The following is a 125241-nucleotide window of genomic DNA, read 5'->3' on the forward strand; positions in this document are numbered from 1 at the left end:
ATAAGGGTGAGATTTTTAAGGCTGGGACTTGTCCTCAGGCATATATAGGTATCCAGTGCCTAGCACAGCCAGGGCTCTGTGCTGAGAAAAGCTTCTGTATCCTACCAAACTAGGCAAAACTGTGACAAAAATGTCAGTCCTTCCTCTTTACATGAGCCTATGTTAAAGGAATAAGCAAGTGTAGCCACATTTCTCTTCACAGAGAAACGCAAGGCACAATTCTTCCCAAGAATATTTCTGGGTTTCACATTCTCTGAACCTCAGAGAAAGGAAAAACAATTCTTATCTTATTTGCTGTGCCTGTGTTGTGCCAAAGTAGAATGCAATATGGAGATTGTTTACCCAAAGTGTTGGTGTTTTGTTTCCTTGGCCTGTCAGGGCCAGGTGTGTGTGAGTCGGGACTGTTGGCTGATTGTCACGAGTTTCAGAGCAGGTTGTGTGCAGAGTTGAGTGCTTGGCAGATTCAGTTTAGATGTAATGTAACATAGTGCCATATAATATAGAATAATACAGCATAATAAAGTAATTAATTAGCTTTCTGATAAGAGGGAGTCTTCCTCATCATTCTCTCCCCTTGTTAGGGCTGCCTGCAAACACTATAACCAAGTGCTTGGCCAAGAGAAGAATTTCTTCTTCCTTTGGAGTGGTGTCAGCCAGCAGAATTCACCACTCCAAAGAGCACCCGGACTGCTGTTGAATTTCAAAGAGGAGGCTTGAATGGTCTCGATCAGGCAGTGCTTGTGGCTGGTGCAGCTGTATGGAGACAAAAGGAAAAACTGAGAAGGACTGAAACTCGTATAGAATGACACGGATGATTTAACCCCCAGAATGAACAAGCTGAGCACTGGGAACTCACTCATGATGCAGATATTTCTGGGTTGTAAGAAAAGCAGGAAGAGAAGGAATGACCAAGTAAAATAAACAAACTAACTGTTACTGGAAATAACAGAATAGATAATCTGGAAAATTCCCTGGGAGGACTGAAGAGCTCTCAGATTCCAACTGTAAGACAGGGATACATGCCAGGAACGTACACAGCAGGCATTGATAGCCCACCTGATCTATCAGGAGTGTATTTCAAAGATTTGAGAACCCACAGAAATTGTAGATTTCTGGGATCTGAAGAAAATGTTGCATGTTTGTGACTGATTTTTCCTTGCACTTAAAACTTGGAGGGTGTATTTTTATTGTTTTGATGGAGGTGAGAAAAGTGAATTTCAGATGTCTGAAACATCCCTCCTCCTCCTCAGTCTGAGAACAAAAGCAAAGCAAACACAAATGGGATTTAGCACATACACCCACCAGAGAGGACTACAGCCAGCTTTGCATTCCTCTCTTATTGTCTGCCTCCAAATTCTACCCTCCCTTCTGGAGAATTAAATTGTTACTTACAGGAGAGTGAGACATGGTGAAGATTTATTTAGGTATAATTACAAAACACTCTGAGATCCCGAGATGACAAGTGTGATAAAACTGAATCCAAAGTCCTCTGAAGCCCAGAAGGATATCTCTAATTTATGGGACAATGGAGCAAGCCCATATATACTGCAAAATTACTACTGAACTTTACAGAGTAAATGGCTGTGGCAAAGGATAAGTCAGGGTGTGCACAGCACTGTGAAACCAGAATTAATTATCCTTTCATGTGCCTTTGCATTGTATTATTTCAAAGATATATTCCTGTTATCCCTGTCTAAGTTATGGGCTGTTAAATTATCAGCACTGAGACTGCAACAACTGAAAACAAACCAGGAACAATGCTTTGGGCTTCCCTGTCTGTGAGAGCAGGGCAAATGGCACAGGCTGTTTTTCAGTGCTGAGTTGAACATAACATATATAACATGTGACAGCAGCCCCAATCAAATCACTATAGCACTATAGAGACAATGCTCCCCCAGTGTCAGGCTCTCCGTGCTGAGAACAACTTTCCATTCATTTCCCTCATTTGTGAGCTAGATGCTAGAGCAGTTGTGAAGGAGTCCAAAAGCTTTGTGGTAAATGAAAAATTCTCTGGTGTGCTTCGTTTAACATGCTTCTCCCAGGAAGTACAGGCAGAGAAAGTTTGAGAGCGTTTTTCTTCAGGGGACAGACAGACAGACTGCTCCTCAGTGTTGTCAGCACTCTCCATTTACTCACAACTGAACGCACACAATAGATCAGGTTGTCCTAACAGGGACATGAGAATCTTCATTTCGAGAATTTTCATTTCAAGAATTTTCATTTCAACTCCATGTGCAGCTCCCCTGAGGAAGTACTGACCCAAAAAGGGGGAAGTTTTAAAGCAAAATGTTGTTATGAGTGAATTTTCTCTTTAATGGGGTTAACTCCCATTGGCCACTGACATGAGAGGCAATGGGCATGAGTGGAGGGAGCTTTCCTGTTTCAGGCAGATATGAACTTCTGCAGCTCAGACTGTGGACTCCTTCCTCCAGACAGCAGCTTGCTGATGGCCACTCATGGCTAAAGCTGAGATTTGATGGACTTGATTCTTGTTTACTCTGCTATAGATAGCAGTGTACTTTAATCTTTGCATTTACTTATTATTATACAGTCATTATTGATTATGCAGTGTATATTATTATTATTATTCTAGTAGCTATAATATAGCAGTTCTATTTTGTAGAAGCTATAATATAATTATAATATATAATATTATATATTATAATTATATATATATAACCTAAAATCCTAATAAAGAGCTCAGCAGTGTAAGAAATCAGGTCACAGAAATCTGGGGGAAATGAAAGGATTCATATCAATGTAAACTGTTTTGGACTTGGGTTTCACTGACTATTGCATCCATTTAACTGCAACCATCCAGCTTTTCTATCTATGGGAGTGTCACTGTCTTTTAGGGAATATAAAGGATCAATTGCATAGTATAGAATGATTTTCTGAATATGAATAAAATTCTTTTGCTGCCCAACACAGAAATATTGTTCAAAGTGTGTTTATTCTAGTGAAAAAAATACCCATATTTCTGAAAAACAGCTATAACAGAATGATAGTCTTTTTTAAGAGGAGACCTGTTCTTCAACAGGAAGGCTTTCCTCTTATCAACATCTTGTCATAAAGTTATATTTTCATATTAGGAAGATGTCACTGCTGCTATTAAACAAGGCTTTATGGGCTAAGGGTTGTAGTAAAGTAAGACAGAACTTGATTAACTGATAGAAAATTGAAGTTTTTGATGTGGATTTCACAATACATTGGAAATAAAAAGCTCACAGTCCCCTATCATCATTTGTCAGCAAGTGATTTCTTATATTTTTCATCCTTATTGATGTATTTCATTGAGTTTACAATGTTATATTGACCTTATCCTGGTTCTAGTCATCAATTTCTATCTTTAGGATATTTAAGGATAGTAAATCTTTAAAGTTATTGCAGTAGACCTTTCTCTTCAGAGGATTTATTATTCTCTGCTAGAGGAATGAGATTTTTAATGACCCACATTTTAAATTATTTCTCACTTATAGACAGTTCTAACCATATAGGAATAAAAATGAAGTACAGGTCTCCTCCTGGGTCCCACGAGGAGAGCAATAACACCTGACTATTTATAGCATTACTGCTTGCATTAACTTAAACTGTAGGAATATGCCAAAGAAATTGCATTTGATTTCTCATTAAGTTCCATAAACTTTAGTATGCCTTATTTCACCTTGTTGGGTGAAATTCTCAGGTTTGGTTTTGGTTTGTTTTATTTGCAGCTCTGTATTGATATTTGGGAATAGAAAAAGTTGGCTGTCAGATATGTTTTATGGGTCATAACAGGGGGTAAATTAGAATTGTCTTTTTTACCAATGAGACAACTTTTGGGCTCATATGAAAAGCTGCAGATACTTTCATTTTTTTATCAGCAGCCAACAGTTCATTAGCTCACCTCTTGAATTCTGTGGGTTCTAGGGCTGTGTTATCCCAGCTGCACTTATTACAAAAGGAGGTTTGTCACTTAGTTAGAGATATAAAGCAGAAAGGGATTTATTTAGCTTACAGAGTCATAAAGCCAGAAAGTGTCAGGCTTCCAAACTGAAATATAATCTGTACTTTTAGGGCACTATAAGCACAGAGCAGTGAAGCTGAGGAATTTGGACATTGAACAGTCCAGAGGATGCTCTCACAGGAGCTCAGCTGTTTTGGATTTTTCAAAGCTACCCTCTTCACCTCCAACACTATACAGATAATGTACAGCTGCTTTTATGGCCACTCTAGTGAGGCTTCTGAGGCTGCCTGTCATATCCATCTACATCAGCATTACAGCTCCTGGACAGGACATTTCTTTTCCAAACTCTTTAAGTGCTTTTTGGGCACCTTGCAAAGGGAGTTTAGAAGGAGAGCAGCACCTCTGCAGCAGAGTCCTGTCAGTGTCAGAAAGTTTTCCTGACTGCTCACACACTTCCCAGTGCAGCAGGGAGCCCTGAAAATATGATACAGAAGCAAGAAACATGGGCACTTACAAGCCAAGGTTTATTTTTTCATTTTAAAAATGATGGCAAATTTTACTCAGGGTGCTTTTTTCAGTTGGTTCAGTTGGTTCAATTTTAGGAGTATAAGAGGATCATGTGTATTAGCTATCAGTGGGTGTAAGTACATAGATAGTGCTCACTAGATCAGTCTCTTAAAGCTGTGAACACTTAAACCCAAGCTCACTCAAGACCAAAACCCAAACTTTAACTCCCACAGAACTCAGGGTGCAATAGCCAAAACACAAAAGCTTAACTAGTGAGTTCAGAACATTTGTGTTTTGCAATTGAATGGTACAATGCAGTTTCCAGGTAGTTCTGAACACCCACCAATACACACTTAACATTTGGATCCTACACCTGAGACAGGGGTAAAGAGCAAACTACTGTAGCTACAAAAGAAGGCTCTAAGACAAGCCACTCAAAATCCTACCACTCTCCTACAACTGTTACCACCACCTTCTAAGCAATTCTGGAACCACAGCTGTTCAGAGGAACAAATCCTTATGCAGCCCTCACTCATGGCCACTTTGGGATCTGTAAAGAGTTCCTCTGTGGGAAATGGAAAGATAGAAACTTCCCCAGACACAGGAAGGTTTGATTTGCAGCCGTAGAAGAAGCTTGGGTTGATGTAAAAATAAAGTACACAGACATTAGGCAGAAAAACTATTTCTATAGTTGTAAGTAAGAATACGCCTTAAATAAGTGAGAAACTGCATTGATAAGATGGTGAAGGGTTTATAATGTAGGGGTGTGGCTTTATAGAGTAAGCTAAGAGTTTAGAAGTTGTAACAGAAGCATCTGTGTGTATGTGTGATAGCAGCCCATTGGGTAAAAGTATACACATTGCAGCAGAAATAAGTAAAGGTGATAGGTTAGAAAAGCACAATAAACTTTGTGGCAACTGTTCATTGGATTAGAAAGTTTTATATTGTCTTGTAATGAAGAACTTGTGATCATTTAGAGCTATGACTGACTGTTTCCTCTCTTAAATCTCACAGCCTCTGAGACTGATGTTTATCTGAGCAATAAATCGTTTTTAGCCAGACTGTGGTCCCATCCCTTCATTAAAAGCAGCCATAATAATTCTGCTTATCAACTTCCTAGCCTAATGTGTCCCAGGCAGAGCTTCAGCTCCTGCTGAGGGCAGCAAAGGTGGAGAAGGGGCAGCTGAGGATGGGTTGGGGTAAGAGGGTGGGGGCCCCTTTGTAGGGCTTTAAAACACATAAGGGTTAAAAAGGAGACAGAGAAACAAACCAAAGACACAAACATTTGATGTTGGAGAGGAGCCTATTTGTTTTTAATACCCCAGAGAAATAGCTGAAGCATGGAACAGCCACGTGTCAAATATGAAGTTTGCTTGCAGAGCTGACCTTGGCAGCAAGGCAACAGAGGCCTGAGAGTCGATACCAGTCCTGCATCCGATTGCTGCGAGACTGAAAACAAAAGCAAAGCAATGTTACAAGAAAGCTGTCCTCTTCCTCCTCATTTGCAGAGGATTTGAAACAGCCCTCCTCTGAAATCAATCTGCAAATAAATATTCTTACCCACATTAGAAACATCACACATTTTTGCAACAGGATTTATCATCTTGGACTGTGCTGAGTGTGAACCAGAACAGACTCCAAAATAAAATTACTAGTTTGATCTATAGATGCTTTGGACCATACTATTTAAATAATTCAGTCTAAAAATTTCCTGGATCTCACAAAGAATATGAAACTTAATTTGGCCACATATTGAAACAATAAAATATGTTTTAAAACAACCAAAATAGCATAGATAGGTGAGGTGGGTCTGTTCCTTTGCCTAGACAAAAAATCAAATGTATTTGCAACAAATGTAGATTTAAAAAAATAAAACAATTCCATGTTGTCCTCATACAATATACCTTGTAGTGTCTTACAAATATAATTTAATTATATTTAAAACTATATTCATTGTAGAAATTAGAGAGACAGATAACACACTTCCCTAAGATACTTATTCCTGCTATAAAAACAAATGAAAATACCATATGCAAAATTCCTGTCTGGTGTGGTGTCTGTATTTCAGGTACTTGCTATGACAGATTTTGGGGTTAAATTCCCCTATTCATTTTATAACCTCCTTTGCCAAAACACAGCATGAATATCAATATATACTGCCACATTTTCCTCATTAATCATTCAACACAAGCAAGCTATTGATGAGGCACAGTGAGAACTTAACCCAACCTAGCACAAGCTGGTGGCTCCCAAGCACAGGATGTGACCTAGCTGGAACAGGCAGGGCCATTTGATACCAAATTCCAGGGAGATAACACTGACCCAGAAGCCTGAACACAAGAATGGTATTTTTAGTTGCAGACCAAGAAGCTGGAGGTTCAGAGTGACCTTGCAGCTCTCTCTGAGGCTGTGGCACAGGCAGCAGCTTCACCAGAACATCTTCTTCCAGCAGCTGGACCAAGCAGGCTGAGCCAAGGGGGAAGAAAATACAGGAGGGTGGACAATTGCCCAATGTTCAGGCACATTGGTACTGCTTTTGCTGTTCTTTTGAAATGTTATTTATTTTTCTGTATCAGTTTAGTATGAAATGTTCCAAAAAATTGATGTCCTTAATTTAACCACAAAACAGAAAGAGACTGAACACAGAGTCTGCCTGTGTTGGAGAGGGATTTCTCTTTCTATATGCATTGAGTAGTTGAGAAATCACCAGCTAGATGTGGTAACCCATCCTGCAGTATCACGAATTTGCACACTGGATAAGTCTCCTCTCCTCATCATTTAAAAGTTTTATCACTTTATTAATAACTTTATTCATTATATGCAGATACATGAATACATTTACAGGCTTCAAAATCAGGCTCCCCTTGTGATATAAACACTCAATATTCATTCTCACTCCTATTATTTTCCTTTGTCAAGTACTGTGCTACAAGGGCAGAGATGACACAAACTATAACAACCTGTTTATAGCCAAATAGAAGGAAATCTAAAGGATCCCATTTTACAGGTACTATCTGAAGTAGAGAGTGTGTAATTTGACAAATTACACAGAAAGCACAAGGAAAAGGTGTAAATAAATGGCAGTTCTGCTGAATTCTGGTTGTGTCTATGCAGCCTTCCCCAGCTGATAACAGCTGGGTTTGTACTGGCAGCTGGAGACAAAACCTCCTGCCCCCTAAGAAATTATCAGGAGTCATGAGTTGATTTCTTATCACAAATTCAATATGGATAAACCATTTGTTATTGCTAATGTTATTTGTGTCATCATGGCTCCCAGAGAACCCAACTCCCATGACACTGAGATCATGGGAAAGATTGAAAATAACTCCCTTCATCAGTGAATCACAAAACTGGAATCTGCAAAGTGTCTTTGAGGGGAGACCATTTCATATTTAAATTTTAAACAGTTCTCTCAGAAAAAAAATTGATATCTAGAACAGAATATTTGGCAAAATTGTTTATATATATATATATATATATATATATATATATGCACTATAATATATATATACTCTATAATTAATAGTTAAGTATATAATTTATTATTATATATAATATATATAATTTTTTACATTGTGTAAATATCACAAATTATGCAATCTAGCTAGAAAATAATGAATGAAGACATTTTTAGTTTTGCTGTAACTCTGAGCCCTTAAGGTGCACTTGGATTCATCTTTTTTTCCTCAGTGAGACCAAATGACTTTACAAAAGTGAAGATTGAGATTCTCCAGGGCCTGAAGTATCAAATAAAGCCATTAAATGCTGAAAGTTTGAAAATGCAGCTGCAGCAATTAGTGGTGCTGATTTCATTATTTCAATGTTTCTGGCCAAATAGGAGGGTGGCCATGAATGCAAGCACCACTGGGGCAAAGACAGCCTCTGCTTTCTCTCCTAAACAATCATAGAAATATCAACAGGCAAAGTTCTCCTGTTGGCCTACTCCAAGGCAGAAAAATAACTGCAAAATAAATGCAGCAATAGTTGTGGGGTCAGTATTTGATTGTTTTTGCTTAACATTTCCACTTTATTTATTCCTTCTCATTAAAAAAAAAAAAAAAAATGGGGCAAACTGGAGGCTGCTGTATGGATCAGATGATTTTCATGCTGGTACCTGACTCCCAGCATTGCCTCACCGCTTGGAACACTGCTGATTGCTTATAAAGGAAAAATAAATCTATTTTTCTGCAAGAGTCCCTTCACACAATGTAGGCACTCTACTGCAAATGTAAATCTTGCATCAAACACTTGCTTGAGCAATCTCAGCATGAATCACCAGCTGCAGGGGATTATCTCCATCAGAATATGTGCAAAGGAAGAAGAGGCCATTTCTTAAGGGAGCTGAATATGTAACATAAATCTTTGTCTGTAATGAAAAAATTACTTTATAATTCAAATCAACTTAGTTCTACTGGAAAAGAAGCTTTTCACAAGAAAGGTCTGCCGGTGTATCAAAACTCACTTAAATTGAGAACTAACTGCGTTTATTTCCATCATGTCAGTTAAAAGTATCTCAAAATAAGCAACATAATTTATTTTTTAATTATTGTGCAAGTACTTTTCAATGACACCTGGTTTGCTCATTCTGGATTGTAAATAAATCTGAGTAAGCTCACAGTTCTAAGTTTCTGATATTTAAAAAAAAAAAAAAAGAAAAATTGTAGCAGAAAGATGAGTGGAACATTCCACATGGAAAACAGGTAAGACTGGAAAGGAGACAAGGTTTTATGGTTCAGGACTGCTGAGTGTGTGACCTCCTTGAGGAGATTACCCAGCAGTGAAGCCCCTCTGCCAAAACCATCTGTCTTCAGCCTCAGTGTACTTTGTCCTGGATACTCTGAGCTGCTTTTCTGAGAGGATGCAGCTCTTTAGCTATAGTGCAGATAGTGATGCTTTGCCAATATTAAAGAGATTAAAACTTGCTGATGGCTTTGAAGATTAAGATCTGACCCTCAAATTGGCAGACAGAGTAGACCTGAAGCTAAAAAGATCAGACACAAAATAGCTGCAAATCTCAATCCCCCTGAAAATGAGACATTGCATTCTTTAGCAGTAAGCCCTGGTATTGTCTTCACCTTTGGACAACCAGGGTAACTGATGGGCTGCTGCAGTCAGGATCTCTTCTGGCAGGATACCAGGAAATGGGATAGAGATTAAGGATGAGCTTTGGCCATGCTGCTTCTGAACTTAATAAATTGGCTGATATTTCTGATCACATCAACATCTGGATGGAAGGAAGAAAATATATTCTAACTGCACAGATAGCTCTGGGAGGCAGCTACTGTTATTTTGGCACGGCACACCATTAATCTGAATAACTGGTTCTCCATTCAAGCATTAAATGCTGTGGGATTTTTGATGCTGAATCCTTCTGTGGAAAATTACATATCCAAACAATTATACTTGATGTATAGTTGGTATCACTCCATTTTCCCCAAGTGATATCATGTAACTACTGAAGCAGGATTTCAGTCCAGGGCAACTTGGCAGGAAAGGAATTCTTGCTCCTTACTGATCTCACAATGCTTTAGATATGGCATGCTGGTTTTGGCTGGGGTAGAGTTAATTTTCTTCCCAGTGGCTGGTGTGGGGCTGTGTTTTGGATTTGTGCTGGAAACAGTGTTGATAACAGAGAGATGTTTTTGTTATTGCTGAGCAGGGCTAGCACAGAGCCAAGGACTAGTGAGCGGCTGCGTGCTGCTTGGTGCCTGCCTGGGTTTGAACCATGATAGAAAAAGTGCCTGACTCCCATGTAGCACTGAGTGGCCAAATTGTTCATTAGCCTGTCCCACTTTGTGCTGTAAATGGGTTTTCTGCATCAGTGGTTAGAAATTCCATCAAAATTCCATCAAAAGTTTGAGTATTCACATACAGTTTCTATCCTGTGCCACAGGAAAGTCTTGCCCTTTCTTTGCATCGTTGCTCTCTTTGTCTTAATAATAGCCAGTTAATCCAGCAGCAGAAATATTTGCAAACCTTACTACTTCCTGAGAATGATTTTTGTCTAAAGACAGGAGGATGAAATAGTGTGATAAATGGGGAGGCTTCCAGTATACACTGTCATCTTTATGCTCCTATTGCTTCCATGAAATTCATGGTGGATTTATTCCTCTGAAGGAAGCTTGTGATTTCCATTGATAAATATGTGCTTCTTTGGCAGTCAGAAGCCACTCCAGCTAGTTTTGCAGATTGTCATGTTCTGGAGCCCAAATGTGACAGGTTTGTTGTATGTGTAAAAGTAATTCAGAGAGGTGGGGATCCCCTGTCCCTGGGAGTGGCAATATTTTCTGTGAAACAGGATACAGCAGTCAACCCACATATGACTGCTGGGCTTGGATTGCAGGAGGTTTGGTTCCTGCTTTTATTGCACCATCTTTTCTTCAATTAACTGACTTTTATGTGAATAAATCCATGTGATTTATGTGTATGAGGAAATAATTTATGTGTTTATGAGTAAATTTATGTGAGTAAATCTGAGTGTTTGAATCTACCTAATAAAGATTCTGGAAATAGAAGCAAGTGCCCAATCTACTTTCCCTAAGATATGACTTTACAAATGCCCAGTGGATTAACTGGAAACAAGTGGTAATTTCAGTTACCACTAGAAATAGACTTGATTTTTTTTAGTCACTGCTCAATAATCATATCCCAGACTCATATTTCTTTTATAAATTGTTTAAAAATCTGGAATGCCATATATTTTCAAAATTATTTGGAATTATTTTAATTAATTCAATTCTAATTTTAATTAGAAATCATTTAACTACCAGGAGCAGCTACGTGTCTATTGGGAAACACATAATGCACGTGGAATTTCTGTAGAAGGGATAATAGCATAGAAACTTTCTTCAATCCTGGATGGAGTATAATACAATTGGTAGAGTAATGTGTTTGTGATGAAATTACAAACATTGCTGTCAAATCTCCACTCAGAGGAGGTATCAGAGCAGCAAGAGCAGCACTGCAAGACCCCACATTTCCCCGCAGTGCCCCATGACTTTAGTCCTGTTTCTTTGCCTTTCTGTTTTAACTCTGAGCTGAGATTTCCCACAAAACACCCAGATAAAATGAGAGAGGCGAACAAAAAAAAGGCTCGCTGACTCACTGAATAAATGCCGCCCAATCAAAGAGGTCAGGTTGTGCAATCACTGCTAATGGCCCGTTCTTCTCAGTCCATTTGCTTCCTCCTTGGCGCTGATGGAAGAAGTTGTTGGAGGCTGCTTCAGAACCCTGAGCTTACAGACGCCTTTGGTCATTTCCAACTGGTACCTGTGAAATGCAAAACCGAGGAGAGGAGAGGAGAGGAGAGGAGAGGAGAGGAGAGGAGAGGAGAGGAGAGGAGAGGAGAGGAGAGGAGAGGAGAGGAGAGGAGAGGAGAGGAGAGGAGAGGAGAGGAGAGGAGAGGAGAGGAGAGGAGAGGAGAGGAGAGGAGAGGAGAGGAGAGGAGAGGAGAGGAGAGGAGAGGAGAGGAGAGGAGAGGAGAGGAGAGGAGAGGAGAGGAGAGGAGAGGAGAGGAGAGGAGAGGAGAGGAGAGGAGAGGAGAGGAGAGGAGAGGAGAGGAGAGGACAAAATTTGCATCCTGACGTTCCCGGTCTCTGCTCTCAGGAGTGTGGCTGTGTTGGTGGCTCAGGAAAAGCTGTTTAATGAGTAAGAGGGTAAGCAGGTCACAAACACAGTGATGAGAAAGCCACTGAATGACCGGAATAAATTTTCTTTCTATGATAATGCAGAAATGATGGAGAAAAGTAGGCAAAAGACATTTGAGATGACCCTCTATTTGAAAATATCAAAGGAACATCAGAAATGCCCATAGGACATACCAATAGATTGCATCATTTGTGCCAATACCAAGACCCAGCAATATATTGCATCATTTGTGCCACAGAAATTGAGCTCATCTTTTAAAGAAATGGAATTTTATTGCCTCCTTCTACTGACTGTAGTAACACTTGGATACCTGGTGGTGATACAAACCAGTCCAAATCTGAGCTAGGTCAGAGGGTATGGCAAAACCCAGGAAAAAATAGAATTCATATCTCATCCTCAGTCCAGTTGTTCTTTTTGCAGAGTACTAGAAAAGGGATCCACAAACTTTCTTCATCAGTCATAACAGTGGCTGCCAATGGCAGCGCCAGATCTCATTTCATTTTGCATTTCTACGCCACAAATGTATGTCCTACACTTCAGGAACTCTCACACTACACATGCAAAACATGGGCTGAAAAATCCCTTTCCCCATCCTCCCCCATAATAGTTAAAAAAATCTGCTGTTTAACCAGAAAAAAATTTCCACTACTGATTGATTCCTAGGTCTGTTTAGCTGATTATAATTCCCCAACCTACCCTTATGTGATTCACACCCATACATCTGCTCTAGCTTCAGCCTATAATTGTTATTCCATACAGACAGCCCAGTATTTATTCAAACAAGGGTGCTCTTGTGCATTTCTCCTTTTTTAGCTTCTCTAAAGAGAGTAAATCGGTCACGATACATTACATTGTATGTGTGTGTTTGTGTGTGGGAATAAAAAGTAATTTTATCATCCTCTCAAAGGCAGCAGTTGATTATCAAGAGAGAATAAATAAAAGAAGTATGTTAAATGGAGTACTGTACATTTACATGAGAGACAGGGCATTCCAGCTTTCTCTAAAATACTGTGGATCATGGTTTCTGTTATTTTGCTTTCTATATTATAAAACAAGTATCTGCTCTCTTGCAGATCTGTTGCTACAGCACAAAAAATCTAGGCCATGACTCTGTGACACTGCAAATCTTTGACTCCAATGTTATCATTTTGTTCTGGGAGAAGCAAAGAAGACGCTGGTGGAAAAAGCAACTTGGTACTGCTTGGATTATCTTCATAAAAGAAGCTGAAATGAATTTAAAAACATTTGTGCTCTGCCAGAGTCAGCTGATTTGGCTCTCAGGAGTTTGTATGAACTGTTGGTTCATGGGTTTTTTGGCTCGTGTCTGTGTTAGGACTTGGGAGAGTTCAATGAACCCAGATCTCAAAGCAAAAATATTTAACCTTCATTTTCTAGTGGAAATGGGGTTCAAAAGCTGACTTTAGTTTTCTGGAAAATATTTTAGAAGCAATCTTAGACTCATTTAACTCGTTTTGTGAAAACAGTCCAAATATAGACTTGAAGAGTTGGGAGTTTGGCTTTTGGCTTAATGCATTATAAAAGTAGGGATCAACATGTAAAACATTTTGCAACTACCAGCTTAATGCCAATCATGTGGTATCTGGATGTGGAATCTGAGCTACTTTCAGTAACACTCGTTAAGATAAAAGCACAGCACTGGGGGTTTCTTTGTAGAAGTATGAAGATTCTCAGCAAAGGAATTAATAGAGGTTTCATCTTGAAATCTTTGAGCTTCCTATCACTGTTTTCCACGGTACTTGCAGTAAGATCAAGAGCCTATGAAAGCATTATGTTTGTTTTTATCTACTCAATCTCATTATAGCTCTGAACAAACATCCAGTAACTGTGTTTCGCTTCAGACTCCCTTCCCATTGAGTACTCCGCGTTTCACAAATGGAATCAAACCAGCAGCTGCCACTCCTGAGACCAAGAGACTCGCAGGCAGGGAACTGAAAGCTTGCACAGAGAGACAAAACTCAGCTTCATCTGAGTCTTCTGCATTTTCATCAACGTCTGCGGGAGAAAAGGGGCGAAGGGAACACATGAATTTAGTTAGCAAAACATTTGCAAAGCAATAAGGATAAAGTCCAGCAAACCAGCTGCGGCTGTCACGGAGGAGCTGATAAGAGTCAGGAAAGACAGGCAACAGAAAGAGCCAAGGGAGGTATCAAAGCCTGGTTAGGGGCCCCGGGGCAAAAGCCTGAAGTCTCTGTAGAAGGTAGGGTTACTGCAGTTACTGCAGTGACCAAAATATTACACCTCCAGCCATCCACTCAGCTGCAGTCAGCAGTGCTGCAAGGGCTGGGGATCTGACAGATAACTTGTTGATCTGACAGCTGTTTATTGGAACGTGTACAATAAATCTATTTTTTTCAGTAAACGAAATGAATGTACTAATACATAACTTCAGAACTTTCTTCCAATCTATTTTAACTCTCACAAGAAGAAGGAAGGTTGTGCAGAGGATGAGATTCAATTGCGTCTGTGATGCTGTCACAGGAGGGCTTTGATAAAATAACTGATAGCAGGTTTTGGTCCTTCAAGTTGGCACATATTTGTCTAATGATCTACAGATGGAAATCTCTGTAGCTCTTGCCAGCTGTAGTAATAGCCCATTTCCAGGTGCTGGGCAGATTTTTAATGGACATTTTCTATTTTTGACTGTTACATTACAATGTAATATGCAGTTAAATTACTCATATCGTTTCGGTAGGTTACCAGCCATTACTTTCCCAACTCTGCTCCCATTTGCCACTTCACATATGATTGCTTGTTCAGTGCCTCGAATAAGTGAGATACTAGAAGCATATTTTTGATTATAGCGTTATATTCACATTAATTATTTTAGGCATATTATTTATATAAAAAATATAAAGCTGAAATTCCCAGATATGCTACTGTGATAACAGAGCTTTGCCTGCAACCTGTTTGCAGCTGTCAACTCTTACACAGTGGTGTAAGTGGTGTCACAGTGTTCAAGGGATTTGCAGGAGCTGCAGAGTGTTACTGGCTCTGCAAAATGACTTTTTTTCTTTGCCAGAAAAATTCCTTCCCAAAAGCCTGCGCTTGATAAAATTCCCACATAGGTTCTCTTTACTTTAGAAAATCAAGAGTGCCCCAACTATCTCAGGGAACGTCTCAGAGACGCCGGAATACACTGCTTCCTTTGGATTTACTGTCCCCACAAAGATGGAAATCACGAGGACCAAAACCGAGGTAAAGGATTAGTTGTAAAACCGGGGTGGGGAAAGAGACGATAAGACGACAAGCAGAACTAGAGAATGTTATCCCGGCTGACACAGAACTGGATATCTCTGCTCCAATACTCTCACAATGAATTCCTAGGATATGCTCCGGTGTTCAGAGCCAAGTACTCAGTTTCCATAGAAATGCAGCACTTTGCGATAAGGCCTAAGATTAACTGCTTAATGACTTTTCCTTACACAGCCCGATACTTATGCCCTTAGAGTCACGCTTTGTTGTTAAACTTCAAAGGCTCTTGATGGGTCTGAAGTTGCCTTGGGAACTTGTTGATTTCTCCCTGCTTCATGCTCAGCCAGCTGATGAACCTCTAACCATAAGCAAAGACGGTATTTTCCCCTAGAATCAAGCAGTAGGGGTGTCCGCAGATTATTTCTTTTTTCTATTTTTACCCGGTCTGAGAGCCAGCCACTTCTAGCCCAAACCCAAACTGCTCTGTCATATGAAGCTATTTATATACCTATATCACATGTTCTATAAAACCTGAGTCACAGCGACATTCACATGCAAATAAGGTCCTTTTTTTTAGCATCCGAAATGGCAGGTCACCCATTACTATTATAGACTGGATTGGGCATGGCTGTGAGATGAACCAAAGCCTCCTTCCACCTTGCCGAGTTGTTCCTGTGTTATCATCAAGAAACAAAAGGAAAGAAACATGAAATAGATTTTTGGAAATCCTAGTCTGTATGTTACAAATCACAGCAACACGGATGCGCTGCACCAAATGGGAAAGAGTCACAGAAACCCAACTGGCAAACAACGTCATAGCACTATGAATTCCTCAAATATTTGTATAAGCATCATGAGTAAAGTTCTATTCAAGACTAATGTGGGCACTGCTTATCTTTTTGACTCACTGAACCATTCAATATTTTCATTTCCTTGAAGGTATATAATTGTTATGCATCTTGGGACAATCATCTTTGTTCCCCAAAATCTCAGTAATAATAAGAAAACCCCTTTGCAAATCTTTATCTTCTGTCTCCTATGTGTAAAAGCATGGCCATCATCTTCTACCATCAGTGCTATTAGTTTCTTTCAAAGTTTGATCCTGGCAAAAGACCAAAACCCTACAACTGTAGTTACTCCAAGCATAATACCATGAGCCAAATTAATCCATGATCTAATAGTGATGACATTGGTGGATTCAGTCCAGGGACAAATGTAGCTTAAAGTTGTTTTGAAATGGAACATATTTTCAAATCTCAGAAGAGCAACAATATTTCTTTAAAAGCTGAGATTTTTATGGCCCGAGGATGGAGAGAATAATATGAATTGCTGTTTATGCAAAGAAAATTTATAGAATCTAGTATTTTTTCCAAATAACACAAATATATGTCACATATGAGTAGCCTTTCTTACCTTTTTCTTGCTATCCTCTATTTTCAAGCTTACCTATTTTTCTGGTGTGCCCTATAAGGGTCACACAGTCTAGTACCTAGTAATTTCCATCATAAAAAAAAAAAAGTTTCTATTTTTTCAAAACTAAATTATTGTGCAAGTAGTAGCAGAAAAACATTATTGTGTCTCTGCAGTGCCAGACTTGCTTTTATAAACCAGCAAATATCACATTAGCTTGTTAAGAGAGGCTCACAGTTACAAACTAAGTGTTATTTATCAGAAATTAGAGTATTTTACACCACTAATATTATTGGTACAAAAACTGTACTTGCAAGTGACTGCTAAAAAAACAGAATTTGAAGAAAATCTGCAGGCTTGGTCACAAAGTGATTAGAAAAGGTTTATCAACAAGCCTGACTGATGTTACCTGGATCAGCTTCTGTCTTTTCAGCAAAGCTCTTACCCCTGAAAACAAGGAAAAATCCCAATGTCCTTTCTATGTCAGAGCAGTTCAAGTGCTCCTGGGATAGCAGGATTGTCTGCTATGGCTGATTTTCAGAGCCTGATGTTTGAATTAGTGTTTTTGAACAGCAGCATAAACATCTTGCACTGTGAAAAACACCTTCCAAGTGAAAACATCAAAGCAGCCTACAGTTATGAACCAGCTCAGCTAAAGCTTGTTCCTGTAAATTTGTCTCGCTGTTTCTTAAAGTGCAGTAAGCTCACAGAAAGGTATTATTGTTGTGATGATCCTTAGAGAATAAGAATTTTGCTAAGCTGTTTCCTGGAAAGCATGTAAACCGACAGGCAACTTTAATTCCCCTTGAGCAGAGCTTTACAATTGGATTTGGTTTTATTATGAATTGAAATTCTTTTTGCAGAGGTAAATGTTTATTTAGCTAGCCTGAGATATCAAGTGGGTCCAATATGAGGCTGGAAAAGAAGCAGCAAAATAATATAATGTATGTTTTTACTTTACATTCCTTTACTTCCTTTAGCAACACTATGTTCTGAAGACAATTGGATAGAAACTGGGGAATCATTTCCTTTTCATCTCTCCTCTCAATCTGGCCAAAACTACCAACTGTTAGTTCTCAAAAGACAGAAAGGGACCTGAAGGTTGAGGAATAGAGAAGCTATTATGGTAGAGATAAAACAATTTAAAATATCCCTTATTGGTTTTACCATTCTCTGGTTGGTGCATGCTCTGAATGTGCTGGATCCATGCCCTCCAGACAGATGGAAAGGCTCCTGACAATGTTAGGAACAATGTTCTCCTCATAAGAGCAAATTTTGAGATCCTGGCACTAACATGGTGGTTAAAGAAGTGATCTTATATGTGACCTCACCAGAAGAGACAGGAAACAAGGTACAAATGTAACTGTGAGGTACACAATTGATAAATCTCCCATTTCCCCTCACGTCCATCTTCCATTTCTTCTGCTAAACCACTTCTCCTCCTTGCTGCTGCCTCAAACTCCTCTTCACACTCTTCCCTATTCCTCTACATCCCATTTCCCTGTCTAATCCCCTTGGCCTCTCTCACACATATAAACTGTACTACCAAACTTGCGCTAGCCAAGAAAAGGAAATGGATCCCCAGTTTCTACCCAAATGTTCTCAGGATGCACTGCAGTAGACTGCCCTACCACAGACACCCACCAGAAGAGTGTCTGTGGTCCAGCACTCACATTCTCTAGATGAATGGTAAAAGAAGCTGCAGGACACTAGGAAAAAATATTCCATGCTGTGAAAAGCTGATATAGAAAGGACGCTTTGACTAGAGGCACACTGATGTATTATTTGTGAAATATGATTACATCTGCCTTTTATCTTTCATCTTGTTACTCAGTGATAATTGACTGCTCAAGGCTGGCACTCATTTTTAATTATCCCCCTGGTGGAAACCCAGCAACAGGCTCTGCAATTGCTCTCACATATCTGCATGCAGCATCTGTAACACATCATCCTTCCGCTAACAGCAAGTCCTCTTCTTTTTCTTTACTTATTTTTTTCCCCTCTAAATTAGCTGTACAGATTAGTGCAGAGCATTTCTCAAAAAAAAAAAAAAAATAGGTAGAGAACATCAGTGTGCCCACAGACTACACTGAATGTTTCACTATTCATTAAAATAATTCATATTTGAGGTCTACTAACAAAGGGTCTGCCCTGCTGCTGTGCCTTGGAGATTTCCAGTTACCTCCATAGCTCATTAATTTTAGAGAATTAAGCATTTAGTAACTTCTTGAGTGCTGTGTCCACACAGCTGCCAGGCACAAGCTGAAATAACCATCCCTAGGTCACCTCACAGTAGGAACTCTGTCCGAGCTTCACTGTACCAATAAATACGTAAGGAGCTCCACTCAGTGGCAAGACAATGTATTTCCAACTCTGATATATGCAAGAGAAGAAAGGAGTCTTTGGAAATGTAAATATGTATAATTAACACATTTAATTGACTCTCTGCATTCATTGTAATCATAGCACTAGAATCATAACTTTTCACTAGGACAGCTTTATTTATTGTCAGCCACATTTCTGAGAGAATTGAATTCCTGGAACATGATACATAGTTGCCCTTTTTAAAACAATAAAACTCAGTAATACCTCATTTTTTTTATTATTTTACTTTAAGCTTGCTTAACTTCCATTTGTAAGTAATAACTTATTTTCATATTCCCTTTTTTTTTCTTGTACCATGTCTAGACCTTCTTGAAAATCTGAAGCCTATTTCACAGTTCCTAAAAAACTGAAAGCCTATTTCACCATTCCTCCTCTAAAAAAATCCTGTATTAAGCAAAGCAGCTACAGAGGATTGTGCCCTCTGAGAATTTGTTTTATTTTTAAAGAATTTTATTTTTAAAGCAAACATTTTCAGACTGTGGAGAATAAACTACTTAAGTGAAGGTGCTACCAGGGAGAAAGTCAGACTGCTGCTAACAAAACAGTCTGACTGAATCCTGAGTTAGGCTTAGCACCAGCTTTGGAGACTTTAAGAAAAAATGTAGACAGGTTTATTTTCAGAATTAATTCCATGTTTTTAGTCATATTTTCCATACCCTGTACTTCTGCTTGGCCTAGTGGGGTGTCTAGATTTTATAGGTTTCCCATGTCCATCATTTTTCTCCTTTTCTGGTTTTCAGCTACTTACTGGCAAATTTGAGATACTTTTGCTTTTCTCTGTCTGTTATGGATTTTGTGCCTTCCTAAGTGGATGTCATAAGCTTTGTGCAGGTGGAAAATCATGCTCCATTTAAGAGAAGACAAAATCAATCCAAGCTATGAAATCATTAAAAGTAAACTTCCCCAGACACAATCTTCCTATTCTTTCTGTTTCTCAACCTTGAATTCTAAGCAGATAATTTAAACTTGATACAAAGTTTTTCTTTATACTATCCCTTAGGATCATTTTTTTTTCCACTGAAAATGTTGACAACATCAGTTACCAGAAGAGTTTTAAAAAATGCAAACAGCATTTCAAGCAAGGAGACATAGCCCTATGCTTAGATAAGATTTTGTAAAATGTAAATGTAGAAGCAATAAAATTTTGTTTGGAAAAAATCCAGAAAAATCTTAAAGACACTGGAAAGGTCCATGTGGCAACCTGTGCCTCCGAATGGAAAAACTGTTGATCTATGATACAGTGTCAGTATGCCTGAAAATGAGTCATAAAGTTACAAAATCTTTAGGAGCTACTTCTGAGAACCCTGAAGTCAGAAATAAAATGCTAGAAGAACATGAAACATGGTGCCTGTCTTTTAAATAGAAAGCCGTGGAAGTCTGCAGTTGGCTCCAGCTTCAATTTTCATTTATGATTTAAATACTTTTCCTAGTTGTAAGGCTTAAGAGAAAAATATGATTAACTGCCAATCATTCTGATTCCAGATTAAAAGAAACACCACTCCCCTCATCTCTGAGTAAGGGCAGTGACACATTTCCAAGCACCATCCTTAGACACTTCTGAGGGCAAGTCCAGACAGCACCATCAGCTTGTCTCTGGTATAAAAATGCCCAAACAGGAGGTTGCTGCTATCCCTGAAATCCCCACATCCTTTAGGGCTTTCCCATCACCTTCCTGGCTGGAAAGGCTGATCAGTGAGGGGAGCTGGGCCGGCAGAAAGGGCTGGGCTGCCTTTTGGCAGGAGTCACTTGCTGCTGGCTTAGGAGCGAGCAGGGCACTGAGAGACCTTGGTCACAGACCTGGGGCCGCCTGTGGATGGATGGAATGGTGAGGATGTCACTGTGACCTCAGGGAATGGGAGGAGGGGCCAGTTCTGTTCACTATTTTTGTTGATGACATGGACGAGGGGATTGAGTCTTTCATTAGTAAATTTGCGGATGACACTAAGCCGGGATAGTGACTCAATCTGTTGGAGGGCAGGAGGGCTCTGCAGAGAGACTTGGAATGGTTCAAAGGATGGGCATCTGGAGTGCTGTGCCCAGCTCTGGCCCCTCAGCTTGGGAAGGATGTTGAGATCCTTGAGTCCATCCAGAGGGGGCAGCGAGGCTGGAGAGGGGCTGGGAACACAAACCCTGAGAGGAGCCACTGAGGGAGCTGGGGGTGCTCAGCCTGCAGAAAAGGAGACTCAGGGCTGCCCTCATCACTCTCTGCAGCTCCTGAAAGGTGGTAGGGGTCAGGTGGGGTTCATCTCTTTCTCCAGGCAGCACTGACACAACCAGAGGACACAGCCTCAAGCTGCACCAAGGGAAATATAGGTTGGATATCAGGCCAAATTTTTTACAGAAAGAGTGATAAAGTTCTGGAATGTTCAGCCCGGGGAGGTGGTGGAGTCCCCATCCCTGGGTGTGTTTGACAAAGCCTGGATGTGGCACTGGGTGCCATGGTCTAGTTGAGGTGTTAGGGCTGGGTTGGACTCAATGATCTTTAAGGTCTCTTTCAACCTGGTCATTCTGTGAATTCCATGAATTCTGTGGAAGGAAAGAGGAGGTATGTTTACAAACAAACTGCAGGCCTGATGGTAGACAAGGCCAGATTCTGAAAGGTGAAAGAAGCAATGGAGGGGGAAACATAAATTTCACCATTTGCCACAGACCGTTCCTCACTCAAGCGTGTGCTAAACCTCTGGATTTAGAGAAAAAGAACACAAGGAAAAAAGAAAAGGGTAGGCTATACATTAGAAAGGGGTGTATATGAAGCGATTCAGGAATTCTGTACATCTCAAATACCTCAGCCAAGGACAGAAGAGAGAGGGAAAGACAGCCTGGAAATTAGGATAAAAAGGAGGCTGCATCCTTTAACAATTTGGGAGACCCCATTAGACTTTATTAGAATAAAGTTACAGAATAAAGTTACAGTCCTCTGTCTGCTCTTTGGACATAAACCTCTGGTGTATGTGGATTAATTTTCCTAACAGGACGAATGGGATGGCGATGAGATCACTGTTCCCTCGGGAAGAGGGATGGTGGGTGAACAGGATGGGGATGAGGGATGAGCCCTGAAGGGGCTGAGGGATGAGGGGATTAACGGGACAGCTCGCAGCTCGCTATTCCGTTATGGAGAGAGATGGTGACTGAATGGGACGGGGAAGTCACCGCTGTTCTTTCAAGGAGCGGGATGAGGGATCGAAGAGGACGGCGAGGAGCTCGCTGTTCCCTCACGGAGCGGGATGAGGGATGAACGGCACGGCGAAGAGCTCCCTCACGGAACGGGATGAAGGATGAACGGCACGGCGAGCAGTTCCCTCACGGAGCGGGAAGAAGCATGAACGGCACGGCGAAGAGCTCCCTCACGGAGCGGGATGAAGGATGAACGGCACGGCGAGCAGCTCCCTCACGGAGCAGACGAGAGGGGCAGAGCGGGCCCGTCCCCCTGGCGGGGAAGCGCCGCGGCGGCCGCGCCCCCGCTCGTGACGCGCGTCCGCCGGGAAGCGCTTCCTGCCCGTCACTTCCCCCGCTGCCGCCGCCGCCGCTCCCGCCGGGCCGCCGGACTCGTGCCCCTGCCCAGGCCCCTACCGCCGCCGCCATGGCCATGAGGCAGACCCCGCTCACCTGCTCCGGCCACACGCGGCCCGTGGTGGACCTGGCCTTCAGCGGCGTCACCCCCTACGGATATTTCCTCATCAGCGCCTGCAAGGGTGAGCGGGACGGGCCGCTTTGTTCGGGATCCCCCGCCCCGGGGGTGGGCGTGGGGCAGCCCCGCCGCTCGTAGGCCGCGCATCGCCGTGCCCAGGGGTGGCGGTGGGGCGGGAGGGGGTTCGGGGGTGTCCTGGCCACTCGGGGTGGTGACACCGCCTCGGTGTGCTCTGGAATGACGAAGGGAGCGGACAGCCGGCTTTCTCTCCGGGTGCTTCATGGCCGGGTTAGCCGGGGGGGTGTCGGAGCCCGCATGCGCCCGGTGGGGATCCCGGCTGCCGAGGGGGTGGGAGGTCTCCAGAATGGTTTGTTTGTCAAAGTTCCTGTTTCCATCGCCTTTGCACACGGGCTGTGGATTTAAAGCGAGCTCCGGTTTGACCAGGGCAGCTGCCTTGCCCTGCTGGACACGGCATGATGAGCTCTTTGCTCACTGTGGGAAGAGCGTTTTATCTTCGTGCATGTATATTTTAATCTTTTGCATGCATAAGTTTTTAAAGGGCATTCCTTTTCTGCCTTGAAGTGCTTCCAGTTCAGCTCTACATCTTGTGTGAACAACTCTTTGATAGCCTTCCAGAAAAAGCTGGTGATAGGAAAGGCTTTCTATTACTGCTTCATTTTTGTATTGCTGTATGTTTTAATTATATCTCCCTGCAACCATGAGATTTGTTTCTACATACTGACGACTTCATAATATTGCTCCAAAGTAAGAAAGAAAAAAAGAGCAAACAAAATCTGTCTTAGCTGAAGAAAACTTTAGTAAAAATAAAACCTAAACGAAATGTTCCTTTGTACCTTCTATCTTAAGACAATGTTACAGACTTTTGCCAGGAAACTTTTATCTCATTTGCAGTAGCATTTGAATGTTGGTACAGTTTAGATGCACGTAGCAAGTACAGCTGCACAAATAAACTCCTCTAAACTGCTGAACCCCTCTGCAAAGAGTGGCTTTGTAAGGTATGGGGTAATTCCACGTGCTGGTCCAAGAGAATATTTTTTCTTCTAAAAAGCTGCTGCCTTCTTTTACTGTGTTACCTGACTGCTGGTTTTGTTTCTGTGAAGATGGCAAGCCTATGCTGCGCCAGGGGGACACGGGAGACTGGATTGGCACATTTCTGGGTCACAAAGGGGCTGTTTGGGGTGCCACCCTGAACACGGATGCCACTAAAGCAGCTACAGCAGCAGCAGATTTCACAGCGTAAGTGATGGACTGTCATCATGCTCTGTGTTTTGATTTTGATCTGTAGCTCTTTGGTGACAACAATCTGTACTAAATTACTGATTCATTTGTTTTTCTTTAGTAACTTTTTAGCTTATTTTTGGCTAGCCAAATTAAAACCTAGATTTTTACCTTCTTGAAAGTAGCTGCAGTTAATTGTGTCATGATGAACAACTATGATTGCTTCTTGATGTGCTTAATTATACTGGTTTATTCAGCTTTACTGTGCAGCTCTAATCTCTGGCACTGTAGTTATAGCAGAGTTGAGACTGGGATTTTTATTTTTCATCTAACAGTTAGCCTCTTTTCATTACATGAATCTTCTAGTGAATTGGTTCTTCCTTGCTTTTTGTTGATTGTGATGTTTACAGTATTAATGAATATTTTGCAAGATGAATCTTGTTAGTAGAGGGCAAATTCTATTAATGAAGTTTCAGAGAGGAGCCACTTTTGTCTTCAAACTGAAATGTTAATTGGTTTGCGTGGTCCTGAAGAAGATCATAAAGAATAGTGGTGGGATAGTCCAAAAAAAGCTCTAGTAAAAATATATAAAACATTCTCATTGACTAAGTTACAACTTATAAGAATGCAGCACTTAGGATAAACTGATGAGATGGCATCAGGAAAGATTGCTTACAAATTCATCTGACTGTCCAGGTTGATTTGTGCTGGTGCTTCTAAAATATGAATATTTCCTCTTGCTGTTTAGCAAAGTGTGGGATGCTGTGTCAGGCGATGAACTAATCACACTGGCTCACAAACACATTGTCAAAAGTGTGGATTTTACACAGGTATGAGAAACCTTTATATATTATTCACCAGGGAAATAAGCTCTTGAGTTTGTTTTGCTATTATTTACTTTTTTGCTTTTTTGTTGTAAATCTCAACAGGTAAATAATCTAAAATACTGCTGCTCGTTTTTAGGATTGTAGGGTTAATGTAACAAGTGTGTTAGAGGCTGTCTGAGAGAAAAAGCTGTGATTTTAACTCACAGACAAAGGCTGTATTTTGATTCAAAGTAGAGTTGACTCTCTATAACTTCTGTTTCAGGATAGCAATTATCTGTTAACAGGTGGACAAGATAAGCTCTTGCGTATCTACGACCTGAGCAAGCCAGAAGCAGGTGAGTCTGCTTTTAATGCTGACTCTTGGGGGCTTTTTTGAGTTACATAAAACTTCTGAAATTAAGGGTCTGCTTTCTGTTACGAATCACTAAGAACAACGTTGGGGGTTGTTTTACAAATGTAATGTCTATGAGCTTTTGGTATGTAAGGGTCCCAGAATTGCTTGGGTTGGAGATCACCTGGTCCCAAACCCTCTTCTATGGACTGATGAAAGCCCCATCCAACCTGCTCTTGCACGCTTCCAGGAATGAGACAGCAAGCAGAGCATGTTGCAGTTCAGTGTAGACAGCTAGAAATTGGACTAATTAATTAAAATTTAGTCATCTGAGAGAAAAAGCAGCTCCACATATTTGTGTTTAAATTCATGTTGATACTGACCTGTTGATGGTTGATAGGAAGCCAGAGAACATTGATGTTCACCTAGTGAAGTTTTTGAGAGCTAGGCAATCAGATACCCAGTTTGCATTTATCCTGTTCCTGGAATAAGACCTGCAAATAAAGTCCTAAGTAATTCTAAATCCTTGAAGTAATTCTGCAGTCTCTAGTAGAGAGAAATCTGTGTAGCTTAAGGAAGCCCCCAAACTGCTGCATAACATTATTTTATTTTATTACATGTATTAAAATATTTGGCTTTCTTTTAAGAACCTGATGTTGTCAGTGGACATACTTCTGGCATTAAAAAGGCCTTGTGGAGCAGTGATGACAAACAGATCCTTTCAGCTGATGATAAAACTGTCCGGTAAGAGAAGTAACTTTTGAGTTTTCTGTATTGTCATGCTCTGTGTGAGGATGAAGTTATGTTCTTTTGGTAAAGGATATGAGTAATACAAGTTACCTGACTCTAGATTATTGTAGCTGCATGCCTGATACAGCTCTGTTCTGCTGTCAGAGATCATTTTGGTAATAGTTCTAATTTCCCCATAAATGTGTGCTCCTCATAGATGTGCTCTCCCTGATAAGAAGAGGTGGTCTTTGAGAGCTGCATAGAATAAATTTATCCCTTTTGTAATTCTGAAGATGAATTTATAGATAAGGTCTCTTGCATACACACTGTCCTGAGCTATTGCTGCTTTGTCTTCTTCAGTTTCCAAGTGTTAAAGATAGGCAAGAGCCTAGTCCTGTTTATTTTCCTCCAAATTGTTGGAATACAAATGTAGCAGTCAGCTAATGAATAAAGATTTTTATTTGTCATAGCAGATTTCTAAGCAGAATTTAATTTCTGCTTAGATACTTCTCACACTGCTACATATAAAACTTTATATCCTCAATGAACCTCTGTAAATTTGGATTAGTACCTCTTTGTGTTTTGAAGTAAAAAGACAGAATAGTATCTTCAAGCCTTGCTTCAAGGTCTATTGCTTAGAAGACTTAAATCAAGATTTTTAATCTCCAGGAGAATCACTGAGTAATTAAATGGTGGGTATATACCATTGAATGTTGTGGCATTAAGCTGCAAAGATAAAAGTATTTTAAAAAATGGAATGTGTCTTAAGCCTGGCCTAGGTGAGATAAAGCCACTGAGAATCTGAAGTACCTGTGGAATCAAACCACATTTCTTGATGGGTGCCTGTTTTGATGCAGGTCTTGCCATGGATGTGAGGTGGAAATTGTTTGATTTGCAGAAGTCTGAGAATCTTTTTTTTCCCGTTTTGTTTCTTTTTAAGCCTTTGGGATCGGAGTACCATGACTGAGGTGAAGTCACTAAATGTGGCAATGTCAGTGAGCAGCATGGAGTATGTTCCAGAAGGACAGATACTGGTGATAACCTATGGGAAGACTATTGCTTTTCATAGTGCAGAAACGTGAGTCCACAACTCCCAATTTTCACAGGTGCAGTCATGGGCTTCTTGTGGGTAAAAACTGGCTGTAAAAGGCCAGAGTCACCAAGTTGTCAAAACTGGCATCTCTATGACTTTTCAGGAAAGGAGGTTACACGCTTAAACATATTCCAGAAAGTAGTTCTCTATGTGTGAGCTTTTGTTTTGCTTACTCTAAACTCATTTCTAACTTGACAAGCATGATTTGCAAGTATCAAAACTTGTTTCAGAAACTCTGTGGGGTTGTATTTTATTTCTGGGAAAAGCAGTTGAAATTAGTAGAATCCAGTTTCTTTTCTGTCAGGATTTTTTTTTTTTTAATAGAACTTTGTTAACAAACTTTTCTCCCTCAGTCTAGAGCAGATTAAATCATTTGAAGCACCTGCTACAATCAATTCTGCATCTCTTCACCCTGCGAAAGAATGTTTGGTTGCAGGTGGTGAAGATTTTAAACTCTATAAATATGACTATAATACAGGAGAAGAATTAGGTATGTTTGTCTCCTATAATCATAAAGGAGTTCTGAAATAGGTATTAATAAAATAATGACCAGTAAATGAAACTGTTGCACTCAAATGAGGTCTTACTATAGTATGCTGTGCAAGAGGATGAAAAGGTGTAATCAGTTAAACATTTTTTGCCATTTCAGTATACCTAATATTCTAGAACTAATTAAAACATCTATTCAAAAATTCTGCCCCTATTTAAAAAAAATTCTCATTTTGTATTGCTATAATAGCTCTATGCCAAATTGTCATACGGTTCATTAGATATGTCAGTTACAAGATTTTATGAAAAATACGCTGTGTTGGCCAAATTTGTTTTGAAAAAAGCATATTTTCTTACTGATCCAGTCCACATTTAAAATTGTTTGTTTGTGGAAGGAGTGGTTGAAGGAACAGAGCATTTGTACCCCGTGCTGCTGGCTTGCTTTGCAGTTTTGTCTAGAATAACTAAGCACCTTTTTCCTTGCAGTTAATGAATCATTAATATCTTAATTATTAAATGCCTAAAGTAGCCATTGCTGGCACACCCATTCATGGAAACTCTGTTTTGTATCAGAAACTGATTGGTTTGTACTTAAATTTCAGTTGTTGGCTGAAATTTGCAATTGACGGTGTTGACATGTTCCCTTCAGAATCTTACAAAGGGCACTTTGGTCCCATTCACTGCGTGAGATTTAGCCCCGATGGAGAGTTATATGCAAGTGGCTCTGAGGATGGTACACTAAGGCTGTGGCAGACAACAGTAGGGAAAACCTATGGCCTTTGGAAGTGTGTAGTTCCTGGTAAGTGTTTGCTGGGTCCTGGGGAAACTTGGCAACTCTGTGTGCACTTTTGAAGTGATGTCTGTCATTACTGGTGAAGAGTCTCACACAGTAACTCCTGTCTTATGAGGGTTTCTGATCTACTCATATCTGTTTGTAGCTGTTGTGTAAGCAGTTAACATCACACCCATAAGCTTTTTGAATATAGACACTTTGTGGGTATTTAAGCCAAGAGCCTGATGTATTTTTACATTAAGGAGTGAGAAATATGTGATACCACTTCTATAATTCTGAAAGAGAGACTCTAGAAGTGTGGATGGCAATTTTATTTTGTATTGTACTCTGGTTCTTTCAGCTTGGGGAGAGGGAGGCAATAACAACATGTGGATATTCATTCATAGAATTGCTTGCTCAAGTGTTTCTCCTCAACACTGAATTACATGGAAATTACCTTTTTTCTTTTTTTTTAATTAAGGTGGGTGGGTGGAACTGAAGATATTGACTGTTTTTCTACTCTTTCTGTACAGAAGAGGAGAATGCAGAAGCAGCAAAAGCAAGGACTACCCTTCCAGGAACTGCAGAGGAGGAAATAGGTAATGAACTGAATGTCAGCTTCAACTGCCTCAGTGTTAAAAGATAGTCAAGATGATAGCACCTTCCTTGGTACGGAAGAAGTACTTTCCCTCAAGTGATTTCTGGTATTTTTCACTCTTTTCAAAAGATCTTTGAATGCATTTGCCTGACATTGATTATGTGGTAAGTGTCAGACTGGTGACTGGAGCTGTGCAGGCAGAACAGATGGGGTAGAACAGCTGGCTCAGATTGAATGGGCAAACAAACTGAACTGGTCTCTTTAAGCAATCCCTGCAACATTTCGTTGGTTTCTATATCTAAAGTGAAATTAAATAACACTCTTTTTATTTAGTTGCAGAAGAGATTGCCTCTGAAAACTCAGATACAGTGTACAGCTCAACTCCTGAAGTGAAAGCCTGATTACTGCAGCTGTTATGTGACACGTGGACATGCGAGACTAAATCAAGTGAGCAGTGACAGACAGCAGCCTTCCAGAGTGCGCTCCCTCCGTGGGGCAAAGATGGGCAGTAATTGATGAGAATGCAGTGGAACTGGCTAGGTGTTGTCTGTAAGAGAACTGAGCATCCAAATAAAAACCCAAAAGACAAGTAGTAGAGTTCTGCTGGCTTTTTGGCATAACTGCCTACTGTCTTTTCAAAGAAGTGTGCAAGCCAAGATCCAGTCTCTCCAATCTCAATTAGACTCATTGTAGTGTGTTTTCATTATTACAAAGAAGAGATACAATGGCTTTTACCTTTTTTTTTTTTCTTGAAAGTTGGAAAAATTGGCTCTAGTTGAAAAGAAGGGATTATGTACTTAAAAGTATTTGGTTCGGGTTTTGTTTCATTGTATGCTGCTTCTGAATGTTTAACTGTTTTCAGTTGTCTAAATAAAAAGCCTCTCCAAACTCGTACATTACTTTTGAGCGTGGGGTTCATGAAATGGAAAAGCAACTGCATTAATCACGTAATCCTTGACATCTTGGGTTTGTACTATACAGAGAGAAAGCAAAAGAATGTTTTAGTGTTGGTACAGAGGGTGGCAAGTTCTTTGATCTGTAAGCTTTGTATCTTTTTTATTCTTCAAAGTTTGAATGTAAACATGAGTCTCTAAAAAGAAAAACAGTGAAAATTCCTAAATTAAACGTGCTGCCTGAAGTATTTGGTTGTACATGAAAATATCAGAGGCTGGCTGCAAATCTGTGTAAAGCTTGGGTTTAGTCCTCCAGACTGGATAAAAAAGTTACTCTTTCAAGGTTACAAATCATATTTTCTTCATTAAAGAAAATAATTGCCATTCTTCCACTTGTCATTTCCTTTAATGTTATGCTGAAAGCTTTACATAATGCATTCTGTGTGGTAAGGAGAAAGAGGTATATTTATTCACACACCTTTTTATTTTTTCATATTCATACTTGTCCTTACTGTCCTGTTTTTGCAGACTATACCTATTTGCAATTACCTGTTTGAATTTTATTCTAAAAACAAGCAACTCTCATTTACAGCTAAATGGTTCAGTCTTGCTAATTCCACTAAGGCTTTTGAGGACTCCATATCTAGTACTTGAGCATAATTTTATTTTAGATATTGGATGTGTTTAAAATGAGGAACTTTGAACACCTTTCCCCATGGTGAAATTTCTTCTGTGCTGTGGGCTTTATTCCATATTTGCAGTAGGTTCTATAGCATTTCATAGAGAGGTCTGGAATAGAATCTCAAAATAGTTCAGCTGGGGAAAAAGAACCTTTAACATCAAGTTTAACTGTTAACCTAGTTGTTGCCAAATTCACCAGAAAACCATATTCCTCATTCTGCATTTACAGCTTGCTCTGGGATGCATAAAAATGAAACATAATAGTCACAGAAACCTAATAGTAATGGCTACCAAACTACTGGAAAAAATGACAAAAACCTGACAAAACTAAAGTACTGTTATGAACAAGTGTTTGAAAAATGACCAGTAAGGGTATCAGCCAAACCCAGATTTAATATTAATCAACAGGACAACAAAGTTCGTTGGCAAGATTCACTCTACTACTTACTGGACAGTTAAGGCATGCCAAGGAAAAACAGCAACAACAAAACCAAACAAAATCCCGGCAATCAAAACAGAAATTAACCGAGTACTGTTTAGAGAGATGTGTATGTGTGCTTAGGTGGCAGAAGGATAGTGAGGGTGAGGATAAAAAGAAATAAGTTTTTAGGATTTATCAGTACTCAACCTTAACAGTAATGTTAACTTCTACCTTAAACCTAACAGGTTAACAGGAACAGCACTTAACTTATGCCTAGCTTAAAAATTTACTGTAACAATTTAACAGAGGAATAGCACTTAACAGCATTTAACCTAATTTAGGATTTAACCTTACTTACAAGCCTAACTTACTTAGATATCTAAGGTAACAGTGCTTCATCCCAGATACAGCTAGGGTGTGCACTTAGTTTGAAAGTGTGGGAACAGGGACGTTGTGCTGTTCAGGCAAGAAAAATAATTTTCAAGGCTGTTCCTAAAGAAAACAAGAGCTCTCTAGACAGCAGCAATTCCTGGAAGCAGACAGCGTTTCTGATGAGCTAAGAGGAGCTGAGCCCAGTGCTGTTTGTCAAGGCTAAGGCAACACAAGTATTAGATGACAGTGTGGCCTGGGGGCAGAGGAAAGGGGAGGAGGAGGAGGAGGATACACCACCACCAGTACTTGAAAACTTGTAATTTTTGTACTGCTTAAGTACACAGTGCAGATGGTATCTATACTTCTAGAGTGACTGCTGTCTTTCAAACCATTACTTCTCAAACACATGCAGTTTTGGTATGAGAAAAGCAAAAAAGAAAAGTGCCCTCAGGTTTCAGAGCTATGGCTCTTTCCTGCTTTACCCGATTCCATTGTGAGTTTGAGGTTTCTTGAAGTTGCAAACTGCTTCATCTAAACGTCAGTATTAAAATGTAAAGGCCATGAAGTTTTCAGTGGCTTTGTTACCAGAACTTCATTCTGCAGGTACCACTAGAAGTTTTACAGGTTGGCAGGTTAACCCCGTGTGTACGTGTGGCACCAGCTCCTCCTTGAATCAACACGAAGACACTGGACAGTGCCTTGACTCATCCCCAACAGCAGGTTCAGCCTTTCCAAAGGAAGAAATATCCCTGCAGCTGCTGAGGAAAGGAACATCCCCGCAGCAGGGCCGAGGTGCGGCCGAGCCCGGCCCGGCGCGGTCCCCACGTGGCGGCGGCGCTCCGCGCCCGGCCCGGCCCCGCCGCTTCCTGCCCGAGCGGGGCGGGCCCGGAGCCTGCCCGCAGCTCCGCCCGGCCGGGCGGCGGCGGACAGCGGGGCCATGGCCGGCCGGAACCCGGGCACCGAGCTGGGTAAGGGTTCGGCGGGGCCGGGGATCCCCGGTGGGCGCTGCGGGGCCGCGGGACGGGCGGGGAGGAGCGCGGCTGTGCCGGCCCCCGGCTCCCCGCGCCCGGCCGAGCCTCCTCCAGGCGGCCGCGGGACCGCGTTCATCGGAAAAGCCGAAATGGGAACTGCACTGGGGTTCTGTGCGTGTTCTGACATACATCCCGTAATGGGGAACAGGGAGGAGGCTTCGGGACTGCGGGTTAAACACGAGTTTCTGTATCACACATGGCTTTGGCTTGAGAGTTCCGAGCAGGGTCAGAGGCTGTAGGACAGCCCCGGTCCTGCCACAAAGCTGGACCTGCAGGGTCAGAGGCTGTAGGACACCTCTGCAGTCCTGGTCCTGTCACAAAGCTGGACCTGCAGGGTTAGAGGCTGTAGGACAGTCCTGATCCTGCCACAAACCCGGACCTGCAGGGTCAGAGGTTGAATGATAGCCCCGCAGCCCCGGTCCTGTCACAAACCCGGACCTGCAGGGTCAGAGGCTGTAGGACAGCCCCGCAGCTCCGGTCCTGTCACAAAGCTGGACCTGGTTCTCTCCTGCACACCATTCTGGTTCTCACAGCGTTCTTCCTCCCCTCTTTCTCACCAAGAGATTAAAACGATTTAATTTGGGCTCTGATTTGCAAACTCGAGACTCCACCTCTTCTGATAGTTCTTGTTGCTTGCTATCTGGGGAGTGGTAAGGATTTTCCAGGTGTTTGCAGCTGGTCTCTGGGTCTGAAAGGTGGCTGTGCCTGAGATGAGGCAGAAAAAGACTTCCTCTGCCTTTTCCTGGCTGGAGCTGCCTTTCTCCTCATTGCTAGGGAAGGGGAAAGTATTACAGCTTCCTCAGCAAAACCCAGTTGCAGCAGTGGGATGAATCAAAGCACTGAGACTTCCTGCAGTCTGCCTCCAAGGTGGGATAATTTGGTCATTATGAGAAGGTGGACAGTGAGGTGGAATAGACACAGGGGTGGCCTCATGGAAGAGGGGGAGCAAAGGCCAGCTGGTGTGGAACAGGCAGGTCTCATCTCAAAGCTGGCACGAGCAGAGTTCAGGAGATTGTGGTGTCACATGCCTGTCACGACAACAAGCACAGGCACGTTTAAATGATTAGCCTGTGGATGGACGAGTGAGAGCCGTGTTTCCATTCCCTGAAATTGTGGAAGTGTTGCAGCTTTCAAAGGTGAACTGTCTAATTGCTCTCTGATGTCCTCGTTCAGGGGCTGCTTGTAGGGACAGGTGAGTTTCAACTGCAGCCATCTGTAGAGCTGAAACAAACATCAGTAATGTAGTTGACAAAACATCACTTTTAGGAAAAACAGCTCGCACAAAAGCCTGCAAAAGCACTTCAGTTTCTTTAAACTAGAGGTGTGCCATGCTTTTTCTTAGTAAATTCAAGCTTAAAATTAGTTGATGTGTGGGGCATCCAGAAACTTGAAGTCAGCTCGGTTCTGATCCTTGTTGCCATCCCTTCCCAGGGATCTTTGTTGAAACCAGTTGTGGTCAAAACGAGCTGGGTTAGATGTTCAGGGAAGGGGTAGGAAAGGCGATGGTGTGGCTGTCACCATGTTTAAGTGGCAGCTTCTAGCATCTGCCTTATGCTGGCTGCTTTAAAGAGAGAACTGCACCTGCCTGCCATTTGCTCTCCCACTAAATACATATCTGAAATACAGCAGCATACTAAATGCAGCACTTAACATATCTTAGTGCTGTACCTTAGCTGGCAGCATTACTCAGAAAGAACAGGTAAACCCTTACCTTTATCTTGCACGGTTCCTAGCAATACTCACTGCTTCTGTCACTTAGGCACTTCAGCTTTTGAAGCTCTTACGAGCCCGTGCCAGCAGCTTTAACTCTAATTCAGGTGATTTGCCCTGTTTCCCACACAGCTTTGTGCAGAATTAGAGTTTTCTAACAGAGACATCTAGTGGTTAAATGTATTTTACTTAAAAATATATTGTTTGTGTCCTTTTCTGTGCCTGCTGTTTCTGTGCTTGCTACATAATGTCATTATCAAAGCAGGAGGTCTCTGATGTTGCCCTTACAGAGTATCTATTTGTTTTTCACTGACAAGCCAAACTCTTCACAAATTGTGGCATGTCGTGCTTTCCTGTGTGATTTAAAAAAAAAAAAAAAATTGTAAAATTCCTTGATTCTTCCCTCCTTATCTCCTTCCCTCATACCCATCACTGTGCCTTAGTAGAAGAAGGTTTTTCCTTGGAATAAAGAACAGGTGCCTGTTCCACAGATGAAAAGACCCTGATGTGCACAGTCAGGGGCTCACCAGCCTCATGCACTGATACATTTGCCATCCAAGAGTGGTGCAAGGAAGCTGGACAAAGAGTTTTACAAGTTTTCCATTCCACAAGGACTGTTTGCAGAGCTTCTGTGCTGGGGTTCACCAGATGCCTGCAGGGGTGGGAGTGAATCTGCCTCTCCTGCTCTGCTCTCCAGGGCCCTGGGTTGTTACAGCCCAGATGTTTAATGTTTTGTCATGCTTCAGAAGAGTATCAGATGCAATTTTTAACGTCACTTCACAATGAAATATTGGAACATATCAGTGAGTATCTGTTTAGGAAGGGCAAGCTGCTTTGGTTTAACTGTGGGGGTGCAGACATGTGGGGACACAGGGGCCATCCGCTCTGCCCAGCATTTGGAATGTACATGGAATATTGGGTCCAATTTCTCCTTCCTGTGGCATTCACATTCTCTAAAAAAATCCTTTCGCCCAGGATTTTTCTCCTGAGAAGCCTCAGAGAAAAGGAAAACAATTCTTATCTCATTTGCTTCTCCTGTGTTGTGCTCATAGGGAATGTGTTTGGAGATTGTTCACCCACAGGTGATTGTTCCACTGGACTCTGCTGTGAGTTGTTTTCACTCTTTGGCCACTCAGGGTCAAGCTGTGTCAGGACTCTGGAAAAAGTCAGGAGTTTTCATTATTATCTTTTTAGCCTTCTGTAAGTATCCTTGCTGTATTCTTTAGTATAGTATTCTTTAATATAATATTGTATTATAAAGTAATAAATCAGCCTTCTGAGGACATGGAGTCAGATGCATCATTCCTGCCTTCATTGAGGCATTCCCAACAATACATTTGTTTCCAATAGGAAAGAGAGATTGATAAAACTGTCACAGCTTCAACAGAGGCACAGCACAATGGGGCTGGGGCTGGAGTGCTTGCTCTGGGAGGAAAGGCTGAAAGAGTTGGGCTGGTTTAGCCCAACTGAGGCAGATGAGTTCATACTGGATAAGAGGGAAAATTTGGGGCAGAACAGTCTGTTGGTGCTGGGACAGGTTGGGCTCAGAGAGGCTGCGCAATCTCCATCCCTGGGGACTCAAAACCTACCTGAATAAAGCTCTCAACAGCCTGGTCTGACCTCAGAGCTGATGCTGCATTGCACAGGAGGTTGGACGTGATCTTCAAAGGTTTTTCGACCCAAATTATTCCATAATTATATGTTTTATTAACTCTGTGTGTCTATATATGTCTGAATATATATATACACACATATATGTATGTATTCTCAGCAATGAGTAATTAATTGCAGTTGTTTTGCAATGTTCTTGGATTCTTAAAAAACCCCATTATCTATCTGTGTTGCTCAAACCTTCTAGCTGAAGGGCCAAAAATACATTCATTATATTTCAATTTATATCTTTTTAATTATAGTTGGTATTTCTGAGCCATCTACGTGTGAGAGCTAGCCTGTTGGTAAGTGGCATTTAGATAATGAAGTGTTGCATCCCTTTTCAAAACAGCATAATTCTGTTCTAAGATATTAATAGCTGGTTTTAGCCTGTACTGTGCCTCTGGTTCTTCACTGTTCTAACACCTTTTGAATCTGGTGGGTAATTTTAATCAAATTTGAAGGACAAGTAGATGTCTTGGAAATAAGTTAGGCGCTGGGTGGAGTGACCAAATCAGTTCTTTTGTGGAGGGAGAGGCAGGTACAGATCAGCAATTACAAGAATTTGCATTGCAACTGTTTTATTTTGGCCTTTATACCAGTAAAGGAGTCCTGTTCTACTCATGGTTGTAAGGACCACAGCTGGGTTTTTGGGGTGAGGAGATGTCTCAAGAAGAGAGGGAACAACAGGAGACTTAGGCCTGCAGGAAGCCAGGTCCTGATGTTCTGCCTCTCACTTCCTGAGGAAAGGCTTGGTGGTGGTTCCCAAAGGAACCTTTGGAGGAGGACAGCATGATCCATTTTGTGTGATCCATGGACAGCACTGTGTGATTTCACTGGTGGCACAAGGCAGCAGAGCTGATTTCTAGATCAGGGCTCATGCTTTGTTGTACCTGGATGCTGATAACATTAAGGATCTCTTGGTCCATATCAAGTGTCTCTATGGAAAAATAACATTGACTTCTGTCTTGGCAAAGCTGAAAAACCCCCAAATCTCCAAACAGCCTACATGGTAAGACAGCTGTAACAAGACCTGATCCCAAAGCCTTTTCTCTCCTTTAGTGGCTTTGCTCAGCTCTGTGTGGCCAGCTGGGGTCAGCCTGTGTCCAGCCGAGCTCCTCCTTTCTCCAGGACACAGTTTGAGTCTCTTCTCCCGAAATAACAGCTTTCATCACTTCCCTTCCCCGCTTTATCCTGTACTCATGGTAAGAGCAGGAGCACACATGCTGTCTCTGGCACACAAAATGAAATAACCACTTGAGGGGGGCAGCTCCTTTTGGGAATAGTGCTGCCTTAAAACGCTTGTGAAACTATTGCCTCAGGCGTTCTTGAGCTTTCTGTTTCACCATCTGAAGGGATGCCATCAACACGTTTTTTTTTAAAGCTTCTGTAAAGCTTAGTCTGTTTTATGAGGAATGTGTTAGGAAGCTTAGATATTTATGTAATTATCCTAATGAAGTGGTTTTATTTATTGTTTTCTGAGGAAATGCTCGGTATTTTTGGATTCGTGCTCTTCACAGAGAGGAGATGAATTTCCTGTTAAGAAATTGAATATGATTTTTTCAGATGTCTTCAGAGAAAAAAGTAAACTAGAAGAGTGATTACAGAATATTGGCTAATTAGCTGTAGTGTAACTGCTTTAATTACTTTTATCCCTGAAGCCACATGACTGTGCAGATGACTAGCAGATGACTTATTTAAAAAAAAAAAAAAAGACATGTTCACACTGCAAGGTTAATGAGCCTAATTAAATATAGTTTTCCTTAGCCAGATACTAAATCATAGAGCTTGGGGGAGTGAGGGAGGGGGAGAATCCAAAGGCAGTCAGTTCTATCTCAAAAAATGGATTTATTCTGATATTTAATGAAAAAAAGAGAAGAGCTGGAATTGTGAGGGATTTTTCTGAATAAAGGCACTTAGATCTAAAGATTTGATGAGACCTCACATGGTAAACTTTGAAAGTCTATTTAGAGACAATTATGCTGAGACATATTTGTTTTCACTTACCCATTGCTTTAATTAATGCAGGAATGGGCTTGAATAAAAGGTCTGTGTTATATGGAAGTCTCCATCTGCTGCTGCACATTACCAGAACCTTTGTCCTTCCTTGCCGTGCCATTTTTATTGCACCATTTTATTTCCTGTAGTAAGAGCTGCATGATGTCTCACATTAACTTGTACAGAAAGGATGGAGTTCTGATTTTTTGTTAAATTATTCCTTTTTTTTTTTTTAAATTTTCTGCCTGTGCTGTGCACTGTGGTTTGAGTTCCCACACTCAAAAAAAAAATACTTGGAGATCCACATTCTGTGGTCTTCCAGGAACTCTTGCATCCCATGCACAAAAATGAGATATTAGACATTAATGAGTTGCCATGTGTACTTTTGTGACTAGCCTTGAGTCACTGAGAACAGAGGGGAAAATGTGCCAGACAGTAAAAAGGGCTTAAACCAATGGATTTTGTCCTATTTGCAAAAAAACATGCAGCCAGCTATTGCTGGCCAGTTGATATTGGGTGACTTGCACAGGTGACTTTGGGCAAAGCAAGAGTAGTAGCTTGTTTCCACTTCCACTCTCCTTCCACACCTTTTCTCCTTTTTTTTTTTCTTTTTTCTTCTTTCTCCAAATGACTTTATAGTTGTTTATTTCCTTTAAGCTGATCTAGTGTGCTGGGCTCTAACATCTTAAAAGTATTTCTTAGACCTGAGTCAGGATGCTCAAGAGTCAGGTTTGGTAGATACAACACAACAGCTTTTTTAGACTGAATCCTCTACCAACAATGGCAAATGAAGAATTAACCTACTCATGGGTGAATCTTGTGTACTCTCATTTAAATTTTCATCTCAAACTTGAATTTTCCTTAACTGACTGGACACTGTCTTCATATTCTCCCAAATAATTGGTTTCATAAATCGTTTATTAGTTGGTATTCTTGGTTGTTTCAAAAGTGTAGAAAGAATAGGTTGGAGCAGACCAGCTGAAAGGATCCTTATTAGAGAGAGAGAAGCTGAGTTCCTCATCTAAACTGCTTCCTTTGGTTTTATCACATTTTCCAAAGGGGCTGAAAGGTCACCATGCACCCAGGAAGGTTCAAAAGTTATTATAATAAATGGGATTATGATTAAACGATGCTACCTCAGCACTTGGCACAGGCAGCAGAAGAATCTTAACACAGAGTTTGTGTTTCCCTCCTCTATATACTGATTTATGTGTGTTTTCCTCCCCCGTGGATTTTGTCAAATATATCCTGATAGGCAAAAAAAGGAGGAAAGTTGTAGCCAAGGCTTTTTTAGCAATTTTTTCTCACCTGCTTTCTGCAAGTCAGCTGAGCTAAGCTCCTTGTTTTGGGGGCAGAATGGATAAACCTGTGGCTTTGAAATTGGGAAGAATAACAGGGGTTTGTTTTTTGACATGCAGTGTGTCTGATGCTAAAAAAAGATAATCCATACATCCAAGCTTAAAAAAAACCAAAAAAATTCTATAAATTCCTTAGGATCCCTTTGATTTATTTGTTCTGCTTTTAGCTAACACTTTGTGGGTGCCACTCACTAATAGCTTGAATGTGGTAATAGGGCAGTGGTAGCACAGTAGCTTACTTATGCTAAAACCAAGATTTTCTTTAGCTGTTTCATGTTGACCTGCATTTCCTCTGAGTCATCTTTACCCTAAATAGGGTTTTGTAAGTCTAGGAAAAGCTTTTATTTACACATCCTTTGCCTAGTATCTTAGTTTTCTACTTTTTTTTTTTGGCTATTAAAGCTATTCAGTAGGAAGAAAAAAATAAGTGTAAGATTTCATAATACTTAATAAAAATTAAGTACAAAATTAGTGATTTTTTTTTGGTTTTTTTTAAGTTTTAACCCTATTTTTTAATCAATATGCCCAAGGGAAATGAAATTTACCACCGTAGTAAAGAAGATTCATAGAATGACATGCTCTTAAATAAATTCACTCACCCAGAATTAATATCTTCTAGTACCTGTCTATGCCCATGTCCATATTCTGCCCTTAACTGGGGATGATATTTGATGATTGATGGTGGTGATTTGCTGATGATTGGTGGTTGATGATTGTTGATGTTATTTTCAGAGTGTTTTCATGGGATGCTTGTAGATCGGTATTTAGAAGAATTATTTACGATTTGGGATGTGTGAGATTTTAAAGATTCTCCAGTTTCTGTTTCCTGTGTACTCTCATGAGCACTCTGTATGATAATATTAAAAATTACACTCTGGGTTTACCATACTAAGCAGAAATTTAAAGATTCAAGAGCCTGAACCCTCAGTTCTCCTTTTGCAGCCAGTTACCCTTTGTTAAGCAGTGGCCGATATTTGGTTCTTCTGGCTTTAGGCAGTTTCATTATTTCAGTACATGCTGTGCATCTGCTGCTCTTTGGGAATTCTGGAATCTAGAAATAAGCCATCAAGCAATGGCAGAAGGCTGTTTTGTAGGGGGTTTTGGTTTTTCTTTTTTCATGCTACATGTATAATAAACTTATATTTAAGTTTACAAGACAGTTTCTCATCAGCACTCAGTTAATTCACTTGTATTGGCACACAAAACGTGCTGTGTGAAATACCCAGTTCACACATCATCCCCTGACAGGAGCTGAGGTTATTTTGGACTGGGGATAAGTACACAAGAAGGACATGAAAGCACAACACTCTCTTCAGCGGCTCCAAACTTTCTCCAGCTTTCTTCTGAAGTACCACACCATATATTAAAAGAAGGCAGAAATAGATGAGCCTTTTTTTTTGTTGTTGTTTCTCTTCCCAGAACTTGGCTGGATCTCAAAAGTGCATGTGAATCGACCTGCAGTGGTGAGGCATGCAGAACAAATTAAAAAATGGAAAACTCTGAAAGGTAATTGGCAAGTAAGTGCTCTTCTTATGCATTCTGTTCCTGTAGTTTTAAAGCAGTCACTCTCCCTCTCCAGGCTGTAATATTGAATTTTTTTCAAGATACATGTAAACTTAAAGGATGTGCTTGTCCATGTCTTATTTTAGTAATTTGTATTTGATGATGATGGGATGGAATAAGGTGATTCATTTATCCAAACAAGTTAAAAACCATATAACTCATGACTGGCAAAACTGCAAATGGATTTCAGTCATCTTTATTCATGAGTGGATTAAATTGTGTATTACTATCCCTCCACATTTATTCTGTTTTCCAGACAGACTTCTCTGCATGCTGCCTTCTTATTTTTTAATTTTAAAGCTGTAAGATATGATCATGGTCCCTGTCAAATTTGACCTACCTGGATGATTTTTCTTTGCTTAAACATTCTCAACGTGTGTGATTTCATTGCTTAGCTAGTTTTTTTAGCTAAAATTCAAAAATCCTGACTGGCTGTGACATTTGGTGGGGGGAAGGAGCCCACTAATGTTAGGAAAACTGTCTTTTCAGCTGCTGAGATAAGGTAAATGGGTGGTTATTTTCCATCTTAGTATAAAAAGACAAACTTTTTCTCCATTCACCAAGCAGCTGTTCTGCAAACAATGCTTGGGATGCCTCCCCTCTGCACACTGAACAACTTGTTTATGTGCAACAGTAGCTGAAAACCTGGAAGATTGATGGAGATGATGATCAATCTTATGAGTGGAATGTAACAGAACAAAGCAAGAATCATTTAATTATACTCAATTCTTTAAAAGGTTGTTCCAAATAGTTGAAGGGTGTCAGAACCATCTCTCCTCTGTTTGAACATTGTCACAACAGGGCAGTCATTAGCTGTTTTCTTAACAGAGGTGATTTTGAACTTGTACATGTTTGAATGTGTGCAGCATTGTAGATTCAAAATTTGTAGCCTGTTTCCCAAAATACCCAATTGGAAAACCCTTTTAAAAAGCCTGAAATTTATACCAGTGCTTGAAACCCCCTGACTACATCTGTCTTGATGACTGGGATTCGTGTCGTAGGAGAGGAAACAAAAATTCCCTCAAACGGAGGACAAAAAAATCCAAATAAAAGTAACATAAAACTATTTCTATGGTAAACCCCTTTCAAATAATTATAGGATGAAAGGAGGAAACAGAAACAATCAGTCAGGCTTAGACTAACAAAGGCCAGTGATGGTTCATTACCCCTTTGCCATTGCAAACTGTCCCCCTGTACCAGTGCCCTGTAAGAGAAGTCAGCTTTGAGTGAAGCCATCACTGTAAATGAGCATTTTCTGGAAGACCTTCAACAGATAATTCAAAATAATATCTTAAGCTCAATTTTTGCTCAGCAAAAAAAAAAAAAAGCTCATAAAATTTTTAGTTATGCTTCTGTTCCATTCTTTGATTAATAGGTCTTTTAAAATTCTGAAGCATTTTCATCTAAAGACTGCTTTAACCTTGTCACTTACCTCTTGCTGGTGGTTTTTTTTTTTTTTTGCACCAAGATTACAGATGTTTTTTATTAGTGATTCACACAAAAATAAGTGGATCCTTTTGAGGTCCTTTTGAGGGAGTATCCTCTGTGCCATTAGATACTGCTGAAGACATGAACAAATATCTGCCAGCCTGTCTATCCTAAGCCATTATTTGCTTATGTGTTACATCCTATACATTTCCCCACTGTCCGAGTGAGAGCCAGGCTTCTGATTCCTGCACTTCTAAGGCAGTTTGGCCTTGGAAGTGCAAAGAGAAATGCTCCATTCCTTGCTTTGTTCCCTTTGCAGGCAGCCTGGCTGCTGAAAGCTGTCACCTGCATAGACCTCACCACTCTCTCAGGTGATGATACTCCTTCAAATGTTCAAAGGCTGTGTTTTAAAGCAAAGCACCCTATCAGAGAGGATCTGCTCAAAGCCTTGGACATGCATGATAAAGGTATGGTGGCTTTTGGGGTGTGTGTTTTCTAGAGGGAACATCTGTGTTTCTTTGTTATTTTCTCGCTTTTCGGAAAGGACCTCGGTCCCCTGCTTGGACCAAAGATTAGTCTTTTTCTAAAACTTGGATTTATGGACTCTTCAGACAGTTGAAGTATGAAATATGAGGTCAATTATCTGAGAGTTGGAGAGAAGAGCACTTTCACTAGAAATGCAGGAGGGCTGCATTAACATAAAGACTGCTCAGTTGCTGCTGGGCTCGGTCTGGCTCCACAAGTAAGAACAGAGCTTGGCAGTGCAGTTTCTCTTGCAGCAATTTGCTGATCAAGCATGACTGTGATCAAGCCTTAACTGTGAGCCTGTCAATAAAAACCTTGGAGTTTAACTCCTGCTAATGCAGACCTGCTCCCAGGGTCAGGTGAAGGAACGTGAGGGAGGAAACAGCGCGAGAATTACCTGGATCATTTGAGCAGCATAACAGACATCCCTGGTGTGCTGCTTGAGATCCTTGTGAGAATACAGGAGTGGGAGGTGAGGACAATGCACACATGCTCATAGAAAAGGTGGAATTCTCTGTATAAAAAGGGAACTGTGGCTTTTGCTTTTGCAGGTATCACTGCTGCAGCAGTTTGTGTGTATCCTGCAAGAGTCTCTGATGCTGTGAACACCCTCAAGGCTGCTGGTTGTAACATTCCAGTGGCTTCAGGTAAGCTTTATTTGAAAATAAACCATTAAATAATTTGATGTTGTAAAATGCATAGAGAAATCCAGAGGTTTGGACTTGCTTTTATGTCAGGGAATAAAGTGAAAAGGTGACAGGTGGAAGGAAGGGAATGGAAGGAGGATTTTCTTCTGGTATAATCTTTTATTGTCTTCCAACTTCAAGCTTCTCAGGAATGCCAAGTCTTTTTGCTGGAAGCTCTTCAAAGAGGTCTTTAAAATATATCAGTGTTTTTCTCACCTGGACAGAAGAAAATGAAATAGAGTGCTGGACAAGTACCAGTATTCACAAAGTAGATGATGATGATGATGATGATGATGTGAGTTTTAATAAAGGTTTTTTTTCCCTGTCATGTTTGGCTTCTAAGAGCAAGCCTGTGTCAAGGTTTAGCCCAAGGCAGCAACTGTGTGCCACACACCTGCTCATACAGCCACTTCCAGGATGGAGGGGAAAAGAGAATTGGAAGAGTAAAAGTGAGAAAATTTGTGGTTCCAGATAAGAGCTGCTTTTTTGTGCACTCCCAGCCCACTCACCAAGAAGAGGCCTTGACTCTGTGCTGGCACTCCTCTGCACTTACCAAACCATCCCTGGAGAGCCAAGGCTGCTTCCTGCACAAACCCAAACCAGCCCAGCTACAGGGAGGATAACCATCCCAGCCAAAAGCAGCACATCCTGCAGGCTGACTTCAAGGATGCTGTGAGCAGAGCCAGGGGTTGTTGCCTGCTGAGCAGCCAGAGGTTCAGGACTTTCACATCCAAAATCCAACAGGGTCAGCCCTTCTGCAGTCATCACACATGAGGGACAAGTCCTGAATGTGCAGGAAGCAAGAAGTACAATCAAAGAATTACTCAGGTTGGAAGGCAGCCCTGGATGTGATCTGGCCCAACCTCCTGCTCAAAGCAGGGGCTGACTTTGAAGTTAGATCAGGTGTTTAATGCTAAGATACATGTGAGTTTTTTGTTCTTGTTTCATTCTTGCGTAGGGGAAAAATACATACCAAATGCATTTATATGTCAGAGAGAAAGACAAATCTCTGACAAAGCCGTTATTTTTCTCATTTCCAAAGTTACCTTTGAGTTTTGTACTTAACCATCATAAACGTAATCTTAAATAGAACTCATTGAAAGCAATATTTGCTATATTGTGATTTAACCATTAAACAACATTATTAGGATTTAAGTCAAGATGCTGCTTAAAAGAATTGGAGAAAATTAAAAATGTATATATTGCTTCATACATTGAGCTCCTTGTTTGCTCAGTCTGCTGGAAGCAGTAGGAATTGTGCTTTTATCTAGGAGGTATTGTGCTTTTATCTAGGCTGTTCTGGAAAACATCAAGGCACGTGAAAGATCTTTTCACAAGATGCACTTACCTTGCTGGACATTGGTTTTTTGAGGCTAGAGCCACTATTTCTTATTGGTGAAGAGAGAGTAGGATGAAGTGCCTGTAGATTTTAAAATCATGGCAAGCATTAAACAAAAAGAATAACGATGAAACTTTTTGGTGTATTACTGGTATTTTCAATTTATAAAACTTTAACAGATTCATGAAACATTTCTTCCTTCTGCCTGCACCCTTTTCATGCTAGTGGCTGCTGGGTTTCCATCTGGACAAACTCCTCTGGAGACCAAACTGGCTGAAATAAGGCTGGCAGTGGAATATGGGGCCCGAGAGATTGACATTGTCATTAGCAGGAGTCTGGTGCTGACTGGCCAGTGGGAAGGTAAGTAAGCAAAAGTTCCTTTGGCAAGGAACCTAAACCTTTCTATATGGTCATGCAGAGCAAGTCTCTGTCTCTTCCCCAAATCTCTCCATCAATCCTTGAAGAATTTGGTCTTTCCCTTCAGAGTAATCTGGGGGTCTGAGCTAAATAAAAACTGTTTAATGAATTTATGACAAAGGGTTGCATTTTTTGAGAGGAATACTGTTGGAAGTTATGTCAGGCCGGGCAGGCAGAATGACTTTGTGGTTTGAAAATTCAGGTCTATTCCCTCCGTGCCTTTAGAGGATTTTGTGTACAGCATTAAAAAAAATAGCAAGTAAAAGCCTAATTATTTGGAGAGTTTTGTTAGAAAGCCCAAGGGTCTGCTAATGTAGATGATACCTTTTAAAATATACATGTTTCATTTCTTGACGAAAACACGTATCTTGGTTGTTTTCTTTTTGCTGAAAGTTGAGGGTACAAATTGACTGTTCATATTATTATTGATGTTCTGGCATCTGTAGACTACTACTAATTAGTAGGAACAATAATGCTGAAGATGGTTTTTGCTCTAATTGCATCCTTAATGTACTGTGAATGGCTCGCCTTAAGTGCTGACAGTGCTCCTATAACTAATCTCCATGTGAAGGTAGACACATCATTGTCTTGGAATGAATTTTCCATTTAGCTGTATAATGCAGTGCCAGAATATCCTGTTTGCTTGGGAGACTTTAGAATAAAGCCCTGGTACTTGACTTTATTTAAGAAAATAACAGAAATTATGGTAATAGATCATGTTTTCCGGTCTTCTTGCAATTAACAGTTAAAATTGAACCAAGAACCCCACATATTTCTGCACCTGTGTCTTCAGGACTGGTTTCCTTGCTGTAATATCTTGGCCTCTTTTGTAGTATTTGTAATCTCCATACTTTAGGTCTTAATTATTTAAGGATTAATATTTTTTTTTTTTAATATGAAGGAGAACTCAGAGGAGAAATACAGGGCTTGGATTCAGAGAGAGAGTTTGGATCATGACTGAAATGAATGGGAGATAAATTACTCTTTGTGGTCACAAATTACAAGGGAGGAGTACACAGCCACAGCAATGATGGATGTGATATAAAGCTGTCACTTTACTAAATAAGTAAATTAGGGATGGCTTTTAATTTGGTGTGCATATTCTTTTATCCAGAGCTGAAGTCTTCACAAGGTTGAAAGCTGTCCTTATTTTAGATATATATTTTATATATATATATATAATATATAAAACATATATTGTTGTATATTTTATGTATAATATAAAATACAAACCATCTATTTTATATAATATATTGCTATATTATGTATACTTTTATATTATTTATATTATAGAATAAATAACTATAACTATATAAATATAAATATATATAATATATTTTTTTTAGCTGATGGCAGAATTCAAATTATTTCCTAAGTTTATTCCTCAATCTGAATCTGTTTGTGACACGTGTTTATGGGATCTTGAAAAAAAGCTACTTCAGGAACAGAATTTACCAGAGATATGCCACAAGGTGAAAAATTTAAATATTTAACTTTCCTGTGTAAAAAGAAAGGTATTTCATTAGGTGATCTCGATATTTTGGTGAAAATCTAGTGTTCTGCCTTCCTGTTTAGCTTTCAATAGATATGTTACCTGTGTGGTTCAAGATAATACAGAATAATCTATAAAATATTTATAAGGAATCTAGAAGAAGGGACTAAGAAGGATTTTTTAGGCTAAATCCCTATATTACATAAAATTAAGTAGTGCAGTACCTGTGCCTCTGTTTAAGGTGTTCATCAACTAAAGCTGCCTTGCAGTTCTATTATAAATAATAGTAATAATAGTAATAATAGTAATAATAGTAATAATAGTAATAATAATAATAATAATAATAATAATAATAATAATAATAATAATAATAATAATAATAATAATAATATTCTATGAAGTGCTATTTTGTTAATTTCTAGCTTTTTCTTCTAGCCTGTGAAATAATTGGGGTCACCACAACAGAATAGTGTTGCTTTGTGATTTGCTTCAAAGGCTTGTTTGGTTATTAAATATTTTAGTGTATGTCCAATTATGTCAAGCTATTTTAAAGAAGTTCTTGAATATTGCTGGAGCTCTTTATGACACTCAGAATGCATCTTCCAGATCTTTGTGAAGTAATTGTTAAGATTTTTAAAATAATGCTGAGTATGAAAGCACCTTTATTGGACAGCTAAATTACATCAGAAAACAACATGAAATGAGATATAAGTTTATGAATTTACACACCTTTTATAAGCTTTTAGCTTTAAAAGCAATACTGCTTTAAAGTAGTTTACTCAGCTTTTGTCTTGTATTACTTGACAAAGTATGGATTAAACATAAATGATCAGTTTGGACACTTCCTTTAGACACAGAATGTGGAGCCTTTATGTAAGGAATGATCAAGTTGACCAACAAATTGTTGAAACAGACTGGATCTATTTATTATTATTTTTTTCCCCTTGTCATCATCATTTGCTGTACTCCTGAAGTTGTGTGGGGTGCAGTAATGTCAGTGCTAATTCCACAGCTGCTAAAAAAACAAACACCTGGACATGCTACACTGTCAGTGGCTGCAGGAGCATTGTTAACCCATCATTTGCTCTGTGGCACTTGAATTTTTCTGTAAGAAAAGCTTTGAGAGCTTTTTCTTTTTCCTTGTTTTTAGGACTCAAAAATAAATTCTCTTGCAGCCTCTTCATGGTGTTCTTAGCTCATTAGTTGAAAGAATGCCTTCAGGGTATCCTGTGACAGAGTTCTTGGACCAAAATCTTTGTGCCACTGCTGCTGCCCAGAGATGCTGTGTGTGCTGTGGCTGGTGTTGCTGGTGTTCTGCACAGCTCACAGATATTCCTGCATTTGTAGCACCCATCTTTGATCCTGCTGCTGTACAGCTTGATGGAACTGAGTCCTTAATTGCTGAACTTTTTGGCAGCACAGACTGTCCCACAGGAAGCCCAGCACTCCTTGAAACACTGAGCACCTTTTGAACTGTGTCTAACTGCACCCATACTTGAGATGTTTGCCCAAGATTTTTGGGATAATCCTGTTATTTGTGCCTTAGTTTAAATCTGACTGAGTACTGAAACTTCTCCTTTTATTTTTGAAAGGAGTAGGAGTTTTTACACTTGTTCTGCATCAAAGCAGTCCCAGCTTGCACTGGGACTGGGGTGCTCTGGCCCAAATGGAATTGCATTTTTATCTGTGCTTTTACTGTGGGGTCAGAAATGCCCTGTGAATGTCAGCTGTTGTCTGCAATAATTGGTCTCTGAGTAAAGAACAGCATTTCTTACCCACACACCTGCCCCACTGAAGTGTGCCCACTTTTCCTCCAGCCCAGCCGAGGATCCTGGGTGGTTCCTGGGCGATGTGTGCTGGCAGGCAGTGAGGCTGCTCCAACCAGCCTGACGCTAATTGCATGTGAAAGCACCTTCCAACTGCAAGGGAGGCTGCTGGAGCTGCAGTGCCAGGGAACAACAGCTGCAAGGATGGAATTTCTTTTCATGGAATCCAACCTAAATGTACAATTTGTTGATTTTGTTTTGACATTTTTGGTGGCGTTATCTCGAAGGTAGGGAAAACTTTTTCCTCTTGTTACCAAAAGTAGAAGAAGAAGAAAGCTGCTTTCTCTGGGTTTTCAAAAGCTTCAGGAAAGTGTTGCTCCACAAAAAGAGATTTCATTTGGATCTAACATGAGCAGGGTTATTAAATGCACAAAAAAAAAAAATAGCACAGGTCCTTTGTGTTTCCTTTTTGAGCCTCGATTTGATGTAGGTTTCTGGAGCATCACCAATTGATCAATAAAACATGTTAGACTGCATGCTAGTTCTGATTAATTCACACCTTTGGTACACAGTGAGAAACAAGGTGAAACCTGGTGTCTATAAAGGGACTTGCTAAGTGCATCAGCCAGTTGTCTGCTAATGTGTGCAGCGTGTCTCAGAAGGCCAGCCCAGCAATTCCAGCCCTGGACACCCTGGTGTGCCCATGGCATCAGTGGGATGAGGGCCCTGCCACAGCTGCCAAACCCTGCCCCACGCTTCCAGGTCTCACTTAAGGGCTGAGGGGAAAAGAAGTCTGGTATTGCTGAAAAAAACAAAAAGTCTTTCTAGCCTGGACTGTTTTAGCAAGACCTATTTAAACGTGTATTTTAGCCTTCTGTCAAAGAACTTTCTGATTATGTGACTGAAGATTGAGTGAAGTTTGTCAAAAGGACCCTCTTGCAAAGCATCCTCTTTGTTTATTTTGCATCTTAGTTTTTTTTAAAAATTCAAAATCCAGAAATGGCGACTTTGCACTTTAAGAGCTGCTTTTCTCCCCACACTGGAGCAATCTTAAATATCCCCAAACAGCCAATTTCTGACAACAATGCTTCATTATTTTCTGGCTCTTTCAGTCTCCCTCTGTGTAAACTTTTGTGAGAGCACTGCTGAATTTTACCAGGAAGGGTAAAAAGGAGGGTTTCACTGGCCAGGTGCAGAGGAAAACACAGCTATCTCTGAGTTCTGATTCAATGTACTACCATATTTATTGCTGGGAAAGCTGGTTTAAGATCAATCGTTACTCTCAGAGCATTTTTTACTGCTGATGTAGTCGTGGGTATTTAGTACATTTGTATTTTGAGAGAACAGACATTAATAGCTATTAAGTAAAGTCTGAAACTGCAGGCGTTGTTAATTACCTCCAGTCATGTAATTTATTGAACTTACAAAACTTAAGTTCCTGAGCGCTACGACTAATTATAAGATAGGAAATTAATCCAGAAGTGGAAATTACAGCCATACTTGAAAATATCTCTCAGGCAACTTTGATCATTTCCACGTGCTTTTGTGCCCAGGTCTGTACGAGGAGATCCGTCTGTGCCGTGCAGCCTGCGGAGAAGCTCACATGAAAACAATCTTGGCCACAGGTGAACTGGGCTCCCTTGCCAATGTCTACAAAGCCAGTATGATAGCTATGATGGCAGGTAAATACCCTCAGTTCTCCTTTTATGCTGAGAATGTCTTTGCTATATTATTTACGAGGTTTAAAAAATTCTGGTTGTGGAAGTTCGGTTTTGTCGCTGGTAGAAAAAAATTTGTGTAGCAATTACTGCAGCTGCAGGTGGAGTCATGAAGTGTCACTTGTTCTGTGTAACCTACAAAGAACTGCATGAAATGTTAAGTGAGGAGCTGCTGAATGGCAGGGGTTGTAGGAACAAGTAAAATTTGTGGTCAAACATCTGATCTCATCAGAATATTTAATAAAGGCATATGGGGCAGACGCGCTGTGGTGACCTACAGGTAGGATGTGGGTAGGTGGCTCACAGGCTTGTTTTAGATGCAAGGGGAACTTCCCAGTGCAGATTGGTGCCAAAAGCTCTCAGTTTTTGTGATCACTTCTGGCCACCTCTGAGGGGGCAGCTCAGGAAACCAACCTTCCAGAACAGGAGAGAGCTCCCAGGGGCTGTGCATACTTGGTAGGTGTTACATCTTTCTTAGCTTAGCACCCATTTGGCCCCAGATTTTCAGCAGCTTTGGTACAACCTTTCCTAGCTGAACCAGGATTATAGATCTGTGTTTCTATGTTGGAGGTGCAAAATTGGGAATTGGCTCCCAGGCACTTGCTTTTCCCACCATGGGCTCCTCAAGTTTATTTCTAGAAGTGTAAAGATATACTGAGAACCACTTGGGTTTGTCTGTCTTCTAAACTTCCCCTCATTTGTTATGTTAATTTTTTCCCTCCTTTTTTTCCTTCAGACTTGAAATTCTTACATTAAAGGAAGAAAAGCGTAATCAAGTGTCTTGTCAATATTTAAACAAATATTCAGCTTGCTGCTGACCTCCCTGTTACCATACACAGTTCTGTGCTTCTTTGATTCAAGTGGAATGGAGAGCATTTCAGGCTTCTAACAAGCCCAGCTACAATGTCAATTAGCATCATTAGACACAGTGGATCAGTATTATGCCACTAAATATTGCTTTTAATTAGAAGAGGTGTAAGAAATACACATTTCCTCTTATTTAAATGATGCACTAATCATTGTGATCACTTTTTGTACCACTGAGTAGTGAAAAAATTCAGCCTGCAAAGCATTTTACCATTTTCAGAATTTTGCTGGTGTAGTTTTTTTGAAATACAGCAGATGGCTCTATTGTTAATGATTTTCCTTGCCTAGTTATTCACTTTACAAGATACTTATCCATCTGAATATATCCAGTAATTTCTTTATTTCAGTCTTTTGCTTTTTCTTTGTGGGTAGGCATAAAAATAAGAATTTATTTGTACTCTACATACATCCACTGAGGGCAAGGCTTTCAGACTCCAACTTGTCAGAACTGCTGAGAGCCTCGAATTCCAGTTGAATTTTGGTTTTTTGGTATCATTTTGGGGTCAAAGTGAATCCATAGTATGGTGGATTCAACTGAAAAAGTGGCTTTAGAAGTTCTTGCTGCCTCTGACCACTTCCTCCTGTCCTTTACAGCAAAATACAGTTCCTTCAGCTGTGCTGTTAAAAGTGCTTCTCATGTGTCATTGTGAGCTGAGTTTTCAAAGAATTCCAGTTGAAAATGATTCCAGAAAAGGGTTAACTAGTTGCCTGTGGGGTTTTTGATTGGTTGGAAATGTTTTAGGGTTTTTTTTTAAATGGTCACAGCCTCAGTAATCTGGTTCACAGCCTTGCTTTGCATGCAGCTGTATCAGTGCAACTGGGGATGTGCAGTCCCCAAAAAACAAGTGAAGTTCTTGCTTTACTGTCCATGATGGGACGTAAGGGTAGCACCAAATCCTGGGGTTACAGAGGTTTGCAGTGCCTTGCTGGGCATGCACACATTCACCAGGGTCCTGAAGCACAAAGCCACCAGGGGTAGAATATATAAAATATAATAGAATTTAGATAATAAAATATAAAATGTAAAATATAAAATATAAAAATATATTACGTTATATAATATTATATGATATATGATATTACATTACATTATATTATATTATAAATATATTATAAATATATTATAAATATATTATAAATACATTATATTATATTATATTATATTATATTATATTATATTATATTATATTATATTATATTATATTATATTATTTACTGTATATAATTATATAAATATTTAATAGTATATATAAGAATATGTAATATCATAATATATAATTTAACTATATAGGATATATATATTGTTATTATATAATTAAAATTATATATAAATATAAAATAGAAAATAAATCAATCAATAAATTAAAAATAATAAAATATTTAATTTTATATAATATAAGCTAATATATTATATATAATTTTCCTCTATGTAAGCTGGTGGTTCCTGACTCCTGTTGCCTCTGAAATAATTCTCCATGGCTACTTTTTCTTCTCTAGTAAAGTCCACAAGGGGAAAGACATCAGAAAGGGAGGAGGCCCGCAGGTATCCTAAATTCTTTTAACCCTGCCTTTACCAACTTGACTGACATGCCACAAATTCTTCTGGAATATTTAAGAAGCTATTTCTGAGTGAAAGAGCTGACATGCCTCTAAGGCCAGTGACTCACCTGGCAAGAATAAGCTGTGCAGTGCTGAGGAGGGCAGGGTGGCAGGGAGCTCTGCACAGCAGAGCCTCTGTCCCACTGCCTAGGGAGCACCTGGATTTTGGAAAGCTGCCTGAGACAAACTCCTAGCACAGAATCAGGAAATTTGGGGTTTATAGCCTCCACTGCCATTTCTTGTGCTTCTTCAAGGCCTGGTGGTGATTTGAGTGCATGAGCTTCTCAAGGAAACTGACTGCATTTCTGACTCTGCTTTGGGGACAGAGAGTAAAGTAATTAAAAAAAAAAAAAGAAATACGAGACAAAGATAAAAACAGACAAAGCAAAAATAAAAAAAAAAAAAGTCAAAAATAGTAAAAAAAAACCCCTGAGATCAGTTGTGAGTTTCTGGCTTTAAGTCTCATGTTCAATACAAAAATCAAGGGTCCCCCCTCAGTAGCATGTGAGTTGTATTATGTATTGATTTAATTGTGTGTGTACAACTTCAGCTGTAATTTGATACTAAGTCAGTTTTTAGAGCCCAGAGCATTTGCAAATGAAAGGCAAAGCAAGGGAGGAGGCTTGGTAACACATAAACAAAATTTCACTTTGTGTCTTCTTTTCCTTGTCTGAAATACAGCCGTGTTGGGTTTATGGTGTGTCTGTAAAGGGCACACTCCACCTGTGAAACATCCACCAGAAACCAGAAACAGCTCCTTTCTGTGGCTGTGACCTGGCTCTGAATGCCCTCCAGGGTGGCAGGTGGAGTTCAGCTCTGGGCTGGAGGTCCAGTATGGGCTGGGGCAGGTCAGGGAGTCCTTAGGGGTGTGTGGGAAGAGTGCTGGGCACTGGCTGGTGACTGAAGCTTTCTGGGCCACTGTCTGAGTGCAGAGGTGGCTGCAGTTGGCTGCTTAATCAGGACAGTGATTATTGCTTATGGTTAATTAATTATTAATTATACTGGAATTATACTGGGGCTTGATCCCTTCCCTGTCTGCTGCAGCATCCTGCATAGGCTGTGGTCGTTCTGCATCTTCAGCATCACAACATTGTTGTGCTCTAGTTAACATCAGTGAAAATTTAGAGCAGAGAACAAGCTCAAAACACACTGTGGAAAAGCAAGATGCAGCCTGGCAGTCTGTCTCAAAGTTTTGAATGATATCATGGACTAACAAAGTTTTTGAATTAAGTGTAAGATCAAAAGATGGAGTATCTTTAAATACAATCAGCCTAAAAGAGGTTGGAGCAGAAACAAGTGACTTCATTTGTTCTGGTACAGAATGGGGGGAATTAAAAAAGCCAGCAGTATGAAAATGCTGATAACAGCATGTTCAGTGAGGCACTACAAGGATGCTCCCTTAAATGAGGTAATTGCCTACAAGCTTAACAGTGATACTGCAGCTAATCACTAGAAATAATGTAGGCGTGATAGATAAGCTTGGAGTTGAAAAGTTCCAACAATGCAATCACAATATCCTCAGGTTTGAATTGCTGATGAGGGGCCATACAAAGACTAGTAGCAAAAAAAAATTAAAAAAAAATAGTGGGGCTTGAGTAAAGCAGACCTTGAAGGAATGTGAAATGAGACTTAAAAATCTGTCTGGAGCTCAGTAATATGTGTGGAGGGAATCAGAAGTGAAGGAATGGAAAGCGGTTGAGACAGGCTAGGGCAGGCTCTCTTGAAAAGTCTTTCCAGTTGAGTCAACAGAACCCTGCATGGGTAAGTAGAGGACAGAAGGAACACTTGAGAGAAACAAAGATGTTGGGGGAAAAATAAAGATGCAAAGAGTCTGTGAAGTGAGAACAGAGCTAGAGTGCATACAGTGAAGCCTCATTTGTTTGCAGTTTGTTAAAAACCCAGACGTGCATGCAATGGCACATTTTGTTATGCATTTATTTATGTGCTTACTGAGCTGTGTGCCTGCCTACACAGCCATCCATATCTGAGGGGAGATCTTTATTTGGGGCCATTCATATTTGTCAGAGCAGGATGCCTGGCAACTCTGCTAATTTTATGCAAGGTCTGTTCTATTAATGGTATTCTCCTGTAATCAGAAAATAAGAATATATACCCTCCAATGAAGTCCAAGAAGAAATACCAGTGTAAAACAGTGTGAAACCTGTCAGCTCTGTACCTGTTTGTTTGATTTTGTGCTACCCCCACCACCACCTGAGTTTCTCCCTCCACCATCTCCCCTTGCAAATAGAAACAATGCTATTTCCAAGCACTTCTCACCAGAAAAGCACCAACTCAGGAAGCAGAAGATTGGTTTGAGGTTGCAGAATGACTTCCAGCATCACTTTTGACAACTCTTCTTGCTCTCTGGTTTTCAGAATGACTTCCAGCATCACTTTTGACAGCTCTTCTTGCCTCTCTGGTTTTCTGTGGGTAAAATTAACATTTGCACGTTTTATAGAACCTCTGTGAGGCTTAATAAATTAAGATATAAACAGAAATGTGTTCCTCTCATTAGAAGGTAGAAATTTTTGTGCCTGTGCATGAAGATGGAACACTCTTGGTCACGATTCAAATTGGGAAATGGAGCAAGAGAAGGTCTGGAAACTTTCTGGTGGGAGCTGCTGGCTGTGATTTCCTGGTACAGCCCTGGGAGTGACAGTAGTGGTGGGAGCCAGCAGAGCTCCCAGGTGATGCTCTGTGCCCTGCAGCACACAGGAGCAGCAGGGAGGTCCCCTTCCTCCTGCTGTTCTCCCAGCACTCTGCCCAAAATGTCCCTCCAAAGGGCAGGGTTCTGTGTGTTCCCTGCGCCCCTGCTCTGGCTGGCTCTCCTCAGAAACCCCAGGCTTGTCCTTCTCTCTCAGGACAAGGGTTTGGATGCTGATTTCTGCTTCCTGACCTTTAGGAAAGGGGCTGTTCTTTCTGCTCCACCCTTTGGTTGTGAAACAGCAGCTACAGACAGAGTAGCACACTGTTGAGAGGGGTCAACTTTCTAACAGCAAATTATCCTCAGTGCCTGAATGGCACTTTACTTTTGCTGATATTCAAGATCTTTCCAAAACATGTTAATTAAGGAATATCTAAATGGTATACTTTCAATTTATAGCAACTGATGCAGAGAGGTGAGAAAGCACCCCTGTTGGGTTAATTTTCCCCATGAATGAAACCTTGTTTCTATGTTAAATAACTTGTTAGGATTCGAGCTCAAACTTCTGAAGTTTCATATCACCTCAGACTCAGAAGTTGTTGCACAGTGAATAGTTCCAGTCAAACATGCCAGCAAAATAAAAGGGATTCCTGGCAAAAAAACTTTGCATCTGTGAAGCTCCACTATTGAAGGTAATGGTTTGAGAGAATGCAATTTTCAAACATGGAAATATTATGTAAAATCAATAGATGTACTGGGTACTATTTATTTCTTTGATATTTCAGGTTAGGTTTTTTTATTCTGTCAGTAGCAGGTGTTACATTCTACTAAACCAGTGAGAAATAGAAATAAATATTTAATTTACTGTACCTATCAATTATATAAAATTGGCTTATAAAATATTAAAAGAGATTGCATGTAGGAACACTAGTTAGAAAATCCAGCTCCTTAACAGAAACCTAATATAGATGTGGAAATACATGAAACATGATTTTAGGGTTTTAGGTCCCAGATTTTTTTGTTGTTGTTGCTTTTTAAGAGGTATCAAGGCCTAGTGGTTGTTCCTGTCTAATTTGAAGACATATGCTCATGGCAGCAGCAATGTGGATTTAGACTTGTGAAGAGAAAAGTGTTGAGTGGAAAAATTCATCAGGAATATGTGCTCTTGAACATCATTAAGTTGTTTTAAAAACTATGGATGCTCACTTGAATATACCATTTAATCATAAGGACACAGGGAAGAGCAAAGAGGCATAACAAGAGATGAGCACAAACAGAAGTGAAAAACCACTTGAGCCATAAAAGTGGGACAAAACCAAGAAGTTTCCCAGAAGGAGGGCATGGATTGTTTCCCTACCTGAATGTTAAAGCTGCAGGTTAAGACACACCCATGAGCCTTTAACAAATCATGCCCTAATGGTGCTGATGCTGCATTTTTTAAAAAGTGTTACATCATGAAGTGCAGGAAACACTGAACACCCCAGCTGGCTGCTGGGGTGCATGAGCACATTCCTCACTGAGCTACCCAGGACTGGTCAAATGCAAATGCATTTATCATAGAATATGCTCATTTTTCAAAGGTGTTTGGAAACAGACTCTTCCTGCTTGCCTCTGTGGCTGCTTGCATTGTCTTTGATGAGTTACACAAGGAACTTGAATTTCCTTGGCAGGTACCTGGGTTACTTGGAGTCTGTCTCCCAGCCTTTCTGTGTTCCTCTGGTTCTTGTTGTTACAGCTCAAATTGTGAACAAAAAATGGAATATATTCCCTTCTTTGACACTATACTTGGGAATTTCATCCCCTGGGAAATGTTCCTGATTTTTTTTTCAATTCCTTTTCAGAAATTGTAGTTTTAAAATTCATTATCTCTCAGATGAGACAATTTAAGATTTCTGCCTTAAGATTTAGTACTTTATAGTTACTAAAGACAATAGCTTTCCCAGAGGTGTCTGTAGTAGTCCTCCTTCTGAGGGAATTTTTCAAAGACTGAGTTGACAGCAAAGGCCATAGTCTTCATGGCAAGTCAACAGGGATCTGACATCTGATTGTCTCTTGTATCTTTGATGTTTCTTTCCTGCTAGCTATTTGGGCTATAAAGCGATTTCTCTGCGGTGTACGACTGCAGCTGATTCCTAAAGTTGAGTTCTCCCTAAATCTGAAGTGTAGAAAAGATTCCTCCTTGGTGATGCCAGGAGCTCTTCTTGGGTATAACATCTTCTTTCCATCACTTTTGCAGTCATGCTGCCAGTCCAATGTCCAATTTACCAGCCTATCCCAAACATCTCAGAAGGGAAATCTTGTAGTTTGTCACTGTTAATTCATCTGTGATGGACCAAAAAGGAAACAAGGCGTGATGCTCCATATTCCATGCCTCACACTGAACTTAAATTATGGAATACAAAATTGTGAGTAATAGATCTTCAAAAGCCTCCTTCCCACACGTCCTGGAAAGTGAATTTGTGCAGAACTCACAAAGCCTTCCTCACAAAAGGAGCTTTGGATCAGAGCTGACCCCAGGATGTGGAAGCAGCTCGGTGGGGTAGGATGGAGAGGGATGCTGTGTTTCTTGGGAATCCCAGTCCCCAGGAAGAGGAGGGGTGGCATTTTTCAGCTGGTTCTCTGCTACCCTGACACCATATACATGCTGTTGGTAGATAGCTAATTAGGTTTATGTTGCAATCAGGCACTGTGCTTGCAGCTGCTCTGGATCTCAGCACATCCAGCTTCTCAGCAGCTGACCAGTTGCAGCAGAGTTGCAGAATCCTTCAAGGCAGAATCCTCCAGGAATTTCAGCTGGGTGGACCCTGTGCTATTGTAACCATGCCATTGCCAGTGCCTGGGTTAGAATTACAGCTCAGCTTTAAACTCGGTGTCTCCAGAGAGCACTGCAGAAATGCTTGGTTTTTTCCCTAGAAATAAAACAAAAATATCCCAGTAAAATAAGCAGAGCTACTCCACGCCCTTCCACAGCATCTCGGTGAGTTCATTTGCAGGCACTTGCTTCTATTATGAAGTAAGAACTGAAGGTAAGAGAGAAAATCAAGAAGAAATTAATATATTTTTCTTCTAAAATGTTGAAGAGATTGAGTAAAAAAAAAGTTAGTGAGAGGTAAAGAGAAGCTTTTAGGTTTGAAGTGTTCCTGTGCCTTTTTTGCCATCTTAAGAACTCAGTTTTGGAGTGAAACATGGGAACATGCAGAGCACTTTGTCATCTAAGTACAGAGTGCTGCAGATAAGAACAAATAATTATTAATCAGTAACACCACTGTATTTTGCTGCTTCCTGTTTAATGAATGCCTTGTTCATGAAAGAAGCAGGAGAGATCTGAGATTATTTGAGGGGAATTTTTGTTCAGCGGAAGGCAAAGGAAAGATAAGAACAGAATCAGTTAAAGTCAGAAGGAGGCAACTAATATGGCTTTTGAGGTATTCTGTATTATTCATGGCAGTGACTCCTGTATGGCTTGTAAGTTTTCTGCGTTTTCATTTGCTAAATTAGGTGGGACATCACATAAAGAGTAAAGTAGTCAGTGAAATGTAGAAAGATTGAGATCATGCAAAGCTTGTAGATTCCTTTCCACAAAATGTGGTTAGCTACAGCACTGATTTTTATGTTAATTTACTAGTGAATAATTTAAAAAGACCTGTTTACTTTTTAATAAAAAGGAAAGATATAAATTGGCTGAGTGTTCCTAATGTTACTTACAGCTGCCTTTGAGCAGATGTTAGGGATTCTTAGTGGTAGGCTAGACCAAAATAAGTTTTATGAATAAACAAACAATTTCCTTTTACTACCAACTCTTTCAGGCTGATTCTCTCCCAAATTCACTGTGAATGGCTTTTTAAAGTCTCCTCATAAATAATTACCTTTCTTGTGGCACTTTTTTCTAGGCACTTGGATTTTAATTACAGTGATGAACTGTTTTAATAAGTTGTTAAATAATTTTATCTTTTTAGAAGTGAATCCATTTTCTATTTCTCTTTGACTTCATCGGTTCCTGGGACTTTAATCCTTTTAATTCTTGCTAATTCACTTTATAAATTCATGCTGGAGAAGTAAACAGCAAGCAGCAGCATCATTTTCTTTTGAACTCTGTGCACGTACACCCACCTCAGCTTGCTGGTTATCAATGGTCTCCTGTTACTAGCAACCATTTTGTTTAACTCAATCACTTGGATCACAGTAAGTATGAAAAGATAGGTAATTAAATGGAGACAATTTTGCTTTGGGCTAATGTCTGGGGGCCTTAAAGCCCTCCATGGGAGTGAATACAGTGCTTAGTTCATAGATAAGGGATATTTAACGCTGCTGTACTTCACCCCAGAACAGCATCTTCCAATGTAAATACTTATCAGACACCTCTGTGTGTGATTTGATGTTGGGGAATGCTGAACACAGAATTCCTCCTGGCTTTTTTTGCTGTTTATGCCAGAAGGAAAGGTGCAGGTGGGGTGACACCGTCCCTGCCTCTGCAGTTTGGCACGTGACAACTCAGCACAGCACAGGGGCTGTTCTGCTTGACCACCCCTGTTTCTGAACATCTGAGTGAAGAACTCATTGTGTCTTGGTTTGAAAAGACAGGTGTTTGAAGGCAGGAGCCTCCCCTGAAATGGAAAATGTAAACCCCCTCCCTCCGAATTATTATAATTTCGAAATTAAAAGGCTCTCAGGCAAAGATATGGGAATAGGAATAAAAGTTATTTACTAGGAAAATTAAAATACAAATGCAATAGTACAAACAAAAAAACCCCCACTGACAGTCAGAGCAGGAGCTGACCCCTTGTGTGTCAGGGTGGTGGCACAGTCCCATCCCAGGGGTGGCACAGTCCCATCCCATGGTGGTGTCACAGTCCCATCCCAGGGTGGTGGCACAGTCCCATCCCATGATGGTGGCACAGTCCCATCCCAGGGTGGTGGCACAGTCCCATCCCATGATGGTGGCACAGTCCCATCCCATCCCAGGGTGGTGGCACAGTCCCATCCCAGGGTGGTGGCACAGTCCCATCCCATGATGGTGGCACAGTCCCATCCCATGGTGGTGGCACAGTCCCATCCCATGGTGGTGGCACAGTCCCATCCCATGGTGGTGGCACAGTCCCATCCCATCCCAGGGTGGTGGCACAGTCCCATCCCATGGTGGTGGCACAGTCCCATCCCATCCCAGGGGGTGGCACAGTCCCATCCCATGATGGTGGCACAGTCCCATCCTAGGGGTGGCACAGCCCCATCCCAGGGTGGTGGCACAGTCCCATCCCAGGTTGGTGGCACAGTCCCATTCCAGGGGTGGCACAGTCCCATCCCAGGGTGGCACAGTCCCATCCCAGGGTGGTGGCACAGTCCCATCCCAGGGTGGTGGCACAGTCCCATCCCAGGGTGGTGGCGCAGTCCCATCCCAGGGTGGTGGCACAGTCCCATCCCATCCCAGGGTGGTGGCACAGTCCCATCCCATCCCAGGGTGGTGGCACAGTCCCAGGTGGTGGCACAGTCCCATCCCTGGGTGTCACAGTCCCAGGGTGGTGGCACAGTCCCATCCCAGGGTGGTGGCACAGTCCCATCCCAGGGGTGTCACAGCCCCATCCCATGGGGGCTCAGCCCTCCTGCAGTGCCAGCTGTGGCTCTGCTGCAGCAGGATCCTGCACAAGGGGGGAGTTTTCCTCTGCAGCTGCAGGGCTGCTGGAGATGGGCCTGCTCTCCCTCTGGGAATGCAGGGCAGGAGAAAGCTGCTCCTCTGGGAATGCAGGGGCAAAGGCTGCTGGGCTGTTCCAGGGCAGATTGTACCCAGGTAGGAATGCTTGGCTCCTGCCCTGGGCGCAGCATCTCCCCGTGGGATGGTGGAATTGGATCAGCCCTGCAGGGACACTCACTGGCCATGAAGATAATTAATAATTAATGGCCCATGAACAGCAGAGATCTCCTGGAGGGAGAATTGGTTGGGGGAGAGGTAAAGAAAACTGCCCCATGAACAGAAGATAACTGCCCCATCTCTGACAGATGGCAAATAGAATACACACTTATTTTACAATCCAGGACACATTGATATCAGAGTGAGGCTCTGAAATCTTGCTGCAAATTTTACATAGATTTTTTTTTCCTCTAAGAAAGATATAAAATGTGCTGTCCCAATGAATAGTGACACTTAATAACTTGCCACTAAATACCTATGAGGATATGTATATATACATCTAGCACAAAGAGAGTTTGATACTCAATTTCTTTGATTCACAGTATTTCAGTAAAAAATGGAATGCCAAAGTTCAAAATTATCATGTATATTTAGTGTAAGTTTTTAAAACTGTAAAACCTGTATATGAAATGTAGATTTGAAGATTGGAACATCATCTTTGTTTTGCCAGTGGACAGGTAAAATCAACATTTCTCTATCCCTTTCAATATATATTTTTTTTTAAAATAACCAACACCCATGCAGTTGTTTAATCAGGTTGTTGATGCTTTTGGTTTGAGATGCTCACCATAATTGCAGTCTGTGGTAAGATCAGCACACAGGCTGTTGATAAAGGGAGGTGAAAAAACCATCCCCTGGCATATTAAACACCTTTTTATGAGTTGCTCCCTTTTTGTGATGGTGCTTACTGGTCTCTTTTATTTCCTTCATTCAAGTAGTGCTCAGTATGAGCTTATGCCAGAAAAGTCTGACTGAATTTATCAGCAACACACCTTCATAAGGCAGCCCTTTGAAATAAAATTGTTAGTTTTGCCATGTAAGCATTGTTAATAATGCAATGGGAGGAAAAAAGGATTTCTTAAAAAACCAGAAGTGTCTTTCCCTGGCCTCCAGCAGAGAGCTGCCTCCTGCTTGGAGTGTGGCTGCACAGTCAGGGGTTTTGGTTGCTTTTTTCATTGAAGGGAGCTGGCAGGTTTTTTGGTATTCAGGCAGCCTGGAGAGTTGGAAACATTGCAGAACAACCCTACTGACAGTAGTGAAAACATCTGGAAGTTCTCCTCTACTCTGCAGCCTGCACATGTGGGCTTCTGCAGTTAAATGCCAAATTATCAAGGTGGAGAAGGAAAAAGGAAACACTCTGAGGGACAAAATTTCTTGGAAAGTGGCAGCTTTGAGTAAGATTGATGCCCTCTAAAAACAAGCATTGTGATGCTTTGTATGTATAAGGCCATCCAGGATGTTACCCTTTGGGTATTTGTTGCATCAGGAGAATCCAGGAAGTCCATGATAATATCTACATGATTGTAACTTGTTGCTGTTGAACGTGTTTGAGTGTCATAAAAAATAAGATAAAGTGTCTCACATTTTCCTGGTAATCATGTGGGCACTAAAGTGGAATATTCATCCCTCTGATATGTAAAAGCCACATGGAAACAAACAGGTCGTAGATGAGTCTGGTGAGATCTGGCACCTTTTATTTTTTTGGTTTTCAGGCAAAGCTAGAAGGCAGAACATTGGCCCTTCCAATTGCTCAAGGAAAATACCTTTGATCCTGGAAATCCCCCTGGTGCTGGAGCCTTCAGCTGTGCCAGCTGCCTTTGGTTGCAGGGGACAGCGTGGAAGAGGGGCTGATGCTGCTGCTTGTCCTCTGCATGGCAAAGAGGCTGCATGCTGGATGGATTCTGACTGCAGCACCAAGACATGGACTTTTAAATCTCAAAAATCAATCCTGCCTTTCTCTGGGTTAGCGTAGGAACAGAATCTTAAACTGCTTTTAACATCAAGTGTTGAAAAACACTCAAAATGACATTGAAGTGTCATGATTTTGGCTGCATTATGGATGGTGGATTTTTTTTAATCTTTAACATTCATAGCACCTTCTTGATAAAGTAGACTGATTTTCTACTTGCTTTATTCAGTGTGGAGTATTTCCAAATTGATTTTAAACAGCTATTTCTTCAATTTGGGTAATTTTGTTGCAAGCTAATAGACAATACGTAAGTGTACCTGAGCTTTAATGTTAACATATTTGTTTCAAAGTTGTTATCAACGTTAAAAAGCACAAAGCTAAATGTGGTTGCTAAAACATGGAATGCAATATGCCACGTAGTGCTGTGATTCTGAGCCATCATGCATATTTATTATTTTCTTCCAAATTGCAGTGCTATTACTGGTAGATATATCAGGGGTTTAGCCTCAGTCTGTAATATGTCATGTACAGGACAACATTTTGAGAGGCTGAGATGTATTGATCCAAAACCAAGAATGCCAAGAGGGAAAAAGCCTGACCTAGACCAGTGCTGTTTTAATTATATCACAGTTTCAGCTAGTTTATCATTGTTTAGGTTAATTTAAGTGTAAGCAAGGAAGTGATGCAATGAATTTCAGTGTTGGTAAAGGAAGCTTCAAGGGGGAGATTTTTAAATCAAGTTTCTCCCACAGCATTTTGGTTTTTCACCCATCCTAGCCAGAGCAGTGCTGAGATTGCTTGCATTCAGTCTGAAAAGAAAGGCCAAGCTTTTTCTTCATCAGTAACTGCTGGAGGAGGCCATGGATTTGGGAATTTGGGGCCAGAGCTGTGCCACCAGCACTGCCTCCTGCCCTGGGTGCACTGTGCTAGAGAGGGAGGTTTCTACTGATGTCTCTTGTACTTTGAGTCTTGCTCAAAATCAGGAGTGTGGCAAAAAATAGCCCACAGAATGGCTTGTAGGGGAAATCAGCAGTGCAAGTGGGTAAGCTGAGAGAAAGGTCTGGTTTTTCCCAGTGGTAGTAAGGTTAGGATTAGTTGTTGGGATTCCAGGATTTATTTCTTCTTTCTGCCTTTGGCTTGTCACGTGTCATTAGGCAAACTGCCTTAGCAGTTCCAGTGGTGCCATCTGCAAAAAGAAATAAGGTTAATGTAGGTCATATACTGAGTGCAGTAGGTGGCACACCCTTTTAAAGAATCAGAATGGGATCTGGTAAATTAACATGAGATTTAACAAGCAGATAACAACACAGGAATTCCTCATACTTCCTTGTTGTCCCATAACACGTCATTCCTGATGCTTCCTCTTTGGAGAGGAAGAGGAATGGCTGTTCCAGCAGCACACAGTTACCTGAACTCCTGCACCCTGGCATCTCCCAGCCCTGCTGCTGCATGGCAATGCAGGGAGGTGACTGGGAGCGTGGTTCCTGCAGGGCTTCAGTGTGGCTGCAAGCCAGGAGCCACCAGTGACAGGAATTACAGCTGTGGTCTTTGGCCCTGTAGCACATGTCAATTATTTACCTCCTTTTCCTCCATGCCACATAGGGATTGGAAGGAATGCTCTAAAAATAGCAAGTGCCTATGCTGTGCAGCTGAGCAACAGAAGGTGGTATGGCTCTTCCTGCTGAACCTTCTAAAGAAACATTTTAAATGAACACACAGGAAACTAATACTAATTAATAATAGTATTCTGTGGAGACCTGTGGTCGAGGCTGCAACAGTGCATTAGCAAGCCATGCATAATTCAGCAACGCTGAATTCTTTCAGACATCATCTGCAGGGAGTTTTGCACAAGTATGGACTTGATAATTTGTCCCTTTGTGTGCATGTGTAAGTGCTCCTGAGGGCATCGTTTGGCCCGCAGAGCCCCTGTTACTGGAGGTGCTGTTCAAGAAAGGGAGCATCCATTCTGAGTCGTAGGAACCAAGCTGGGATGATAGGATGAGTTTTCAGAAGGTTGTCCTCCTTGTAAACAGACACTAAACATGGAGCCCTATGATGGGATTTTTACTTTTTTTCCCCTCTGTGCAGGCACTTTTTCAAAAAGAGTTGCTAAAACCGGGCAGTTCTCAACAGACCAAGTTATAAACCAGCATTTTTCGATGGCAGCTGAGGCACAGTCATGTGAAAACATGCACTGGCACCTGACCAAGTGGTCTGGCAGTGTAGCCTCGTGTCATGGAGCTAAAGCTACCTGCTGAGCTACTGCTAGAGTGAGTTGTCACAGCTTTGTGTTCTCTTCTGCATGGCAAAGTTAAGCTAAGGGGGAATGTATTTTATCTCTCTGCTGGAGCAGGATGAGGATGTGTAAGTGGGACAATTAAGGATGACTCGACTGACGAGAATTAGCTGCTACATTAGCCTTTTATATCTTGCCCTGCCTCTTATTTTCAGAGGGTTGTTAACCTGGTCACCCCTAGTAAGGCTAATTTGTGTGTGAATCTGAAGACCCTTAGTTTGGGTGCTCATAAAATAGAAAGATGACTTGCTAATGGGACTTCATGCACATTTGATAGGGCACTATTTTGTCACTGCTGCCTTGTCAGCAGAAACAGCAGGTGGCTTTGCAGGTCCTCTGAGCAGAATGCCACTTTTTGCCACCAGTCCTAGAAGTCTTGGAAGGATATGTGCTCTCCCTGTGCCACTGCATGTTGTTATAACTCAGTTGCAGCAATGAAGATGTATTTGTGCTCATTGCAAATACTTACAGAGTAGCAGAGCATAATTGTCCCTCTGCAAGCATCTCTCTCTAAGCTATTGTTTCAAACTGCCAGCCACATCTTTGTTCTTTATTAAGACTAAGGCAGCAACACAGAGTCTGTAGGTATCAGGAGATAATCATTCCCCAAGGGCATTTGAAACACTTCACAACCCAAAGGTTGTGATTACTCCACAATTGCTATACTGCTTATTATTCCTTATTGCTTAATTATGGAATCAGACTGTGTTTCCTGGATGCTGTCATCTGAATAAGATTCTCCACTTCTCATGCTCTGCTTCAGTGTTATGTGGGCTGGAAATCTCTGTAGATGTACAGGATAGCCATAGGGCAAGCCAGTTCTGGAAGCTCTGCTGATCTTCTGGCATTCATGAACAAGGCTGTGTATCTAGAACAGAAGAAATAGAATGGATTTTCCCTGAAGTGAATGGCCTGCTTGTGTTGAACCCACAACCTTGGTGTTACTGCATCATGTTCTACCCAGCTGAGCTCATCCCATCTCCATGGTTCAGTGAGTCTCACATGACTCGCTGCCTTGAAAGGAAATGTCCTGTTGTGGCTTCACACTGGAGAATAAAAGTAGAAAGCGTGCTCTTCTCCAGGCTCACGGGGCCTAGAAATCCACCCTGAATAAGTGATTTTGTGAAATCTTGGATTTACTGCTTCATTGAATCGCGTAATCTACTCTAAGGAAGGGGAAAGCCATTCAGTGTGTATTTTAGCCTTAGCCTTGATTTTTTTTCAGTGTATCCATTCACAGGAAGATGAGAAGATGGGTGATAAAACTCAGGTTTTTAAATCATCACCTAAATTTCCAGGTGAAACTCCTTCTGAACTTAATTCCTTAAATTTGTTTAAATTCCTTAAACTATTTCTTATTCAAGTTTTTGGAAACTTGAATAAGAAATAGACTGGGTGAATCTCCCTTATTATCGCAAGGTAGGCATAAAGTTTGCTTAATGAGGTGCCTTTTATGCCAGCACTTGATTTTTAAATGCCCTTTTTCATTGCTGAAATCCAGACATTAACAGCACCTTCCACTGTGGCTCTCTGTGCTAGTGTGGCTCCTCTGCAAGAGGCTGCCTGCAGTCCTGCTAGCAAGCCCTTGTGCCATAAAAAGAATTTGTTCAGCAAATAAAAATGTATTGTTTTCATTGTTAGAGGATGCTACTTAATTGGCTGTATGTTTGTCTAATAATCACATCTAAAGCTGATTATTCTCATAATAGCCTTAAGATATTATTTAAAAATAAATATATAAATGCACAACTTTTGTACTAATACTAGTTTTTAATCTCTTCTTGTTTCTATGAAGTCTGAATGAGATTTTCAAAATTGAATAATAATTTGATCCGTTAATCTTTTGAAGCTAGTAATTTTATTTTCCCCTCTTTGCAGTCTCTGAGGCTCGCAAATGAATAGAGCTTCATTACTGGAGTCTGCATTTAATAACCATTATCCATTATCTTGTAATTAAGACTCCCTGTAACGAATCATGAGGACAATGCAAAAATACATAGTACATTTCTTTAATGAACTGGAAAATGTTCATCTTGTTCTATTTAGTAATGAGTTGCTGAATAGTCGTTAAATCCACTGGAGAATAGAACTAGATGGATTTTGAAGACTATCTTGAGTTTGTGGTTAATCTATTAGAATTAAAATTTCATCTTCTATTTTTATCAACAGCTGATTAGAAGTCATTCTGTTTGACCAAATTGATTAGAAGACCATATACAAGGGCAGCTGTTGTTTAATGAAAGTTTTTAATGAAACTGTACCATAGAGACTTGTAATTATAAGACTTATAAAAGCTTTGACTTACCTTATAGCAGAAAAAATGAGAAGTATTGCACTGAAGGACTTTAAGTGCTACATTTCGAAAGGGAAATTAAAAATATAATTTGGTGATGTTGAAGTTACACTTCCACTGCTCCTTGTTTTAATGTGACTATCAGATGTCCGTGGTGTCTCTCTGGAAGGGAGCAGCTCTGAAATGTGCGAGTCAATTGTCTCTCCTGTGTGCTCCATTCTCTGCAAAGCCCTATCAACTATTAATTGCCTCTTTTGCACATTGCCCTTTCTGTGGAGTGAGGATCTTTCTAGCTGTTTCTCTCCAGAATGGGAGCTGTCCCAGGAGGGTGCAGCTGAACCACCCCTGGGCTGACCCTGGTCAGGAAGCCTACAGGGAGAACTGTGTGGTGTGGAAGCCCCAGGTTTGGTGGTTCCCTTTGGTTGTGTTCAGAGTGGCAGGAACACGCCTGGCTCTGTGCTGCCTCGCCATCAGCCCCAGCTGCGTGCCCATCAGCTGTGCCAGCAGGGAGGCTCTCTCTGGAGCCTGCTGCAGCTCACAGAACGCAGCCAAGGCAACTCCCCGCTTGGAGCCGGTGCTGAAACTTCCCTTCCCTCCTCCAGGGGATGTTGTGGAGGCATCATCATTCACATCAGAGACAAAACGGACCCCAAGCCAAATTTGAAGTGGAAGCAGATGCAGTTCCAATTGACTTAAGTGGATGATGCACTACTACATGATGTTTGAATTATCCCTCTTCTTCTCCCAATTACTTTTGATAATTAATGATCCCACAGTACACCTTTTCTAAGAAGTAGGTTCCTAGGGGTGAAGTGCGTCCTAATGAAATTAAAGAAGCTTTGTCATTGTGTTCTGTCAATGCTGGATCATGCACTGCAAGGCACATTATTTTTTGTTAGTTTCTTAGCTTTTTGTTGCACTGTGCTTCAGGATTTCTTTCAAGCCAAGGCAGAACAGCAAGAACACACAAGAATGTTTCACAAGTATTAAGGCAGGCACTGGAGAATATTATTCACTTGTGAGAAAACAGGAAAAAATAAGCCAAGGCTAACTCTTGCTCTTTAAAGAACACAGATGTTTTGACCTTTTTGCTGCATTAAATCAGACTGTGGATTTAAGTACAGTAACTTGCAACGTTACAATTGCTAAATGCATAAAAGGGAAGTTTTGCCTTAGTTTACAGTGTTACCCAGCTGGTTTAGTAAACACATATGAGATATCTTTCCCTTCTCTTAAAAACAGCTGCAGGAGATACAATAGCAGACTGTCAGACCTGAGACCAAGTAGATGCAAAGTTAAATGATAAAAACCTGATGCAAATAATTTCTATTCTCGAAGATCCTTGTGGAAATACCGAAATGTTAATTTATGTACACCACGGGGACATATGTGTAAAGGAATGCTTCAGAATTGCTGTGAAGCAGGAGGGCATCTTTGAGGCTGTGAACCTGTATGTGCAGAGGGACTCTGGTTCTAAAACTGTTATAAAACATTTTATTTCCTTTCAGGTTCTGATTTTATAAAGACATCTACAGGAAAGGAGGTGGAGAACGCGACCTTTCCCGTTGGCATAGTCATGATGCGAGCCATTAAGGAGTACTACTGGCAAACTGGCTACAAGGTAGTTCTCATTTCCTCTGTAAAAATTCACCAAAGAAATAAGAATGTAATAGGATTGATTTGCTAATATTTGTATTTTTTTTTTTTTAACTTTTGTGTTTCCTCCCTTGAAGAGCTGTGACTTCATTCCGTAAAAGCTCATGCAATCAAAGCCTTCCCTGCTGCATCTGGATTTGATTTTTTTTTCACTATTTAGGTGGTCATGTCCATTAACAGCAGGGCTGATAGTGGCTGGCCTGCTCCTAAAAACATCAGCAGGGCTATACAAATGTAGAGCCATTGAGCCTGTCCAATGTATACAGCTGTGTTTTCTGACTTTGTCCTGGCAATAGGAGGGATACATTCTGCTCCTTCCTCCCTGGCCACAGAGGCTTTCCAAGGGGACAAGGAAGCAGATCCAGCTGTATCCCATTGCCTGGGATGGAAGGAAAGAGAGGGGACAGGAGCTGGAAGAACATTATATCCTGGTACTTAATGTTTATTGACCAGGTCACTGTCAGGTGAGGTCAGTAGAGAAGAGGGAAATGTACAGCAAAGTCTGTGCATTCATCCTTTTGCTGAAACATTGAGAAAGGAGGAGATTCCCAGGAGGGTTTAAGCCACCTCTCACTTCCTTTTTCCATGGGCAGGTGGGGGCTGCCAGCTGGATGTGGTGCTGGTGTTCAGCAGTGAGCTTTGTCCTCACCTTCAGCACCAGGGCAGGAAGCCATATCTCCAGCTAAGAGCCTCTCCCCATTTCTGGCCACCCTTCCCTCCTCTCCAGCCTCTCCTTCTGTCCCTTCTGCAGGTGGTGTCAGTGTCAGCAGGTGGGATGAGCAGTGGGATGGGGCTGAGGAGGTTTCAGGGGCTGTCAGAGCTTGAGGAACCTGTGACTCCAGGTTGGAGGGGTGTCCATCCACTCTCTGTAGCCATCTAGATGAGGCCAGCATGGATCCCTGGGCTGTCCCTGTAAGAGCCTGAGTGAGGGATGTGGGACTCCAGGGGCTCTCCAAAATGCAGTTTATTCCATCCAAGAGGTCACAGCAGTCCAGGGTGGTGGGTGACAGAGCTGTGCCCACAGCTGTCAGCTCCAGCTGCAGGCAGGCCTGGAGACCCTTTGGTTTTGTTACAATGCATTATAGACTTTTCTTTGCTGAGCCTCTTAATACACTAGAACCAATCGGTACCTTAACTTTTATCTATAGCCTATCATTACTACTATAATTATCATATTCATGTTAGTGTTCTCCAATCACTAAAAGTCAGTACATTACAGTTTAAGCCAGAAGTTGTTTTTCAGTTTTCTTGGCAGTGGAAAATTCTGAGACCTTTTTTCTACTTGCCACACTTGCTGACTTGTTTGCCTGTGCTATCTTCCTGCTTGGTAAAAACATCTTGTTTGAGGTGGGTTTATCCTTTGTTCTAAATCATAAAACCCCTTCTAATTAACATACCCTTTGCTTAGTTATCCAGTAAGATTGGCTCAGCAATTCTTTTCTTCTCTATCAAAACTTGCTTCCATCTCTATCCCTTCATCAGACTCCTCATTCAAAAATCTTTCTGCCAAGCAGACATATCTGTGAGACTTTCTTGTCAAACTTTCATCCTTCCCAGCAGCCCCCACTCCTCTTTCCCCTCCTGCCCCTCTCTCTGGCACACAATAACTCCAGTAGTCTTGTTTCTGTGGGAGCACCGTCGGTGCCCCAGCGTTCAGCAGATCCCTGGGCCAGCCACCCCCCTGGGCACCAGTGCTGGGTGCCACAAGCTGCATTAGCACAGCTTTGTCCCCATAATTGGATATAAATGTTGAATTCACCTTTTGCTTTCAAAGGAGGCATTCATGGTATGAAATGTGTTATTAAGAGTAAGTGCTTGTGTCCGTGTGCATGTGTGTGTCGGTGAATTAGATGTAAACTGACTTTATGTGCTTTTATTAGCTGAAGACAATATTATCAGTGACAAGAAATTTCTAAATGGTTTCTTTAACAAACTAATTTTGCTGCTGTGGGGATGCTTTCTAGCAAGGCGTTGCCTGGGAAAACCGGGTTAATACAGAAATTAAACTTCTTCAAGGAAAGGAACAAGTTGCAGAGTAACATTTATTGACTGATAAGCTGTGGTGGTGATATGAAAAGTGTGCAATATAATGGGAAATAATCTTTTCCTGTCATTATTGAAGGACATACATAAATTGGTTTTTCTGTTGGGAAAACCCCCAATCCAGAAAAACTTATTACTTTTAATAATGTAAGGTGAAGAGAAAATTCTTGAGGAGATGAACTTATTAAGCAAAATAATGAAATACTGTGAAACAGCAGGAAAGTGGTAGCTGGACTTTGTAATGCTCTTGAATTAAATTCCAACCCCCCCTTCCTTTTTACGTTTTTATGGCAGTCAGATGTGCTGTTTGGAAAGCTGGTAAATGGAGGAGAGAACAGGCTTGTCTTTGTCAGCTTTTTTGCAAAGAAAAGAGCTTTCAGAATCTGCTGAAAGGGGAAGGAGTTCTGAATGATGGTTTTAATTCTCTTATTAACTCTGTTTCACTTGTTTTTGCCACAGATTATCTCAAAGAGATGTCGTATTTCTAGGAAGAAATCTAAATTCAAATTTCATTAGAATTTCTCTTCCTGAGGGAAAGCACATTCCAACTGTTTTTGTGTATTATCTAGAAGATGCTTTTCCAGTTGCTGGGCTTTAAATTCTTTTTGGAAGTCTAACATTAACAGATGTATGCAAACACTCACACATCTATTTGTCCATCCACAAAACCACAGTTTTCGTGGCTTGGATTTATCAAGCTTTTCCTGCTTTTGTTCCTTTTAATCTTATTGGAAATATGCCATTATCACAATGCTCCAGCATGAGAGAAGGATTTATTCTGTGTTTGTTGGTCCTGAAATCACTATATAAAAAAGATTACCAAACACATTTTAAAAAATATACTTTCTGATTCCACTATTATGTCCATAGGGCACAAAGAAATCCTCAGCGCAGTGAGGTTTTGGGAGCTTGAATACAAAAACAAAATGATAATTCTTGCAGGATGTAAAGGCAGAAGGAAGCAGAGGAAGAATCACTGTGTTGTTCAGATTTACCTCTTTTTTTATACAGGAAGAATTTTTCCTGATTCCCCTTGCTTTTCAAGAGTTTAGGTACCTGCTACAGGCCAACATTTTGGCATTTCACAGATATGTTTGCTTGGCAGAAAGCTCTCTGAATGTAGAACCTGAGAATGGAATAGAGATGGAATCAGGTTTTGATGTAGAAGAATAACAGATGTGCAAATTGACAGTTGCTGAGTCAGTCTTGCTGGACAACTAAGGAAACAAACATTAAGTCAATTTGGAAAGAGATTTGATGACTTAGAGCAAAGGATGAGCTGACCACAAACAACAAAATGTCTTCACCAAGCAGACAGATAGCACAGGCAAACAAGACATGTCAATGTGGCAAGTCGAAAAAGGTGTAAGAGTTTTCCACTGCAAGAAAACTGAAAAACAACTTTAAGGTTAAACTGTAACATACTAACTCATGTGATTGGATAGGATTGACCATAATATGGTAATTATAGTAGTTATATAGGCTGTAGGTAAAAGTAAAGGTATAGATTGGTTCTACTGTATGAAGATGCTCAGCAAAGAAAAGTCTATAACGCATTGTAACAAAACCAAAGGGTCTGCAGGCCTGCCTGCAGCTGGAGCTGACAGCTGTGGGCACAGCTCTGTCACCCACCACCCTGGACTGCTGTAACACCTTGGATATACAATAAACTGCATTTTGGAGAGCCACCTGAAGTCCTGCATCTCTCTCCAGGCTCTTACTCAGGTCCTTCCCAGGTGGAGCTGTTACATCACAGGCACTTTGAGACTGCAGCTGCACAAGCATTGATCGCTCTTCTAGAGTTGCTGATGGATGAAAATGTGTATTGAACTTTTATATTTTTTTTTCTCTCTCTCTCTAAAGGTTGGATTTAAACCTGCAGGGGGCATTAGGACAGCCAAGGAAGCGATTACCTGGCTCATGCTGGTGAAGGAGGAGCTGGGAGTGGAGTGGCTGACCCCGGAGCTCTTCCGCCTGGGTGCCAGCAGTTTACTGGGAGACATTGAGCAGCAGGTTAGTTGTTGTTGGCAGCTTCATGAAGAACAAAAGTTATCTTTCTAAAAGAGCTGGCTTACTGCTTCTGCAGAAATGGAACATCCCTCCAATCCATTATTAATGACAGGTTCACTTCCAGCTCAGTGTTTCTTTAAGTTTGAGCTGTCCTTACAGACATCTGGGGTGTTGGGGCAGCTGACCATGGTTTAGGCCATGCTGGCAGTGTAAAATTTTGGCAAAAATTTGGGCAAAAAGGGCTCAGTTTGTGCTTGTACAGAGTCTTTTCAAAAGTATGGCTATCGATGCTGGGAGCCTCTGACACTGGGAATAATGTGCTCTGACTCCGTGATTCAGAAGGCTGAACAATTGCTTCATTAAAACTGTAGTATGTTACACTGATACTGTATGAAATTACATACTAAAGAGATACTATACTATACTATACTATACTATACTATACTATACTATACTATACTATACTATACTATACTATACTATACTATACTATACTATACTATACTATACTATACTATACTATACTATACTATACTATACTATACTAAAGAAAAACCTGTGACTGAGACAGTCAGGACACAGCTTTGAGTGATTGGCTAATTACTCAAAACAACTTTCACCTGTGTCCAATTAACCAAATCACTTTGGTGATTGGTTAAATCACCATAACAGATTCAGAAAACACCATAACACATAACAAAACCAAATCTCCATAACAGAAAACAATCTCCATAACACATTCCACATGTACAAAACAACAGGAGCAGTGAATGGAGATAAGAATTGTTTTCTCTTCTTCTCTCTGTGCTTCTCACTGCCTTTCCCAGGAAAAATCCTGGGAGAGAGAGAATTATGTCTCTCTCAGTTCAGAGAATGTGAATGCCACACCTGGCAGTGTTCTGCTCTTCACTCCCAGCTGTGACTGAGCCTCACAGACCCCTTGTGTCACTGTGCCACAACTCCTCATGGTGTGTTTCCATCCTGTGGAGAAAGTCACATCTCATCCTACATATGGGTGCTGCTGACAGAGAATTTTTTACATGCTGGCTGTTTCCTGGGGAAGAAGTTCCCAGTGGGAAGAAAGATCCTGACCTCTGTATCCATGATCTACATCAGTGGCACAGGGTATGCAGTGTAATTTGGAACAGTGTAGTGTCATTGGAACTACCAAAACATGAAGGCTTTTGGTCCTGACTTCCATGTTCATTAAGCCCAGGAGAGGAGGTGGTATTACCTTTAACCAAGAAAAATATCTGAGACTCATTATCCTGTTGCTGCTGCTGGGAAAACATGAGGTATAGGGGCTTTGGGGGAGAACAAAACCACCAGCCTTTTCCCTTTCCTCACATTTCCTAGCAATTGAAATACTGACATGTTTTAAGAAATGTTCTAAGAACAGCTTAGAGATGTCAGGTTAATATTCATGACTGCTGAAAACCCCTGGCTCACTCCAGCAATGAGAATAAGATTGTCTTGCTCCCTCTGCCTCACTCCTGACCTAAAATTGTGTCCCTGGTTATGACAGAGCAGCATGAGCCTTCTCTTTGCCACTGCCATCACTGCTGGCTGTTAGAACACAGCCAGTGATTGTGTTGCACCATTTGTTCTGATTTCTTAAGGGTTTTATCTTTTACCTGCCAGGGATTGCACAAATGCCCCAGCCATGACCAAAGCTCTTGCTGTTCTATGCTGTCTAAAAACAAGGAAGATAAAATGTCCCTGTCGTTATATTCAATAAAACAAACACACTGAAGGAGTCAAAACCAGATTCCAGAGGAAAGCACTGGCTTCTACCTGGCTCTTTTTGAAATCTTAGTTAAGAGCAGCAAGAGTCTTTGCTTTTTGCTTTTTTCTTTCCAAACACAACAGCAAGAACCCTTAATTCATATTCTACAAACAAAAATATATTAAGGGGTATTACATCATATTTTATGCACACACACAAACAAATATCTATCATCCTCATCTGGCATGCCTTTAATTTGTTACTTCCTTGACACTTGCAGCTTTATAGTCATATATAATTCCATCATAAATTTTCTTTTTTTCTTGCAGATTTTCTATCATGTGACTGGCTCTTATGCACTTCAGCATGAACTGGCAATGGCTTAGACACAAAACCAACTCAGGATTACTTTTACAAAAGAGGTCTTTAAGCAAACAGCACAAACAGCACTCAGAAGTCTTCTGACAACCAAGTGCATATGATAGAATTAAAGGCCTAATTCTCCCTTCTTCTTAGTTCATGGTATTTAAAAATATGCTCAAGTCTGCTGGTTGTACTTGATCCAAAAGCAGGGAAAAAGTGGCATTTCTGAAATAGTTAAATAGTTAATACATACAAATTTGCAAAGTTAATCTTGCAAAGTTCCTCAGACCAGCCTGAAAAGCTTATTAATGGCAACACTGAAATACTATGAAAAAGATTTAGGTGGCCTGGTAACACTTTGCATTCTCAGAATATGAAATATGTATGGAATGTTTCAGATTGCTAATTAAGAGCTACTGATCTTGGAATAGATTTCCATTCACCTCAGACAAAATCTTCTGGCACAGATGTGTTGCACTATTAATTCTTCTGTTGATTCAGTCTCTGGCATTGTAAGGGGAAAGAAGAATGAAACTTGGCTATTATTTCTCTTTTATCAAATGGCTTCTGTAGGAGAAAAAAAAAAAAAAGGCAACCAGACCTCTTTTTTATTTTTTTCTATTTTCCCCCCCAAACTTGGGCACAGACATCCATATTTAGACCCTTGAATAAAAGTGGCTTGATTTCTAGAACAGCTGAGTATCCACAGTTGCTCCTGAAGTTAATGGGAGCTCTGGGTGATCAGAACAACTGAAAATCAAGCAGTCTCTATATAGGTGCCTAACTATGCATTCAGGGGCCTATTTTTAGGCATTTCACTCTTAAAATTTTAGTCTAACTTGCTTAGAAGCTCCAATTCCTGTCTCCTGTCATTTTAAAACACATTCATGCAAATCTTTCCATTTTAATGTAGGGGGGTTGACTGTCAGTTTGCAGGTGTCACTGCTAGGCTGGCTGAACTTCAACTTTGCCATTCCAAAAGAAATACATGAATTTAAAAGATGATCTGAATTGTGTCCTGTATGGGGCTTAATGCTTCAATGTAAAAAAAAAAAAGTGCTTTTTTTAGAGCACATTAAGAATACCCAAATCACCAACATCTTTTAATATCAGACTGGAGCCAGTAGATTCATTTTATCAGAACTGCATTCTGCTCACTAACCAGAGTTGTACTAAAAACTTAATTATCTTATCATCATGACTAGTCTCACTGACTTAAGTAGGTCTCATCATGGAAGTGAGAGGAGGAGGAGGATTTTGCTGTAAATCAAGCTACAAGGTGCATTTATTACAAAGAGATTTATTATAAAGATAATAACTCTGTTATTTATCTGGCTGTACCACCTGAATCACTAGGGTGCTACAAAAAACCTTGGACAGATAGGAAAGCTGATTAGGGAAAAAAAAAAAATCAAGAAAAACAACATATACAGAAAGCAAAATCCTATATGAAGCGCTCAGGATTAAAAATGGGCCTGAATTTCTCAGGAAATAGTCCATCCAAGGCTTTCAGTCTTTTTCTGCTTTAGGTCTCAACACAGAAGGTGAGGCTGAGCTGTGACTCTGTTTTCACGTTTGTTTTCCTGAAAAAGGCCCATTTTTACCCTGAGTTTTCCTTCTGATTTCACTGCCAGTCTCATCAAGGAAAAATCCAAGTGCCTGTCTGCATGTGGAGGGGAAAATTCTGCTGCTGAGCCTTCAGAAATGCAGAGCCTCTCACAAGAAGTCAGCTCCCACCAGGTTTTTGCCAGTCTGACCCTCTGCTGTGCCTTCCCAGCCACCACACCCTGGATTTTGCTGCTGTTCAGCTCAAGCTCTATAAATGTTATTAAATGTTATAAATGTCCATACATTCATAGTGGGAAGCAATGCCACTTGCAAACCACATTTTTTTTGTTGTCACTTGTCTTCAAGACAATTAGGGTGACGGTAAAAACTAATTTTTTTGGGAGATGCTTTAGTTTGTAGGTGGAGGATGCTGTGTAGTACCTTAAAATGAAGGGAGGTCCAACTTTGCCACCTGACTGTGTAAGGGGAGTCTCTGAGAACAGCCTCACTATCCCCATGGGAGCTGTGCTGATGGAAGAAGTTGCCAGGAAGAATTCTGTTAACAGTTTTGGTGTGCCCATGGGCTGCTGGTGGTGACTCCAGGGGTGATGGCTCTGTTTGCAGAGGGAGAGGCTCCTGAAGAGTTGGGAATGCCTCTTCCTTTCTCCATGGAGGTTAAAACTCACCTATGTGAAATACTGTGCAACTCCAAATTTCTCTGTTTTCACAGAAGCTGGATTGGAATGTAGTTTGTACATTTTTTTCTGTTGAAACCTTTTGTCAAAAAAGAAAAAAAAAAGGTAACAAGAGTTTGTAAACACATCCAAATAAAGATGATCCTGGTTTGGAGGTTGTTCTTTTTTTGAGAAATGAGCAGAAGGCTCAGTGTTTCAGAGCAATTGGTTGTCTTTGTTTAACTCCATGGTGATTGAAGTTATATTCACGTTGTCTGTGGGCCACCAACATGACCCAGAGCCTTCTCTGTCACCCCTCCTGCAGAAGCTGCTGGCACCAGCCCACAATTACCCTGCTGGCAGCCCTGGGGGTGTCAGGGGGATGCCACCAGGAGCAGCAAGGGACCAGCCTTATCCAAGGTGCCAATCCAGGAGCCTGCAGTCACCTGAGCAGGTGTGGGACCCATCCTGGGGTGAGGCAGGGCTGGAAGCCAGCTGAGCTGAGTGGGGCTGCTGGGCAGGGCCAGGAGCATTCCTGGGCTTGTGCCAGCACTGAGAGCCAAGCACAGGGCTCCCCTTAATTTCTGAGCTGAGGTTGGAGGTGGTGTGGCAGGACCTTCATGGCAAGGAGCTGGGAATGCTCACAAGCTCCTAAGCTTGCTGCCCTTCACCCCAACCCTTCACTGCCCTTTTTTCCATCTCTCCCATCTTTTTTTTCCTGCTGCACATTTGCTGTGGTCCTCAGCTGAAGTTTGTGGAGGCTGCAGGCAGCACCTGAACTCCTGGGGAGTGTGGGGAGGGTGGTGCTCCATCACTGCACAGACTTTGGGAAAAGTTCAGATTTAGTTCTGTGCTTCAGGCCATTAGAAAAGGAACAGGCAATTATGCACTCGTGTCTAAATATATTTCAGAGTGTAACATATGTTTTGTGCAAGTCAGTCTTGTATACTAATTTATTATTTTTATAACTCTTATTCATTTAGGATTTTAAATAGCTTCATTTTGTAGACAACGTTACTTTGAAAAGAAGAGAATAAATTCAAGGAGAAAGTAAAGTAGAAGCTGCAAATCTAGAATATTCTGCATCAGCTTATTTACTAGAAGAGGGAATTGTGTGAGAGGGTAAGCTTTTTTTCCTGGTTTGTAGGAAACAAAGATATTAAAGAGTAATTATATCTGAAGTGCACATATCAGCTGGGGCAAGTAATACTTTGATATCTTTATTTCATCAGTCATATAGTTCATTCTTTCATTTCCTTTGTGAAGCAGGGAACATGCATTATATACCATAGCACATGCCACTGAGACAGAAAAAACTGATCTACTTTTAATTTTATTTTGCTCACTTGGAACTTTGGAACTTTGGCTCCTTGCCTCTCTTGGGGAGAAAAAAACCCCACGAACAACAACAGCAAGTTTTATTCAAATCTTGGTGAGCTTTTGCTGAAATCACAGCTGGATGATATTGTGTGGGCTAGGAGTAAAAGGAGGAACTGCATTTATTTAGATGCAACCTGCCCAGGGGAGAAAGAAAATTGTCCCTCTGGTCAGTAACAGGGAGAAGAGTGTTCTTATTATGTAAAGACACCACTGGTAAAATTACTGAATGTTTATTACTATTAAAGTCCCAGAAAGTCAGAACCGTGCTAAATTAAGAGGTGGAAAGGCTTAGAAAGAAGCACCAAGAACATTTGCAGCCCTTGCACTCCCTAAAAGCAGGAGTAAGTGGGTGATGGGTGCAGAAAAATACAGCAGAGCTTTCCTGAGGCATAAAAGTTTCAGATCTCTGAGATCACAGGGAGTTCTTGAAAACACTGAACTGAGGAAGCATAAATTTAAAATTGCTTCTTTAGCTGAGATGAAAACAAAGGGCTTCTTAAACAATGTTAACAAACTGAGGGAGCCATACTGGAAATGACTACACTTGTTTTTTCAAGTCCTGCTTTCTGTGAGGAAGGAGAAGAGGAATCACAGACATCACAGAATGGGTGGGGTTGGAAGGGAGCACAGCTGGCCCAGCCTCCCATCTCCAGCAGGGCCATTCCAGAGCACACAGCACAGGGTTGTGTCCAGAGGGGTCTGGAACACACCCAGAGAGGGAGGCTCCACGTGTTCTCCAGGCCATCTGGTCCATGCTTGGTCACTGCACAGGAAGGTTCTGCCTTGTGTCCATGCAGAGCTCTCAGAGCATCAGTTTCTGCCTGCTGCCTCTTGTCCTCCTGCTGGGCACATCCTGGTCCCTCCTCTGACACTCTCCCCTCAGATATTAATGGACATTGGAGAGGTCTCCTCTCAGCCTCCTCTTCCTCGGGCTGAGCAGGCCCTTTGCAGGCTCAGCTGGTGCAATACCCCACAGCAACCACGCCCTAAGATAAATGATGATTTGCCCAGAAAGATGAGGGAAAGCTGCACAACCTGATTTTCCCATTTCAGTAATAGCATGAGCTCTGCTTTTATGCAAAGTCTGAGAGGAGTTCTGACCTCTTTACTAGTTAACAAGACAAGCAAAGCAGCCAACCAGTTCCCTCCCTATGCCTGGGCCAAGGCTGTTTTTGGTGATCCCATGGGTTAGGGGTCCCTGCCACTGTCCCAAACTGGGGAGCAAGGGGGCTGGTGCTGGGTGAGCTGCACCTCTGAGCCTGCCAGCCCTGCTCTCTCACTGCCTGAGAGGCTGCCCGGGGCTGGAAAGTGCTAAAACTTTGTGTTCTGATTACTGATCCACTGAGAACTCTCCTTTTTTCCACCCTAAAACCCAGACCTGAGCAACCAGCTCCTTAGGAGGAGGTGAGGAACGCGTGTGCTCCGTGATTTAATTTAATTACACGTAAGATGATTAAGGATGTTATCTTCATTTCCAGGGGAAATGAAACATTCAGCCAGCATCATGTCAGAAGGCTGGCACGTCTCAGTGCTGGCTCCTTTCTGCTGCCTTCTGCAGAGTCTGGGGCTTTCTTCAAAGCCCAGGCACTGCAGCTGACCCAGAGAGTGATTTCTTGGTGGAACTTCTTCAAAGGCACGGATTGAAACAGAGCAAAGAGCGACTATCAGGGCTCTGAACAAGGAGGGCTGTCACAGACATGTTTTCTGAAAAATCCTTTCGTTAAGATCTTTTCTCCTGAGAAGCTGGAAAACTTCAGCTTCTCCATGTTTTGCTGCTTTGGAATGTGATTTGGAGAATTGTTTACCCAGCATGTGAAACTGTTTTTATTTGATGACCAATGACAGCCAGCTGTGTCGAGGCTGTGAGCAGTCCCAAGATTTTATTATTCATTCCATTCCCTTCTATTCCTTTCAAACCTTCTGATGAAATCCTTTCTCTTTCTTTAGTGTAGTTTTAATATATCCTTTTCTTTTAGTATAATATATATCATAAAATAATAAATTAACCTTCTGAAACACGGAGTCAAGATTTTCATCTCTTCCCTCGTCCTAAGACCCCCATGAACACCACCACAAAGGGCTTTGTGTTCTGCTCAGCCCATGTCTGTCCAATTCCAAAAAACCCCATGGATGCCTCCACCCCATGTGAAAGCAGCTGTAACGAGGCCTCTGGGATGGCAGGGATGGGAAGATGGAGATAAAGGAAGAACAGAGGGGTATGAAGAAAAGTTGTGAGAAGTAAGGGAGGTCATTGCCACTGCTGTTATTGCTTCACTGAAGTGTAATCTTTTGTGATCTCTTTGGAAGGGGAGGTAAATAATAAAACACAAGGGAGGGAAAAAAATTAAAATAAATGCAGCCTGTGAGTGCATGTTAAAACAGATGTCAGATTAAAAATAACTGAAAAAGAAATTCTACTGTAGGGGAAAAGCTGCTTTTTCCTTCAACATTTCATATTCCACCTTCATTAGGCGAAAAGTGAAAGAGCTGTAAAGGAAAAGGGGAACTTTTGTTGTTTCCCTCTGAATGTGAAGAAAAGCCTAATGCAGGCACAGAGGGGAGGCTCTGTGGTTCATGGTGCTGGAGCAATTCTCAGGCTGAAGCCCAGAAGCTGCAAGGATGTTAAATAGATGCCGTGTGTGCCGAGCACTGGGACTTGGAGCTTTAAACCTGCAGTGCTGCACATCCAGGTGGTGTCACCCTCTCCATCCTCCCTCCCTTAGTCCCTCCAGGGTTGACAAGTCCTCTAATGTTGTAAGGAACTAAACCCTGCAATCTTGTAGGGTCACATCACCCAGTAATGTCCTTCTAACTATAGATCCAGGCACCAGGGACTGACTTCTGGTTTCTTCAGCACTTTTAGATGGGTTATTTCAGTGTTTGGTGACAGCAGAGTGAGGAACATCTTCACAGACACTTATTTTTTTCCCCACATGGCAGCCCAGACCCCACCCATCCTTGGAGAGAGGAAATACTCACAAAATGCCCGTGCCAGTCTGTAAATCAGTGTCACCTCAGGTCTCTTCTGCTAAACGTGCTTCAGAATGGCCCCTAAAAACTCCTGATCTGAAAAGCTGCTCTGCATCTGTTTAAAGCTGAAGGAGCTTTAAATAAATAGCTGAAGACATGCTGAGGGTGGACAGGAAGCCACTACATTTCTTGGAGAGCTGGCATGGGTGGCTTGGCTTGTTCAGGTCAGCAGATGAAATGGGAACAATCTTACATGGTCTCCTTCTTTATTTCTGAGTGTGGAATGCAGGTTTGAATGAAAAAGGCACAGCTCTGTGACTGATGCCTCAGCTTCCAGGAAGAGTCAGCAGTGACAGATACCTTTGGCTGCTGTTACAGTGGGGATGTCCAACATGCTCAAGCAACTTGATGGCATCCAGTGCGAGTACATTCCCGCAGTGATGGAGAAAAATATCTTTACTTTCCTCTACCATTACCCTGAGCAAATTCCCACAACTCCTATTACTTTGAGACACTCGAGATGAGGAGGTGAGGAGGAGGCAGCTGAGGCAGAAGGAAAAGGTTTCCCCAGCGGAATGAAGGCGAAGCTGTTTCGTAATTTCTGAAACATTTCTGAAGCTTGCCCTGACAATGCCAGGTAAGATCCCAGCCCACAATCCCTCAGGAGTGTTGCTGATGAGCAGGAGGATCTTGGCATTGTGCTGGCTTAGATTTGCCAGGGAGGAAGGAGCAGATGTGGCCCCAAGCAGCTGCACCCTGCCAGCCAGGGTGAAAGGGGGGTGTGAGCAACACAGGAGGGTGCAGAGCTGCTTCAGTGTGTGGTGTTAGACTGCAGGCAACTCACACACAGCATTTCCAGACAGGGTGGACAGGTATTCATGGCACTCACAGGACCCCTCTGTCCTTGGAGACACAGCAGGGTTGTCCCCAGTAGCAATGACCTCCCCATCAAAGTGCAGGCAGAGGTTTCCAGGAGGTCTCTCCTGTACTCTTCCCTCTGATCTAATTTCATTCACTCCCCACCCCTGCTTCTCTAAAAAAAAAATAAAAAATCCTTGTTGACCCTCTGCTCTGAATAAACAAATAAATGCATAAATAAAAGTTACTTTGACTGCAGAGAAGTATCTATCCACTGCTCATTGCCTATGTGTTCCCTGAGCTGCCTCCTCCAGTGGAAATGTCTTTGTTTAGTGTTAATTCCATTTCATTTTGCTGATCGTGGCTGCCATTGTCTCCATTAGAGGGCCTCAGAGCAGTGTGTTACAGTGTTTTAGGATGGGATTTAAACCTCTATATGTACTTTGGGCCTAATTTCCTGCTGTATAGCTCTCCTGAACTCAATGGGGTGTAAAACTGGTGCAACACACGGAGAGAGCAGGAAAAAAAAAAGTGCTGTGTTTAAGAATACATCAGTGCTTTGGGTTTTGCTGACGAGATTAAGAAACACTGAGATGCTAAGAGAGAATTTTAAATACACGTGTGACAGGTGAGGCAGATGAGGAAGTTAATTGCTGCTTGTGTGTTAGAACACAGAGTAATTGGTCAATAGGGTATGTTTCCAGAGAGCAGGAGTGAAGTGCATGAGCAAAGCACAAATAGAGCTTTAAATCCTTCCTCAGAAATTACACTTATTCCAGGCAGAAGTCGGAGTCTCAACCACTTACAGGAGTCATAAACGTTTTATTCTCCATTATGCTCCAATTGTGGCACTGGTGAGCTAATTGCTTGGACTGAAATTTCCTAGGTAGGTGTCTTCCTTGACTGAACTTTCTCACAAAAAGAGTATCAGAAGATAAAGCTGAATAAAAATAAGGGGTAGGCTGGGAGTTTTCAGCCCACACTCAGAAACTGGAGCAGCTGAGATCTATGAAATTCCAGTGCTTTGGAGCATGAACCTGTGGCAGGGGGGAGAATGGTCCTGCTGCTCAGGACCTGCCTTTGTGGTGCCAGCCAGAGTGAGATTCTGGCAGGGAAGAGCCAGGCTGGAGGGGGAGAAAGGCACTGGCACAGGTTAGAGGGATAAAGGGAACTGGGAATGCCAGAGGGAACAGGGGAAGGGGAAGGAAAGGCACGGGGGGAACGGCAGAGCAGGAGCGAGGTGATGCAAGAAGAGTGGAAGTGAACCTGCCAGAAACACGTGGAGTATTCCTCACGTGGAGAGGGGAATACCAGGACCAAAAGGAGATGGATCACAATCAATCTCCCACCAATTTAGTTTTGGGAATGGCTGGGAGACAGACTGGTGGACCAGGAAACAACATTGCCACTGAAAGTGGCGTTTACAAAGGCTGAGAGATGATCGCACGGGCAATTTAGTCTTTTGTAACTTTGAAATGCTTTGCCTTCCAGACCTCAGTGTTTATTCCTTACTTCCTGTCACATATGATAAATTTAATGCATCTAAGCAATTAACCCATTGAAGCAGGGTGATGTTTGGTCCTGTTTGCACACAGCCCTTGCTGGGATGTGTTGTGGTTCTTTGGCTGAGCCTTTGCACATCGTGGAGGCAAAAGTGTCGACGGAGGGAAATGTGAATTCCAGCAATGGTTTGATACAAGGTGCTGGGTTTATATCAGGGCCACCAGGCAAAAATAACAAAAGGGGAGTTTAGGATGAGTGCCAACAGCAGCAGGAGCCCCCCCAGCTGAGACCCAACCCAACACAAGAGCGTTCAGGAAGCACAAGCCTGCACAGGGAGGCAGATGGGCCTTGTGGGTCCACTCTGCCTTTAACTTCCCAGATCTTGCACAGCTTTCCCCAAAAGCCAGCACAAAGGAGTGTCAAAAGACAGAATACATATTCATGGCCATTTCTGGAGCTGCAAACTATGAAAAGAAATCAAGTCGCTCTCATCCGTGGACTGAAATTGAGAGTACACTCTAATCCAAAAGGATCCCAGCTCACAGAGTGGAGTATGAAAATCTTATAAAGCACTGCAACACTCCATAAATAATTTTCAAACAAGAAGCTTTTTGTTTCAGTGATGGCAATACTAAAAAGGGAGAACGGCAAATAGCCGTCGAGAAGAGGCTGAAACACCGAAGCACTCTGTGCTGATGTTAACTTTAATCACTGCAGGAGTTACACCCAGAGTTATCAGTCATTTATTAGAAGCTGCAGATGATCATTGCAGAGGTTTAGATTAACATGGACTGGAGGCTGGTGCTGTGCCAGTGGGGTGCCACGTGACGGGCAGCCCATGGAATAAACATTCTGGCACATCAGAGCGCTATAAATCCTCCAAATGAAAGAAATTAAAAAGCCAGGAGCAATTTTGAAAATGATTTATGATTGGAGGTGCACTTAGGAATGCTTTTATTGTCACGGGAACGTCTCCTTTCACATCCTTAAGGTGACAGAGCCGCTCTGCTTCTGGATTTCCCGGGCTGCCCTGTGGATGTGAGCACCACAGAAATGTGCTGGGGGCTGGGGGGCATCTGGGCACTTCAGCAGCATCCCCGAGTTATGAGGGCTGGCTTTGCACAGCCCCAGGGTGAGAGAGCTGCAAATCCATTCTGACATGTAAAGTATGAGAAAAGACACCAGTTGTGGGGTGGGTTTTTTTCCCCCCCCTTTTACATCTATACCATAACCACATTCCTAAGTGCACGTATAAACATTTTATAACACGGGTTTGGAATAACACTTGAAAAATAAACTTAAGACTAGTTCCCCAGCAGAAGGTATTCTTATCAAAATAGCAGTCTGTTGCAAGTCAGCCCTTTGCTCCATACGTGAAAGATGCAGCGCTATCTGTTAGTGTTCTGCTGGTGTAAATATTGCTGAATGTTTCTCTAAAATGCAGTTCTCGTGCTGATACAGATATGTTTTCTCAAACAAAAAGTGCTTTCACTACAAAGTGAAAGGCCAAACACTGTGGTTTGCAGGCAGAATGCTGTCTTGCCTACTCAAGGAAGAGCAGCTGGAGTGAAAGCTGGGATATGTGTGATATCCAAGATTTGGGCATGTTGGGTAATCCTGCCCCAAGCCAGTGGTACCCTGATGGGCACAAACCTCCCTGCAGCTTTCCTGCCTGCCTTTTGCTCTGGGCATGGCTTCCCTGCATGGCCTCATGCCCCTTGTTCTTCTGGGGTGTCCCAGCTGGGCGCTGTGCAGCTACCCAGGGCTGGAATGCATTTGGGTTAGCAACACCACGTGGTCATTACTGTCCCCAGATGGGGGAAAACTTTAAAAAAAGTCAGGGTGGGTGATGGTTTCAGGTGAAGGTTGGCACCTCTCCCAGTGCTGCCTGCCTTCTTTAGTGATCCCTGTATCGACCCACAAACATTTCCTCCACGTGTTCTCACTGCTGACTCCTTAGAAAGGGTTAATTTTGTATCTATCTCCTGATCTTTTTGATGTTCCCATCCTGGGGCAGTGCAGCAAAACAACTTTTATAACTTGGTTGGAGGTCGGCTCTTCAAAGCCTGGCAGCTCAGGAGCAGCCTTACAAAACTCGGCGCGTGTTTGCTGAACCTGGCTTCTCCTGGGCTGGGCATTAAACTCCTGCCAGGTTCTCTCACCCTTCTGGGGGCAGCCCCTCACACCCCCAGCCCTGAGAGGCTCCCTGTGTGCCCACACACCCCCTGAGTGCACTGACACTCCAGGGAACCTAAATTGCATATGCACCTCGTGGGGTGCACCCTCATGTAGGGTGAATGTGGTGGGAGCCTTTTGGGGATTGCATGTGGAAGGCTCTTTTTGAATTTACAAAGGTTTATTTACATTTTCAAAGCATCTTTTATTGTGGTTTGTCTGTTGTGGTGCTGATGTTGACCCTGGATTTATGGTTCACTGATTGCCAGGTAATTACACGCCGTTAATAAATCAATAATTTGTTTTGATCCTGATTTACTCTAAAACAAATTGAGCAGCTTTTCCCTGCAAAAACACAAATCCTTCTCTGTCCTTTTCTGAGAAATAAACTAATGAAGTTGTAAAGCAGCTCCCCTCTGCCCCCCACCAAATTCAGGAATCTCTTTGCCCCTACCAGACCTCATCCACCACGATGAACAAAAGGGGCAGAATGGGAACAAGAGGAGCTGGGCTCTGAGAGAGAAGCTCCCCGTGGAGATGAAGGGTACAGCTAAGTGTTTCCCAGGGGGAGGGAAAAGACCAGCAAGTTTTTGGAACAGAGGGATAGTCCTGTGAGTTGTACAAATTGTGCTGAGGGAAAGCAGAGGGAGCCCCTCAAACCCAGTGAGCACAAAGAGGGCTTACAGCTATCCAGGATTGCTCTGTGCAAAGCCTGAGCTGAGGAACTGCTCACTCACTTCCCTGGCTCTGTGCAGACCAGGTCTTTGCTCTGTGCATCCATAGTCTTCATGTCTCTTCCCACTTTGCTGGCAATGCTGCTATGACATTAACAGGTCCCTCTTTAAGGATAAATAACCTGGGAGAAATTGTCTGCCTGCACAGTAGGAGAACGTTCCTCCCCTTTTGGTAATTTGGATTTGATTTAGGAATGCTAAGCCATAATTTTAACAAGGCAGATGCTGCCAGGAATGCAAGGTGCAAGAAAAAGTGTTTTAATCCTTGTGTTGCATTTAAAAGACTGATGTGAGCAGATGCAGTGAAGGACCCTTCAGCATGGATCAGCTCCTCAAGGGGTTGTCCATCCTAAGTGGAGGATCATGTCTGAACCCTGGCCTGGGAGCCAGAGGGGCTGTGATCCCACCCCACACAGCCCAGTTTGTATTTCAGCACTGGGACATGAACTGGGAAATGTCTGTGCCGCTGGGTTTTGGTTTGCTGTTCCTACCTCTGTTGTACTGAAGGCACTTGAGAGGACAGCTCACATTCAGACTCAGGTGTTTATTGTTTCTTATCAATGCCACAGTCTCACAGCAGGGAGTTCTGCAGCCTTTCATTAGCAAGGCACAAAATGGCCAACTCTCTCCTTACAAAGTTTTTTAAGGCTAAACCGTCCAATTAAGAAACAACACCCTAATTATTTTCACTTTTAACCCAATAACCAATCACTCGAAGTCTGCACTGCGGATTTTTCTGTCTGCACAATACCACCCAACCCCATGGAGAAGGTGAAGAAGAAAGTGAAGAAGGACCAGCCTCTGCCCTAAAACCTCCATCTTGCTTCATACATATTACTATATTCTAAAACCCCAAACTCTAAGTTTTCCACCCTGTGATATCACACACTTCTAACCAACTCCGCACCCATAATCCCAGTGCTATCAATCAATTTTGGGAATTTCTCCATGGCCTCATGTCCAGTGCAGCGCTCTCCTGGGAGTCAGAGTCTGAGAAAGTCTGAAATTCCCAGCATCCAGAACTCCAACACTCTGGGTTTTCCAGAGGCTCTGCCTGCCCCAACCCTGCCTGTAGAAGGACAGACAGACCTCTGTCCACGGACAGATCTCTGTGGGGACGTGTGCCTGGTCCTGCCCTCCAGCAGGAGCAGGGGATGCCACCAGGCACAGCTGGTAATGCACAATGCAAGTGCCACGTGTGATTGTCTGCCAGTGCCCCAGCGCTTTCTGCAAGGCAGATTTAGGGATTTCAGTGTAAAGTCGTTTTAAACTCTGAACTAATGGGTAGTTTGGCAACAGCTTCTGCGTATGAAATCATTATTAATTCCTTTAGTACCATAATAACATTGATTTAGGTGAACTCTTATAACATAGAAATTGTATAGTATTTAGCTGTAATTAACGTCCCCTAATTAGGAAGTGTTGCCAAGTAGTTTTCTCTGCTGGCTCTGTTGTACTTAAGTGCAGCTGGATGAAAATTAACCACAAAGGGAACAGCTTGTGTTTTATGTGAAGTTTGCCTTTGATTGATTAAAAAACTATTCCTTATTACTTTATTTGATTATCAAAGAGGGTGCACTGGATTATCAGTGTTACAAAGGGCCTGGAAGTCCACATGCCATAAACTCCACACACATTTGGGTGAGCATTTAAGCCCAGTGACTTATCTGCACATTCAGAAAATTCACAGATTTATTTTGTCTCAATACGACAAGCCGCCACAATAAAAGAGAATTGATTTTAATGTGTCTGTCATTAATAAAGCCTACGGAAATTCGAGCAGAATTAGCACAATTTAATGTCCACTCAGAGGAAAGAGTCATGCACTGCAAGCTGAGAGGCATTTGTTGATGTGAAAAATGCTGACATTTTTGGAAATTCAAATTATAAATGAAATACTGCTGTCAGTTTACTGTGCAACTCTGTAGCATATGGTGCTTCTGCTGGTGGGTGTTATTTCAAAGTTTGCAAATCACACTATGAGAGTGTCCCTCTGGTGAGCTTTTGCAACGCTTAGCAACTGTGAATCAAAAGTGACAGTACAGAGGAAGAGGGACTAAAAAAACAATTTCTCTCTCTTTAAGTTGGTAGAACAAAGTGCACAATAAGTGCACAATAATGCGTTTTTACAGGGGGAAAAGAAAGGAGGCCAACATGCCAAAGCTAAAGGATACCAGTGCCTTCATTCCTGCAGAATAATGCACAAAGTCTTCTAAATTGTTAAAATAAAAATATGGTTTGTGTCTCCCAGTCTCTCTGACTTTGCTATGACAAGAGAATTAAAGCAACTGGCAGGTACAACGTATCATGATTCACTTTTAGAATTAGGAGAGTTGCTGCAAGACATAATGCAATCCCCTCAGTTGGTCCAGATGTTTCTTTTATCCATCTCTGAAGAAAGTTCCTGTGACCACAGAATAACATTTGCCATTTGAAAAGCATTGCCCATCTGAGGCTGGCAACACAGAGGAGAAAAGTCAGAAAAAAATGAGGTTCTGTAGCAGTCCAGCAGTGTGGACTCCAGCTAGGCTGGTAATTCACAGGCAAGGTAAATTTAAACAACTGAAATATGAAGACATCCTTCACCACAGCTTTCAAGAATCTGCTACCCAGTGACCCCTTTAATTTCCACTATCAAAGAGTGAGCTTAAAACTCGGATTCACTGTGGTTTGATCTGACCATAGCTGCTACTTGCTGCTCTGCTCCAGGTGGTGACTTTTGGCACCAAGGTGGAACTGTGGCTGTGAGGTACAGACCTCATCAATTTGCCAATCAAGCTGGCTGAGAATAGAAAGTGATGGGGCTGTCAGTAGCACTTCAAGCATAAGCAATTCCAAACTAAGCAATTTGGAAATTTAAATAGTTATAATGACCAAGATTCTCTATGTTGGCCCTTAATTACTGCAATGTCAATTCAGCTGAAAATTGCCTTTCCTAGGTAATGATAATTCTTAGAAAAATCTTTGCTTATACACCCACCCATAGCACTCATTAAGTCAAGCTCCTTCCTTTTGTCTGAAGAGCTGTCAATTTTATGTGACATCACCAATCATCTGCCATCTCAAACATCTGCAGGCTGTCTAGCTGAAGGCAGGTTTGTTCTGTCTCAGCTGCAGCGCTCTGCACGGCAGCCCAGCCTGCTGCTGGGAGCACTGGGGCACCAAATGGCTCTGATGAGCTGCTCCACTAAGCAATGAGTGACTCACATTTGGTTGTTGGCATCTGGGGCCCATGAAATTGCAGTGTGTGTTTTACATGTGAGGGGGGACCCCTCTCTGTTCCACACACCACATTTCTTATCTTTCTTTTGCAGCAATCTGCTATTTCCTCTTCATCCCTATCACATTACGACTGTCTGTTCATCTGCTCTGGTGGACATCACTACAGGTTTTCTTTTGGCAAGAAAAAATATGAGGGAGGAGCAAAACCATCTCCATTACGTGAATGTGTTATCAATGGTTCAGTGTTATTGTAACCCATGTCAGAATTTTTTTTAATTTCCCAGAAAAGACCAGCAACACCTTGCAGTTGTGGGTGCAGTGCAGCAATGCTTCCTTTCCTTCTCCCAGTCAACCTGGAGCAGGCTTTGCCTTGTGCCTTCCTATGGGTAATGTGGAAAAACCACTGCACCACAGTGCAGTTCTTGGGGTGTCCTGTGCAGGGCCAGGAGCTGGACTCGATGATCTGAGGGGTCCCTCCCCACTCAGCACATTCTATTCTATTCTATTCTATTCTATTCTATTCTATTCTATTCTATTCTATTCTATTCTATTCTATTCTATTCTATTCCATTCCATTCCATTCCATTCCATTCCATTCCATTCTCCATTTCTATGCCATATTCTATTCTATTCTATTCTATTCTATTCTATTCTATTCTATTCTATTCTATTCTATTTTATTCCATTCCATTCCATTCCATTCCATTCCATTCCATTCTCTATTTCTATTCCATACTCTATTTCTATTCTATTCTATTCTATTCTATTCTATTCTATTCTATTCTATTCTATTCTATTCTATTCCATTCTATTCTATTCTATTCCATACTCTATTTCTATTCCATACTCTATTTCTATTCTATTCTATTCTATTCTATTCTATTCTATTCTATTCTATTCTATTCTATTCTATTCTATTCCATACTCTATTTCTATTCTATTCCATTCCATTCCATTCCATTCCATTCCATTCCATACTCTATTTCTATTCTAAAGAGGAAATGGACTCCATTTTTGATTTGAAAAAGGAGGAGGGTTTCTTACACTCTGCTTTGTTGACCACTGCTCCTCTCACCATCCCTGCGTGCTGAGTGTGCCATTCTGCACCTTCTGTGACAGCTGCATAAGGGCTGCAGTCAAATTCTTGCAGTCAGAACAGTTTCTTACTAGTTTTGATGCAACTTGCTCACTTTTTCACCCTGCTCCTGATTCTTGGCTCGCACACAATGAAATAGGAGGGGCCTTAGGCACTTAAAAAAAAAAACAACAAAAAAAACAGCCCTCAATAAATCCCCTTAAGGGCCCATTTTAATTCTGCTTATGCTCTTGATGTGCAAGTTCTTACCCTGCTATTCCCCTAGAAGCAGTTTATTTCTGTCTGCCAGCCCTGCCAAAGTGACAAAATCCCCTTTCCCACCCACCATGTAATTGCTCTGTTGATGCCCTTCCCACACATGCCTGTAGAAAGAAAGCTCTCACTTTATTTGCACTGCTGAAGTGAATAACATCTCTTTCCTCCCTCCATGTGGCTTTCAAGCAGCCCCAGTGCCATTAGTTATTTCTATTCTGGAGCAGCACCCCATCTGAGAAGGGAGCATGTTCCAAGGGAAGGGAAGCCAAGGCCTGATCTGCCAGCTCTCATGTGCCCACAGCTCCTGGAGCTGAGGAATTTGGGGCTTGTCAGAAAGGCAGAAGCAAGCATTACAAATAGGGGATATTCAGAGAAAGGGAGCAAAAAAAAAAAAAAAAAAAAAGAAAATCAAAGGCTGCATTTTAAAATTCCTTTTTTTTTTTTTTCCTTACAGTAAAGGCTATGGGCTGAAGTAGCTCCCTCTCGTCTGTGCTTTCACAGTGCCACATTGTTAATTTCAGATTAACTATCCATTGGAATTGGGTTTTTTTTAACTTTCCCAGTGCCTCTCAGTCTTCTTCATGTAAACTTCTATTGTATGCAGAAAACAAAAGTAGTTCTAGAACCAGTCTAAAGTTATGTTTTTCTTTTAATTCCTTTTGGGTTTAATTATCCATCTACTCTAAAGGTGCACCAGAGATTAATTTCCCCACCTCATTCCAGCTGCCTGGTGCATGATTACAGAAAACCACACCACCACTACTAACTAAATCATCAGAAATAATTTCTTCAGCTTGCCTAAGGAAACTGACCCCAAACTCTTGTTAAAACGTCAAAATTTACTGAAGCATGGTTATGTGGATACAAGAAATAGAGTTTCAGAGCCACTCACCTCTAAGGCAAACAATGCTCAATAAATTTATTTCTTAATAATATTTAAAATATAATAGCATGGCCTGAGATAGAACAAATTTTTGCTTTAGACATGCTAAGTTTTTTCACATAGTTTTGCTCCTCTGTGGTTTGGCAATCTAAGATTGGTCAATAACCATAGTTATATTGTTAAATAATAGCAGAGCATGGCTGTAACACGTTGTGCAGTCAGCATCCCATTACATGCAGCTCCACAATTTTGCAATGTGACAACTCTCTTTGCAGGGACAAAGTCCTTCACAATGGTCTAAATCACACATTTGTTCTTCCTCTGAGCACTGGAGGTTGTCAAAACCTGTTACACTCTAGCAGGGGAGCCTTTTAGACCTATTCCAGGGCTGGCTTCATGCAGACAAAACACATTAAAGGCCACTCAGGTGCCACATGTGAGGGATCACAGCAACCTGCTCGTGCCCACACCATCCCAAGCAGCCATGGCCAGCTCCCCTCCTCCTCTGCCAGGCTCAGCAAACACCAGGACCTGGCTGCAGTCAGCTCCTATTCCTTCCTTGGATTGTGTTCAGGGTATCAGAGGGGGTGTTTGTCACCAACATGTTTTAGGGAAAATCCTTTCCTTAGGGTTTTTTCTCCTGAGAAGCTGAGAGGCCGCAGGAACAAAATGCAAACAATGATTGTCTGCTGCTGTGGGATGCAACAGGTGGGTCTGGGATTGGTCTCATGTGGTTGTTTCTAATTAATGGCCAATCCCAGTCCAGCTGTCCAGACTGTTTCAGTCAGTTCAAGCCTTTGTTATTCCTTCTTTTTCTATTCTTAGCTGCCTTCTGATGAAATCCTTTCTTCTATTCTTTTAGTATAGTTTTTAATATAATATATGTCATAAAATAATAAATCAAACCTTCTGAAACATAAAGTCAACTTTCTCATCTCTTCTCTCACCCTGAGACCCCTGTGATCACTGTCACAGGTGTTAGCAAAAATACTGCACACACCAAAGTTAGGGGAAAGTGGGAAGAGTCTCATTTTAGTGAGAGCATAATGGACTAACCTGTCCCTCTCTGGGTATCCAGATTTTCTGGGCTGCCTCACCATTTCCCTCTGCTCTAGTTACTTCCTCTTAAAGCAGGCTAACTTTTATTTGAACTTCTGTTTGTTTAGAATGAATGAGCTAATTTTTGAAGCAGCCAAAATGTATCTGTGAAGGAGCTGTGTTGATTCCCATTCTCTCCCTGGGCTAACTCATGGAAATCTTTTCTTGGGGAGAACCTTATCTTGCAACTCTTCTGATGGTGCTGCCATGCTAGACACTGGCTGTGCCTTTTTTGGCTTGGCCTTAGTCCTTCACTCTGCTTTTTTATCCCCAACAGGACCTTCTGCCTCCAGTTCAGGCATTATCATATCTTCATAGCTGCACCTGATTACAACATTTTATAATCAGCTCTAAATTTTTCCACATCAGCATGGATTCGTTAATGGCAGCCTGCAAATAACAGCCTTTGTCATAAAGCCCTGCATTAAAATTTTATCTTTATGGAAATATTTATATTTGGGTTTGGATAAACAGAAACCAGTTCTGCTGTGAGTACAAATCAGTGCTCCTGCTGTGTAAACTGAGGGGTTGAAAAATGTAAAGATGAGACTCTGCAGCATGCTCCCCAATGATCTGCAGAATGCCCCCAAAACCCTCTTATTTATTCCTAGACAGGGATTCCAAAGCTGAAATGAAACCATGTTCCTCAGAGTGGCTTTTGACTGGTTCCAAGGTGATATTTCCATCAGCAGTGATTTATTTTTCTCAGCAGTCCCACTGATCCAGCCCTTCTGAGGAACTCAAGAGAGGAAAACTGAGCTCACCTTCACTTTTGCCAACTGGGTTTTGCAGTGTTACAGCACTTAAGGAGACTCAGCACATCCAGACTGTAGCCATGATATTTTATGAAAAATCCTTTCCTTAGGATTTTTGCTCCTGAGAAGCTGAGAGGCCTCAGGAACAAAATGCAACAAATGATTGTCTGCTGCTGTGGGATGCAACAGGTGGGGCTGGGATTGGGCTCATGTGGTTGTTTCTAAGCACACAGCTGGCTATGGTCTCCCTCCCTCTAACCCACTAATAAATCTCTCCTGTGGCATGGTACAGCTACCCAAAGGGAGGTTGGAAAATGCAGCCCCATCCTGGCAGCCCAGGCCTACACCTTGAGAGGAGAGGGGAGGAAACAGGTCCAGGGCTCCTCCTCTCTGGACAAATGTCCTAACAGCATGCCCCTCACAGGACCAGAAAAAGTTTAAAAAAGAACTTAAAGGAAAGCATATTTTACCCCAACTGGTCAGCATTCCCAACGTTTTTAGAGGAATTTTTAGATCCCTCTAGGCTAAGGTAATGTATTGTTTGGAGATCTTGATCAGGCTTAGGCATAGAGATAGGCAAAGGGCTGGTCAGCCATTTCAAGGCGAGGGAGCTGATGTGTGTGCCCTAAAATCGATCATGAGGGTTCTGGGACGCACAGAAGGGGAAAGCTGCCCACGAAAGATTGAGAATCACAAGCTGGGGGTCTGTTATAAATGATTGAATCCACAGCCAAATTAAAAAAAAAATGACAAAGATTTATTATATGAATTACAAATTATCAAAAATCTGCCACAGCCAAGACAGCGTCAGCTCCGGAATTTGTCGCGGGGTGAACCTGGATCCGACTGTCTCCTACAGTCTGCTTATATCCACCCTACAGTCTGCTTACATCCACAATATTTTCCCTGAGGCCTGAATAATACAGGATGTCCATTGTGTTTGTTCATATGTAGAATTGGAACATAGGGATGCAAAAGTCAGTCCTCGTGCTTCTACAGTCATCTAGGTCCTTCCTGGATGTTCTTTTCACATGGATGGCTGAGTCCATGTACTCGGGTGGTGCCAGTGCTTCAGGGTGACTGATGTAATCAGCTCCTGCTTTCTCCTGAAAGCCTGAATCATCTCAAGGAAGATGACATTCATGGCCCCAGAAGGCTTCATTCTTAGGTTAAAGACTTGATATTATCTTTAGTGTGTTCCGGGAACTGATAGAATAAAAACAGGACTATGCTCCCGGCCGGAGTGGTCAAGGGCACGTGGTGGATTCGTGTAATATTTTATACATACACAAATTTACTTATAGCATGAATTAACCATACATCTATAACAGGTCCAAATAAACGGTGCTCAGTAGAATTGCAGTTTAGGACATACTTTTAATTTAATGGAAATAAAGCTTTGGCATCCCAGTTCTTTTTGTGTCATGCCCTTTGGGGGTTTCCTGAGCGGAACCTCCTTTAGCTGAAGAGGTCACAAAGCTTTTATCCACACTGCCTTTGCTTCCCTCCTGTTTGAACCTGTGCCAGCTCTCTGCACGTGTCAGGGAGGTTGGTAGGGAGGAGAAGGGCCCTGTGGAACACACCTGCTTTGCTTTGCTTTGCTTTGCTGGGCAAGAGCCTGCTCTCATTTACCAGCCAGGCACAGGGATGAATCTACAGGAGCAAAAATGCATCCCCCTCCGCTCATGCAAAATGGAACCCCTTCCTTTTGCCTTCAGGGTGTGCTGCCATTGGCTCCAAACTGGCTCTGTTGTGATTTAGATCGCGGTTCTGCAGGGTAAAATTTGGCTCGTGGTGCCCTGTACTAATTTAGGAGGAAAAGAGGGGCCTGGCTCGTGGAGTATTTCAGGTATAATCAGGAAATTGTGGTTACAGATGCGATCCAGGAGCGTTTTGGGTTGGTAACCACGGCAACACTTCTTGCTTCAAGACACACTTTTCTGTTGATAATCTATTGTAATGCCAGTAATTGCAGCTGACAAGGCTCTGTTTGTTGTGAGAGATAATTAGCACTTGAAATAAAGTAACAGATTTAAATAAATTGGGGGGAACTGAGTGGTGTGACCTGATGGCTTTAGAAACAAACAAGAGCTTTGGGGGGCTCCACACTGTGTGATGCTAGTGGTGGCCTCCATGGAGACTGAACAATACCAACATTTATTAGGAGTTGTTTAATTGGGAATTACAGTTGCTTTCATGATGAAAACAATTTTTCTCTTTCTCATCCAGGTTGCATTTACATTATAAAACATGTTTGAAGAAAATGCACAAAAACACCTCTACCTACCTCACCAAAATGAAACCACTGATGTTTTCCTGCGCTTGCTATTTTCCTAGAATTTGATTTAGAGCCAATGTTATAAAATAAATGGTTTCTTTGACAGTTTAAAGAGTTTAAAGACCCCACGGTGCTTCTGCCCAAGGGTGTGGAGGGAGCATTGTTCATTCAGGTGTGTCCCTAGGGTCAGCTTCAGTTCATGGCTTGTTAACATGGCCCCTGTTTTTATTTTGGTGTTGTATCCAGAGCTGGCCAAGGCTGCTGCCTGGTGTCAGTGGGATGCCCTGTCCTGCAGAGGGTGTGTTAGGTAGGGGGTGAAAGCCACAGCAATCCCCTTAGGCTGCACTAGGAAAGCCAGCCTAGATATTATATTTTCCTTTCTGTAATTGTGAGACACAGCTCCTTGGCTCAGTGGAGAGCAAGAAGAGGAATACACTGCTAATAAACTGTCCTGCCAAGGGGAATGGAAGTGTTTTACATAAACTTGTAGCTGTTGAAATGATGATGCCTCTGTGATGCGGTGACACAACGCGTGCCTGCATGCAGCCAAAACTAACCTGGTGATGTGATCCCCTTTTCCACAGTGCCTGAGCATCATTTGCACAGATAAAGAGAAAATGAGATTTCCTAACAATATGAAATCAGCTTGTTTACAAGGCAGGAATGAAGGCTCAGGCTGCACAGCCTTACCCAGGCTCCCAGGCAGACCAAGGCAGGTTTGCTGTCAGGGTAGGGAGGACCTGGCACAGGGTGCCCAGAAAAGCTGTGGGTGTCCCATCCCTGGAAATGTCCAAGGCCAGGCTGGATGGGGCTTTTGAGCAGCCTGATCTATTGAAAGGTGTCCATGCCCATGGCAGGGGGGTTGGAACTGATAAACTTTAAGGTCCCTCCCAAATCAAACCAGTTTATGATCAGTGGACTGAGCCTTGTCCCACAAGGTCAACAGGAGCAGCTGAACCTGGGGGCCACATTTGTCTTCTGAAAGCCAAATGGCTAGTTTGGGGCTGGAATGACTCATCTCCTTCACAGGATCTCACCAAAACTGTGAAACCTTCTGGCCAGGACATGATATCATATCTAGTGTCCTAACAGAGGCTGTCACACAAATGAATTCATCTCAGGGCTGGCCAGAAGGCAAAATCAGTCCCCTCTTGAGATTTAGTCATGTAAGATATTAAATGCCTAACTCTGGCTGGTAATATCATTTCTTTTTCTAACACTTCATGAGAAAGACAACATCTCTGTTATCCTCAAGACAACAGCTGCATGATTCCTTCAGCAAACATTAATCAACAATTCACATCAGAATCACACATCTATTGTACATTGCTATTCACAGCCCATGTCAGGCAGGAGAGTGATATCCTCAGGGGTCCAAAACTGCATTATTTCTCTATTTCTAAAAGTGAGGTCTGTGGTTAAAGATGCCTGAACTGAGCTCCCTGCTGTTTGCTAGCCTCTGCTGAAGTTACAAACGTGGCTAGCAGAGGAGACCACGCTGAAGCCCAAAGGATTTTCTGCTTCCAAGGTGGTCAGGCTCTCCCACAGGAGCTTCCCCATTCCCTTTTTTCCATACAAGCTCTCCAGCAGCAACCAGAGAAAGGTGCTGTGGTAAAACCACAAGCTCAGCCCATGAATTGCAGTCATCTTCTTTCTTTGGTAATCAGGAACTGAGTTCCTCCAGGCAGTGATTCTGCTTTCTAAATGCTCTGAAACACGCAAAAACGTTGCATTTATAAGTTATTTAAAAACCCACAAGAAATAATGAACTGCAGGAGTTCCCCAGGAACTCAAAATTGCTTACAATTTGTGGTGTATGCAGCACCTTACCACAAATCCCATCCCAGCCCTGGCTCTAAGTAGCTCATAAAAATGGCCTGTTTATTTTCCAAAACGATCTGCATAAAAAAGATTAAGCTTATTTATTGTAAAAATTAACATCTTGCTGAAGCAGTAATGACTATATCATGGAGGAATGCTTTTCCCTGGATGCCTCCCTCGGCAGTGCTGTGCAAGGAGAGCTGCATTTATGGTCTCCTGGAATAAAGTTACTGCTCATAAGGCTCCTCTCTTGTACACCCACAGCTAAACCCTGGGATTTAGCAGATGGTGTGTGTGTGTTTCCTAATGCAGTGCCTTGTATGTGTGTAGTTGTCATAATTAAATAATAACTCCCAACATCAGCTCGTGGAAGGGGAGAGCCAGGGCCACATTCCCCCTCGGAGGGAAGCCATCCAACCCAGCCTGTGGGTAGGTGGAGGAGGAAGGAAATAAGGAAATAACACCCACAGCACCCCATCCCCTCTGCTCAGGGAGAAAACAAGTCCTGCTGCATGTGGCCAGCATGTTTTCAAAGGTAAATATAAACCTCTCTGCCCCCAAACTGGCAGAAAATAGGGTCCCAAAACATTGGAGGTTAAGTAATTTATTATTTTGGGATAGGAGTCTGACCTTATATATTTGGGATTTTCCCTGCTTTTCACGGTCATCCTCTTGATGGAGGAATTGGGGACATCTGCAGGAGAAGTGCCTGTGACATGAGGCAATTTAGAGTTATCATCTTCTTAAGATAAATGCAACAGCTGCTTGTTATATTCCTTTATGGATGGGAGACAGAATGATAGGTCTCTGCAGATATTCATTCTTTCCTTGGCTTAGGGAGAGAATTAAGTTGTTGATTACGCCCAGCAAGAAACATCACTGCTCAAACTGAGGACAAATGTGGCTTATTTTAAGGGTAGGAGTTTAACAATTCCACTATTATCCTTCACTTTGCTGTAAAAAAATCCTTTTGCCAAGGGTACTATAAATGACTTGAACAGATGAAAGGCATTTAGCCTTTATTTCAGACTAAGAATTAGAATGTGAAATCCAGAAAAGCATCTTTTATATTTGAGTGTGCAGGTTAAACAGGAAGAAGCTGGAGCTATTTACCTCTTTTGTGTGAAGAAATACAAGGAGTCTTTGGCTCCTGGTTCCTGTGGCCAGGCAGGGCTCTGTCCCCAGATCTGCCTCCTGCTCCTCCTGCCCCAGCCAGTCACACTTCCCAAAAACCAGGCTATTTCTTGGGAGTGCAGGGGCCTTGGACAACACCTCCCTGCACCTTCCTCTTCTCTAAGATGGGACAGTAGCACTGGGTTTTTCATCCTCTTCTCTTTCAGCTTCAGGGAACTGAGAATTAAAAACAGGAGTCTGTTCTAAACTTTGCAAAGGGCCTCCACCTCTTAACAAACAAATCACTCCTCCTCTAGCTTCAGGATGCTAATATCCTTTTTCTGGCTTGAAAAATGGAAGACATAATTTTCTGGAACACATGGGTGACTAACTCGGTATTTTATTTCATGCTATGATCATTTTGCTTTACATATGTGAGGAAAAAAGAAAAATTCCACCTTTAAATTTCACATCATATCCTCTAATTAAAAGGCAAGGTGAGCTATTGCCACAAGAAGCTCATAAAGACAACAAACTCACTTTTAATTTTTTTTCCCAAAGTTTACATTAGCATAAATATTCATGCCATACTCCCTTCACAGTGTAACTGCTAGAGAACACACTGTAATCTGTTTAAAAAGAACATGAATCAGACTGATAAAAATAATTGGTTGGATTCTTCTTTTAATTTTTTTTAATGTTTTAAATAAAGCTGTCAGAGGTTCCTGTGGTAATGAAGAGCTTTGTTGTTATGACAACTACCTATTCCTTTTCCTTTGAAGAAGTCTGCAATTTGATAGGTAAAAGCATCAGGAAAAATTAAAAAAAAAAAAAAAAAGTAAGTGATGAAAAACATCTGTTAGGACAAATCCCCACCCAAAATCCTAGCAATCATGTCATTAGGGAAGTGACAAGCTTCAGGTGGAGTGTGTTCACATCAGCAAGCACAGGGGTGCTCAGCAGCTGCTGGGGGTTCAGGTAACCCCCATCAGAGAGCTCCTCTCTTTGTCACACGTTATTCACGTCACTCTCTTCCTCTCCAAAATCTATTGTTATCAAAAAAAAAAGGGCCCTTTCAGAAATTAGTTCTGCTTCCTGCAATAATTTATTCTGCTGATCTGTTTCAAAAGCAGCCCTGGTTTGACACAGGGCCCCCGAGCTTTCTCTGGCAGCACAGCCCCTCTCCCTGCAGCTGTGGGATGGAAAGGGACAGGAAGGAAGGAACAAGAAGGAAGGAAGGAAGGAAGGAAGGAAGGAAGGAAGGAAGGAAGGAAGGAAGGAAGGAAGGAAGGAAGGAAGGAAGGAAGGAAGGAAGGAAGGAAGGAAGGAAGGAAGGAAGGAAGGAAGGAAGGAAGGAAGGAAGGAAGGAAGGAAGGAAGGAAGGAAGGAAGGAAGGAAGGAAGGAAGGAAGGAAGGAAGGAAGGAAGGAAGGAAGGAAGGAAGGAAGGAAGGAAGGAAGGAAGGAAGGAAGGAAGGAAGGAAGGAAGGAAGGAAGGAAGGAAGGAAGGAAGGAAGGAAGGAAGGAAGGAAGGAAGGAAGGAAGGAAGGAAGGAAGGAAGGAAGGAAGGAAGGAAGGAAGGAAGGAAGGAAGGAAGGAAGGAAGGAAGGAAGGAAGGAAGGAAGGAAGGAAGGAAGGAAGGAAGGAAGGAAGGAAGGAAGGAAGGAAGGAAGGAAGGAAGGAAGGAAGGAAGGAAGGAAGGAAGGAAGGAAGGAAGGAAGGAAGGAAGGAAGGAAGGAAGGAAGGAAGGAAGGAAGGAAGGAAGGAAGGAAGGAAGGAAGGAAGGAAGGAAGGAAGGAAGGAAGGAAGGAAGGAAGGAAGGAAGGAAGGAAGGAAGGAAGGAAGGAAGGAAGGAAGGAAGGAAGGAAGGAAGGAAGGAAGGAAGGAAGGAAGGAAGGAAGGAAGGAAGGAAGGAAGGAAGGAAGGAAGGAAGGAAGGAAGGAAGGAAGGAAGGAAGGAAGGAAGGAAGGAAGGAAGGAAGGAAGGAAGGAAGGAAGGAAGGAAGGAAGGAAGGAAGGAAGGAAGGAAGGAAGGAAGGAAGGAAGGAAGGAAGGAAGGAAGGAAGGAAGGAAGGAAGGAAGGAAGGAAGGAAGGAAGGAAAGGGGCACCTTGGGAAGGGCCCTCTGGAGAAGGGGAAGCAGTGCCCAGAGCAGGGGCCATGGCCAGGGTGGGGGTCTCCAGGGTTCTGCTGATCCTTTGTGTCAGCAGCTGGGGCTGGCCCGAAGGAGGGAGCACGAGCAGGCAGCCACACTGACACAGGGGTGGGGACAGCCACAGTGGGGTGGGGACACTCACACAGGGGTGGTGGGGACACTCACACAGGGGTGGTGGGGACACTCACACAGGGGTGGGGACAGACTCACAGTGGGGTGGGGACACTCACACAGGGGTGGTGGGGACACTCACACAGGGGTGGTGGGGACACTCACACAGGGGTGGGGACAGACTCACAGTGGGGTGGGGACACACAGGGGTGGTGGGGACGCACAGGGGTGGGGGGGACACTCACACAGGGGTGGGGACAGACTCACAGTGGTGGTGGTGGTGATGCACAGTGGTGGGAGTGACACTCACACTGTGATGGTAGTGGTGACACACACAGTGGTGGTGGTGACAGTCACACACACAGAGTAGTGTTAGTGACACACAGTGATGGTGACACTCACACAGTGTTGTCGGTGACACACAGTGGTGGTGGTGACAGTCACACACAATAGTGGTGGTGACAGCCACACAGTGGTGGTGGCAACCACACACACATAATGATGGTGGTGACACTCACACAGTGGTGGTGACAGCCACACACACAGAGTAGTGTTGGTGACACACAGTGATGGTGACACTCACACAGTGTTGTTGGTGACACACAGGGGTGGTGGTGACAGTCACACACAATAGTGGTGGTGACAGCCACACAGTGGTGGTGGCAACCACACACACACAATGATGGTGGTGACACTCACACAGTGGTGTGGGTGACATACAGTGGTGGTGGTGACAGTCACACACACACAACAGTGGTGGTGACAGCCACACAGTGGTGGTGGCAACCACACACACACAATGATGGTGGTGACACTCACACAGTGGTGGTGACAGCCACACATACACAGTGGTGTTGGTGACACACAGTGGTGGTGGTGACAGTCACACAGTGGTGGTGGTGACAGCCACACTCACACAGTCGTGTGACACTAACACAGTGATGGTGACACTCACACAGTGGTGGTGACAGCCACACACACACAGTGGTGGTGGTGACAGTCACACAGTGGTGGTGGTGACAGTCACACAGTGGTGGTGGTGACAGCCACACACACACAGTCGTGATGGTGACACTAACACAGTGATGGTGACACTGACACAGTGGTGGTGGTGACACACACACAATGGTGGTGACACACACAGTGGTGGTGGTGACACAGAGAGTGGCGGTGGTGACAGTCACACACACACAGTGGTTTTGGGGACAGTCACAAGTGGTAGTGGTGACACACAGTGGTGTTGGTGACACACAGTGGTGGTGGTGACAGCCACACACACACTGTGGTGGTGGTGACACGAACACAGTGATGGTGACACTGACACAGTGGTGGTGTTGACACACAGAGTGGTGGTGGTGACAGTGACACACACACAGTGGTGTTGGGGACAGTCACAAGTGGTAGTGGTGCTGCACAGTGGTGTTGGTGACACACTGTGGTGGTCATGACAGTCACACACAGACAGTGGTGGTGACACTGACACAGGGGTGGTGACAGCCACACACAGACAGTAGTGGTGACACTGACACAGTGATGGTGACACTGACACAGTGGTGGTGGTGACACACAGTTGTGGTGGTGACAGCCACACACACACTGTGGTGGTGGTGACACGAACACAGTGATGGTGACACTGACACAGTGGTGGTGTTGACACACAGAGTGGTGGTGGTGACAGTGACACACACACAGTGGTGTTGGGGACAGTCACAAGTGGTAGTGGTGACACACAGTGGTGTTGGTGACACACTGTGGTGGTCATGACAGCCACACACAGACAGTGGTGGTGACACTGACACAGGGGTGGTGACACTGACACAGTGGTGGTGTTGACACACAGAGTGGTGGTGGTGACAGTGACACACACACAGTGGTGTTGGGGACAGTCACAAGTGGTAGTGGTGCTGCACAGTGGTGTTGGTGACACACTGTGGTGGTCATGACAGCCACACACAGACAGTGGTGGTGACATTCACATACAGGGGTGGTGGTGACACTGACACAGTGGTGGTGACACTCGCGCACCACAGTCCTTGAGACGCATCCATCAAAATTGTTTCTGCTGCCTGGGATTTCTGCGAGACACCAGGGGAAAACACACCACCAGAACTGCTGAAAACTTGGGAAAGTTTTCCCCAAAGTGATTTTTTCCCCCCTCTCTGCTGACATCCCCTGGGCTGTCCTTCCCAGGAGACATGTGACTGTCAGATTTTAGTCATTTCTTATGGATGATAATTAGTCTGCTCCACTTTGCAAACTGTGAGGCTTAACCCCGTGGATGCAATGTGACAGAAGGGATCCAAACACACACTCCTGGCTCTGAAGTGCTAATAAACCAAGAGTTTGGCAATAAGTTATAATGATACATGCTGCTTGGAGGCTGGAATGGGGAGTGCCAACATTCCTGCTGTGCTTCTGACTTCATGAGAAATAGGACACTTTGCAGTAATTTCAGTCTCTTTGCATGCCAGCTCGGATTGCCAGGCACACCACGGTCTCGTTTTGCTGTTCTTTGCAGCACACTCTGCTCTCCATTTCTCCATCCTCTTGGAAAAAATCCAGGACTTTTAAGCAGCAAAATTTTAACCACTGTCTTGCCTTGCCACTGGCATTGAAGAACCTGCATCTTTCACGTTGTTGCTTCTTAATACCTCTGTGCTCCTCATTTATTTGGCCCTTCTGAAAGTGAAAATTTCAACATCCTTGTCAGGAAAGGTTCTTGATTGCTGCCCTTGTCTAAGCAGAGAGATTTCAGACATTTGAGAGAAGACAATCATGCTAAGTAATGGCAGGATTTGGAAACAAAAGCATTATTGTGGATGGTACAACTGTAGACTTTTCTGAAGGTGCTGTAGGAGTCTATGTTAGCTTAAAAAAACCACAAGAAAATCCTCCTGAATTTTCTTCTTTAGGCCACAAACGGCTGGAATTCCCGCGTCGAGGACATCTGAATTGCCAGGCAGGACACTAGGTGGTGCTAGGACAGTGGTTTGTCAGGAAATTAAGCAGGAAAATTCTGGGTGGAAGAGCACAGTAGGTTGCAAATGGTTACTTGCCAATAAAGCATTTGCTCTGGTACAGCTAATCCATTACTCTGTGTCTGTTAGGCTAACCCACCTGACTGGACACCATTAGCTGGCAGCAGGAACACCTAATGCTGCCTTTTGCCAACCTTGTTTCCTGTGCATCTGTGAGCTGTCAGAGGCACAGGGCTCCTTTCACAAATCTGTCATTCTTCCCCTCCTTCTCCCATCTCCTCATGGGAGGAAAACAGCCTGGCTGCCTCTGGAATGAAGAGAGAAAGGGGATCAGGGAGTTTTCCTGGGAGGGAGGCAAGTGAGCAGGGTTACTACGTGGGCACCTCCTCACCTTGTGGCTCATCCCATGCAGCTGGATGTGTCTGGGAGCTAATTTTGTTTTAAAACAACAATTTCCCACCATGTTCCAGAGTTGTTTTTTTTTTTTTTCAGCTGGGCTGGGTCCCCCACCCAATCCTGCACAGGGTCAACCCCACTTACTGCAACTGGCCAGGAACGTGCAGCCAAAGCCACCTTGGCAATCTCTCCTGGTAAAGAAGGTCCCAGAAACCACAGAGTCACAGTTTGGGCTGGAAGGGATCCTTAGAAGTCCAACAGTCCAGCCGTGGGCAGGCACATCTTCACCCAGATCAGGTTGCTCAGAGCCACACCTGACCTGTCCCTGAGTGCTCCCAGGTTTGCTGGGGTGGGCAGGACTCAGCATCCCCAGTGCTGGGGTGGGCAGGACTGAGCATCCCCAGTGCAGGGCAGCAAGGCTCTGTGCCCCACAAGCTCCCCACTGCCCTGGGAGCCCTGATTCCTTCACAGGGCTGGCTCAGAGGGGATTTGGTGCCCCAGAGCAGCTGCCACACCCCACAGACCCTGGCAGGGTGTGAAGGAACCCCGCCAAGTCAGACTGAGGAGTGGCGTGCTCCCAGAGGTGTGAGTGAACCTGGTGACAGGAGGAATAAATAGCACTTAGGAGCCAATTAGTGGGAAAGGCTTGCTTCCTCTGATGTGGTTCTGACACCCAGGCTGAGTGTTTCTCCTCACTTACATGGGTGACAGACCCCTCGTCACACGCCTGCTCAGCCCTCTCCTCCAGCCTCCAGGCAAAATTCACCCCCTTATTTACAGACAGCAAATTAGATTAATTCCCTGGGATCAGTCAGGTGCCAACTGGACATAGCTAGGCTGTGTAATAAATATAGACAACAAAGAGTTTGAAGGAATGAATCATGTAGGCTTAATGGATTGCTGAAAAATTCAGGGAGCAAATTGGTTTTTTATGTTTAAAGTTACTTCCAAACTACAACAAGTAGGTTGTCTCTGCTTCAGCCTAAATCCTTTTACCCAAAACATTGCGAAAATAAATGGTGCATTTGGTGCCTTCTATTTTCAGAGAGTCTATTTGGAAAATCAGGACCAGGTAAAGGAAATTTTAAAAAACAAACCCAAAACACCATCAAAAAAGTGAAGAAAGCCTTAAAGAATAAAATACAATTTCAGAATAACAAACAGCACCCAACAAATAAACACTCTTGTGAGAAGTGCAATAAACCCAGACCTGATATCTGGCTTAGGTACCACTACAAAGCCTATTCCCATTAACCAGGAATGCATTACAAAGAAAGGAGCTGGTTATTTTCTTCTTCTTCTTTTGTTTTTTGGGTTTTTTTAAATGACAAAGCACCACTTCATGGCAAGCAGAAAGGTTTGGGTAAGAATTCTCCCATTTCTGTACTTATCTGGAATGAAATATCAAGTCTGGAGGAAGCAAGCAAAGTTTGAAAGCACATTTCTAGGTAAGTGTAGGAGGGTTGTAAACATAAGATTGCTCTGGACACCCACTGGAGCCCAAGATTTTCCTGAAAACCTTTCCTTTTTCCAAGTAGCCTACAGATAGGCTACTCAAAACATTTCCTGAGCAGTCTTGGGGCAGAGTGGAAAGACCTGAAAGCTCAGAATTGCAGAACAATTCTGTCAGACAGGAAAGGCACACAACAAATGTAGCATTTTGACCTTTTTTGTGCCTGTGTTATGCGCAGCACGGCACCCATCCCATCCTCATCCATCAGCACCTGTGGCAAGACAAACATCCTGCAGCAGATGGGGCAGGTGCTGGGCTTTGGGCTGAGTCCATCCTGCCCCAGCTGAGCAGTCACTGAGTGTGGGGTGGGTGTTTGCACTGGCTCTGTGAGCAGCTTTCTGTGGGTTCCTTGCCTTTCCCCACTCCACTCTTGCTCTGTATTCAGGGACCTTTCAAGACAGTAAGTTTATACACATTAAAAGTGAATTAAAAAGAAAAAAGCCAACAAAAACCCAGCAGTGAGTTTGTGGCTATTTTATTATCCAAACGAGCAGTCCCTGATGACCATCTTGTTAATGCACACTTATAAAATATATCACCCCTGCCTGGTGGATGTAAAATTAACCCAGAGATTTGTGGGTTCTGGCAGCTGCTTCTTGCTCAGCAATGCTCATGCATCTTGTCACAAATATAAAATGTAGATTTTTTTTCCTTTTTTTTTTAAATAAATATATAAATATTTCCAGCTTGGCAAAGTGATTAAAGGCAGAGTATATCCATCTTCAACTATCCAAAGGTATAAAAATGAAAAAGGAAAAATATTAGCAATAATTCACCAGGTCAGAAGAGCCAGATGGGATTATAGTTTTTAGCATTTGGGAAAAAAAAAAGTCTAGCCTGAAAAGTATTGGTCACCTGTGACAGGAACATGCAGTAAGGACCTTGTCCTCTTGTGGCAGTGAACTTTGAGACAAGAAATGCTGACTTAGGAATGCCATGGAATGGGACAGACACTGCTGAGAGAGAAAGGGAACTAGAAACAAGTTTCAAAGGATGGTTTTATAAACAAGACTGGATACTTTGGAGAAATAGAACTGTGAAAGATGCAGTGTAGTGGGACCCATGAGGGGTAATTTTAGATGATTGGCTTTAAGGCATTTACAGCGTGGTGGGGCCAAAGCTGATAAACCAAGAAACACTTACAGTCTATTGGAATTAGGAAATGGCTTCTGGTTGTGATGGTGTGGATTATAGCATCTGTATTGTCTCACCCTTCTCATGAGACTGAAAATGGAATAAAAGTTTTAAAACACTTCTCAGTTGCCCCATCTCTGGGTCAGAAAAGGGCTCAATCCAACAGACACGACCCATGGGGCAGCTGCCCCTTCCCTGCTGCCCAGCCCTGTCCCTCTGACTGGGAGGCTCCCAGTGCTCCTGAGGCCACTCTTGCACAATCCCAGATTCCAAGGGCTTCCCAGAAGTCCTGATGGCTTCCTGCTGCTCTCCAGGAAAATGTGCTGCAGGACCTCCCAAGCCTGAGAGAGGAGAGCAGCCCTTGAGTGCAGCACACACCCAGGAGCAGGCTGGTGCTTCAGGCTGGGTGAAAGTGCTGCTGTCAGCACAGAATTGCTGTGTAATCCCTCAAATTAATCCAAGAGAGAGAGAGCAAAGATAATGACACAAAACATTAATGGTATTTGAAGTCTTTTTGGTAATAACTGGTGACAGCGATCACAGGGGTCCCAGGATGAGGGAAGAGATGAGAACGTTGACTCCATGTTCAGAAGGCTGATTTATTATTTTATGATATATATTATGTTAAAAACCATACTAAAAGAATAGAAGAAAGGATTTCATCAGAAGGCTGCTAAGAATAGAAAAGGAATGAATAACAAAGGTTTGTCTCTGACCCAGACAGTCTGGACAGCTGGACTGTGATTGGCCATTAATTAGAAACAACCACATGAGACCAATCCCAGCCCCACCTGTTGCATCCCACAGCAGCAGACAATCATTGTTTGCATTTTGTTCCTGAGGCCTCTCAGCCTCTCAGGAGGAAAAACCCTAAGGAAAGGATTTTTCATAAAACATGTCTGTGACAATAACCAGTGAAACCAATGCAATCATCAGCTGTGGCTGGTGAGCATCAGTGTGGAGTTGCTGGGCAAAAGTTCAGGGCACAAGGTGTGGGTGCTGAGGCCCCAAAAGAGTCACTGAAAATGGACTTACTGCTGATAGCCAGCCTGCTGTGTGCATTTATTGCAACACACGTGCTTGCAGCAGGTGACTCTGGCCTTGGCAGGGAGGGAAAATTGCGTCCCTGAACAGCTCCTTGGAGAGCCTCTCCTAAATGCCTGCAATTCCTGCTCCTTCTCTGCCTCCCTCTCAGTGAAAGAGCACAACTGTGCTGTCGTTCCAGGGGATATTTATCAGACAATGGACAGCAAATCACTTTCATTACAGCAACCAAAGGCAGAGCCTGGAATGATGCAAAGATCTTTCAAGTTTACCGGCAGCACTTCCAGAGGAAGAGAAAGCAAGTGTGAGCTCAGTTTTGTTCTTCTCATCCTGTCATCCCTCAACATCCAAGGGCTTCAAGCTTGCTGCAGTTGGGTTGCTGAGGACCCCCACAGATTAACACGAAGCCAGAGATGATCAGACAGCAGCCACAGAAGCAGCTGCTTGAAGGATCTTTTCATTTCACCGGGTGACAGACCCAGTGTGCTAATTGAAACAATGCCTGTGTCTGCTCCTGCCTTTTCAAACCGCTAAAGCTTCATTTCCCACACAGGCACAACAGAAAATAAACACAATGAAACAAAAATAAAGTCCTCTTCAAAAGGCTAGCAGTGACCTCATTCAGACACACTGGTTTTCATGAAGGGTAAATATGGCAGGCAAAGTGGTGATGCGAGAGGTTTGTTCCTGGGAAGTGGGGAAGGGGGGAAGAAAAATCATCACAGAGTTTGTCTTTCCACCAGGCTGATTTCCTTTAGCAGCCTGAATAAGCAATTGGCCACTAGCTGGCTGTGGTGAATTTGTCCCATGTTTGCCAGATCAGTCAGCGAGCAAAGCTGTTTTCAGTTAATAAATATTTGATTTACAAGGTACAGTAAGTAATAAAGAGGGAAGGGAGTTTAGCTGCTGGGAGATTTGTTTAGCACTTTAGTGGGGATAACTAACAACCAGCTTTGGTTGTTTTTTTCCCCTTCACATGGCCAATAGGCAACCAACTTTATCAGTCTTGCTGCATTACAACTGGTAGTGAGCAGAACTAACACACTGAGCAAAACAAGTGGACTGGGACATACACCGTGCCTTGGCAGAAAAACAGCTGAAGGGAACACTCTTAGATTCTCCTTTCTTCTTCTCTGCAAGTAACCTGTGATAAATATTGCATTTCTCAGTATCATTGGGAAAAATCAAAACTGTTTGATCCTTTCCATATGATATAGGTAGCTACATATGTGAGGGAGAAGGATATAAAGTAGCAGGTACAGAACAGCCAGCAGCGTTTTATCAAAGGAGAAAAGACCCCAGAAGACACCAATCAGCCAACTACACAGTCCTGGGTATTTTGGATAGAGCTGGAAAACAAAGTGGGCACACACACAGAAAACAAGGGGAAATAATAATAAAAAAAAAACGTATTGTTAAAGGGCTGTGTTTAAAAAAGAACCCCAAACCAGCTATGATAGGAGAAGTAGAATTTTTTGGGGTTTTTTTTGGGTTTTTTTTTTTTTTTTCAGATTTTAATTTCTTCCTAGAAAGAAAGAAGAAAGGTGGGGATGTGGTCAATGTGGGCAAGGCAGGGCAGGGAGCACGGGGAGGCCTGAGGGGCAGTGCTGAGAGCAGGTGAGCTCTGCATGCTGGAGGAGCCAATACTGCTGCTCTCCGGTGCACGGAGCCCTCCCTCCCTCCCTCCCGAGTGACAGTGGGCACATCACCGAGTCTGTCAGATCTCCAGCTCCCCCAGCTGCAAGCACTGCCTCTCCTACCCACTGCCCAGGCACTGCTTTGTGCAGGCTCTGAAAGGGAATTTTGAGTTGAGCTGCAGTAACTGGAGGAGTGCAGAATATTGTTGTCAGAGTGGGGGCTGTTCATTGCAGATCAAGGACTCCACCAAGGAGTAACAGCCTCCTCCTAGAGGCTCTGGACAGCAGAAAGGGATCCACACAGCCTCACCAGAAATACCATGAGCTGCTGATTTCTAGGATGCTGGCAGGAGTTTCTTCCCAGTATTGCATTTGCAGGGTGCCCTGTGGCAGGAAGGGATGATGATTCTGACTCCATGTTCTCAGGAGGCTGATTTATTACTTTATAATACTATATTAAAGAATACTATACTATACTAAAGAATACAGAAAGGATACTTACAGAATGCTATAAAGATAATAATGAAAACTCCTGACTCACTCCAGAGTCCTGACACAGCTTGGCCCTGACTGGCCAAAGAGTGAAAACAACTCACAGCAGAACCCAATGAAACAATCACTTGTTGGATAAACAATCTCCAAACACAATCCAAATCAGCAAAACACAGGAGAAGCAAACCAAATAATTATTCTTTTCCTTTTTCTCTGAGGCTTCTCAGTTTCCCAGGAGCGAAATCCTGGGTGAATGGATTTTTCCAGAAAATAGGATTGTGACATTCCCAGTAACTACCAGCCAGGACAGAACAAAGCCAAAAATTTTCTCTGTCAAGCAAAAAAATTCCTGAGAGTTCTAACTTCTCACCCTACCCAGCTTTACACTGTTTTGTTCTGCTTTGCCTTTGAACCCAGAGATCTTCCAGGTGTTTGCCCAGCAAGAACACAAATTCCCCCTGATTTTTTAAGATTTTCTAAGCCTTCTGATGTTGACATTCTTTCAGAGAACTTTCTCACACGCTTTCTGTAAACAGCACATTGTTTTGCATTCTTTTATGGAGGAGGAGAACTTTGATGGACTGTTGGTCTGTCCAGTGTCATTGGAGAGGTGGCACGGTCACCCTCCCATCCACTGTCACTTTTAGAAAACTATAAATGTTGGAGTCAGAAAATAAACTTCCTCTCTTTTTGCTCTTCACCTTGAGAGCAGCGGTGAGCGCCTGTGTTCCATAGTGACACACAAAGCCATGCCTGGAGGGGAGGGACAGATCACAGGTCTTTCAAAGCAGGAAAATCAGCACACTGAGGGGTCTCAGCACTTGGGGAGGACAGCAAAAAGCACCCCTGGACACCCCCACGCTGCTGGGGAGGACACTGGAGCTCTGGCAGGGCTGAACCCAGCTGAGTGACCCAGGGTCCCTCCCAGCCCTGCAGGAGAGTCCGTGCTCACTTTTCTGCCAGCACAGAAAATCTGCCTTTAAATTCTGTCCCACGCTTCAGGAAAACTTCATGCCAGGAGTTTCATCAAAGCATATGCTTCTGCAAAAGAGCTTTAATGAATCAATGTTTCCTGACAAAACCCGGCTTCTGCCAGAAATCCCGTCCAGCTCCCCTATTCAGTTATCTATCTCTAAAGACCACAGTCCTCCATCTGCAAAACAAGGATAAGAATTTTACTTTATTTTCATGAAGCACGTTAGGATCTAGGGGTGAGCAGCTCACTAAATAAAGAGCTGTTAAAAAACTGGTGCTTTCACAAACGGATCTGAGAGCTGCCTCACTCCAGGGCTGGACAATGGCATTCAAATGGGCCAGACAAAGCAGCAATTTTGGCATGAACAAACCCACATTACATTGTTTTAAGGTATGCAGTCATTCCCCTGCAATTGGAGTCCAAGGGTGATGCTCTGGGGAAAGGAAGGAGCAGGGGGAGGCTGCATTTCTTTCACATGTGCTTTACTTTTTAATAGCTGTTGGGATACCTGTTCAGCTAAACTGCAGTAGCTGTTTATTGCAATAACAGCAGCATTATAGAACTGATCAGCTCCATTTTCAGAAACAGGTTGTGCCTCTGTTTGTTTCCCTATTGAGGAGGGACGTGTCCCAGAGGATCTCCCTTTGGGAACCCCTGTCTCAGCATGAAATGAGTAACAGGATTTATGTAGACACTGCCAGCTTCTCTCCCTCCTCAGACAGAAAATGGCTTTATCTAGTCAGGTAATGTCACAATAAAGTGGTACAGTAGAAATTTCATCACTGAATGGTCTAAAAGAGACAGATCACCCCATCTATATTTCCACAGGCAAACAACATGCTGCTCTCAACTGGCAGCAAGCAGCAAAGAGAGAAGGGAAAAAAACCCAAACAGCCACAATACCAGACTCCTGATGCTGAAAAACAGATTTTAAGGCAAATATTTTCATGAGGGCATTTTCATTATAGCATTATTAAAGTTGGATAAATGGGAATGAGGGCAATGCAATGTGCTGATCAGATTTACAGAATCTATTGGACTGGCTTTTGGTGAGATTTTCTAAACAATTCTTGATTTACCATCAGCTAAACCATGCAGGGTTTGAGTTCAGAGGACAGGGCTGGCAAACCCCAGCTGACAGCTTTCAGTAGGATGCCAGCACCTCTCCAGCACACCTGCACCCATCCCACCTTTCCCCTCCAGCTCAGACTGGGGCTTGCCCCACTGTATTTGCACATGCAGAGATTATTAATAGCTAATTTTTTTTTAATTATAAAGGAAAATGTAGCCGAGTGTTTTGCTGTTGTCACATCAGTGTCCTGAAGCCCCACTCCTGATTTCAGCCTAACAAGGTTTCTCAGCCCGAGAAAAGCCCCAGAGGATGTGGCTCTAGAGGAAAGAGCACCAGGTAGGATGCAGCTGGTCTGAGCCACTTCTGCTCTGTCAACAAAAGACCAATCAGTGTCCCAGAAAATAAGTTCCTTCCAAAAAATCCAGAATTTTCTTGCAGCTCACATCAGTAAGCCTGTACCACACCACCAGTGCCCAAGAGGGATGGGAGTGCAGGAACTGGTGATGGGATTCAGGAACAGAAGGGAAGGGAGCTGTGTCACCACCTGCAGAGATTTTTACTTGTTCTCAGAGGTGTGAGTGTTTACAAGCTCCTGCCCTCAAAGGTAAAAGCAGATATAAAACAAAACTATGTAACTCACTACTGTCTCAACTGATTTAGGCAGCTGTTGTTGCTGATGATATTTTTGCATTTCAACATTCATGAATAAATTCCTTCATCTGAAACCTTATAAACATATAAGTTCATGAAAGAAACCCACATGACTCCTTTTATTTTTAGGAGACCAAATAAAATATTTATATCCCTCTGTGTCCCAAATATCAATTACTTCCTTCACCAAAAAAAAAAAATATATATATATATACATGCAATGTGATTAAAAATTTACCCTACTACAAAACAATATGCAATTAACTCATACATTTCCAGCTTTCCTTGACAGACATGTACTGCACACATGCACATCCATCCTGGTTAAACCACACACACCATCAATTCAGCCTTTCAGATCTGACAGGTGAGTAAAAAATACAGCTATTATCAGACAATGCATCCACATGATCTCCTGACAGCTACAAGCACACACAGCAGCTACCACTGGAAGAAGTCAGCATCCACTAATGTGTGTTGGGTACCAGTCTGATTTTCCCAGATTATGGGATTCCTAAAGTGCTTTAGTTTCAGAAGTAATTTTTAGAGGAATTCAGACGACCACAGATTCTGAAATGTCCATCTATGTTCTTCTTCCTTGTGACAGCTTCCCTCTTCTGAAAAAGAATATTGAGCAAAACCCCTTAAAAATTTTTCCCAGTAAAGCTTTCAGTTTTTTTTTTCTCTTCTTCTGAAAGAAAGAACATGAAATTCAATGGCAACATTTGCTTTCATCTCTGCAGTTTACATGTGAGAGATGAGGAAATTAAAATTTTACTTAGAAATGGTTTTTAAATGCCTCCATAATAATCTTGCAATAACAGCCATGAAAATCAGTAGTATTAAAAAAAATTGCATAAAAAAACACCTAGTTAAAAAACACAGTCTAACCAACAAATCCAACCAGGAAATCAATGCTCACAAAGCAGAAACAGTGCTGAAAAGTTGTGGTGTTGTTGCCTTTTTTTTTTTTTTTTAATCCTACATCATCCTCCAAATGTTTCTTTTTAGAAAGTGTCCTCAATCTCTCTAAAAATTAACTTTAGTGATATTTTAATATTCAGACCTTAGGACTCACAAAAGGCAGAAATCAGCGATGGAATAGGCAGAGAAATGCCATTTAAGAAGACAAGATCCTGCAGCAAAATACAACAGCCAGCCAAAATTTGATTTTCAGCCCAGAAAGCTAAGGGGTTATTTCAATTATTTTTTTGAAATTAAATAGCTTTGCTACAATCAACAGGTCACACTTAAATCAGAATAAACCAATGTAGATCTTCTAGTGTTGAAAACCTTTTAGAGAGGATTTTTCTTTGTACCAATAGCAAAGGGACTGCATTCATGTGAGGCATATTGAAAGAGCTGCACATTTTTGTCTCTAAAAAGTGCTCCAACCTCCTAAAAGTAAAGATTTTATTGGTTTTGGGTTTGTTTTTTTTCAGATACTCAGTGGCATCACCTCACTGAGCAGAGCCTCCAGGAAAGCCCCCATGCTGCTTCTGTCACTTCTGCTGCCCCCTAAAATGCAATTTTTGCAGTTAATAAGGGCTCAGACCAACACTGGAGGAACCATGGGGTTCTCAAGCAGAGGAAAGCAAGAAAAACCAGGTGAAAAGGAGAAAAAATTTTTGAGAAAGGAACTCCCCTGTTGATCTGCATCCCTACAGCCACCCACACCATCAGGGTGTTGTGGATTTAGCTCCTCAGCTGTGGATCTGCTGTGCCATCATCTCCAAGATGAGAGGAGCTGCTGGATACTCCCCCTGCAATGGAGAAAAATGCATCAAAAAGCAGATCAAGGCTCACAGCAGAGCAACTCTACGGATAAAACCGAGCTGCTGAAGTGAAAACTTCTCAAGTTCTCATGGGAGGTTGATTTTATTCCTCTTGTATTCAGTTTTGGAAGATGGCAATGCTGTCTCCACTTCCCTATTTCTGGCTTCCTGCAGCCCCTGCTAATATAAAATAGAAGGACTTCCCATCTGGATGGGTCTGGTGACAAGCAATAACAACATATGACTCGATGATTTCCAGCAGGAGCATGGAAGAATGCACAGTGGAGAAATGTATCTTCGAATTCAGCATTTTGGAACTTTTTTCCATTCTCATTCTATGAAAAATTCATTTGTGCTATTAAAAACTGCTATGGTGGGATCCCAAAAACCCAAGCCAATTTCATAATGGAAGGCAATTAAGTTGATTGCTGAATGATAAACACCACATCTTTCTTCAATGGGATACTGGTTTGGAGTAAGCAAACTGCTTTTCTGTTCATGATTTTAAGAGAATGCATCACAAATCCCTCTCTCTTTCAAAAGTTCAATGGGAAGCAAACATTGATTAGAGTGTTCTTTAAAATCTCAGCCAATTAAAGAGCTTCTATACCGATGCTGGAGGCAGAAAAAAGGCAAAGTTACTCTCATGCAAAAGTATTGGGATTAGAAAAAGTACCTCTATGAATCCTGACCTGTACTTTTTGCTTTCCAGGTCTATTAATTTTTAAAACATCTTCCTCTGGAATTTGTAGGTTGATTTCAGACTGGAATGAGGGAGTTGCTGCAAAAGAAATAATTATTATATAATTATACTTAAATAGCAAAGTTTATTTCTTAAGCAGGAGCACAAATGTGCAGGAGGAGCTTACTGATTTATTCCCTATGTGAATTGTAAACATTAAGATCCTTTATTCTGAAAACCAAACCAACCCCATCAAGAACTGACTCTACCAACCTAGGAGTTAATACAGAACACAGATTAATTTAGTGCTAGGCAAACCTGAAATAAAGAATACAAGATTAAATCTGCAGTAGAGATCAGTTTTGAAAATAAAGTCAGGTGAGAGTTGGGTGCAGTAATTATTATTTGCAGATTCCTAGACTTCGGGATTTTTTTTTAATTCTGTTGTAAAATCATCAATGACAAAATGCCAGACCTTGCTTTGGTTTGATCACAAAAATCTAAATTTAGGCCCTATCTTCTGCAAACCATAAGAATTATGTATTTTAAAAGAGACTAAATAAGAAATATTTTGTGAAGCCATAAATGTTGCTGGGACATGGAGAACAGTAAACAGTGCAAAACCACAGTGTGCAGAAAAACCAGATAACTAAACACAGCAGATTGCAAGGAAGGCATTCCAAGTCAGGAGCCCCAAAGCCTGCATGAGGATAGGACCATTTTTAAAGCAATCTCAAAATGTTTTTGTGGGAAATACTGACTTTTCATGTGCTGACAAACAGGGTCTGGGTGTTCAAGGTGATTCAGCAGGGCTTGATTTTCACTGGTGACTCCTTCAGATCTCGCCTCCCAAAGGGGCATTTTGGGTAGCCCAAAGGGGCATTTTGGATAGCCCAAAGGGCATTTGGGGCAGCCCAAAGGGGCATTTTGGATAGCCCAAAGGGCATTTTGGGCAGCCCAAAGGGGCATTTTGGATAGCCCAAAGGGCATTTGGGGCAGCCCAAAGGGGAATTTTGGGCAGCCCCTTTGACTGGAAGGTCCTGCCAGAGCCATAGGAGTGATCCTGGACCTTCCCCTCTCGTTGAGGCTGTCACCTGGCTATGGTGTATTCGAGGAAGATCAGTGCCTTCAGCAGCTCAGCTCAATCTTGGAGATCTCTCTTTCAAATGACATGCTTCCATTGCATTTATTTTAACCAACTGCAATCCTCTGCAAGCTGCATTTCTACTTAGGCAAAGACTGGGCTTAAGTAGTTTGTGAAGCTCTTAAAAGACATACAGTTTGGCAATTAAAAAAAAAAAAAAGTGTGTCTGCTTGACATGACTCAGCAGTCAAATATTTTCATTCGGAGCCATTTAGCATAAAATTCAAACAGACTCAGGTGCCATTAGTTATTTATGAGGGAAAGAATCTCAATTAAGTATCCTTGATTTGTTCAGAATTCAAGTTACACCGAGGCTTTTATTTCCTTTTAATTGTAAGCAAACAGTGTTATTAGTGCTCAAGGCAGACAAAACAGCAGTATTATCCTTATTCATTCACCATTATTACTAAAAAGTAACAAGAAAAGGCAACAGAAGCCCCCAACCTCAATCTCTTCCTCCACCCCTCAAGATATCCTTTCTAATCCTATAAAAGCATCTGTCTTTGATTTCAAGTGGAGTACCTGCTGTGCAGGATGCAATGCCAATCCAATTTGCCTGCAACAAAACCAAATGGGTTGAAATGAACTCTGCATTTTGAAGATGTTTTTGTTTAATCATCACCGTCACTCCTCTCTAATGAATGCATTAATCAAGCAAAACTTGGAGCGCAAGCGGAAAGGCTCATCTCCAGAAACTGAAAAACAAACATTAAAAAAAGAAAATAAAAATCCCAATCTCCACGGTGGTCACTGCCACTGTCAAACCCTGACTCCCTTCCCTTTGGCAGGGCTGGAAATGCATATTCCTGAGCGTTGTTGGTCTTGGGTTTTGTGTTGCTGAAATGGCTCCTGAGGTACTAAAGAGTCTTTTTCCCAGCCCCATGATCAAGGAAGAAGTCAAGATCCCTCAGCTCTGCTTTTCAAGTTTTTATATTTTCTCTTATCTATTTCATTCTTTCTCTGACCTGCTGAGATCTGTCCAGCAGGTCGGGTTGTGGCACAATGACCAGCCTCTGGGTGGTGTTATCTTTTTATACTAAAAACTACCTGTACTTTATTTAAAATAATTTTCCAATACCTATCACCTAGGTCAGACAGTCTGTCTCTACTCTAAACCAATCCAGAAGTGTCACCATCACTGTCAGAATTCAGGACGTCCCTCTGTCTGTCCTGCATTGCCAGGACCCCTGACAGGGGGCTCAGAGACCCTGGCACAGAGCACAAGATGCCTGTGACTTGGATAATGACCTGTGGAAAAAGTTACCAACCTTATATGAGGATCTGCAAGCCACAAAAATATAAGTAGAATAATAGTTAGTTTGTCACGGGGTGAAAAATAGATTTTTGGGGTTTTTAGAATGGGGGTTCAGGGGGCAAGATGGAGGGATCTGGGCGTGTCCAGCCTTTCTCCTTCTTCTTCTTGTCCTCCATCTTCTGCTGTGATGGTGGCACTTCTGGGTTGGTTTAGAGTAGCAGCTCACTGTCTGACATAGGTGATGGGTATTGGAAAGTAATTGTAAATAATGTACACGTGGTTTTTAGTATAAAAAGATAACACCCCCCAGGGGCAGGCAGAGTGCCTCTGACTGACCTGCTGAGTGGACCTCAGCTGGACAGGGGAAAGAATTTTATAGCTAAGAAACAAGAAACAACCTTGAGACTGAGAACTGCAGAGTCCTGACTCCTTCTTCGACTGCTGGGTTGGGAAAAGAGATTTTCTGACACATCTGGGGGTCACTGTGAGCAGCTGGAGCCCCGAGACATCACAGCAGAAGGTGGAGGACAAGAAGAAGAAGAGGGACAGGACACACCCATATTCCTCCATTGTGCCTCTTGAACCCCCATTCTAAAACCCCCAAATTCTACTTTTTCACCCTGTGACAAATTCACTGTCATTCTACTCAAACCCTTGTGGCTTGTAACTCCTTATACAAAGTTGGTAATGGTTTCCATGGGCTAAAATGGAAGGCACAGGTGTCTGTGACTGTGTGCCAAGGTCTCTGAGCCCTCTGCCAGGGTCTCAAGCCATCCAGGGCAGCCAGAGGAATGTCCTGGGCTCCGACAGCTGGGAGAGCTGGAGCGGGAGCAGGAGGAAGAGGAGGAGGAAGCAGGTGAGCAGCCGGCGCTCCGCTCGCGGCTGATTAACGAGCTGCTGCACAGGATGTGCAGCCCTGAGCTTTGCTGACACCCCCTCAGATGTCCAGCATCCCACTTTATTTTAAGGAAGTGATAACAGTCTCCACTGCAGCGTCAGCAGCGTGGAAAGGCCACGTGCATGGTGTTTATTCGGAGCTGTGAAATGCGTTCCTTCCAAAACTCGGAACAAGTCATCTTTTCCACCAGCCAGTGAAAGGCACAGGGCTTTGGCCTAAAGACAGAGTGGCTTTTAAAAATTAGGCTTTGTAAATACTCATTTCTGACATAGATTCAGTCACACCCATTATTCAGCTTATGATGTTCATCAGTATTTTTGAAGTAGGTATTAAAGATGAATTTGCATGGGAAAATGCCAGCAGGGAAGAGGAGAAAAGGAGAGAACACCAGAGAACACTGGCTTTTCTAGTCTGGTATTTACACCCTCTCCATCACCCAGGAGAAATTAAAGGTTTGTTGAAATTTAACCAGAAATTTAAGCCAGTTATTCCACAAATAAAGTGGAGGTAATTCAATATAATTTGCTTGAATGTCAGATGCATTTTAGGTATTTTTTTTCTTTATATGAGTTTACCTTGTTGAAGTTGTCATACTTTTCCACAGAGGAAAAGTTTAAAATCCACTTCTTTCTTGCTTCATTTGTACATCATATTTTTCCCAATGATTGAAGCATTTTGGCTGCTCACTGCCACCATGGTACCACATGCAAACCTGGGGAAAAGAGTTGCTCTACCAAAGTTGCAGTGCTCCTTCAACAGGCTTTGTTCCAGAGCTTTTCCAGGAGGAATTATCACACTGCACTCCATTAAAAGATCATAAAACTTTTAAAGGCATTTTATGATTAGGCTAGTGACCTTTACTAGAGTTTCTCATGTGGCTTCCACAAATTTTATCTCATCATGGAAATGGTAAACAGCAGAGGAACAATCATATTGTTTAAATGAATTTGTAATTTGACAACAAAATAAAGGCAGTCTTTCTTCTATCAGATAGGCTAAGAGAAATGGAAAATAATAAAATTATAATAAATTAATTTAAAAATAAGTTAAGATTTTTATGTCCTCTCTCAATCCCTGGAGGGTTCATACCCTTTAATATTTCTGAAAAAAAATGAGGCAGCAGATTTGACCACACTGATGCAGAACAAAAAGACATTTTGCTGTTCTGATGCTAAGGTCAACTTGTGCCATTTTTGGAGTAACCAAGAGAGCAAAGGATAGTTGGATCTTCTGTATGACTATACAACAAATTAAATAAATGTATATTAAAGTAATTTAAATTAATTTCACCTTATTTAACAAATTATATATATATATATATACATAAATACATATAGTACAGATTTAGCAGTACAGGATAAGAAGCATCTCCCATCCTCTGATGGAAAGGTCTGGAATTCACAGTTATGCTATATTGTGACAACCACAGAACAGGTCTATTTTTATTTGTATATTTTAAAAATCTATCTTGTTCAGAATCATTCCAGAAAAAAAAAAAAAAAAAAAAACAGTCAGGAAAATGGGAGGCTCTGCTTCCACGACAAGCAGGGACTGAATCTGATCACTGCCAAGTTCAGAAAAGGGAAGGAGACAGCTCCTCTCAGCCTCATTACAGACGCCAGATGAACCAAGGTGCACATGCATTATGCATGAGGTAATTTGAAAAAGTTGTATAAAAAGTTTAAGTTGTGATTATTTGTCATCACTTTAAAAAAAAAAAAAAATTTCCCTGTCACCACTAGCAATAACATTTATTTACCAGTTATTCCAGTGTTATGCATTCAAAAGAATAGCTCATATTTTCTTTAGTCTTTCTTCCAAATCCTCAATTTGAAAAGCAATTAAAAGATATCCCCAGATATTTGTCTGTGAGAGACTCAACTTCCTGATTTCTGCTGCTGATAGATACGAAGCAACATCACATAAGGGGAAGAAAGAGAGAAAACAAGTCATCCCAACCTTCTGTCAGACACTTTACAGCATAATGAGCTATGATGAAAAACAAGTCAAACGCTGGGAAAACAAAAAAGCTTGGAAATTTGATCTCCCTGACGGGATCGGGAGTCATTAATTATAACCCGTGTGACCACTGGATGTCCCCACTGTTCCTGGAATGCAGCAATTCCCCGGCAGCAGCTCCAAAGCCAGGTAAAGAGTGTGCCAGGACAGACGGACACAGGGACATAGGCATGATGATGAATCCTACAGATTCCACTCGGATTCCTAAGGAAATCCAATTCCCAAGGCGCTCAGGGGAACAGAGCAGGGACCAGGGGAACGGCAGGGCACACTCAGAAAGACTCTTTGAATTCAGCTTCCTCCGGGTTCACTCGGAGCCTGCTCGGTGGTTAATAATGCAGCAGCGAGCGGGGCTGGGTGACAGCTCCTCAGAGGGAGCCAGGAAAGCAGAATTATTTCTGAGGAGATGTGAAGGAAGCCTGGATTAGAGCATGGGGCAGGCAAAAAAGACCCTTGTGCCACAACAGGTGAGAGAAAAGGTGAGCAGGAGCAGGGATGCCAGCACAGAGCTGCCTGTCAAAAGCAGCCAAAAAAGCTGGAAAAACAAGGAGAGCGTCTGTAACACCCTGGGGTGCTCTTCATATCAAAGCTTTGAGGGCATTGGTGGATGAAAGCTGGAGAAGGCAAAGGAAAACAAAAACAAGCCCCAAAATACTCAGGAAGACTAGTTGTACACATCCTTCTTTGGAGGTCAGGCCATGAAAGGTTTAAGTTCACGCGAAGCTGTAGAAGCCGAGGTGTTAGCATCAACTCATTTTTATTTATTTCCAAATGTGACAAAAAGCTAGACCTAGTTCTTCCATCAGAGAAGACCCAAGTGCCTTGCTTGCTGTGATGAAAAGGAAAGATCTTGTCCTGTTTTTCAAGGAAGGAACTTCCTACAAATCAACTCTGAAGCTAACTTCAAATCAACCCCATGTCTGTTTTGTGGACTTAGAAAACTCAAGCTCCAGCAGCTTATCATTTATTTCCTTGTTGTAATGAGAGCTTACACCACAAAAAGCACCAGATCTGTCCCCACCTCCTGTCATTAGCACAGCTCCCTGATGGTGGATGTTCAACTCCAAAGCCATGGGAAGGGCAGCTGTGGCTCAGACAAAATAATATTTGAAGAGTGCGCGCTCTGTGAAGGTGATGTGCAGAATTATTCTCCCTCCTCCATCCAAAATCCCCTTCCTGCTGCTTGTAGAAGCCTGATCAGGGGAGTGTCTGGCCCACAGCTGGTTTCACCTTGGGCTCAAAAAGCTCTCAAAAAGCAAGGCATAAAAGCCCCACGAGCAAAAGGACTGGCAAGAAAGATACTAAAGCCAAATGCAAACTGAAAACGAGTACCTGAATTGAACATTAAACTTGATCATGCCAAACTGGTAATTAGGATTTTGTTTAGCCACTGTTTGTATTCTCATTGGTTACAGAAGCTATTGGGGCAGCAGAAACACAGGAGTAAAAGGATCTCTTTCAGCCTGAGTTCCTCAAAGGCTTTACTCAGAATGCTTTTGTGTTTTGTCCTTTATTTCCCCCCCCAAGTAAAAGGATGACTGGTCTGACACACTGTGGATATTCTTTTGTTCGGATTTCAGATGTTCACAAAACAGAGCTGCTCTGAAAAGGCTGGGGTTTTTAGGGGAGAGCCCTGGGGGAGGAAAGTACATGAATATATTTGAATAATAAACTAATTTGAGGATTTAATGGTTTGCAATTAAATTAATTAGGCACTCAGGCTTACTGGACAGTGTCTTCGAGCTTGTTCCACTTGTTTTGAAGTGATGCACATGTACAAACGTGCCAGAAAACCTCCATAGCTTTTATTCCCTCCCCTTGATTTAATTTGTACTTTCAGATCAGTGGCTGACCACAGTGCAGACACTTCACATGGAGAATAAAATGGATAAAGTGATTTGCTGAGGTGTCACAATAATAATAGTAAAAAATATTGTTACCTGTTAGGCTGACTTCTGGTAGTCACCACTCTCTTCTGCAGCATGCTGCCTGACAGACAGAATTCATTGTGTACACTTCAGCCTCCCAAAAAGTGGAGTTACTATCATGGCTCTTCATCCAAAGATCTGAGATTGCTTAAAAATGTCAGGGATGCTTTATGACAGCTGCTCGAATTCTGAGCAGTTTCTTTACAGCTTTTGGCTCTCAGAGAGGATAAGTAACATATCTAATCCTGATTACTTTCCCAGGTGTGAAAGGGAGACTGTGCACTCTCATTTTCAGACTCACTGTTGGGAAGCTGGCACCTCCTCCACTCCCAAAACATCACAGCTCCACTTGGCTCCAGGTTCAAGTCAAGAGGGCCCAGCACTCTTCAGTGCTCAGTTTTTCTGCATCTTAATCAAGGGCTACAATTGCATCAGCCTTAACTTGTAAATTTAGGATGAAATAGTAGCAAAAAGCTTAATTGCAACAAATAGTTAAGATCCCTTGAGCCAAATATTTTGGACACAAAAGTTCAAGATCACATTGAGTCACCTGGGCCCACAGCCCAGAGAAGGAAGAGTTTAATTACACTCGTGTAAGCAAAGCAGGGATTATTGAGGCATTGCTAAGGGTCCTCTCCAGTGCCTCCAAAGGTTTTGCCCATGCAAGCCAAAGACAATTGAATGGAAAAGTATTAAAAGATGCCCACAAAAGAAAAATAAAGACAAGATTTTGGCCAAGTTTAGTCATACCTTTATTCTGTGGCATTTTTGCCTTATCAGTCATTAATTTAGCAGAGAAAAATTTGGTCCAGAGTTGCTGCATTGATCTCTGATGAATGCTTTAGCTAATCATCTGTGATATATATAATTTGTGTCTCAAATCTAGTCCAGCCTCAAACACACTGCCTTCCTAGAGCCCTGATAAACCAGAACAAGGCTGCACAGCAAACCCTGTCTTGCACTAAGGAGTCTCACAAATTCAGTTCTGATTTTTTTGTAAACAGATTGCTCCTTGAGTTGTTATTATTAGTGCGAGCTGGACAGCTTGAATTAGAGAATAATTTATTCCCTGTGCATTTCTAATTACAGCAAAGAGGTTCACTCACTGACACACTTGTCCGTCTTGTTCTTTCCTGTCTTTCAGGCATGGCTGATTGCAGCTAAATAGACAGACCAGCACAAACTGCACGAGAAACACAACTCTGTCAAAAAAGGACTGAAGTGTTACCATTAATTATTCTGGACCATGTGCTCATTTACAACAGATCTAACACGAGAAATATTCTCAGAGGTGTCAAACAGCCTCAGTTTTGTAGGTGCATGGGGGTAGCACTGACTGAATGTTTGACTGACTGGTAGCATGTGACCTGCCAGAGACCCTTGAAGCTTGGGGATTTCGTCTGCAATTTGTGTTTCAGCATTCAATAGATAATTTAAATCGGGCCACTCTCTCTTCTGAGAATTTCTGAAGGATCTACATGCCTGAGCCTGTGTCAGAACTGCACAAATAACTAAAAAAAACCCCAACAGCCCCCCCCAAAAAAAAGCAAACAAACAAACAAACCAGCTTACCCCAAAACACTTATGAACATCTGTGCAAGTGATTGTTTGGAACTCACTGCATCTTAAAAAGGCTCGAAGAAAGTGAAAATGCCATTTACTAAAGGATGTTGGAAGGTAGGTGTAACAATCACTGGATGCATAGGAAGAGAGCTTGAAAATGCTCAAACCCCAAATCACCTTGCTTTAGTTAACCCTTGCTACAACAGAGGCTGTTGTTTTAAATAATTGAACAGAGGCCAGTCCATTGCAGCCATTAATCAGATGAACAAACTTTGCAAAGGCAAGAATCAATTGACTGCCAATTCACACTTGAACTGTCAGGAGAAGCAGCACTGCATTTAGTAAGTCACACCCTTCAGCTACTTAAGCCAGAGCTACAAAAGCAGCATTTTCTTGTAATTTTTTTTTTAGAATAATAATAAACAAGCAGATACTTTAGGTGTGCCCTCGCTGCCACTGTATTTAGATTTTTTAACACCTGTGCAATCTAACAGGCAAGACCTTCCTC

At 42.2% G+C, this 125241-nt stretch overlaps 2 protein-coding genes across 2 annotated transcripts; both read left to right on the forward strand.

Moving 5' to 3' along the window:
* Nucleotides 1–22616: 22616 nt before the first annotated feature.
* STRAP (serine/threonine kinase receptor associated protein) lies at nucleotides 22617–30051 on the forward strand. The gene is made up of 10 exons (XM_084205399.1): nucleotides 22617–22800; nucleotides 23858–23993; nucleotides 24724–24805; nucleotides 25065–25137; nucleotides 25781–25877; nucleotides 26803–26940; nucleotides 27309–27445; nucleotides 28094–28243; nucleotides 28750–28815; nucleotides 29148–30051. Exons 1-10 carry the CDS (start codon nucleotides 22689–22691, stop codon nucleotides 29213–29215), a joined length of 1059 nt encoding a protein of 352 aa, XP_084061525.1. The 5' UTR covers nucleotides 22617–22688; the 3' UTR covers nucleotides 29216–30051.
* A 1993-nt stretch (nucleotides 30052–32044) lies between these two features.
* DERA (deoxyribose-phosphate aldolase) lies at nucleotides 32045–77346 on the forward strand. Its single transcript, XM_084206076.1, has 9 exons — nucleotides 32045–32149; nucleotides 40348–40445; nucleotides 42239–42386; nucleotides 42996–43091; nucleotides 44695–44829; nucleotides 49698–49826; nucleotides 68662–68774; nucleotides 72716–72865; nucleotides 74918–77346. The coding sequence occupies exons 1-9, from the start codon at nucleotides 32119–32121 to the stop codon at nucleotides 74972–74974; spliced, it is 957 nt and encodes a 318-aa protein (XP_084062202.1). The 5' UTR covers nucleotides 32045–32118; the 3' UTR covers nucleotides 74975–77346.
* Nucleotides 77347–125241: the final 47895 nt, after the last annotated feature.

This window comes from Fringilla coelebs (assembly GCF_963513975.1).
Source record: "Fringilla coelebs genome assembly, chromosome: 5".
NCBI lineage: Eukaryota > Metazoa > Chordata > Aves > Passeriformes > Fringillidae > Fringilla > Fringilla coelebs.

Bases quoted from the DNA above. Each gene is read 5' to 3' on its own strand.
- STRAP (XM_084205399.1), top strand. From the start codon at position 22,689: ATGGCCATGAGGCAGACCCCGCTCACCTGCTCCGGCCACACGCGGCCC. The intron at 24,806-25,064 runs GTATGAGAAACC...CTTCTGTTTCAG, and splicing joins AAAGTGTGGATTTTACACAG to GATAGCAATTATCTGTTAAC. The intron at 25,878-26,802 runs GTAAGAGAAGTA...TTTCTTTTTAAG, and splicing joins GCTGATGATAAAACTGTCCG to CCTTTGGGATCGGAGTACCA.
- DERA (XM_084206076.1), top strand. From the start codon at position 32,119: ATGGCCGGCCGGAACCCGGGCACCGAGCTGG. The intron at 42,387-42,995 runs GTATGGTGGCTT...TTGCTTTTGCAG, and splicing joins CTTGGACATGCATGATAAAG to GTATCACTGCTGCAGCAGTT. The intron at 49,827-68,661 runs GTAAATACCCTC...ATTTCCTTTCAG, and splicing joins TATGATAGCTATGATGGCAG to GTTCTGATTTTATAAAGACA.